The 111,363-nt window shown below is 32.6% G+C and overlaps 4 protein-coding genes across 4 annotated transcripts; 2 read left to right on the top strand and 2 right to left on the bottom strand.

Moving 5' to 3' along the window:
* Positions 1-13,439: 13,439 nt before the first annotated feature.
* Positions 13,440-26,836, top strand: LOC139529787 (contactin-3-like). Its single transcript, XM_071325680.1, has 4 exons — positions 13,440-13,533; positions 20,164-20,430; positions 21,600-21,899; positions 26,039-26,836. The coding sequence occupies exons 1-4, from the start codon at positions 13,482-13,484 to the stop codon at positions 26,443-26,445; spliced, it is 1,026 nt and encodes a 341-aa protein (XP_071181781.1). The 5' UTR covers positions 13,440-13,481; the 3' UTR covers positions 26,446-26,836.
* A 1,725-nt stretch (positions 26,837-28,561) lies between these two features.
* On the top strand, positions 28,562-52,116 carry LOC139529786 (neuroglian-like). The gene is made up of 14 exons (XM_071325679.1): positions 28,562-28,873; positions 29,668-29,946; positions 31,089-31,379; positions 31,908-32,186; positions 33,742-33,844; positions 37,045-37,097; positions 38,202-38,293; positions 39,043-39,150; positions 39,707-39,761; positions 40,911-40,951; positions 42,813-43,058; positions 47,805-47,944; positions 49,611-49,752; positions 50,115-52,116. The coding sequence occupies exons 1-14, from the start codon at positions 28,585-28,587 to the stop codon at positions 50,199-50,201; spliced, it is 2,205 nt and encodes a 734-aa protein (XP_071181780.1). The 5' UTR covers positions 28,562-28,584; the 3' UTR covers positions 50,202-52,116.
* Positions 52,117-56,102: 3,986 nt separating this feature from the next.
* Positions 56,103-68,234, bottom strand: LOC139529781 (putative beta-hexosaminidase). Its single transcript, XM_071325666.1, has 9 exons — positions 68,171-68,234; positions 62,413-63,144; positions 61,165-61,583; positions 59,695-60,429; positions 59,007-59,280; positions 58,350-58,629; positions 57,628-57,813; positions 57,105-57,153; positions 56,103-56,527 (listed from the first exon to the last, which is right to left on the bottom strand). The coding sequence occupies exons 1-9, from the start codon at positions 68,214-68,216 to the stop codon at positions 56,444-56,446; spliced, it is 2,805 nt and encodes a 934-aa protein (XP_071181767.1). The 5' UTR covers positions 68,217-68,234; the 3' UTR covers positions 56,103-56,443.
* A 17,355-nt stretch (positions 68,235-85,589) lies between these two features.
* LOC139529785 (putative beta-hexosaminidase) lies at positions 85,590-96,918 on the bottom strand. Its single transcript, XM_071325678.1, has 9 exons — positions 96,784-96,918; positions 94,365-95,099; positions 92,245-92,678; positions 89,804-90,550; positions 89,051-89,276; positions 88,177-88,480; positions 87,285-87,440; positions 86,732-86,789; positions 85,590-86,082 (listed from the first exon to the last, which is right to left on the bottom strand). The coding sequence occupies exons 1-9, from the start codon at positions 96,836-96,838 to the stop codon at positions 85,759-85,761; spliced, it is 3,039 nt and encodes a 1,012-aa protein (XP_071181779.1). The 5' UTR covers positions 96,839-96,918; the 3' UTR covers positions 85,590-85,758.
* Between the last annotated feature and the right edge of the window lie 14,445 nt (positions 96,919-111,363).

Genomic DNA, 111,363 nt, shown 5'->3' with positions numbered 1-111,363 from the left:
AAACCAAACTTGGCCACAATCATCATTGGGGTATCTAACTTAAAAAATGTGTGGCGTGACCTGGTCAACCATTCAAGATGGCCGCCACGGCTAAAAATAGAACATAGGGGTAAAATTCAGTTTTTGGCTTATAACTCACAAACCAAAGCATTTAGAGCAAATCTAACATGTAGTAAAATTGATTATCAGGTCAAGATCTATCTGCCCTGAAATTTTCAGATGAACCGGACGACCTTTGTTGGGTTGCTGCCCCTGAATTGGTAATTTTAAGGAAATTTTGCTGTTTTTGGTTATTATCTTGAATATTATTATAGATAGAGATAAACTGTAAACAGCAATAATGTTCAGCAAAGTAAGATTTACAAATAAGTCAACATGACTGAAATGGTCAGTTGATCCCTTTAGGAGTTATTGCCCTTTATAATCAATTTTGAACCATTTTTCGTAAATCTTAGTTATCTTTTACAAAAATCTTCTCCTCTGAAACTACTGGGCCAAGTTCATTATAGATTGAGATAATTGTAAGCAGCAAGAATGTTCAGTAAAGTAAGATTTACAAACACATCACCATCACCAAAACACAATTTTGTCATGAATCCATCTGCGTCCTTTGTTTAATATTCACATAGACCAAGGTGAGCGACACAGGCTCTAGTTCTATCTCCACTTGTTAGGTATTTGACCAATAGATTTGTTTCTTTTACTAACATCAGTAAAGTACATGACCAAGGAGTTTACCACATGGCATTTATACATATATTTGTAATAATGGCTTAAGAAATAGTTCACCTTTTTTATTTTGCTGATGATACATTTATTTATTGTATAATTTATGTTTTTGCTGAGATTTTCTGTGTAGTGTTTTTTTTTATGTTTTAAGCTTGATACAGGTATAATAATCTAGACTTATTTTTTTAACCTGTATATATATATTATACCAGATGACAAATTTTGCCAAACTTTTTGTCTTTCATTTTATTAAATATGCTTATTTTTAAATAGCTAAATATAATTTTATTTTATAACCCTTGTTGATTATATTTTATTTGTATAAAGTAAAGTCTGGTGCAGTTGTAACCCCCACCTGTGTTCTATTTTATGCACTTTATCAACTTTTGTTTGGATTCATGTATTTCTGATCAGTGTTGATGTTCCCTATTTTATTCTTACTTATCATACAGTTATACATGTTCACTTCTAGTGTAATGTTACAGTTAAAATTGTGCACTTAGGTGTAATGTTGCAGTTACACATGTGTACTCAGGTGTTATGTTACAGTTTTACATGTACACTTAAGTGTAATGTAACGGTTACACATGTGTACTCAGGTGTTATGTTACAGTTTTACATGTACACTTAAGTGTAATGTAACAGTTACACATGTGTACTTATCTGTAAGGTTACATTTAGATATATGTATTTATCTGTAAGGCCGTAGTTACACATACACACCTAGGTTTAAGGATACAGTTACACATAAACACTTAAAAGTTATGTAACAGTTGCACTTGTACACTACACATATGTGTATGGTTACATTTGCACAAGTACACTGATACGTAATGTAACAGTTGCTCATCTACACTTAGGCATAAAATAACAGTTACACATGTACACTTAGGTGTAAGGTTACAGTTTCACATATACACTTAGAAAGCCAAAGTTACACATGTACACTTACATGTCTAGTTACAGTATCAGCCTTATGTATTTGTAAAGTAAATAATTATCTATCTAGTCATTATATTTAATATTGATAAATATAAGGTAATGCAATAGCAAGCATTACCTTTACTTGCTGTTTTTTGTAACCTTCCTTAAGGAGAGTTATTTCAGACATGAGAACAATGCCTAATTTTTGGGTTGATATATAAAGCAATCTTTTTTAAGGATTAACTACTAGAAATTAAAAAAAAAGAAATTTGTTTATTTCTGTGTTCAATCATTATTAAATGTGAATAAGTCAAATGATTCTTTGATTTTAGGAGCCAATTTGATTTAATTTCGTCAAAATAAGCTATGAAACATGGCTGATGAATTTTTCACTTGCAAGTGAATAATTCAATCTCATTGAATCGGTATTCATTTGACTTTCAATTTAACCCCTGAGCTAGAGTTGGGTTAGGCATGAACCGTTTTATTAACTTATTCAAACCATAAAAACTTATATTTATACAGGTTAAAACTCTAATTAACATATGTTTTTAGCCAGACCTAGAAAGATCCAATTGCAGAAGTTTGCTATCTATGGTTTATATGACCACTGTCAGTCTTTGGAGATCACTTTATGGTTAATTAGAACATGTCTGGACTAAAATTAACACCAAATGCTGATGCTTATTATTGAGCCCTTGTATTGTAAACTTTTTATTTCTGAGTTTTTATAATTAGGAAACCAGTATATGTTTTAGTATGTTTTCAATCAAATATGAGAATTTGAGTTAAAGGGTGAACATGAATTTGACAGCTTATGCCCCTGTTAATCACATGAATATTTCTGAAATAAATAAATAAAAAAAAACCAATAAGATTTAATTGATTAATAATAAATGCATTTTCTCAGACAAATCTGTGTTCATTTAAGTGAAACCTGTCTCTTTATTTCTTTATTTCTTTACCTCATTATTTTACTTTAAATTATTTAAAAAAAATAGCATATAGTAATTTTAACTCTTTTTTTCTGATTTGTTGAGCTGTTTTCATGACATGGAATCTCTCAGTTGTTTGGAAAATACATGTCCTTTAGTCACTCCTCTGGTGACTTAGAATCAGACTTTATTTAGACAGTCTTCAACAGTCTAGCTGAAATCAAAGATGCTCACTATGATTTGTTTTATTTTGTGTATAATTGAAATTAGTTGAAAAACTCAATTAAGGAAACAAAAATAAGTAATAAACATTTTCACTTGCTCAATATTCAAAACAAAATGGCTTCTTATATCTAATATTTCTCCATATGAAATATAAATTCATAGTACATTCATCATTTGTTGTTTTTTTTTCTCTTTAAAATTCATGATTTTGCTTTGTAAATTATGTAGCCAGACTGTAACTATGGTAACAACATCAGGTTCTGTGCAATCTTCTGATTTTTAATGAAATCCAGATAGAGTACCTCAGAAATCATACTGAAATGGACAATTGTTTGATAAATAAATATATTTATATATATATAATGATGTATTTTGTATTATTCAGCAACTATTTTACAGGAAATAAGAGTGGTTAGGCTAACTCTGAATTAGGTTTGTGAAGTGCAGTTTCATCACTGCTTGTAAAGATTTCATGTGAAACAGAATTTTAAAACTATTCTGTGTAACTTAGAGACTTAGAAAATATGTTTGAAAATGGTTCATTTAAACACAGCAGTGAATTTAAGAGTTAGGTTCCTTAACTACTTCCTTATCATTTAAATGTAAGCTTAAGCATATTGCCTGCATAGTAAAACCAGTTCAGTCGTATAAATGATATGTTAGTATAGTAAAAGAATGTCAGGTTTAATACATTTATTTTGTATTTGATAGGAAGTTTTGTAAAGCATGACTGATACCCAAGTTCATACGTTTGTTTTGTATTTGATAGTATGCCTTGTTAAGGATGACTGGTACCTTAATCATTTTATTTTCTTCATGCTTACTTATATGTTGAGTATATTACTTCATAAGTTAATACAAGTATTGTGTATCTCTATTAGAATCTCAGGACTAGTTCCTTTATTTGGTTATTATTTTAACATGTCAGTCAAAATAAAAGTCCATAATAGACACCGAGTATAAATCTACACACCAATAGCTCAAGAACTCATTCTCATTTTGAAATGTTAGGACATTCATGTTTTGTAATCTAAGTTTGAAAAGTAATTATTTCAAGAATACTTTATATCTCTTACACACTATTTGATTTCCTACTTTATTGTCTCATGATAAATATCTTAGTTGTCTCCTTTTTCTGATAGGTACTATCATATCTTATTTGTCTCCCTTTGCTGATAGGTAATTTTAAATCCTAGTTGTCTCCCTTATCTAATGAGTTCTATCATATCTTATTTGTCTCCCTTTGCTGATAGGTAATTTCAAATCCTAGTTGTCTCCCTTTGCTAGTAGGTAACTTTAAATTTTAATTGTCTCCCTTATCTGATAAGTTTTCACAAATTTTTGTTGTCTCCCTCCCTTTTCTGATTTCTGATAGACTTTTTTTGTATCTGAGTTGTTTTTCATGTCATATTGGTAATTTCATACCTTTGTAGTCAAAATGTATGTAAATTATTTTACATTTGATTTGTTAAAATATTCATGAAAGCTGCCTTTATATTTAATGATACTCAAAACTTATCCATTTCATAATTCCCTGTTTCAGAATTTCTATTGAATCAGAGAGCAGTATACAGTAAAAAAGATACAAAATTGGTATCTTGAAAAATATTATCTATCTAAAGTAATTTACTAACTTTATATTTAATGATACTCAAAACTCATTCGAAATCAAAGAGCAACGTAAAGTAAAAAAGAAACAAAATCTGTTTCTTGAAAAATGTCATCTGTACAAAAGTTTAACTGAAAGTAAACATGCAAAAACAACTTTACCACCTGCAAAGGGCGTTTATTTAAATGTATCGAGAAGTAATTTACTAATTTTAAGTTTTTTAGAGAACTTAGATTGTTTGTTACGTATGTTGTTACTAATAGATATATTTGTTATCATTAACATGTGTTGCTATAGTTACAACATTGACCTTGACGTGCTCATTCATAGCCTATCATTCTTAGTTTAATTATTGCTGTTTAGAATATTGTGTATATAAGAATGACATCTTATGTAGTTAATTGTGATACATCATGTTAATATTTTGCAGGCAATAAAATAACACTTAAATATTTGTTACTCTTTTTCCTCTAAGCTCAACTTTGTTAGTTTTAGTCATCATTAAAGTCGGTTGTTTAGCATTTTGAAAATTTGTACCACAGATCACAATTTCGCGAAGGTTCTTCCAAAAGCAAGACAAATGATTATATTTGTTTTCAACTTTTACATGTAGAATGTAACGTTTGGCCATTATTGAAGAGGGGCAAAAGATACTAGAGGAACAGTCAAACTCATAGATTGAAAATATACTGTGTTCTCCATTCAATCTAGTGATAGCTGGAGTTCCGGCACTCACATCCGGGATTGAGGTATTTCCAAGTACAACACTTATTTGATAATCAATGTGCAGATTTTCATCGCTCTTTTTATTGCTCCTATTACTATATTTGTATATATTATGTCCAACCATTTGTCTAAATGAACTACAAAGGCTTAATTCAAATCTGTGTGATCTATTACGAATCGTCCAAATTTATCTCTTTGTCCTTTGACCTTCTATAAAACATGGATAAACACCTTGTGTATTTGTTTGTTTAAGATTTTCCATCTGGTCTTGAAGTGAATTTTATTGTTATTTTTTTCAAGATTTTCGCCAGTTTTTTTACTTGTTTGTAGAGATGTGTAGGGTATTTCATTATCACCGTCATCATCATTGCCTGCTCTGTATGTATTTTAGGTATCGGGTTGTTTCGGCCCAAGTCGACCCGACCGAAAGTCAATCCCTCCGAAGTCGATCTGTCCAACGTAGATCTGCTCCACATTGTATACTTGGCCAAGTTCGGATGGATATCTAGAGTAGATGGAATTGACATGGTCATATATAACACCTGTTATGATTGGATATAGCTTTCCGGTAATTAACACTCGAGGAACCCTGGGTTGTGGCAGGGTTCCTAGAGATCGACTCGATATCCCGGATGTTATGACGTCAATCCAATCAAATTTGAATGTAAACATATTCAGAGTATGGGCCTTGTACTTCCGGTAATCTAGAGACCTTACCCTGTGTTGATTATTAACGTTTAAGACGGGTAATTGAGTGTTAGTTTATGATGCTTGTATCCTTCAATCGGCCGATTAAGATTAACTTACTGTGTTATCTATTAATCATGTGTTTCTTTGTCCAATACGTTCTCCTATTTATTTGTATTGTAGTCCTCAATTATTATGTTGTCATTTCAATATTATATTTAACATTGCCATTTAAGTGCGAGGTTTGGCATGCCACAAAACCAGGTTCAACCCATCATTTTTAAAGGCAGTGCTTTAAGGCCTGACTTTCAAGTCATGAGGTACATCTTTTCATACGCGACATCCAACAAAATCTATGTAGGGGGTCTTTTGGCCAGAAATAGATCCGTAAATGTTCAATTTTCTCCTCTCCTTTTTATGGTATAATATGGTTTTTGTTTCTTTCATTTACATTGGGAAATAAAGAAACGATCGATGTGTATTATTCGTTTTAAAAAACTTGTTATAAATGTGTATTTTGCATTATAAGCAGTCAACCTGATTACAAACTATCATTATTTGTATTCCGTGTGGAAAGAGGTCGGGTCAATTTCGAGTGTTATCTGACATCTAAAGATTTTTTAATCAGTTCAGACGTTGATATAACAATGAAAGTTCGACTGAACATGATAAATATTGCATTTTCTATAATTCAAAGCAGAATTCGGTTTATGAACGAGATACATTTTGTACCGTAAGCGTTTTCAATTTCGTTAGTTATGTATGTTGTCTACGTATTATCCTGGTTCCCGCTACTACGTTCCGGGAGTTAGCTGTTTGATATATGTGTAACATTACGATCGGTTACCAGTCGATCTACGCGTGTATGTGTATATGACACAGTACGTTCTACTTGGGAGAATTTTGATTAAATTCTAAATGCTCATAGAATAAGAAATATAATCTAAACTGAATTATGTACCTCCTTCTGAATAATGTATTGCAATATAAATATAAATCCCTTTTGACAAGAGAAATCTCACTTTTGTCAGAAATATGTTTTTCACATGTGCAAAGGTAATCACGTGTGGCGGCCATATTGGTTTGTTGACAAATTTTTTAAGAAGCCTCTAGAACTATGACCTAAACATTGATAGTCTTCCGAAAACGTAAACTTTATGCAATATTATTTTATCAATCATGATTATTTTCATAAATTTAAATTTTATTATTTAAAGAAATAAAATTATAACAATTACGATTTTAGATTAGAGATTTTACACAGACATGCTTTGATCTATTTATAGCCAAATTAGTTTACCTGTGTGAAAATGTAAATAATGGATATTAATTTGTTTACTAAACAAGTAAAGATAAACTATGGATGGAAGATACTAATTCACATAAATATTTCAGGACATTTGATTTATTTTAAAGAATATAGGATTTAAAAACTGCAAGTGCAAACAAATTTAATTATTACATTATTAGCTGATAATTTTTTAAGCAAACATCGCAAACATCGTGGTGATGTAACTGATACAAATCACTCCATCAATCCTCCAGCTCTTTTACATATTAAGCAATAGATCTACTTATTATTGTAGAATATTCAATGAATATAGATTCATCGGGTAATCAGATATTTTTAGCTGAGTATTTTTGGGTACAAGTCAAATCGACACCTGGTCAAATCGGCACCCATAGAAAGTCAAATCGGCACCTGGTTAAATCGGCATCTTTTCAAATCGGCACCTATTTAAAGTCAATTCGGCATTCAATAATATTTGATATAATATATGGGACTGGGACTATTATGCTAATTTATTGACATAATACTTGTTGTAACATATTATATTTTTGTATGCAATTTAAAAATCATTTAAAGGACAATGCACTATTCTTTTTTTTTCACAAAGACCAACAAACAGATTGTGCCCTCCCCCCAAACCGTTATGAGTGGTGTCCCTTAAATGAGGGACTGTGCCTAAAACAAGGGGTGATTTTAAAATTTACTGTTGAAAACAATAAAAAAGGAATTAAGATTTTTAACTGGAAAGTGGGAAAATTCATTATATTTGGAACAACTTTTCTAAATGACTGGTCATATATATATTAATAAAGAAGATATATATAAGTTTAGAAACATCACAAAATTCTTTTGACATGTTTAAATTTTTAAACATTTAATACTTAATAAATGCATAGTTCTTGGGCTGGGAAAAGTTTCATCAAATAATAAGAATATAAAGATGCTCATTTTTAACAGCGGGTTGTAATGTTCTTCAAATGAGGGTTACCCCTCATTTGGAGTGTTGTTCCCAACCTGTTAAAGGTCAATCTTTGTGCATAATTCAAAATTGGAAATTTCAACAAGCATCTAATATTCTTTAATACACAAATAAATAAACCCTGGTCTGCTAGCTACATGTTCATCTTTTCTACCGATTTAATAACTAGAAACATGCAAACAGACTTAAGAAAAAGGCATGTAAGTTCATTATACAAATATAACACTTTTTCTAGACAATCCAGATCGTGCAAAATACTTTGCTAAAAATTGTAATGTTTGAAATTGTTGTTGCGCACTAAAAAAAACATGAAAACTTTCAAAAGGTATTGGGTATCTATGTTACAAGTCTTACTATCCATTTATGGGCATTATGTTTTCTGGTCTCTCCGTTCTTCCTGCTTGAGGTTAAGGTTTATGGTCGAGGTATGTTTTTATGAAGTTGAAATCCAATCAACCCAAAACTTAGTACACATGTGTTCCTAATGATATGATCTTTATAATTTTACTGCCAAATTAAAGATTTTACCTAATTTTCACAGTCCACTGAACATAGAAAATGATTGTACGGATGGGAAATCCATATACTTATGACACATTCTTGTTTGAAGAAAAAAAAATACATCGTAACGATAATGGAACAAAGCAGCCTGCTTTTATGGTAATTCAAGTTACCTTTTATTCACCTTCTTCCACCTCAGAGCAATCAGCTCTTTGATTTGTATCTGTTAAGAGTCGTATACTAAATTTTATTTTTATATAAATAAATTTATATTGTGTAATTTAAGAACTTGTATTTTGCCAAAGGATGCATAAATGAAAGTGGTGCAATTCATTTTGCTTTGATATCACAGGCACTTGTCTCAAAATTTGTTTTCCCTATATATACCTTAATGTTAAGGTATATAGGAATTTTACTTTTTGAGACAAGTGCCTGTGTTTGATATATAGATTTGAATTACAATTGTAAATGATATTGTAATGCATATGAAAATAAGGAGATGTGGTATATACATGATATTTAGTGGTTTTATCAAACTAAAGTGCATAAAAAATGGGTATAAGCAGTTTCAGGTACTACTGTACAATCGCCAACAATGAGAAAAACTCATACCGTAAAGAGAATTTCATAATTTACAAGTAAGTTTTGTTTTTGCATTGCATCATTTTCTTCTATTGTCATGTTTGTCTTAATTGCAAATATGGGAAGTGGTTAAAATGCTAATGAGACGACTATTATATATGACCACCAGATGTCATTGTTTTCTAAATGAAAAACTCCTTTTTCAATCATACCGGTAAATTACTTTATCATGTTTATACTGAAATATAATTTTGCTTTGAGTTAAAAAATATGGTCACCAAAAAAGTTGACATGTAACTATGCACATTTACCATTATGTTACTTGATGTTCTTGCAATACATACAGTACGGTGACTAGTCAGTCTTTGTCAACTACTTTTCATAGGATGGGAGTCATTGAATATGTGTATATAATCGATAATTAAAAGACGTCTATTTATGTAAATAAGAAAAAAAATTCTATGTCTTAAAAAATTCATTTCATGGCGAGGTACAGAAAATATACTGAAACAGTAGACTATGAATATAGGTGAACTAGGTACAAGAGAACTCTTAATCTTCATTACTACAAACCACCTCTGTACTATGGAAGATAATGATATACTATAGTATCTAGACTAGAAATACACACAACCTGTAATTAACTGCCTTTACAGCGCTTTCGCGCTTTGATTATCTTTAAAAATGTCCTGTACCAAGTCAGGAAAATGGCCATTGTTATATTATAGTACGTTTTTGTGTGTGTAACATTTTAACGTTGCGTTTCCGTTGTGTCGTTTGCTTTCTCTAATATTTGAGTGTGAATTCACATTACTATAAGACGTGTCACGGTACTTTTCTTTCCCAAATTCATGTATTTGGTTTTGATGTTATATTTGTTATTCTCATCGGATTTTGTATAATGCTTAGTCCGTTTCTGTGTATGTTACATTTTAATGTTGTGTCGTTGTTTTCCTCTTATATTTAACGAGTTTCCCTCAGTTTTAGTTTGTTACCCCAATTTTGTTTTTTTGTCCATAGATTTACGAGTTTTGAACAGCGGTATACTACTGTTGCCTTTATTTGACACTGAAACGAAGTTGAACAAGTTTCGTTCGTAAACAAACTGTTTATCATTTGATGAAATCTTCATGTTTCTTCAACTGAATGTTTCCAGTATTAACTGACACAATGAACATGTCAGTAGATGATGAGAGAGAGATTTTTTTTGTGTTGCCGGTTTCTTTGTGTATTTTCAACTCGGCCGAGGGTTCTAGTTAGTAGAATATTCAGTCTATCTAAAACGTGTCTTTGGTGTAAAAACGTATTATCTATGGCCAATGAAATGAATATTTATGCATCTGGAATTATCTTTACCGTTGACAATTTCGCAAATACTTGTACCTTGCATTTATCTCTGTTTTATTAATGCATAATGATTGGTCTAAAAGTTCGTGTTGTTTTGCCCATGTTATAACCTTTTCCTTATTCCATTTATCTATAGACTAGGAGGATACCTTTTATCCATGTCGTCGTATACACTAAAATAATAATCGGGTTTTGTTTATATTATGATGGACACTCATTTATTTGTTTGTAATAATTGTATCTATGTTTGTTCAGACACCAATCCTATAAAACGACATCATTCATTCATACACAATACAAAAACCTTAAGGCCTTTGAAAGTAATAACAGCAAAATAGACGTTTACCGGCAGTTAAGTAAAGATACACATTTTCACACACCAACGTCCTTACCATGTTTTTACATTTTTTCCTATTATGTCTGTTTGTTTGTTCACACGTCGTTGTCAATATAATGAAATTTTATGCGACTGTCATACAAGTAAGAGGCTTAGCTAGCTATAAAACAAGGTTTAACCCACTGTTTTCTACATAAGTAAATGCCTGTACCAAGTCAGGAATATGACAGTTGTCCGTTTTTTCAAGAACTTTTGATTTTGTAATTTGATTAGGGACTTCCCTTTTTTAGTTTTCCTCGCTGTTCAGTATTTACTTTTTTCAAGTCTTTCATTATATCTACATTCAGATGAATCTTTTATGATGGAAACTCAGACACCAAACATAACATAACGGATAAAAACAATAAAAACAAAAAAAACAAAAATTTAAAAACGGAAATGTCACATATCATTTATTAATTGAAGCAGGGACAGGATATACTAGTACAGAAAGTCCTTGATTGAAGTATGACAACGAAAGAGAAGCAGTCCTTAGATACCTCTATTCGATATGTCCTCCGGACCTCCTTCTTTGCTGTATCAGGAACCTCAAACTCCTGTCTTTTTTTAATGAGGATCTTCTGTATTGATGTAGGCGTTGAGGTAGGAAATCATTATCTCTGCTTTCTCCATTTTTTACCTTGAGTAAACCCTTCATGTCTCCTAAAACTCCTTTTTCCGTTGCTACATTTGGGTCTATTCTACAATACAAAAAATACTCAACATTACTGATAAGAAAATCCTTAAACTACTTGTGTGAAGTTTTAATAGTTATCAAAGGTACCAGGCTTATGATTTTATACGCCAGACGCGCGTTTCGTCTACATAAGACTCATTATTTACGCCTAATTCAAAATGGTTAAAAAGCCAAACAAGTATAAAGTTGAAGAGCATCGAGGACCCAAAATTCTAAAGATTTGTGCCAAATACGTCTATGGTTATCTATGCCTGGGATAAGAAAATCCATAGTTTTCGAATAATTCATACTTTTGTTTTGTAAATTTAACAAAATGACCATATAATTGATAATATGCGTATGAAACGTTGTTTTTTTCTACATAAAATCATCCTTTGCACAAATGACAGGATACACTTACAAAATATATGTCATGGCTTTTTATATAGATATATTATCTTGGTTATTTTAAGTATTTTAACGTAAATCACGTAAATTTATAGAAATGCCTTGTGAAACAACATTTATTGAAAGGGGTGTCGTATTCTATTTGAAAAATATAACTTGTCATGAATAAAGGCAACAGTAGTATACTGCTGTTCGAAAGTAATAAATCGATTGAGGGAAAACAAATCCGGATTACAAACTACAACTAAGGTAAGCACACCAATTATAAGAGGAAACCAACGAAACAACAGAAAAACTGAATTGCAATAAAAAAAAACACAATGCAACACGCACAGAAACGAACTATAAGATAACAACTGCCATTTTCCTGAGTTGGTACAGGACATTGTAAGAAAAAATGGTGAGTTGAACCTGGTTTTGCGGCTAGCAAATTTTGATGTTGTTTCGTACAATTCTTTATAGGAGTCTTTAACATTTATTGATTGTAATCACTATCGTGTCTTATATCTGATTTTCTGCACTCCCGTTTTGAATTTATCTTTCGAGTTCAGTGTTTCTTATATACATTTTACATTTGAATTTACTATATTTATTATTTAAGACATCGGATGCTAACTGTGCCGTGGAAATTATAATTGTTATCCTTTGCATTGACCGAAACAAACCCTCATATATGAACACTCATTTTCTAAACCGAAACAAACCGCGACCGACCATCAGAAAGTCATTCTGTTATTTGATGGGTATGAAATGGAACATATATGTTTATGCGGAGGGCCCTCGTGTGACCCTATTTGGAGTCAGTAAATCATCAGCTATATATACAACTAATTATACAAATTCAAATCTTACACAATGGAAGTTAAGGCATTGAATCAGTTTAAATGCACCATTGATATTGTCTCCGGGAAATGTCTATACAAGTCAGTTGATTTCCACTCGTTGCGTTGGTTGGTAACTTTTGCTTTTGTCGGTTTTGTTGCACTCCCATTTTTAATTTATCTTGGATTTCTGTATCTTTTCTTATTGAGATGGCGAAGTATTTCCTTAGACTTATTTTTGTGATTTTACTTTTTTTATACTATTTTAGCTTGTGCGTATACGACAGAACTCAAACCGTAACTCAAATTTAATGTGAACAGTTCAGTCAATGGCCACAAGGGTACGGATGAACAAAATGCCAAACACATGATATTGTCCACGCTCTTCCTTTTCTTACAAATAACATTATCTTGACTTTTTATTTTAAGGATTAATGTTAATTTTTTGTACAACAAATAAGTGATTTCACTGTTTATCTCCGGATGATACTCTAGGGGTTTTATATAATGAACATATTTACAATGAAATTTAGCATACCTGATAAATTTGATATACATATTTCACAATGACAAAACACAAATAGATATATCAAATGTCCTTATTTTTAATACACTAAACCTCATGGACTTCCTTGTTGGATTTAGCGGATTAGGAAATTGACAGAATGTTGAAAACATTCATCATCTTCAGTGTAACAAGATTGTTTTCTTCAGCTGGTGGGTAAATATAAACTATAAATAGTGTCAGAACCAAGAGGGGGGGGGGAGGGGGTATACTTTGTTTTTCACTATCAATATTTCTGTTACTAAATACTGAATACAAAAAAGATAAGTGCTGTATAAACTTTAATCCGCCACATGTTTTTGAATGGTTGATACCGAATAGAATTAATAAACTTAAGTAAATGCCATAGCATGATAAAGCTATACTTTACATCTCTTCTATAAATTGATTGAATAACAAAGTTTTTCCAAGATAAAATGGTAAATCTTGAAAGTAGTCAGATAGAGAATAGCTGAATAATCATTCTCAAGTAACAAATGTTTTGATTTTTGATGAACTGAAAAATACCAAATAATGAAATCGACTACACCGGCTACACACTTATTTATAATTTGGTTGCTGCATTTTTGTAGTTTGAATACAAACAAACAAATGAATGAACATATACTTTATAAGGGTCTCACCTATTTGAAACATTTGATATAAAACACAATAAGATAGTGACAGATCAGTTTATAAAAGAGCCACTCTTAAAAAAAATCATTAGAGAGTGTACAAAATATAAAAAAAAAACGTTTATATTTCATATATATCATTACGTTGTAGCATAAAGCATACATTTATATTGTATATATATTAATATATCGTAGCATAAAACATAAAATTGAGAATGGAAATGGGGAATGTGTCAAAGAGACAACAACCCGACCAAATAAAAAACAACAGCAGAGGGTCACCAACAGGTCTTCAATGTAGCGAGAAATTCCCGCACCCGGAGGCGTCCTTCAGCTGGCCCCTAAACAAATATATAATAGTCCAGTGATAATGAACGCCATACTAATTTCCAAATTGTACACAAGAAACTAAAATTAAAATAATACAAGACTAACAAAGGCCAGAGGCTCCTGACTTGGGACAGGCGCAAAAATGCGGCGGGGTTAAACATGTTTGTGAGATCTCAACCCTCCCCCTATACCTCTAACCAATGTAGAAAAGTAAACGCATAACAATACGCACATTAAAATTCAGTTTAAGAGAAGTCCGAGTCTGATGTCAGAAGATGTAAACAAAGAAAATAAACAAAATGACAACAATACATAAATAACAACAGACTACTAGCAGTTAACTGACATGCCAGCTCCAGACTTCAATTAAACTGACTGAAAGATTATGATTTCATCATATGAACATCAGGCACAATCCTTCCCGTTAGGGGTTTACTATCATACCATCATAACATATATGAGAAGAACATAACCCGTGTCATGCCAACAACTGTTTTTAGAGCAAATGTGTTTAGTTCCGATGCAAAGACCTTATCAGTGACTCAATATTAACGCCAAAATATGCAATCTTTAATGACTTGACAACAGTATCGTAATTATATCCCTTCTTAATAAGTCTATTCAAAGGATTTGTAAGTTTCTGAGGTGAATACTGACACCTTTGTGCTTTATAAAGAATATTTCCATAAAAAATTTGATGTGAAATACCTGAACGTATTAGAAGTCTGCATGTTGAGCTATATTTACGAATGATGTCTTTATACCGATGATAAAATTTAGTAAATGTTTTGACTAGTTTGTGATATCGAAAACCCTGGTGTAATAATTTTTCAGTAATACATAAATTTCTCTCGTTAAAATCTAAAACATTGTTACATACACGAGCGAATTGTACAAGTTGAGATATATACACACCGTAAGATGGTGACAAGGGAATGTCACCATCTAAAAACGGATAATTAACGATAGGAAATGAAAAATCATCCCTTTTATCATAAATTTTAGTATTCAGCTTTCCATTAGTGATATAGATATCAAGATCGAGAAAAGGACAGTGGACATTGTTAGTATTAGCTTTATTTAAAGTAAGTTCAACAGGATAAATTTCATTAATATACATACTGAAGTCGTCATTATTGAGAGCCAAAATATCATCCAAATATCTAAAAGTATTATTAAATTTGTTTATCAGATGTTGTTTCGATGGGTCTTTGCTTATTTTTGTCATAAATTGTAACTCATAACAATACAAAAACAGGTCCGCAATAAGTGGTGCACAGTTAGTCCCCATTGGAATTCCGATAATCTGACGATATACGGAATCCCCAAAGCGATCAAAAATGTTATCTAGTAAAAATTCAAGGACATATATAGTATCAAAACATGTCCAATTAACATAGTTTTTTTGTTTATTGCTACTAAAAAATGACCTAAAAGAGTTTGAACATATATATTCACATTCTGATTTTTTGAATGCCCATTAAATTAGGTGTGTGAATTTTTTCTTAATGAGAATGTGAGGCAATGTGGAATACAGGGTAGAAAAATCAAAACTTTGAACAGATTCAAAATCACCAATATAAGCATGCAATTTATCAAGTACTTCCAACGAGTTCTTGACACTCCAAAAGTAATTTATTCCACCATTTTCGAAGGCCTTATTTGAACAATTTATTATCAGGTTTTTAATTGTACCAAGTGTGCTGGTAAGAAGAATAGACAATTTAGTAGTTGAACAATGGCTTGAAGACGAAATAAATCTATATTTGTAAGGGGTTTTGTGTAGCTTCGGAAGCCAATACATAGTTGGGACTTTCATTGTATTTGGCTCTGCTTGTAAAGCGGTGGCTAAAAGTTTATGTTTCAGTTGGAATGTTGGTGATTTCCTTTTTCAGAACCTCAATGTAAAATTTACGTCAAACAATAAATATGCTAAATATATTATTAGCAGCTTTATCGGCCGGAACAAAAACAAATTCCTTGGCTAGTTCTTTTAGTTTATGTTTGATACGAGAAATAGGTTTATTGTGGTTATTGTTAATAATAAAATGTTCTTTAAAATGTTGAATACGTATATCAACTATCTTCATTACTGAATTAAAAAAAAGAGTCCAAAGATATTTTGTCAGCTTTTTCCCGTTTTATCCATTTCATACAGTAAGTATGGAGTGAGTCGTGGATGATATTACGACACTCATTCCAATTAATAATTGACGGGGGACGATATTTAGGTCCTTTACTGAGGAATGATTTTAACTCTCGGTCTTGAACGATGTTAAGATCTCCTGTTATAACATGGGAAATGGGTCCATAAATATATTCGGAATTACTGCAATTACATGAAGTAGATGTATTTCCACTGATATTAACATCTTTACACAATTGACTATAATTAAACACAAATTTCCGGGTAGATTTCTTGTAAATATAACAAATAAGAGGTAGCTCAGTATTGTCAAAATATCCAGGAATTTGTTCTTTAACAGAATGGTCGTTAAATATACCGGCAATATTTACAAAATCAAAGCCTTTATTGACAAACTTAATTTTAATAAAATGTAGTTTATGATCTTCAGGTCGATCAATTTTGGGAAATAATTTAGAATAATATGCCATAATAATTTGAACAATTTCATACTTAGGACTGTTATATGAAATTGTGTTGCAATCCTCCAAAATTTTATTCAACTTATTAACCGGTAACGAACAGAGTTTTGTTAACAGATAATGTCTGCCGTTGTTTTTTGAAATAGAAATTAGGTCCGAAATATTGGTATGATTGGCCCGAAATTTTCTTTGATTGCGATTTGTTCTACGACCGTGAGAACGTTTTTTACGAACAGTTTTAGAAACTATATCCAAAATGTTAACGGAATTGGTTCTAGATATATTACCAATTCCCATGATATTATCATTTAGACCGAGAGGGTAAATTGTCTGTAATTTTTTAATCCAATTTAATTCAATTATTTTCCGTGATCGTACAAACTTTGAATGAGATTCACCAGGCTGCTTATTTACTACTTCTAAAGGTTGAACTGCTAAATATTTAAAAGGATGGTTGTGCTTCTTAAGGTGTTGGTAAATGATACTTTTGAATTTATTGGGTCTTTTAAAACGATACAGATGTTCTTGAGTGCGTTTAGATAAATATCGTCCAGTTTCTCCTACGTACTGAATACCACACCCCGGTTTGTTTCATGTGAGTAAATAAATAATACTGTTTGTTTTTCAAGTTATATCAGTTTCAAAATTTAAAGAAAATGTGCGACCATTAAACGTGAACCTTACCGTATTGTTGGTGGAAAGACGGGGACATGTAAGTCAATTTGTGGCATGACACTTATCGATAGAAGGGTAACCACGATTTTTATTGTTAAAAATGTTAGCGATGGTAGTATTTTTAGATAACCGATTTTGAAGATTGAGACGTGTAGATACCCTTTGAACAAGTTTAGTATTTAGTAATTTTCCATTTCTAGGCTATTGCATATATATTAATATATCGTAGCATAAAACATACATTTATATTACTATATATATCGTAGCACAGTTATTTCGAGTTTAATTTATTTGTACTGCATTCCTGTCATGCAATGTTTTCCTTTTAACGGTATTTTTTACATTGCCATAACACGCGATGTTTGGCTAGCCACAAAATCAGGTTCAACCCACCATTTTTAACGAGGTTTCGTGGAGATCTTAGAACACTAATGTAATTTTGATATCCTATACATTAAATAACGTCCAATTATCAATCTTATGTTGAAATTCCAGAGGCATGTCAAACATCAAAATGACAATTTGTTCTCATTTTGCGTTTTGAGCAAACTTCAAAGAAATTTGGATTACCATAACAATAAACATTAAATAATTACATACTACACCGAATTTTCATGAACAAAAGACTTTTTGGAAATTTTCAAAATACAACACGCTTCAACTGGCGTTTGTAGCAAACACCAAGTACAACCTCTAGTAGTATAGTATCAGAAGACAGGATCACGAACACTGCCATACAGAACTTAATTCGTGTACTTAAGATGCGGACTAAGATTAATAAAAAACAAAAGAGTGAGGGGACTTTAGACAGTTACCGAGACAGAAGAAAACATAATACGTCGAAAAGAAAGATATGGCGAAATATTTTCTTAAAGATTTTAATGGATTGAATTTTGTGATCTTATTACGTTTTAAAACAGAAATCACAAACAATGACGCAGGTATGCAACTAAATACCACAGTATCTTTATCAAGTTGAGTGTCGAATAGATGAAACATATGATCAATTTATTTGGTATAGAGTTTTATTGGGTATATGCTTGAAAAAATTAAATCTACCCTTATAAAATATTTTACGATTTTGAATGACTGTGATAAAAGATAAATGAAACTTTACGTAATTGCAGTAATGCTTGTGAAATACAGTGATGGTTATCTCGACAGCAAGGCATGTTTTATTCTCTTTTCTGCCGAAACCCCAACTTGTCCGTGATGGTACGGATGGTTCTTATTATTAGGTTTTTCCACTTTTCTATGGAAAGGCCAATTAAAGGAGTAGGTCCAGTAAGACCCCTTTTTGGCCCCAAAATATAGCATTTGTTTTTACAATTGTTAAAATGTAAACTTTAAGTTATTTAATAGAAGGTAGAATGCTTCTGCTACATAAATATGGCCTGTTTATCGGGAACTAGCATTAAACTTGTGTTTGATTATAAAACATAACATATATAAAGATTGAGGATGAACACGGATGCGGCCACTTTCATTTTTGACAAAAACCATCTGAAAAGTGACATTTTTTTTTTACATATTTGATAGATTTTTCATCTTCAAGTTTGAAACGGAGCGTTTTTAATGACTCAATCAGTTAAAATCTTTCACATACACTAATTGAAATAGACAATTTAGTGTTCACAAAGTGTACAAAATTTTTCGTCAGATGAACCTGAAATTTGGGACCAAAATCAGCCCTTATCGGAACCGAACTACTCCTTTGTTCTGATTACTATTTTTTTACTTGTTTATTGTCTTTGGTGGCTGCGTAAAATGTCCCTTAGATTTTTTGTATATGATAGCGAACAAATATTGTGACTTTGAAACTGACCCTGTTTAAAAGTAAAATCACAAAAATACTGAACTCTGATGAAAAATCAAATCAGAAAGTCCCTAATCAAATGGAAAAATCAAGTGATAAAGCAAGTCAAACGAATGTACAACAACTGTCATTTTCCTAAATTCACAAACACTGTCCCAGATATGCAATTAAATACCACGATATTCGATAGAACACTTTTATTGTAAGAGTTATCTCCCTATGCACTGTTTTCTTGCGTGTGCATCTCCTTCATAACTAAAGTGGCAGGTTAAACATGTAGGGAGATTCTTATCTTCTCCTCACCTTGGACATTGGTGTAATAGTACAACATAAGAACGAACTATACAAATCAGTTGAAAAAGGCTTAACTCATCATACAAATAGAAATACTACACAGAGTGGACATGGCCGGGTACTTGTATATCCCAACCGAACAAAAAGACACTATAAGTACAGATCTGAGAGTACTCGCAGTTAACTGATAGCTAGTATAAAAGCCATTAACAACTAATAAAAGAAATGATGCCTCTAGTAAAGTTAAATTTGATTTTTCTACTCTATTTTATAAAAAGAGTTAAAAGACCTTCGACAGGTTTCTTTACCATATATTTTTAATGGTTTTTTTTCTTTTTCTTTTTAGAGGCTATTATTTATACAATAATAATGATGTTACTATGTATCTAATATCTGGGTTTTTTTTTCTGTAAACATTCAATTTTAGTACATGTTTCTTCTTATAGTTAACGTAAATTCAAATAGTAGTGTGAATTTGAACTGCGAACTGGCTCTTCCAACTGGATATACATATCATTGGGAAAAGAAGTTTGATGATTTGTACTTTCGCAATATACAAGAATTAAAAGTTGACCAAGATGACAAATATGAAAATGTAAACAGCAAAACGTTAAGAATAAATTTTCTTAGTTTTGATGACAGTACTTTCTATAGATGCTTAATCCGAACAAATCCTGTTATTTATGGACAAGAGCTGGATGTAGTTGTTTCTGGTAAATATGTTTTATGTAGTTTCTAGTAAATAAAGATAAAAAGATGGGAAGTGTTTGTAGCTTTTGCGTTAAAAATGATATTCAATATAAATTTATTCTACCTTGTGATTAAAAATAAACCAAAACAGTAGTATACCACTGTTCAAAAGTCATAAATCGATTTAGAGAAATCAAATTAAGATCGAAAACAAAAACCAAGGGAAACACATCAACTTTAAGGAAAACAACGAAAACAACGACACAGAAACACTGAAGTACAACAATAATATTAATAACGATAATGCATAACACACATAAACCAATTATAAGATAACAACCGCCTTTTCCTGACTTGGTTCAGTAAATGTAAAGACAAAATTGCGGTTTGAATCTCGATTTGTGGCTAGCAAAATATTGCGCTTTTATATCACTAAAATGACAACATTACATGACAGGAATAAAGGTCAAATAAATGCAGGAACATTCAGAACAGAGAAATAAACGAATAAACAATACACTACTGGAAGTTCATTTCGACATGCTCACCACAGAATAAAAACGTACACGTAAAACAACATAGGACAGCACACAAAAACAGCACAGCAAAAGCACGAACTGTCCGTCACACAACTGTCAGTAGGATTTGGCTTCGGAGACCAGAAACAAATAAGGATGTCGCGTCGTCATACCAGGTCCCATTTGTAGATCATATGTTCCCACACATGTTTACCCTCTTTCTTGATATGTATCTTTAAAAAGCTTGGATTTAGGAGATTTAAACATCGGTAAAGTACTGTTACCTGTAACTGAAACATGTACAGTATGTTGTGGATTATAATGATATAATGAAATCAAGACAACAACAATCAAAACCAAGGAGTAAAGTTTGGCAAAAATGACCTTATAAAAATAAGAAGCTGTTGTAAGGTTGCCAATGAAACATTTCTCCATCAGAACCCCAATGATGTTTTGGGATATATAGTGTTGTCCCTTTTCATTCATTTATTCTTAGTGTCGAATCCGGGGAATATAAAATATTGTTTCTGTTCAAATAGGATATAATTTTGAAAAACAAATAGCAGTATTGTAAAATTAAAAAAATAACACAGCATTACTCGATGTTTTAAAAGCTTGATTATGCTTATCTATTCATAGTTATGTGATGCCATATATCGACGTTTTTGTTACAGGTAAACCCATTCTTTCTACAAGCCAAACTAAATACACCGTTAAAGGTGTATTCTATACATTAGTATGTCATCCGCATTATCGCACAAACCCTTCAATTACAAATTCTTGGTGGTTAAGGAAACTGAATGGTTTCAAATCATTTAGCGTTGTATCATCAGGATCAAAATATTCAGAAGGAAGCAAATCATACCCAGTATTAAACATATTGAACGTTGAGACAGCTGACGCAGGAATTTACAGATGTTTCGCCCAAAATTCAAGAGGGACTACCTATGCGGATACCAAGTTAAACGTTGGAGGTTTGTGTCTAACAAATAAAATACACTGACACATAATCTATGAAAATCATGATGTTACATATTTTACTGCAGACATCGAAGGTAAAATTGAGAACGGAAATGGGGAATGTGTCAAAGAGACAACAACCCAACCATAGAGCAGACAATAGCCGACGGTCACCAATGGGTCTTCAATGTAGCGAGAAACTCACTCACCCGGAGGCGTCTTTCAGCTGGCCCATAAACAAATATGTATAATAGTTCAGTGATAATGAACGTCATACTATACTCAAAATTATACACAAGAAACTAAAATTAAAAATCATACAAGACTATCAAAGGCAAGAGGCTCCTGACTTGGGACAGGCGAAAAATTGCGGCAGGATAAACATGTTTTTTTAACTCACCTGGCCCATAGGGCCAGGTGAGCTTTTCCCACAAATTTGCTTCCGGCGTCCGTCGTCGTCCGTCGTCCGTCGTCTGTCGTCGTCCGTCGTTGTTAACTTTTACAAAAATCTTCTTCTCTAAAACTACTAGGCCAAATTTAACCAAACTTGGCCACAGTCATTTTTGGGGTATATAGTTTAAAAAATGTGTCCGGTGACCCGGCCAACCAACCAAGATGGCCGCGATGGCTAAAAATAGAACATAGGGGTAAAATGCAGTTTTTGGCTTATAACTCAAAAACCAAAGCATTTAGAGCAAATCTGACAGGGGTAAAATTGTTTAACAGGTCAAGATCTATCTGCCCTGAAATTGTTTTTTTGTTGGGTTGCTGCCCCTGAATTGGTAATTTTAAGGAAGTTTGGCTGTTTTTGGTTATTATCTTGAATATTATTATAGATAGAGATAAACTGTAAACAGCAATAATATTTAGCAAAGTAAGATTTACAAATAAGTCCAGATGACTGCAATGGTCAATTGACCCCTTAAGGAGTTATTGTCCTTTATAGTCAATTTTTAACAATTTTTCATAAAATTTGTAAAATTTTACTAACATTTTCCACTGAAACTACTGTTCATCATGGATAGAGATAATTGTAAGCAGCAAGAATGTTCAGTAAAGTAATGTGTACAAACACATCACCATCACCAAAAAACAATTTTGTCATGAATCCATCTGCTTCCTTTGTTTAATATTCACATAGACCAAGGTGAGCGACACAGGCTCTTTAGAGTCTCTAGTTTTAAGATCTAAACCCTCTTCATATACCTCAAGCCAATGAAGAAAATTAAACGCACAACAAAACACACAGTAAAATTCAGTTTAAAAGAAGTTCGAGTCCGATGTCAGAACATGAAACAAAAGAAAATAAACAAAATGACAATGATACATAAATAACAACAGACTACTAGCAGTTACTGATCTATTATATCGAAATCCCCGGTGTGATAATTTTTCAGTAATACATACATTTCTCTCGCTAAAATCTAATACGTATATACATTCTTTAGCTCACCTGTCCCAGATTTTCTCCTCTGAAACTACTGGACCACAGGAGTAAGACTCCCTTCTGGCCCCTAAATATAGCAGTTTTACAAAATTGTTAAAATGTATACTTTTAGTTATTTATTGGAAAGAAGAATGCTTCTGCTGCATAAATACGGGCTGTTTTTGACAATAAAATGCACATATATCGGGAACTAGCATCATTAAGGCATGCTAAATTACTGAATTCTTCACCATTTTAGCATTTAAGTTAAATTTTAGACGGTTTCCGTCTTAAATGAAGGTGCCGCTTTGTGTTCATTCTTAATATTGAAATGTAAGTTGTATTTGATGATAATACATTACATATATAAAGGTTGAGGATGAACACGGATGCGGACAGATTTGTCATATCTAAGCTAGAATCGGAGCGTTTGCAATGAGTAAATCTTTCACATAAACTTATTGAATCAACTAAAATAAGTGTTTAAAAAGTGTTTAAAATATTTCGTCAGATGAACTTGAAATTTGAGGCCAACATCGGCCCTTACCGGACCTACTCCTTTAACCAAACTGCATCTTGTTGAAAAAGAGATAAAGGATACTACAGATACAATTAAATCGGCCTCATATCTGGTCTTACTTCTAGAAATTGACAATGAGGGTCGGTTGAAAACAAAACTTTACGACAAAAAGAGATAATTTCAACTTTTCAATTGTAAACTTTCCATTTCTAGGTAGCAACATTCCAGCAGCACCTGCATACGGGTTATACAATGTATATCTCCCAATTGATACGATATTCCCGTGCTTCATTTCCTATCATAATTTTCTTGATAGAGGGTTGCTGTTCACAAGGAAGCTATTAAACCAAGAGTTCCAAATGGTGAATTTGAAATCATTCCTTCGTAAATTTTTCGGACGCCACCAGAGTTGGTTAACCGTTATAGTGTAACGTTAACCGTTTCACAAATGATATCGGATATGTTCCTTACGTCGAAAATACAATCCCCTTCCCCTTCATGAATGTTACCTACCGTATTAGACTAATTAACATTAGCAACACGACGGGTGCCACATGTGGAGCAGGATATGTACCTGAGATCACCCCTAGTCTGTAGTGGGGTTCGTGTTGTTTATTCGTTAGTTTTCTATGTTGTGTCATGTGTACTATTGTTTGTCTGTTTGTCTGTTTCATTTTTAGCCATGGCGTTGTCAGTGTATTTTCAATTTATGAGTTTGACTGTCCCTCTGGTATCTTTCGTCCCTCTTTTACAAAAATCTTCTTTTCTGAAACTACTGGGACAAACTTAACCAAACTTAGCCACAATCATTATTAGGGTATCTTGTTTACAAAGTGTGTGTGGTGATTCAGCCAACCAACCAAGCTGGCCGCTCCGGCTAAAAATAGATCATTTGGGTAAAATGTAGATATTGGCTTATAACTTTGAAACCACACCATTTAGAGCAAATCTGTCACAAGAGGTCAATTTTTTAATCAAGTCAATATCTATATGTCGTGAAATTTTCAGATGAATTGGACAACTGGTTGTTGGGTTGCTGCCCCCAATTGGTAATTTTTAAAGAAATTTTTCTGTTTTTGGTTATTATCTTGAATACTATTATCAATACAGTCTCTGTTAACAGCAAAAATGTTCAGCAAAGTAAGATCTACAAATAATTATTCATGAACAAAATGGCCAGTTGATCCCTTAAGGAGTTATTGCCCTTTATAGTCATTAATTTGGTAAATATTTGAAAACTTATACAAAATATTTTCCTCTGTAACTAAAGGGCCAGGTTTATTAAAGATAAAGCAAATTGTAAGTAGCACGAATATTCAGTAAAGTATGATTTAAGAAAACATCATTATCACTGAAACACAATTTTTTTCATGAATCCATCTGTGTCACATAGACCAAGGTGAGCGACACAGGCTCTTAAGAGCATCTAGTTACATATACTACTATCTCTTATTTACCACATTTAGACAGTAGAAGGAACAACATTGAATTTGATACTGTTGTTCTATTTTAACTATGCGTTGCAGGTATCATTTAACAAATAAAACAGTCGCCAGGTTAAAATTTATCATTACAGGTTTTAATTTTCTTTAAAAATTAAATTCGATCCCACAATTTAATATCTGTTTTCATTACAGAGTTTTATTACGCTCTATTCATTACAACAATTTAAATATTCAAGTGATCGTGAATCGTGAAATTAATCATCGTCATTTAAAATTTAAAAAAAAACACAAAAAAACACAACATTTCAGTATAAATTCAAAAGAAAATATAAAAACTCTGATAAAATTGATTTTAAAAAACAACAAGGACCGTATGAAAATTTCATAAACTTTTATCTAAACATGAATATTAACACAATGTTTTCAATTAATATTAATTCATATAAACGTAGAACATGTTATATAATATATAAAGATATCTCTGTTCAAATGATATCAGCATGACACAATTTGCAGTTTACAATAGATGAAATAACTTCAATTCAATCTTTAAGTATTTACAAATATCTATACCCTGTTCATACTTTTTATGTGTAAATATTTAGTTGATATACCTATGAAAAACGTAAAATGTAAGTCTTTCATAATTTTGTCTCATTTTAAAAATAAACTTTGGATTTATTTATGAGTGGACCTCATCATGATTTGCATTTGTTAGTTCTATTGTATGATGTATGGTTTTGTTCCAATGTCTATTCTCAGATGAACCTGTCGTCGTTATCGAAAAAGAAATTTATTATCCACTTGTCAGCAAAACATTGTTCATAGGTTGTTCAACGGGCGATTCACACTCTGCTACCTGGAAGATAAGTAATTCACCTTTAATGTTCTTTTTACCAAGCACACAGTACAGTGTTGGTACAATCCCGAATCCAGATCTAACAGTATATAATATTTCTAAAGCTAGAAATGGTCGCTACCAGTGCTGTGGTACAAATCTTTTTGGAACCAAGTGTGTTGGAGCTCAAGTGATATCTGGAAGCAAGTATTTTTTTTTTTTTTTTAAACATGAAATAGAAATGACAAATAGGAAGATAGCAAGGAGCAATCACGAATCAAACAAGATTTATTTATTGATTTTAGTCAAACACCACTTTTTACGATACTAGTATTTTGCTATTGTGTGAGGGTCAGTAATTTTTTGCTTGTGGAAGCCAGGGTGCATGGAGACAACAACCGATTCGACATAAAACACCATGATTCTAGATAAAAGAGAAACCATAAATTCACAAAGCACAACTCGGAAGGGTATCTTAGAGTAAAACGGTCTCAACAAAAATCGGGAGGAGACGTAGTGTGTATTCGACTGGATGAGAAATTGAATATCTCGTCTTGATATTATCCTGTTTAACCGTTGATGAAAAATACAAGTTCTATAAAATAAAGGTTGTCGTATCTTATTTACACCTACATACGTAGGACTCTAAAGTGCGATGGTTACGCTAAAGTGCGATGGTTGTTTGTTTGCTAAAGTACGATGGTATATCACGCTAAACTTCGATGGACCCAAAAGGTTAGATTTTAGGATTAAAAACGTGAAAGTACATGAATGTTGAAACAAATTTATTCAAATCTATAATTTACGCCTGAAAACATGTACCTTTATTTTACAGACGTTTTTTTCAATAAAATCCACAATATTTTAACCGCAGGGACCGCAAAGTAATTTCTAAAACTGCAATTAACGTAAAAATTATTAAAATGTATCAGCTCGCTTCCAATAAATGCAGGATACATGATACGTATGCATATCTTAAATTTGTATCTATAAAGTTAACTGCAGATTCAAGTCCTCATTCAAGCAAATAAAAACCCCACACACATTTGTTTCAGCAGACAAAGAACGGTTAGGTTTAAATTAATAAAGTGATGGACACTTGCTTTCCGACTGCATGGTTTCACGGGTAGTTAGGTCGTCATATCGAGGAGCATTTAGTACAGTGATTTTGTCATAATTTGGTTAAGTTGGTCATGGATAAGTTATGTAACTTCCCAAAACGATTATCTCATTTATATTCAAATGAGCAAATAAAAAGCAAATTAAATGTTTCAATCTATATTGTAAGTCAAACTATTTAAATTGAAATTGTTGTTTTTAAGAAATTAACCCAGGATAACTAAGATATCTAGTTGGTATGGGTTGGTTAAGCGATTGACATGGTTCAGTTAAGAGTCTAGAAATTCGGCATGGTTTTGGTTACATTTGTCAAGGTTTAGATCAAAATTAATACATCTTTGTGGCACCTTAAAATTGTTAGTTTGTTTGAATACGATTGTGAAAATTAGGTTACACAATTTACTAATTGACTAAAGAGGGAAAAAAGTCTTTTGATCAAATTCGGTGGGCGTAAGCGGCAAAAAGGCCGGGCAAATCGAACATTTATATATTTTTATAACCCGCGCAACGCATTGCAAGGTAAATGGAAATATTTTGCGTTTGCATTTTCGTCATTTCGTCTTTGCGTTCATCCGTCCAGTCTCACGTTTACAATTTTTACCGGATTATGTCACAGTTTTTTTGATAATAGTTTTGTTCAAAATTACATTGTTAGCACTCTTAAATGTACAATTCTTGCCATACATTTATGGAACTTGCATCATAGGTTTATATTAGCAATGCCTTGGACGAATTCATCCGTGTTATCCGTTAACTTGAACTCGTTTACTAGACGCCTTTTTCGATACTGGGCACCATACTACTGTGTCTATGGTGATACTATTTTAAGGTTAGATAGTATGTAATTTGTTTGAGGTCGTAACTACCAGGTTTCTTATCTTTAGTAAGTCCGTTCTATTATTTGTTAAATGGAATGAATCAAATTTTACAAACGCTTGATCTAGTTCAACTTTCCTATCAGAATCTAAACAACTATGTCAACCAACCATTTTTCTTATAATGTCCTGTATCGAGTCAGGAATATGGCAGTTGTTATCAAATAGTTCGTTTCTATGTGTAAATTAAAATCACAAAAAATGCTGAACTCCGAGGATATTTCAAATCGGAAAGTCCATTATCAAAAACAGAACCAAATGAAAAAACACATCAAACGAATGGACAACAACTGTCATATTCCTGACTTGGTACAGGCATTTTCAAATGTGTGATAGCGTATGTTTTTGTTAATTCTGTTTTCCTCATATAATTGAAGTGTTATAATCGGGTTAAGTTTGTATCCCGGATTTGTTTTTGAAAAGAGAGGTGTCTGTAAAGCATGCACATCATAAGGCGTACATATAATCATGTTCTAATGGGTTTTACAGGTTTGCCAAATGTATCAGTTCCTTCTAAAGTCTTTTATTCCAAAAGGATGAGTGAATTAATAGTTCCATGTTCAGTAAATGATTTAAATCCTGTTCTATGGCGGAAACTGACTGAGACAGGTTTCGTAGTATTGAGTAACCATACGTTCTCTACAATCGCCGTCGGGACAAGTCTGATGATCTTATCTGTTGCCGAGTCGGAAGATGGCGAGTACCAATGTTGTAGTAGCAACAACTACGGAACAGCATGCGACAATTTTACAATTGCATCAGGATGTATGTATTAGCTATCATATTTTCTATAACTAATGACGATGAATGAAATTTAAAGATATTTAGAACGTACATAACGCGTAAGTATAATCATTTATAAGCAGAAAAACCGGTTGAAACCTACAAAGACATGAAACAATGAAAAAAGTGTAGATTTTTCTATTTTCAGCTATGATACAAAATTATGTTTTGATGTGTTAAAATAAAAACTATTTTGATTTAGTTTCAAAAAGATTTTACTCATCAGATCGATGCGATGGCGGAGTATTTCCGAATCCCTCATTATTTTAAACAGAAAGGACACTTCCCTTCGTAAATTTTACGGACGCCATCACGAGTTGATTGACCGTTATGGCATAACCGTTACACAAATGATATCGGATATGTTCCTTACGTCGTAACTACAATTCCCTTCCCTTTCATGACTGTGACCTACCGAATAAGACTATTTACCGGATTTGTTATCACAAAAGCAACACGATGGGTGCCACATGTGGAACAGGATCTGATTACCCTTCCGAAGCACCTGAGATCACCCCTAGTTTTTGGTGGGGTTCATGTGGCTTATTATTCTTTAGTTTTCTATGTTGTGTCATGTGTACTATTGTTTGTCTGTTTGTCTGTTTCATTTTTTGGCCATGGCGTTGTCAGTGTATTTTTATGAGTTTGACTGTCCCTTTGGTATCTTTCGCCCCTCTTTTAGAACGGACATGATAGTACTTTTTACTTTGAGCTAGTTAAAAGCAAACAACATCTTTGTTTTTCTAATCGAAATTTAAAAATTCATTTTGTTATAGATGTTCCAACAATTCAAGGAAGGAAAGAGATAACTGCAAAGATAAATGAAAAGACAATTCTAGAAGTAGAATTTGCCTCTAAGCCTGTTCCATACATTCTGAGTGCGTATTGGCAAAAAGATTCTCAAAATATAAGTGGTGAAAGATTTACTATTGTGAGCGTCAGTGATCCAAAGTTAACAATCAACAATGTAGTTTCCGACGACGATGGTATCTATACATGTATAGTCTTTAATGGAGTTGGAACAGCCTCTGTTGATATAAGTCTTTTTACATGGAGTAAGTTAATCTATTCAACTACTAAGAATATCCTTTATAAAACAATGTAACTTTCATCGATGAAAATGTAATCGTAGAATGTGACTTCATTATGATCCTATCCTTAATTCCTTTCACACCGAACTCTAATTGTTACAATGTAAAATCTTTCCATTAACTGTGAATAGTTATAAAAGGTACCAGGATTATAATTTAGTACGCCAGACGCGCGTTTCGTCTACATAAGACTCATCAGTGATGCTCAAATCAAAATATGTATTTACTATTTATTTATTATAAAGCCATACAAGTACAAAGTTGAAGGGCATTGAGGATCCAAAATTCACAAAAGTTGTGCCAAATACGGCTAAGGTAATATATGCCTAGGATAAGAAAATCCTTAGTTTTTTGAAAATTCAAAGTTTTGTAAACAGGAAATTTATAAAAATGACCACATTAATGATATTCGTGTCGACACAGAAATGTTGACTACTGGGCTGGTGATACCCCTTTTTGAGATATTTTTCTCTATTTCAAAAAGAACTTGTCCTAGTAGTCATTACATAAAAGTATGTTCATTCGTTTAACATTTGTGTTTCAAATGTATATACCAATTAGGTCTATAGTGGTACAGGCAGATTGTAGCGCATCGCAAAATTTGTTAATAAACAACTTTCATTAGCAAGATAATTTTTCCTGAAATAGTTCACAGGATTGTGCTTCTTGATTATACTGATTTGCTTATTACGAATTAGATATAAACTATCTTGGGTCAATAACTTATTATATCAAATGCGACACAATTTTGATTACATTGTACTCGAATTGAGTATGATAGAACTTTAGAAACACTTGTTTGTTAATGTTTTTCTTTGCATACTTCAGACTTTGCTGTCATAAATATTTCAAGCAGGAATATTGCATTGAGTTTCAGAAATCAACCAATCAACATACTGAAAGTTTTATTATCTAAGTACTGATCAAAATCTTTTGGCCGACAGCCATGGTCTTTATTAGAGGCCACATTTTAAAAGCAAAGAAAATGCCTATCGATATGATATTTGGTTTTAAAGCAATGCAAAATAATTTTCACAGAGTATTCTTACGGAATGTAAAATCATATTCATTTGTATCGACACTAAGCTATGCTTTTTATATTTAAGGCGAACCATCTGTTTCTCTTGTTTGGATTGATGATATAACAAACATCACAGTTATAGGTACAGCGACATCTAAACCAGAAGTTACACATATTTCATGGAAAAGAAGGGTGCAAAGTACAACAAAACCTACAGACTTTTCTATCACTACTAAATACAGAATATCTGGAACTTTTTCTAGTCCAGTTTTGACCATTTTTGACATGCAAAATGATGTCAGAGGAACATACATAATATGTACTGCCAGTAATAATTTTTCTACAAGTTATGCTGAGATATACATACCGGTTAGAGGTATTTGGCATTATTTTTAAGTTAGCGTTACCAGTTCTTGAATGTTTTTGTGCTGAAAGATTATTGCCGACAATGCAATAGTAAAATGAAATAGCAACACAAGTAGACATATTAAAGGGCTCTCTCTTTGTCAATTGTTTTTTAATCTATTTAATTATTATGAGTTTACTATATTTGTGTTTCGTACAGTGGTTATACTGAGCTATGTCACTTAAAAAAACAATCCGTGAAATATACGTAATTTAAAAATCTGTATGATGGACGTTAGGGTTAAATACAGACATTATACGGCATTGGAAAATGTCCGTAGATAATTTACCTGAGTATGACGTCAATTTTCACTGAACTTGTACATTTCTATTTAAAGGCCAACTGAGGCCCACTTCAAGGTGCAGTATTTTATCGCTGCATGCAAGACCTATTGGTTGCCTTCGACTGTCATCTGCTCTTTTGTCAGGTTGTTTCCTTTTAGACAATTTCCTCGTTTCAGTTCCCAATTTTATTCTTAATTTTCCTATTTTGATACAGATATTCCTTTTGTTTCTGCTGCAAAAACCACGTATCATATGACAATCGGCAGTTCCAACTATCTGCGATGTAATTTTGATTCGTATCCTAAAGCTACACGTCTGTATTGGCTGAAATATCCAAGTGACAATAAAGAAACACTTGTTTATAATACTTCGATAACAGAACTTGCATTTCTAGTGCAACATGCTACGGGAGAGGATGCTGGAAATTATTCATGTTGTGCTGCAAATTCTCTCGGATATGCATGCAGCAGTTACATAGCACTGTTTATTAGAGGTTAGCATATATTTGCAATTCCAATATCATCACGTGAATGTTTCAGACTAGTATCATTCTTTTTGGTGTCATATTACATCTATAATGATTTGTTTGCGTCATATTTATCACATGTACCAGGCTTATTATTTAACTACAACCTCCTTCCCTTTCACGAAGGTGACCTTCCGAATTAGACTATTTACCGGATTTGTTATAACATGAGCAACACGACGGGTGCCACATTGTGGAGTAGGATCTGCTTACCTTTCCAGTTTTTGTAGGGGTTCGTGTTGGTCATATTTAAGTTTTCTATGTAATGTCATGTGTACTATTGTTTGTCTGTTTGTCTTTTTCATTTTTAGCCATAGTGTTGTCAATGTATTTTCTATGAGTTTTACTGTCCCTTTGGTATCTGTCGTCCCTCTTTTGATATAACAGACGCGCGTTTCGTCTACATTCCACTCATCGGTGACGTTCAGATCAAAATAGTAATAAAGCCAAACAAGTACAAAGTTGAATTGCATTGAGGGCCCAAATTCAGTTTCAAAAAGGTTGTGCCGAACACGGCTAAGGTAGTGTATGTCTTGGATAAGAAAATTCTTACTATTTCGAACAATTCAAAATTAATACAATGAACCTTTTGTGTCATATAACACCTATAATGAACCTTTTTATGCCATATTACACCTTTAATGAACCTTTTGTGTTACATTACTCCTATAATGGACATATTGTGGCAGACAAATCATGATAGCGTCAATACAACTGTCGAAGAGTGGTGAAAGATACCCGAAAGACAGTCAAATTCATAGATCGAAAATAAACTGTTACGCCATGGCAAAAAATGAAAAGACAAACAGACAATTAATAGTATACAAGACACAACATTGAAAATTAAAGACTAAGCATCCAACTAAAAACTGAAAGTAATCCCAAGTGCTTCGTAAGTATCAGCAGATCCTGCTCCACATGTGGCACCCGAAAGGGAGAATTAAATGACAACTCGGAACATATAGTTCAAAAGCTTCCTTATAAGTAGCAATATTCTATTAAAGAACCTAGATAGATATATTTGCCCTATATACAGATACTATCTCAATGTTGAATAGGAAGTTGAAAAAAGAAAGAAATTGAACATATCTTTGGAGTTGCAGTATTTAGTTATTCATGATCAATTTCTATATGTAGTCAATATGTGATGCAAATCTTAATTTTTTATTTCAAGTTCTACATATTAACCAGAATTTGAATGTTTTGAGAGATGATATTATCCTTACAGTAGAATATGAAATCAGAGGATAATGTAAAATGTATCTTTTAATTCTTCCTACAAAATACACATGTCTTTTATTTTACTAAAAAATGATTTTTTTTTGTGTGTGTTTATATTAAATTTTTTGGCAAGCGCACTTAATACAAATCCAAGTAATTTGGTTTTCCCATATTTATTTTGATGTATTCGGGTGAATCTGATGGATAATACTATAATGAGTAATATTGTCAACTTTAATACAGAGCAAATAAATAGCATATTATGATTTTTACAATTATTACGAATTATTATTTTCTTTAGAAGAACCAAAGACACCAAAGATTGATACAATACTTATAATTTTTGGAATAGTAATTGGGATTCTATTGGTTATAGCAATAATAGTTGTTGTTCTTACAAAAAGGTAAGCTTCGTAAAAATATCAACAGTTTCGATCAATAAATAGCAGGCAAATCGGAATAATTAGTGTTTCACTCGGGTTGAGTTTTTTTTACCAGGATTTGTAGTAGCCTATCAGCAAGAATACAAATAGAATAGATAACAATTTACTGGACGAATTGTAGCCTTGGATAAAAAGGTTACAATCGGATGTCGTGAAGGGCACAAAACACCGATTGTATTAGTCGTGATGTTTCCATTGGAACCAACTGTGCTACTCCTATTTTTTTTAAAAAGATATATCCTTTTGTCATTTGAATTAAATTTACTGATCCTCTTTATTGATGTAATTAAAACGACACATGTACAGTCATCTGATTCCTTGTTGTACTAAAAAAAAGTGAGACAAGTTTGTTAATATTAGGCTCTGTACTGTTCAACCTTCAGAATGACAATGACAACTTGCAATATTTGTTTATTTCCAAATGTAACCGTCAATACTGTAAACCATTGAGTAACAATTCGTGCAGTCATGACGATTTGAATTATACTGTTTCCAATATTATGATCAGTATTGAGTCTGCTCTTTGTGGATTGATCTACGTCGGCGAAACTCGACAAAGACTCAATTTAAGGATAATTAAACATTAGTCTTATGGTGATGATCATAATAACAACACATGTCTCTAAAACTTTTTATAACCCTGACCACTATATTTGTTTCAATGACGGTCCAGTTTATAGAGAAACAGATTTTTTCAACAAAAGACCTCATATTGAGCTACCCATATTGTTTTAAAAAAATAACACTTTTTGACTAGAGAGTTAAGAACAGCAATCTCCTAAGGATGCAATGAAAACAAGTGATCGTGTAGGTATTTTGTCTAGTCTTGGGTGAAGTATTGTCAATCAGTTTATAGACGTCACGGTCAATATTCATGAACATTGCTAACCATTTACTATACTAACCTTTATCCGTAATTTGTACATTTTTCCTTTGATGTGTACTCGCTGATAATGCCAGTATCAGTGAACTGGCCATGATATAAAAATTATTGGGTTAGTACGCAAATGACATGCGCGAATGCAACTCGTAAGGATCTACTTTCCCCTTTCATTCACAAAATTGCGCGTGAATTTTTCGCAGAAACGCACGAGATTTTTGGTGAATGAAACACTTGACATCGTTTGAAACTTTCACAAAGTTAGTTTAGCCTTTTTGAACGAAAAATGCATGAAAGAGCCGATGGACTTTTAAAAAATGCGTTATCTATTATAATTGATATATGAAGTACAACTAACATAACTTCCATGATGTTCCAATTCGAGTTTTTATTCATACAATACCAATACATAGCCTGGTGCTGTTCCAAGTTAAGTAGTTTTCTTTTTCTGTTTCTTGAGAAGTCTTTGTTTTACCTGTTCAGTCACTATTAAGTGTTAGAATTCATATTTAAACGCAACACATAAATAGTGACTAAAAAGGTACCGCTACATCGCATGAAAGAAGCTAGAAAAAAAAATTTACGCATTTTCGACATTTTTGTTGGACCATCATATACAATTTTAATAGATGTGGTTTCATTGTCAATTTAAAGACAGATATTCATAGAACAAGGAACAAAATTGTGAACTTATTCATATGCGGATCTAGGATAAATTTTAAAAGGGGGGGTAACCGGGGGCACCAAACTTCATGTATAAAGGTCTGCTTTGACCAGAATTGTAGCCTTTACATGCTTTATAAGGGGTGACTCTGTGACCCGCTTCGCCTACCCCATAAATGCGCTTCTGAAATTAAAGGTAACCACATGGCCTTTCAATTTTAACTCCAAGTTTCATAATTTTGGTCCGTGTTGAAAATAGATGAACAAGACTTTGACAAAAGCAAGAATTATCAGCTTAAAGTTTAGTGACGTCTATAAAAATGTTTGAAATAATTATGAAGTAGACAAGAAATGAGCTTGTTCAGATAATTTACAAATTACAGTCAGCTTACAATGCCTCCTGAAATGTCTCCTCATGATAGGCAAAATAATATTATGACGAAAAAAATATAATAGCCTTTCAAGACGTCATAATTAATTGGACTACTCCTCACAGTGCTTTCTTAAAATTATTTGAAATCAATGTGATCGTTTCCTAGCTGCGAACACGTAGCTTAAGGTCCTTTTGATTATTTTTTTATATTTGCGGACATGGCAAAAACAAAATCAAAGGACAATAGAGCTACGTTTTTGCAGCTAATCGTTTCCATGATGAACCCTGAGCAAATAATGACAATTTAATTCGGAACCTCGCGATTTCGTGTTTTTAAACCCGGTATTTCGGGACAATGAACCCTCCTATCCCCCTCTATGTTGATGCTTTGTGAAAAATAAAGAAATTTTACTTACCGGTATGCTACCATTATATTTGCTATTGTTCGAGTCATGTCCAAACAGAATATTAATGAAACACATGCAATAATTCCTTTTCAATACTTTGTGCAAGAGAACTCCATGTTTACTGCACTGTGACAAAATTTCAAATTACGTAATGTAGCCTGTGACGTCAAGTGTGATTCGCCGTGATTCGACGCGAAAAAGAAGTTCGTTTGTTATTTTCTCTATTATTGTAGTGATTTTTTTTTCAAATTATCGATAAACAGAATAAAGGACTTTTTGTTTTTGATACTGACTTTATCACAGACAATATCAGGTGAGCCCGAACACGAAATCCCGAGGTCCCGAAATTCGAAAAAAAGAATTCCCTCATCCCGAAAGGATCATTCCCGAAATCCCGAGCTTAAAAAAACCCGATCCCGGAGTCACGATAAAAGTCCTTTCCCCCTTTTTAAACTACAAGATAATGGCTTACATTTGAACGTATTTTATGGAAGGCTTCTTTCTCAATAAGGAAGAAAAGAAGAAGCTTATCTTAAAGAGGGAGGGTAGGAGGGATCCTGATCCGGAAATCCCGGGCTTAAAAACACGAAATCCGAAAAAAAGAATTCCCGGATCCCGAAAGGATCATTCCCGAAATCCCGAGCTTAAAAAGACCCGATCCCGGAGTCCCGATAAAAGTCCTATCCCCCCTCCTTAAACTACAAGATAAGAGGTAATTTGTGTCAAGCTTCATAATATATGAAATGACGAAAAGGTGAAGCTGCGATACCTATTAAGATTACTTTTATGAGTGTTGCATTTTCGTAATATTACGTATGTCCTGTCTTTATATTTGCAGGAGACAGGAACATACTAGTCAATCTCATTATGAGGAACGGGACATGAGCACAGGTTATCTCTGTATACTATGTCATAACACATGCCGTAATACTATGTAACCATATTCAAATTTTCATAAGATAATGATAAATGATAATCAGTAAATTCCTAATGATTGAAAACATAACTTAAAAACAATAGAATAAGATACAACTGCATTGGAAATTGGAATAAGTGACCCAGATTCCCTTCAAATAATTTTAAAATGTAGTACACGCCTGAAGAACTGACAAATTGCAGGTAATATGCTTTCTAAGAGTAAATGTATCGAAATATGTCTTATCTCGAATTTGGATTATTTGAGCATGATTGAATACGATAAGTATCCACAAGAGACCAATGGAAGAGGATGTATACATCATTAAAAAATATTGTTTAATACATAGCTCTTCAGTTGTTTCGGTGTTATATATCCTTTGCTTTTAAAATTTGGCTTTTGGCGTTCCTGATGAAGATAAATAGGATGCATTAAATTTACTACTACTATTAGATTCATTCCATTAAATAGAACTTCTTTCATAACAATTTAAAACTTTGTCATAAGTTGAAATCACTAACTTAATTGTGAAAAGGGACTCCAGAGTATCTTAATTAATAGATCAAACAGTTTATATCGATTCGTGTGTCTTTTTATAAGCATTATTAACCTAAAAAAGAATGATAATAAATGACGGGATAAATATGAACTAATATATGAAATCAAAAATGGTATTACTTGTGTGATTATATAAAAGACTACAAAATAAATGAGAAGATGTGGTATGATTGCAATGAGATTACTCTCAATCTAAGTTATAAGGTATAAAAAAACAATAAGGGGGCCAAAAATGACTAGTGTTGAAATAATTCAAACAGGAAAACAAGTGGCATAACATACTAAGGCAGCAGATTAAATTGTTTAAACAGGCGCCCACCTTCACTGTTTGCTAGGTATTCAGAGGAAGAAATTCGATTGTCTTTATTCTGAACAGTATTCATTGTTAGGATTAAATGCATATTTCATCTACACTTATATGTGACGGTCACAAACTACTTATGGCATATATAAATTCCTGATAATTTATATTATCGTTATCATTTTTCTTGCTAAATCGTGTTGTTTTCTTTGTTCTTAAGACGAAAATCATAGATACGGAAATACACGTGATCGTAGTGTATACTACAATTCTCAAGAAGAAGTCAAAGTAGATGCCATTAATACTGGATATGTAAGTGAACTTTACTCATTCGAGTTTAAACAATTGCACTCCAACTTCACATAAATATCGTAAGGCTTACTCAGCATGCTCAGTTTATTGCAGGTTTTTGTTAAGAGGAGTAAATGCAGTTCGATTGTTTAAGAAAAAGTTGACAGAACAATTGATATTGCACTGTAAAAATGATTCTCTTCCGTTGTATATATATTAAAGACAACAATCTGAATCTATTTCAATACATATGTCTGAATTTTGTGTCACACAGTTATTTGACATTGACAGAAATAACAGTAAATATTGGTCTAAATGATGAGCTTGACTCCTAAACTCTACTGACATAAAGGATTGGGTGACCTTTCTAAAACTGGCTTTCAAATTTACGTAACCTTTTCTCTAAAATAGACTTCAAACAACGTAGAACACTCTGCATTGACTATTTAGAGTTTACCTTGTTTAACAATACATTGTCAGACGAATCCATCAAACTTAAATCTTCATTATCCATTTCATCCTAAAAGAGCCCTTTGAAATGCAGGAGAGGAGGGTTACCTTTTTTTAAATTCATATTGCTCAAATTAAATGATAAAATGGCGTACCGAAACCTTTGTACAAACCCATTAAACATCGAAAAAGAAATCTGGAAGAAACTTGAATATCTCTAGAGCCACTGGCAATTTCGATGATAACCAACACTAAATTTAAAAATTTGTCAATTAAATATTAACATATAGCAGATGTTTAATGATTATCAAATTTTAAAGGACTATTGTTGGACAGAAGGAATGCTGGAAAGATATGATGTCTCTGAACTGAAAAACAATTTACAGAATAAGAACTTTTTCCAACCAAGATTGACTGCTGAATTTCGGGTGAATATATTTGAATTTTTGTTTTATAAAAGTATATGTTAATTGATTATGGTTTCAATTTACAAAACTAGATTAAAGCAAACTGTGTGCATACATACATTTCACAAGATTTATATCATAACTTTCGAATTAATGTCGAGTAGGGGACAAAACATTTATTGATAATATTGTTGTGGATTTGTTTATTCTACATGCAATTGTCTAGAGATGTAGGAGAAGGTTGATATCACACAAAAGATGTTAAACAGTACGAATATTTTCGCCTGTCGCAAGTCGGGAAATTCCTGCCTATGTTAATCTTTGTTCTTTTCAATGTTATTTCATTTGTATGTTTCGGAGTTTACTCGGACGTCCATTTTCACTGAACTGCAACACATTTTCGTTAAGAGGACACAAGAAGCACATCCCTGGGTGTAGAATTTTATAGCTGTGTTGAAGACTCATTGGCTTTTTTGTCGGGGTATTGTTTCTTTGACACATTCCCAATTTCCGTTCTAAAATGTATTGTAAAATACACAGTGCTCCTGCAGTTAAAAGATTTTAATTTTTATTATAGATACTGGCTTCACCTATTCAGGAATACGACTATATAGAAAGCGATATCCAAAGAGGTAAATAAGATCTTACATAATACTGAAATACATACAAGGCAATTTCAAAAAGGGGAGCTCTATGAATATATCAAACGTTATCAATCAATGGGTAAAAACGACAGCCATATTATTGACTTGGTACAAACATTTACCGAAGAAAAATGGCGTGTTGAACCTGGTTTTGTAGCTTTCTTAATCTCCCACTTGTATGATAGTTGTTAATAGTTCCATTGTATTGAAGAAATATTTAAACATTATTTGTGTGTCATTTGGTGTCTTGTGTAGAGTTATATATAATAGGTTAATGTGACTATGATAGATATCCAGCCACCAAAACTGGGCTAAAAAAACATAATAAACATACAACACAACTTATTTAAAACATACTATTAATCTAACAAAGAGGTATGTTTTGTATCAAACCTACCAACATAACGTAAATCTTCCTTTTAAAGTGGTAAAAATAATTCACTTAACTATTGTTATGAAACATCAAGGTAAAATTGATTGCAAAAGAAACTTCAGGCCTTGAAGTTATCAAACTTTTAAGTCAGTTTTTTGTACTCATACTCCAAAATCCACCAATCGAAATGTTTGATTTCATGTTTCGAGCATGATTTTGTGATCCGATCACTTATCAAATGTTTATGACTTCAAGGCCACGAGTCTATGTATTTACAAACAAAGAAAATGCGATAGTAAAATGGTTTTCCAGTCCACCCTTTATTAAAGTTTTAACTGCAGATTGAAAGAATAAATCCAATTTCATCTTTCATAAAGAAAAAAAGAACCATACTGAATTTTTCGTCTGACATGGCACGGAGACATGCAAAGTATTGCCGAGTTGAACATTTTTTTTGAGTGCTCAATCCTTAATTTGATATCAACAGTGGTGTAACAGTAGAACATTAGAAAATATTTATATAAATCGTTTGGAAATAAGTGCGAACTGAACCTTGGTCGCAATTCCAAACACTTTAAAATATTTAAAAAATCCGTAACTCTATGGTTCGCAAATATTCAAAAAATATCATAAAAACCTACGAGCTATGGTTTTGCAGCTACACGATTCCCACCATAAAACGATGGTGACATCACAAATTATTTTGTTAAGTAATCTCATTTCATGACTGTATATTTTATAAACATCGATTTGATATTTTACAGGTTTTGGAAGACCAGATGATAATAGAATCATAACCATTCAGGTATCACGTTCAGATTATTTCATTGTTCCATTTATGTTTTATATACCATTGCTATGGAACACATCAGTACTAGTATTAAAATGTAATGAACTCATCCATTATATGAACCATCAAACAATTAACAAACTCAACATTGTATGTCATTTAATTTTCTACTTTACATAGAAAATCAAACATCAACTGTAGGAAGTTCCGGCAGAACAATTTTCATTATCGAATGAAGTCATGTTATCTCCCTCGTGCAAAGCTCTGATTCCTTTCACGGTTTTGGCTATACTTTTTGGACCAATTGAATTATAGCTCTTCATCTTTTATATAAGCTTTGGATTTCAAATATTTTGGCCACGAGCATCACTGAGGAGACATGAATTGTCGAAATACGTATCTTGTGCATCTAGAACTTTACGACAAAAGAGATGATTTCAGCTTTCCAATTGTGAACTTTTCATTTCTAAGTAGCTTCATTCCAGCAGCACCTGCATACGGGGTATATATCTCCCAATTGATACGATATTCCCGTGCTTGCATTTCCTATCATGATTTTTTTAAATAGAGGATTGCTGCTCACAAGGAAGCTATTAAACCAAGAGTTCCAAATGGTGAAGTTGAAATCATCCCTTCGTAAATTTTACGGACGCCATCACGAGTTAGTTGACCGTTATGGAATAACCGTTTCACAAATGATATCGGATATGTTCCTTACGTCATTACTACAATCCTCTTCTCTTTCATGAATGTGACCTACCGAATAAGACTATTTACTGGATTTGTTACCACATAAGCAACACGACGGGTGCCACATGTGGAGCAGGATCTGCTTACCCTTCCGGAGCACCTGATATCACCCCTAGTTTTTGGTGGGGTTCATGTTGTTTATTCTTTAGTTTTCTATGTTGTGTCATGTGTATTATTGTTTGTCTGTTTGTCTTTTTCATTTTTAGCCATGGCGTTGTCAGTTTATTTTAGATTTATGAGTTTGACTGTCCCTTTGGTATCTTTCGCCCCTCTTTTGAAGAGACATGAATTGTCGAAATGCGCATCTGGTGCAGGAAAATTGGTACCGTTAATCTTATTACTACTACTGGGTCGATGCCTCTGCTGGTAGACTGTTAGTCCCCGAGGGTATCATTAGCCCAGTAGCCAGTACTTCGGCATGCAAATACGGATTTTTTTGTGTTATCAAAATTTGCTGTTACAAAGTGATAGAAATTATTTTAAATTAAGGAATGTATCTCCCTCGTGCAAAGCTCTGATTCCTCTCACGGATTGGGCTATACTTTTTGGACCTTTTGAATTATAGCTCTTCATCTTTTATATAAGCTTTCGAATTCAAATATTTTGGCCACGAGCATCACTGAAGAGACATGATTTGTCCAAATACGCATCTGGTGCAGGAAAATTGGTACCTTTAATGTTATTATAATTGAAGAAAAATGAAAATCGGTAAACGTTTAATTGCTTTACAGCATGTTAGCAGCTTTCGGCAAAACACCACTTGCGATCTGTTCGTCAAAATTTGATACAAAACTTTTCAATTACAAAAGCAACATCATTGTTATACTTCCATTTAAGTACAATTTAAATTGTAAACTATCATTCTTTTCTTCGAATGTTTGCTGATATATGTAAAATATGGAAACACTGGAATACGTATCCAATTCATCTCCTTACAATTATAGGAGAAGATAGAAGATGAAAAAAAAAACCATTACAAAACAAAAAACTTAACGTTGAAGCAACTTTGTTGGATATTGAAAAGTTTCACTTACTTAGAAATACAATCAGCGATATGTTTATTACATCATTTGTCACAGATTTGATATCAAATTGTTTCATCAATTATGAAAATATTTATTTTAAGAATGGGGACAATTGTTTGATGATTTCTGACATATCTAACCTCCATAACATTGAAAACTTCTGGAATATAATATATGAAAGACAGATTGAGAATACAATTCTTCTTGCAAAAAAAGGAGAAATGATACCCGAATTGTATCCTACATTAGATGACAGTATAGAAATAGCTGATTTGGTGATAGAAATGGAATCAGCTGAAAAAATAAATCATAATATACAGCTGCTTACATTCAAGTTATACAACAAGGTACATATTAATATAACGTTTATCACAAAATGAAATGAAAGAATGCGTTAATATCTTCCAAGTGTTATGCTATCAACGATGGCTGTTCTGACCTAAGGATTACTTAGATAGAACGGTTTACTATTGGAACTTACAATGATGTCTGTTTTCTTTTATGGTTGACGACGTTGAGAGAGTGCGCATGTGTCGGTATTCCTGGACATCTAGATTAGGGCCAGGTTAAACTGGAAACCAGCACTACAAAAATAGCGCTTTATAAATTGTTTGAGTCCGCACTTCTTTTCTTGATCTATTCTCTTTAAGAACACTCATAACTAACGTGTTTTGAAATTTTATCAAATTATTATTATTCTAAAAACATATATATTTCTTGATATTGATTTATATAAGTTTTAAGTGACACTTTTTTGTACGAATTGGGTAATTTAAAAACATTTCAAAACATGGCAGAAAAACACTTTAGACCTTACCATCATATTTTTAAGTTATCATTGAGTTAGAAAAGGTAGATCCTTTGGTTCTGTTTGTCAAGTAATACGAAAACAAATACCAAAACATTGTTGTTAGAATGATAGAAAGATACAGAGTTAACCCTCCTTAAATTATAATTACTAGTGCATTTTAACCAAATCATTCCTTGAAATACATGGAAAGGAAACAAATATAATACACTATTCAACATTTTGAACTTATATAAGGTAAACCTGAGTGGGTTCTTGTTTGTCATGTTTTCCCCACTACCTAATTCATACCATATTGGCGTTTGATTATTATTATCCTATCAAAGAATGTTGGCTAGATAACAGTTAGGGTCAGATCTATCTTCTAGTCCGAACTGTCAAAATAATCTGTTAAAGAATTGTTCTAAAACGGTGAAATCTTAGAATATTTGTGGGGTGAAACCGTTCAAAACTATTCGACGGTAAAACAGTTCAAAACTATTAAAGGGTGGAACAGTTCAAATATGTTCCTGGGTAGAAAAAACTCTAGTGTAGGACTGTCAAAACATGTTACACGGTAGAATAGGTATTAGAAGAAACCGTTCTCGATTTGTCGGTAGATCTCTCAAAGAAACTGTTCAATAACAGTTAACCTATAACTTCCGGACACGTTTAGGATGTGTTAGGGACAATAAATTGAAATTACATGCGGTACATTTTGAATTAATGCAATATGATTAAAATCATGTGCCAAATAGATATACAATAATACAAGATGAAATTATTTGAAAACACTTACAACTATGTATAAGTATTTGTAAAAAAAACACCAACCATAACTCATATAAAGACATGATATGAAAGTACCAAGAATGTTGCAGAGATATAACAAAAAACAAATTTTCCGATTTTTGAATTTGATTCTTATACTGCAAAATAAGATAGTCTTTACTGACAGCATTTTTTTACATTGTCTGTTTAGGTGCTAAAGTGATCAACTTACCCTAAACAACGTTTTTTTCTTCTATATCATTGAACATCAGTACATTATGCCAAATCGTATTTACGTTTCAAGTACATAGTATGTTTGAATTGATTTTCAAACGTTTCAGAATAAAACAATAAATAACTGATATTATACATTTGATATTTATTGGAGCTTTAACACCTCCTATTCATCTGGTCTTATCGAGGCCTATATTTAAAAATAAACCTGTCAAAATCAAAAAGGAATGATACAAGTTTTTCACTGGTGTTAAACTGATCACCGTAACTGTAGTTACTGTGATCCTAACATGGCGGAGCCCAAAATAGGTAAAATCGTCTTTTATTAATTTGTCTTTGTACACACATTGTTTGAAAGAATTACTCAGCCGCTAGGTTGATATGTACGGTATTGTTTAGGGTGTTCTTAATATCATATGTGACCTTGGTAGCGAAGTAATAGCCATTGAAAATTTACGGAATATCCTCGTAACTCCAAGTATTTTTTTGTTATTATAGTGGTAAATTGATTATTAGATAGTCGTAACATGTACATGATCATAGTAACTTGTCAGTGATGATCGTAGCTTTCTTTATATGCTGATGGGCGACTCTATATAAATCGTGTTTGAATGTTTGATAACTAGGGAATATTTTACTAATTTACTTTTTACTGTGTAGATATTGGCTATATGTTCATCATGAACAAGGGAGGCACAAATTTTCCATGTTCACACAGTAGTAATGGAAACTATAATGTTTAAATTACGGTCGTTTTCAAGATATGCTTTAGGTCACTATATCTTATTTTCCTGAAAATCTCGTTCCATTTTCAAACACTTTTTTTATGTTGTATTGGTTCCTTTGGTGAGGATGGTATGGGAGTCTTTAATGAAAATGATAGAATTTGTTCATACTTTGCCAAAACGTAGTATCTATAGATACATGTTAAAAAATATGATAAAAATGATAGGTTACCGCGCATTTTGTTAAGCTACAGGTTGTGACAAAATGACTCATTTTGTATGGATTATACAGGAAAAAGACACCATTTTCTGATTAGAACTATGATAGAATGATAAAATAAATTACGAAAAGATAGCTGTCAGGCAATGCTTTGAGAATATCAAAAGGGTCAACGTACGTTTTTTGTCCTGCTAAAATACAAAATATTAAAATTCCATGTAGATTCCTTCAGAAAATGCACTGTTTTAGAGTTACTTCCCCTTAAAATGCCAATTAAAAAACATTTAGAAACAACCAAAAATAATCTACACTTGTAAATTTATTAATACTTATAAGTTATATACTTGCCTTTTTAATGAAAATTCACAATTAATATCTGTATTCCTGCATCAAATTTTGCTAACTTGATAGAAAATCTTGATCTCAGGTTCTCTGTTTTTTACAATCAAAGATGGCGAAAAACACCCATACCACCTTAAGGTGTGCGCCAATACTGAGTCTGCGCTAGACATAAAACAACACATATAGCGCATATAACCTACGAAATATAAAGTTACTAAGAGTGTTACATAGAAAATTATGTGTATGATGGCTTGTTTCTATTTTAAATTTTTAAATTCTTTTTTATTTGCTTACATGTTTGTATCCAGGGTAAACTAAACAGTATAGTTGATTTTTATTGGTTAATCAGTAAGGACATTCGGTGTTTTACATAAGATAAATGATTAAAAGCTTTTCACTTCTCGGTAGTAATCAATAGATGTTTAGAATAAAATATTTTCTAGTGCACCTTTATGTACAAGTTTGTATCGAAGTACGCAGTTAATTGAAGTTGTTATTTCTTTACCTGTAATTAGTATATAAAGTAGGTATTTTATTATTGCGGCCGCTTGATCGTATAATGCAGAGGACTGTATAAGACATAATCAACATTTTGGTTTGAATAAAACCGTCGTGGTTTATTTATATTATTAAGGTCTTACGGGTTTATTATACCCCGATGAATAAAACACTGCTACTTGGTTTGAGTAAAACAGATATGTTTTATTTCTCAATGTGATTCTTCGTTACTTTATTTTGTCCTGTTTTATATAAAGTCCCCTTCTAATTCCAAAGAATTGTCTAGTAAGAATTGAATTTTTGTATTTCGGGGTTTTGAATTTAATTGAATTTGAATATAATATTTAATGAGATTACGATAAAGTTAAATAGTTTAGGGTATTTACGGTAGAACTCCGATTGATAATATTTATCTAAATTTTTTTATAAGAAGTTTTACATTATTTTACAATGCAATTTTTTGAAAGCTATGTTTTATGTTTACATGTACGTTGTTGACTTGTGGAATTTCATATTGTTATTGCAATTTACATGTGTTGATATTTTGAGAGACATTATTACATTTTAAAAATTTAATTATCTAGATGCAGAGTTAATATTACGGACTTTACCAAATAAAATACACAGATAATCAAAAAAGCATATTTGATACATAGAAAATACACTACGGTCGAACCGTCTCCTGTTACAATATAATGGAATTTCCAACTATAATTTAGTATAGTTTAAACATAAGGCTGTATAATATATTTTTGATATCGTTGACACATGGTTGTCCCGAATAGTATACAAATATTTGTATGAATGATCATGAAAAATTGAAAACGTATCGTTGTAAATGTATTGTGTTGATGCGACTGTCATACAAGTGAGAGGTTTAGCGCTATAAAACCAGGTTCAATCCACCATTTGCTACATTTGGAAATGCCTTTACCAAGTCAGGAATATTACAGTTGTTGTCCATTCGTTTGATGTGTTTTATCATTTGATTGTGCCATTTGATTAGTGACTTTCCGTTTTGAATTTTCCTCAGAGTTCAGTATTTTTGGGATTTTATTTTTCACCTTATAATGAAAAAATATTTCGATCACGAATGTTGTTTACGCGTTTGTTGTTATCACAAGATTTTTTTAATTAATATTCCGTTAGCCGAGGTTTCTGACACTATGATCAGTTACGATTATCCTTCAAGTTATGTGTCCACAACTTTTTGAGTTACGATGATCTTCTGTAAATTTTAATGGCTATTATTTCGGTATCAAGGTCACAAATTATATTAAGAACACACACATACAACAATACCGTACATATCAATCTAGTGGCTGGGAAAATATTTTCAAACAATGTGTGTAAACGGAGAATTTACCAAAAGACGATTTTACATGTTTTGGGCTCCGCCATGTTGAGATCACCGAAACTGTAGTTACGGTGATCAGTTTACCACCAGTGTATGTGTTCTACTATTAATTTCTAACGTTTCTTTCTAATCATCAATAAATCAATTAAACAATTACAGAACACGAAGTCAGCTATCAAGATTGAAATATTTAAAAGTTATAACTCAAAATATACAGATAAATACCCGGATTTTGATGTACTCAGTTGCCTGGTTGATAAAGTCAGTGACAGAAAGGGAAACGTTCTTCTTCTTGGCAGGTATGTTATTGACGTAGAATTATATTGCCCATTGAATGTTTTACCTACATTCTTTTTTTCATTCAACAACAATATTACGAATGCTGTTTCTTCACTTGTACAGCCGTTTCTGTAGAGATCCTTGTTTAGTAGTACCTCCAGACCAGGGTATCTTAAAGTATATATTTATTCTTTTGTTAGTATATTTATTATTTTTCATAAATACATTAGTTTTGATAAATACAGTATTTTTCTATTATTTTTACTATTATAACTCTGAATATGAACTTTATATTATATAAAAAAAAAAACAGTTTCCTTTCATATATCATCAATTGTTACTATCTGATAGATGATGAGAATAAAATAGAATAACGGGTTATAGTATCTTTTTTCTTTATTTTACTTTAATGATATTTTAATATAATACATCTTATACTTCCATACAAAAATAAGAAGATGTGGTATTATGCCAATAAGAAAACTCTTTAGAAGAGACCAAACGACACAGAAATTAAACGATGTATCACTGTGTCGTTTTCATATTTGTGTAATTAGTATAAATCGTGATTAATTCGCTTTTCATTTTCATATTTTTACAATTAACTTCAGTTAAATTCTGAATGATATGTACGATAAATATATGCAATGAAGTAACTTTGAAAATGTATATTCGATACAAAAAAAATAAAATCAAATAAAATTGAGAATGGAAATGGGGAATGTGTCAAAGAGACAACAACCCGACCAAATAAAAAACAACAGCAGAGGGTCACCAACAGGTCTTCAATGTAGCGAGAAATTCCCACACCCGGAGGAGTCCTTCAGCTGGCCCCTAAACAAATATATACTAGTCCAGTGATAATGAACGCCATACTAATTTCCAAATTGTACACAAGAAACTAAAATTAAAATAATACAAGACTAACAAAGGCCAGAGGCTCCTGACTTGGGACAGGCGCAAAAATGCGGCGGAGTTAAACATGTTTGTGAGTTCTCAACCTTCCCCCTATACCTCTAACCAATGTAGAAAAGTAAACGCATAACAATACGCACATTAAAATTCAGTTCAAGAGAAGTCCGAGTCTGATGTCAGAAGATGTAACCAAAGAAAATAAACAAAATGACAATAATACATAAATAACAACAGACTACTAGCAGTTAACTGACATGCCAGCTCTAGACTTCAATTAAACTGACTGAAAGATTATGATTTCATCATATGAACATCAGGCACAATCCTTCCCGTTAGGGGTTTAGTATCATACCATCATAACATATATGAGAAGAACATAACCCGTGTCATGCCAACAACTGTTTGTTGTAAAGGTACAATCGATCTATATCACAAATGTGACGCGTCTGTTCTAAATGTTTGGATTTGATTCATATAAAAAAATGTGTGTACAAGTTAGACTGAAATAGTAGGTTTCCTCTAGTTGTTGTTTAGAGCGACAATATTCAACAAAAGTTGTGACTTATTAATTTGATTTAATTAATCTAATTGCATTTTCAACTCAAACTAATTTATTGCTTGACGACTGGTTACTATTTACAAATTTAGAAGTACTGTTATATTGTTTTGAATATAACAAAAGATATACTGATTTCAATACCATTGATATCTTACTAATTTAACTTCCCCTGTTTAAATATGCAGTAAACATAATTATTTTCATTTCTTCAGCAAATCCTTTGGATTGAGGATCAGTGGTGTTCTCTACGTTTGTTTAGATGTAGCTAAGGCAATGAAGAAGGAAGGCATTTTCAATCTGTTAGAAAGTGCTATAACTGCCAAACGAAACATCAGCAGTGTCTTTCAGGATTTTGTAAGTTTCGTATGCATATACACATAATGTATGAATGGAATTATATATGTTCCATACTTTAGATTTTTTTATATATCTCGTACGTAGTGCCCCTTTAAGGTTTTCAGAAGTTATAATTTACCTGTCTATTTCAAGATTATACTGAATTGTCTGAAAAGCTACTGAACAATCCTAACCTAACTGTAAGTGAATAGTCTAAACAGTAATGAATGTATATCCGTGAGTACGTATGACAGTTAACCGAAACATTGCACAAGATTGAACACCAAAAATCTATTGTTATGACTTTAAAAATGATTATATGTTCAAAACCAACTGTTATTTCAATCACTGGCTGTATTTTTCTAGTGTTTATATTTTAGGATGAATATGAAATGTGTTACACAGTGACAGAATACTATCTAGAACACTATCTACACCATGTTGATACGTACGACTATATTGACTGAAGATAACTACAAAACATCCCAAAACAACTCTTAAGGTGGAATGGGTGTCTAAATTAAAAAAAAATCACACTTTGCCAAAACGTAGTATTTATTGATATACAGTGTAACCTGCCTAACGGCTTAACCCGACATTTTTTCTGTATGGATGATACAAGAAAAAACATCCTTATGTGAAAAAAGGCTAAAGCAAATGATTGAATTGTAAAAATTAAATACGAAAAGATAGAAAATGCTTTGAGAATATCGAAAGAAAAGGGTCAACAAACGTTTTTTTCTTGCCAACATGAAAAATAGCAAAATTTCATGTAGATTCCTTCAGAAAATACACTATTTCAGACGTACCTCCCCTTTGAATGCCAATTTAAAAACATTCAATATCAAGCAAAAATAACATACATTTGTAAAAATATTAATATTTATAAGTTATAATCCTATAAATTTGTTCTTTTAAACTCAAATTCATATTAGTTGTCTGCATTTCTACATAAATTTTTTCTAACTTGATTGGAAATCTGAATCTTAGGTTCTCTGTATTTTTACAATCTAAGATAGCGAAATACACCCATACCACCTTAAATAATGAAAACATGTAGTTTATTTAGGACAGTATTTATATTCAATATAATGTAATGCATTAGTTTAAGTTTAGTTAATTACCAGTTAGTCAGTTCTTTTTTATAAAATATATGCAAACGTTTATAAAATCATAAATAAATTGTTCTTTTTTAATAATTGATGTTCCTGCTTCTATTTATAATTTTTTCAAACGGATTGTTGTTTGCCTTATATCAGTTCTCCAATGGCAAATATTCAGTTTTCACGTAAAGCTGTCTTGCTTTCCTCTCATTTTGGTTAATGTAGCCCAAAAGTCGATTGCACTACCTAGAACAATAGTATGTTTCCAGTTAATTAAAAATTATGTGTTTTTTTAAATTTTATTAAAAATGCCAACAAATATAGTGCCAAAATAGGCTCATTTTGAGATCTTTAAATGATATTAAGATATAAATCAAGGCTTTATAATTCATTTAATAGATGTTTTGATATAATGTAGCTTGTCCAAACATAGTACAATTGATTACACTTTTTTCTAGGTATGGACTTTGCAATTAATTCAATTGTCCAAAATATACTAGTATGTGCAAAATGGCCGTTTTAATTTCTTTTTGGTCTCTTAGGAAGAGTTGTCTCATTGGCAAGCATACCACATCATCTTGTGATCTTTTATTTTTATGTGAATCCTGTCATTTTGAAAAAATTATGATATTATAATGACATCACAACTGTCGAGCTGTATCATCCTATTTTGCTTTAATGTAATAAGCATAACTTTCAAAGGTGTAAATATGTTTACTATTCTTAAGATTTAGGGACCAAATACTATTAACTAATTGTTAAATTATTTATATAGTTTAAACTTGTTACTATATTTATGATTAGTATTTCTTATTTATTTATCAATTTATCATTAAAAGCATATTTTTATTTAAATGGAAATGTGTATTTATTTTTTTATTTTATGCAATTAGTAGTGAGAGTATTTATGTGTGTTTTCTTTATTTATAGCGAAACAAATGCAGTTACAAGTAAATTCCATTTAACAAACAATAAAACTGTTAAATTCAAGTTATGTGTGCTTATACATCCCGTTATTGTGCAATTCAAACTTGTTGGTTGTTTGTCTTTCGTTTTTGCTTTGTGCTTATCTGTATGCCTTTTGTGTTTTTTGTTACATATATAAAAGTGACTCTGTAATTGTGCATCCCGTCATTGTGTTATTGTACTATGGCAAACTTGTGTATTCTTGTCTATAATTTTTGCTAATATGCTTGATCGATATGCCATTATGTGCTTCTTTGTTACATACTTGCTTGTTTGTTCAGTGATTAAGATTAAAACACAATGTTGACTGCTGTATATTTGACATTTTTACCTATTACGTCTGTTTGTATTGTTTACGCATCATTGTCAATATAATGGAATTTGATGCGACAGTCATACAAGTGATAGGTTTCGCTAGCTATAAAACCAGGTTCAATCAACCATTTTTCTACATTTATTACAGAAAAGGCCTGTACCCAGTCAGGAATATGACAGTTGTTATTAATTCGTTTGATGTGTTTGAGCTTTTGATTTTGCCATTTGATTAGGGACTTCTCGTTTTGAATTTTCCTCGGAGTTAGTATTTTTGTGATTTTACTTGTCACAACAAATGGAAATTTTTAACGACACTGGCTATACAGCACTTGCACGGTCACTAACACATAGCCAAGGGGTGATAGAGTAGATTGTCACCGCGAAAAAACATTTGAACATTTGAAATACTAAATATTAAAAAGAAGATGTGGTATGATTGCAAATGAGACAACTGTCTACAAGAGACCAAAATGACACAGATATTAACAACTATGGGTCACCGCACTTCCTTTAACAATGAGCAAGCCCATAACGCATAGTCAGCTATAAAAGGCCCCGATATGACAATGTAAAACGATTCAAACGAGAAAACTAACGACCTTATTTATATAAAAAAATAAACGAAAAACAAATATGTAACACATAAACAAACGACAGCCACTGAATTACAGGCTCCTGGCTTGGGACAGGCACATACATAAATAATGTGGCGGGGTTAATCATGTTAGCAGGATCCAAACCCTCCCCATAACATGCACCTAAGGCTTTTCTTCCTCAGGAATATATTACCTTAGCTGTGTTTGGCAAACTTTTTAGGAATGTTGGTCCTCAATGCCCTCAACTTCATACTTTATTTGGCCGTGTTTTTGAGTTTTTTGGATTCGAGCGTCACTAATGAGTCTTTTGTAGACGAAACGCGCGTTTGGCGTAAATACAAAATTTAATCCTGATATTTATGATGAGTTTATTTTCAACCAAAGCAAAGCGAATGTTTACAAAGATTATTCTCGTTGTAACATTCTTTTCTATCGTGTTCTGTGCTGTTTGTTATATATATTTTTATACTGAATGTTCCGCCAAAATATGAAGTCATGTATATAAAAATTTCAAATTTCTATATAACGAATATTAAACTAACTAATATTATTATTCTGTTGAAATTACTTTTATGGAAGTCTTCCAGTCTGTTGACTGACGCAATTTTAATGGAATTATAATCTCTTTTTGATTGGATAGTTAGCCATCCAATTAAAAGTTGATGATGCAAATAATCATATAAGTTTCTGATAGGGATGACAGGTTTAGGTATGCTACTCGTTTCTTATTGCAACGGGAACCACATGTTTTGTTAAACATCGTTACGTAGCTCTAGCGTACGTTAGAAGTGTGTAACACGTTACTCTATGAAATGCGAACTAACGTCTACGCTTTTTTACTATAATGTACGCATACTACAACAAAAGGTGAAATAAAACAAAAATACCCAACTCCAAAGAAAAATCAAGACGGAAATTCCTGTGCAAAATGGCAAAATCAAACGCTCAAACACATCAAACGAATGTAAAACAACTGTCATATTTCGGACTTGGTACATGCATTTCTGTAGAAAATGGTGAGTTAGACCTGGTTTAATTGTATAGCTAGCTAAGCTTCTCACTTGTATGACAGTATCATAGAATTCTCTGATAGTGACAACAATGTTTGAGCATAACCAACAGACATGATATGCAATAAACGAGGAATAGCAGTCAACACAACGTTAGAATCTTTATCAAACAAACAAATATGGCAACCAAGAAAAAGAAAATGGTAAATAGACACTCAAAGCACATAAGCAAAAATGAAAGACAAGACTACATAAATATAAACATTTCACAATTACACAATGACGGGGTGTATAAATATAGGATCCTATCAAAAGGATATCACAAAAATAAACTAATTTAAGGCAACAGTAGGATATCGCTGATCAAGTCATAAATTGGTTCAAACAAATCCAGGTCACAAACTAAAACCGAGGTAAACAACTCAACTATAACAGGAAAACAACTGCTAAAAAACAAACACCAACATGACTAGAAACATAGTTGCTTGTTGTTATAGTGATTACACAATATAGGGTAAAATTATACATAGACAAATAGAAATAACACTATATAACACTTAAACAAAATGATGAACAACTTCAGTACCTATAATTTATATTTTAAGTCTTTTATGTATTATCTGTGCAGTTGATACGGAATATTTATCAACAACGTCTTGGTGTCTTTTAAGATAAAAAAATCAATCCCATAAACAGGTAAAGTTGGTTAATTGTTGATAAGGTTGGGAAAGGGGATTTATAGTTTCAAAATTAATAGTTTATAATATATTCTGGTGCTGAGATGACTGCTTATGTCATATTCGAGCTATAAGTTTAAAATGAAGTTTAGAAAGTCGTCTGTGTTGTTTCTTTCATTTCTACTTTTTGAGGATATATTAATGGAACCCAACATTGTGTTATCATCTTAATCACTATAAAAAAAATGTAACAAAGCACAAAAAGCATACATCAAAGTTAACAAACTCATTTTGCTTTTTTATTATACGATTTAATTTATATATGTAAAATCCACCCATAAAGGATTGACAGATTTTAAGTACTGGTACCGAATCCTTTACCATGACAGACACATGGTAACATTAACATTGAATAAGACGTAGAATCGCGCGTTTGATGTCACACAGGTAAATAAAAAAATATTTTGTCGTTCAATGTATGTTTCAGAAATAGTGGTTCTGCATGTTGATTGCTTATGTAAAATAATGTTTCGGAATATTCCTCTGGCATCTTTCGCTTTTCTTTTATGTAAAATAGTGTTTCGGGGGGTTGATTGCATGTTGTTTGCTTCATGCTTACTGGAAATAATTCATGCATGTTCAGCATTAGAACAAATTATTGATGAAAAGGTCGTCAGCAGTAGAGGTCGAACATTATACCTATACGGACCACTTTGATATTTATCTTATGTAAAAAATACTTCTTCGAAACCAGCATTTTTCTTGTCTGCATATCTTATGTAAAATAGCGTAAATACGTCCATTCGTTTGATGTGTTTGAGCTTTTGATTTTGTCATTAGATTAGGGACTTTCCGTTTTAGGAGTTCAGTATTTTTATGATTTTACTTTTGATTGCTTTTTGTTAGCTAAACGCCTACTGAAAATAATTCATGCAAGTTCAGGTCTAGAACAAACTAATAGTGAATACAAAAGAGCTTTGTTTGTTGTTTTAATGATTCTTTAACGTGCAAATACCAATACAGTCTGTCTGCACGAGGTAATTGATTTTATATCCCCACTGAGAAATGAGCAGGAACGGGAAAAATCTAAGAGATTACCATTTTTCTGAATCGAGTCATCTCTTGGGCTCTGACTATTTTTAAGTGTATAAAGATATCCGTTTCAGTGACAATTATCCTTTGTTAAAGAGATAGTTCTCATTTGTGTCATGTATATGTGTTTAGTCTTTTTTGAAATATTTTGAACATAAAAAATACATCATTAAATAGTTTCGTGTTAAGTTCGGTTGTTGTTTGATTTTTGTGTGTTTGTTTGTTTTTTTGTTTTTTTTTCGTTGTTTCTTTTTGTAGAAAAGGGTTGGATCACCACTGTCGCATTGTACCGTTTTTTCCTAAATGTATAAATACATCTTGGTCTTGAATTATCTTATCACAACTGGATACAGATGTGAATGAAAAGGTGAATGTTCCCACGTAAATGATTACTTTAGAGATCTTCTTTCATTATGATAAGTGTTGATTGCTTCACGTTCTTATCATTCGGAATATTATTTTCGGAATAGTATTACCTGTTTTGATACATTCATTTACCATATGGACAGCTTGAAAATGAAAGTTGAAAATTCGATTAATTTGTTATTCAAAGGTAAAGATTAATCGTAACAAAATGTTTAACCTAAAAACAATAAAACAAAAACTTCATTATTTTTTATAATTTTTATTCACATGATTTATGAACATAACAATCACCACAATTACACATGTTTGAAGGCATACACTCACGTGACCATAGATGAAACACATTGATGACCATGATTAATGAGCAATGAAAGCTGAGTGTCGATTGGTCAGATTTGTCATGTCTTCTTTGACACATTTAATGTCAAATTATTTGACAAATTGTTGAAATCGCAAACCCATAACACATAATGAACCTTGTTTTGACACTTAAAAGCCAAATAAAACCCACTTAAACGATAAAACTGATAAATTTTGTGTCAGAGAAGAGCTCAAGCATCACAGGGCTAATATGTTTGGATATTTTATCCTGTACGTGGACCTCGGACTTGTTGTGGAGGCGTCCAGTATCCAGCATCAAATAGTCTTTGTTGTAGAGATTTTGGTTCCTGTAATATAAGAGAAACGTATTAATTTAATTTAATTATAAGAAAGGAATAGATCAGAAACATTGCTTATTTGCCTGATAAAAGAAATGAAAAAAAGTTTAATTTACCAAAATACAAGAAGATGTACTGTGTAATTTGAATTGTGAAATGAATGTAAGCCTCTGCAGTAGATAAAATGGGTTTCTAAGCCTATGCATTTCTTTTAAGACTTAAATTGAAAAAAAGTATTTAGCACCTTATTTGAATGTTTGTCTACAAAACTTATTGAAAATAGGTCAAACTGAGAATGATAAAACGACATGACCAATGAAATAAGATCCAATATGATGACTGTTCGCTTGTCTCTTTCATTCATTTTCGTTCCTACTTCTTGATGGACAAATTTTTAATCAGTATTCCGGCCGGGTAATTGTGTGCATGCAAATTGTGATAGACTATAAATACATGTATATCACATGTTAAGAGATATATATACAATGGATAAGCGATGATTCTTGAAAAAGAAACCATGAGCCCGGAGGTAAATGAATAGGCTGACGTCACCGCAATGATTAAAGCTGTATTAACTGGTACCTACCTCAACTTGTAGAGTTGTTACTTTACTAAATTTAGTCGTATCATTATTTCTGTAAACAAAACAACAAAATTGATTAAAACTATCATTACAAAAGCAAATGGCATGCAGTTTAACTGTTCATGATAAAACTTCTAACATAGTGCATTGGGAAGAATATCAATTAAAGAATGAAAAAAAAAAATGTTGGTTTAAGAGACAGAAACCCAACATAAATAATAAAGAAAATGCGTCAATCTCTAAATGATCTGAATTGCCAATAATACAGTAAACCGACGTAAAAAAAAATAACCAAAATACACCATGCGTCATTGAATCAAAAAATGATCTAAATCGTCCAGAGTCTCACAAAATTTGAATTAAGTAATAACAAATATTTTCAAAAACATCTCCAATTGAAATGAAATAGCTATTAGGATATTAGATACGACAACAACTGTCCAGTGTACGATTTATACACAACAGCTTTCATTCAGATCAAACTATGAATCTAGTATTGAATCAAAAGTATCAAAATAAAGATTACCTTGCTCTAAATTTCAGTTCTGTCATCTTTAAGCTTGAAATATCTGTTGCTGGTTTGATGTCCTGCCATTTATTTTGTGTTGAGATCACTTGCTGTGTAAATGCTGGATATGATCTGTCAGTCTGTAAAATTTTCCTTACTTTGGCTGGTTGCCCATTTTTGGCTGGTTCGTTGATGGTAAGGATTCTAAAAAAGTAATGAACAATACTACAGTTTCGATTCTTCTGTAAAAGAAAAACTGTAAAAAAACATATATATTCCTTCTTGTTTCACGTGTACAAGTATAATAATTGTTACATCTAGACGATTGAGACAACAACATATACATTCCTTCTTGTTTCGCGTGTACAAGTATAATAATTGTTACATCTAGACGATTTGTACAAGTATAATAATTGTTACATCGACGATTGAGACAACAACATAACAGCACAATAAAACAAACTTTAATTTCATGTAAAAAATAGCTGCAGTGCACAACAGTTAAAAAAAAGTGTATTAAAATATAACAGCGAACAAATAAAGATCAACTAAGATAATGAGCCATAAATATATATATAAAACAGGACAATGATCCAATCAACATTGACACGAGACAACTAAAAACCATAAACAATCTTATAAATAAATAAGTCCCTAGCATGGGACGAATGTCCGTAATAAGTCTCAATTAAGAGGTACGTAAAACAAACAATAAATATGTTGATGCTAAAGATAATTACCTTGCGCCTGGAGGAGGAATAAATGGTTGAATACCATGGTCTGCCAACCTATCAAATTCCTTATGACCAATAGCACTCAATAGTTCAACAAGATCTTTTTCCTGGGCTTTTAGGTCTGGTATTGGGAAGCCCCGTCGGAGGTTAATTCTGGGTTTGTAAGTAGACTCCCATGGAGCTTTATGCCATGCCCTTTCAGCAAAAGCGATCAACCTTGGCATAAGTAGCTGAAACAAATGTTCTTCGCTTCTGATTTTTGTAGTCCATACCTGGGTTTGCATTCCTAGAAATTAAGAAGATATACAATTAGATATAAAATTAAACTTGACGTAGGAAAAAAACCAAAGATGTGGTATAAGTAGCAAATATCGATTATTATATCGCCAATTTTTCATCGGAGAAAGACTATAGATTTGTGTCTTGACGACTTGAACATAAATTCTACAAAGAACATCTGAATTTTGGTAACATTAATGACAGAAAAAAGCCATCACCTTAGATAATTAGAATAAAAGCAAACACCGTCTGTCTGTGTCAAGAGACCTATTTCATGAACTATTAACATTTTCATTAATATTTCAAATTATAAATACTTTCATTTATTTTCTTAATATCTTTTTTTTTTTTTATAAAACTTTAAATAAAATACATAAATCATACCTTTCAAATTTGAATAAATTCTATCTACGAGTGTTTTGCCAATTGGGAAATCACAATATATGTCATCTAAGCAGCCATAGTTCTCCATCTCGTCAGTTCGGGTAGAAACATAATTAAATTTGTCTGGTCGGAAGTTACAGCAGAAGTTATCTGGAGCATAACCATGGATCTTTGATATATTGATGTATCTTGTAGCCCAATAATCGCCTGGAAGACTGGAATCAGGTTCACTCACGTGATCTAAAGCCATGAAATTTGAGGGCGACAGAATTACCTATAAAAAACATCATATACAAATTAATTGTGTTGCATGAAGCTGCTGTCTTTACCATAACACTTGCATCACCGGTTAACTGAATTAACTATCTATAAGGCACCAAATAATGCATGCGCATTTTGAAATATAATAATGATATTTGCATTCTTAAGCAATCCAAAAAAACAACATAGTAGAATCATACATTTCAAAATCAGTTGCACGACATCTGTCCATGCCCGCTTAAAACCAGAGCATCAAACGTAGAATAAAGGACCTGAAGTTGTGGAACGTTACAGACGAAATTGCATTAGGATTCATATATAATAAGCTAATTTTGAAACTTTATTTGACTTTTTAGTTATACTTTTATTAAATCCTTGTAAATTTAAAAGTAGTAAAAATAGTATTTAAAAATATCAATACACTTACGTTATAACTGTTATTGGCGAAAACAAATGCTCTCTTCAGCAAGGTATCTGTCTGAGTATTTCTTGTTGTAACGAAGATTTCGACTTCCTTTGGAAAACGTGACCTTGAAAAGGGAGTGAGTGGACCACCAAGGGGGTCAAGTGTTGGGAAAGCGACAAAGAATTCTTCATAAGCTCCTAGATTGACTCCATTAGCTCTGGCTAAGTTAGCCAAGTTTGTGGTATAGTTGACTTTAATCCTCATCCATGGATCGGGATCGACTATTCCTAAATCAACGCAGTATGTAGAATTCAACCATGCAGCACGTGGAGAATCATCACCGCCTACATTGAACAATTTAAGGGGATGACCTGCATCCTTGTGGTAAGCCTTTAATGTTTTGATGATACGGTCAAGGAACCTATATGTGGATGGCATACATGGATTTATAGCATTGTCACTATACAAACTGTCACTTAAGTATAATGGAGCGTTGGTTACGTCCATTAAAGCCATGTCGTAATTTTTCGTACGTTTAGAATATGCATTCATGGCCACAATAGCAGCACGTGCCCGATTAGCCATATTGATTGATGGAATTATTTCAATGTTTCTAAATTTAGCTGCACGTAAGATGTCAATGTAATCCTTTTGAGTGTAGTATCCTGATCCTGTTCCGTTCCCGCTAGGATCTGAACCAAGTTGGGAAAATAAACATTTTGTTTCATTAATGTCGTGACATCGTCTACCACCAATCTGAAAAAAAATAAAAGCATTTCATTTTAATTAATTTATCATTTCAGTTTGATTTTGCAAATACGGTATACTTTGATCGTATACTTGCTTTCTGAATTTACATAAAACCTATTATACTATCGATAAAAAGGTTTTGGTTTTTCATTCTTCATCGCTTCTGCTTACTCAATTTGTTTTAGTTTTGGATTTACAAGTTAATTATGCCTCTTTCTGATTGAAGAGTGTTCATCAAATGAAAAGCGGCATAGCGCTTATATTATATTCAAGGGATTCAACTTAAGAACGCAACGCAAACTTGTTACTAGTGTTGACCTTCAATTTGAAATATTCTGACAATCAAATTAAGTATAATTAATGATAGGCTGAGTAAAATCCAACCCCTTGGCCTGCAAAGAAAAAAAAGGACTGAAGATTTGAGAAAAAAAATCAGATACCGTGATTTCAGTATATCGGTCTTTATATGCGTGTACTTTTTACGAATCGAGTAAATCTTAAACTGAAGGTATACTTGGCTACCTTTTTCTGGTTTCCGGGACAAATAGTTAGTTAACCCCTACATAGTAAGTACATCAAGAAGATCGGAAGTACTTGGCCCTACATGATACCTCAATTAGTTAGATATTGAACTCCCAGCCCTATATGCTTGGTAATTACACCAATTAGTTTCGGAACACCAGGCCCTGTATATATTTGCACCAGTTATTTCGTATGTACCCGCTTATTTTTTATACTTACATCAGTTAGTTCGGGAATACCAGGAACTTCTATACGCCATCCTTCTTCATCGGCCATATTTAATTGTAATTTATTAAGCTTGTACATTGCCATTATTTCCAAAAGTTTCAACACAGTGGACTTGTTAAAGAAATTCCTGGCAACGTCCAATTGTATTCCCCTGTATTCAAATCGTGGTCTATCAACAACTCTCATGACGGGTAATGTACTTCCGGTAGCCATTAAACTAAGGAATGTTTGGATTCCGTTGTGAAGTCCACCTAATGTTCCACCAACGATGAGTACTCTGGCAGGTTTTACTGTGATTTGTAGAGCATAACCTTCTGGGCCTTGCTTTTGTCCAGGATTGAGTGATAGCTGGATGACATTTGGAGAGTTGTCCTTCTTATTGACGACTTTCATATTTGTCAGTGGGGATTCTACAAACCACAGAAGGAAATAAATTATTACTTGATATCTATACTTAAAATATTGTTTTTAATATATATCGCTTGATCATCGCTTTTTTATATAATTATCCATGGTACTTTTCTAATCTTAATAAGTAGAAATTTTTAAACTAATCAAAAGTAAGATCTGAATTAACTTGAAATTGATGCGATATTTTTTGGAAAGCAATCATCCTAGCAATGCTATGCCAATGGCGAATACTTGGAAATATGCTGATGATAACCTCAATTCAAAAACGTCCTCCGCCAATATTTATTTTCAAGCAGTGAAAAATCAAGTAGTTTAATTGACTATTGGGTGTAATATGATTGTAAAACAGTAAGTGTACCATAACACCACCAAGGTATTATTCGGAATTGATATAGTTTACAATTGGAAAACGCAGTTTTTGTTATCTGCTACTAGTCAAGACCTGCTGAGCTAATGTTTAAGTATTCGGAACAGCAAATTAAATGAGCCCTCATACTTTTGACAGGAAAATACAAGATATAATAGTATGTAGCCCGAGTATAATTAGACCAGTATTCACCTCCTTTTCGTAATTTGGGAAATTATTAAAAAGATACTAGTGGGTCACATTAACATCATAATCATTCATTAAATTCAATTAAAAACTAATATGAGTTTCGTGAGAGGCAAAAAGTGTCACACAATTCATTTTGATCAAATGATTATTTTGGGTATCTACGTAATAGGAATGAGGCAAGTATTAACTCAAGAGAATGGTATGTAAACTTACTCTATCTACGTAAAAGGAATGAGTAAGTATTAACTCAAGAGAATGGTATGTAAACTTACTCTTGCTTCTTATATAATCAGCCATCCCTTGTAGAATAGGTCGTCCGTTCGTGTCAATTGTCCATGTATTATCAATGGTGATGCTTCCTGACTTCGTTTCTGTCATCAATGGTGTTGGTAGAACTTTATGTTTGACTTCTTCTTTGCTCGAGAAATTGTAACCGTTATATCTCTCCCATGGTGTCAGAGGAACGCCTTCAGCATCATTTGGAATGTTTCTCATGAACTTTGGAAAGTCATCAAGTGGAGACACGTATGACAAATCGTTGTCTTTGGTGTTTTGTAATATAGCTGTGTGGGTTTCGTTTGCAAGGTAGAAGTTTGGAAACATGTCGAACTTGCTTACGGCCCAATTGGAGGCTAAAAATGAAATATTTCTTCGCTCTCCAGGTTGAAGGGGTAAAAAGTGGTACAAGTAGTTTTCGCCGTTATATGGTTCAAACTTGAACATGCAACCTTTGATATGGCTTAAAGTAACGTTTCCAGACAAAATGAGTCCGCCACCTGTGTACTGGTTTGTTGAAGCATTGAAGTAAACCGGCTGGATCAGAGTATCGTGGCAGAAGAAAAGAGCCCAGCCATCACGTGGTATAGATTCCGTACCGGCGTTTTCTAATGTAATATTTGCATAGTACGAAACTGTTCCATACATAAGTATTCCATTCCTGACAACATCATATCGGACTTTCAGTGTTTTAGACAATTTGTCCAAGTCTAAAGCAGACACGGACGCTGAAAATAGAAATTATTTACTTTTATTACTTTTACAAGTGATATCTATCCATGGTATCATTCGGAACGATAAATTACTCCAGCTAGAATAAATGAATGAATAAATAAATAGTTTATTAAATTTCAACCTGAATTGACATAAAAATATATACAAAAGTTACGTTCAACTACATTTTCAGGCAGCCATATAGGCTTACAATAAACTCAGATACGGTTTTACCAGGATTAAATTTTGTATTTACGCCATTTGTATTTGTATTTGTATAGTCATGTTTTGTCTGTTATATTGTATATATATACCGACTCTAAATAAAATATACTTACTTACGTCAGACGCACATTTCGTCTACAAAGCAAGTGTGTTATTTTAAATCATAACTATAAATGTAACTGCATTTGATTTGTTATGACAAATAAAGTTTTATAGTTTTTACGTCGTGTGGTTTTGATAAAGAAAAAGTGTTTATGTATATAACATCTTGTCTCATTTTTAAACAGTCTATGACAACGTTTGCCACTGCTTTCGAGTTGTTCGTTGACAGTTCTTTTAGTGCTTCATCAAAGGAGTCATGTTAAAAGAATTAAATCATGAATCAGTTCGTTTCTTCTATCGGAGTAACGATCACACAAAAGCAAAAAGTGGTTTTCATCTTCGATCAATTCAAATTGCACAATTGTATAGCATCTGCAGTATATATACTGATGCACCGCATATAATTTAAAAAGAAATATTTTCCCTATAAATGATATTCGAAACCAAAACACGTGCACGTATAAATAAGCACGTGTTGAATAGCAGTAAATACAAAATAAATGAAATGCTTAAAAAATCTTTACTATTTGCGTTCATATGTCGATTGTATGTATTCACATTTGATCGTATTTTCTGTGTAAAATATATTGGAAGTTATTTTTTCTTCTGAATATAAAACAACTGTATATAAATAGGATGACGTGGTATAATTGCAAATGAGGAAACTATCCACATCAATTGTAAGTAACTAAATAAAGATTCAGAATGAAAATGGGGAATATGTCAAAGACACAACAACCCGACCGAAGAGCAGATAACAGCCGAAGTCTATTATTTTAAACCCTGATCAACACTGGAGTTTGTTGATATCTTAAACCTTGATCAACACTGGAGTTTGTTTAGATTTTAAACCCTGATGAACACTGCAGTTTTTTTATATTTTAAACCCTGATCAACACTGGAGTTTGTTTAGATTTTAAACCCTGATCAACACTGGAGTTTGTTTAGATTTTAAACCCTGATCAACACTGGAGTTTATTTATATTTTAAACCCTGATCAACACTGGAGTTTGTTTAGATTTTAAACCCTGATCAACACTGGAGTTTGTTTATATTTTAAACCCTGATCAACACTGGAGTTTGTTTAGATTTTAAACCCTGATCAACACTGGAGTTTATTTATATTTTAAACCCTGATCAACACTGGAGTTTGTTTATATTTTAAACCCTGATCACCACTGGATTTTGTTTATATTTTAAAACCTGATCAACACTGGAGTTTGTTTATAAAGTCTATTATTTTAAACCCTGATCACGTGACACTGGAGTTTGTTTATATTTTGATTAACTGGTTGTAAATGCAAATATGATAAAAAAAAAAAAAAAAATATTTTAGAATCATAATTTTAAAAAAAAAACAAGGAGCTGTCACAGAAATTGACTGATTGCGACCATTTGATGGGTAATAATTGAATATGAATGTCATGTGATGGTAAAAAACCATTTTGTCATGTGATACTTGTATTCTTGTTATGTTGGTAATAAACGGACATCAAACATAAGTCTTAATCACGATGACAATTATTTGTCTTTATAATTTGATGACTTAACAATATTTTTGTGTAATTGAGATGTATGGTTACATGTACCACCAGGGGGCAGAGTATGTTTCTCTTGTCATTCGTATAAAACATAAGCTATAAAACTAATAATCTAATTTTTTTCTTAATGAAATGGATCATCATAAAGATGTTAGTTAGACCTTAACATAAAAAAAATGATGAATGTTGTTCAAAATCAGATCTCCTTGGCCTTGCTTACATATGTTCATTTATGTAGCTACCTTTTTATGATTACTTTGACCAGAGACATGATTTTAGTGTACGTCTCTGAATTGACAAAAATAGCTAAACGTTGCATAACTTTAATCTTGTTTCAACTATCAACTTATCAAAAGTTATAATTCACAAGCAGAGTAAATGGAGGGCAGTAATACATCTACTGAGTTCAAGTGAATATCCATTTCCTTCTTTACTGCCATGCAATCTTACGTTAGTAAAAAAATGTTATAATAAAAATTAACTGAAATGATATCATTTGCTATTATAAAGCATCTGGGAAAGTATTTGAGTATTGACCATTGCAAAGGATTTATTTCTCTTTTATTATTGTATTGTTCCAATGTGGATTTAAAAGTTTTCCCCTTTATCAACATTGATTTTAAAGTTGTTTGCCTTTAACATATCCAACAGTTGAATTTCAGACATGGTTTCCTGTGATCTCTATTGGATAATGTGACTCCAAATAAAGTGGATTTTTCATATCGAAACCACTCTTTATAAAATTTACTTATTTATAGATAAAAGTGTATTGGTGTTTATGAAACAAAATAGGCAGCAAGTAAATAAACATTTCTCTCTTATTTTCAATCCTGCTAATGCATTACTGAAATACAAAACCATTTTGTCTCACACGACATGGTTGAATGTGTTCCCAAGTCTCTAGTGTATTAATAAAAAATATACCTGAGAATAAGTTAAGCAATGAGAAATACTCTGTCATGGTTTTATAGCAACTTGTATATATATTGTTTATTTGGTAATAAATATAGGCGTGCGACAAAGCTGTCCATTATACGCCTATATTAGTAAAATCATTAAAATAAGATTATTCTGCTTAGTTACGATAATTTCAAATATCCAATAGCTCTAATTTACGGAGAGAAAAACAAACAATAACTTTACAAATATAAGAAATTTGAAATACATATCTCTGCTAAAGTTAAGTATTTGCAGAGACAATATTATTTGAAAATTGATTTTACATAAAAAAAAAAAAAAAAAAAATATTTTTTTCAAATGATTCATTCCGATATGTTTTCACAAATTTATTGGTGTTTTTTTTGTTTATCTTATAATTCATATTTTAAAATTAAAGTCCGTAAGCTTCGGATTAGTTCTTGCTCGTTATTTCAGCAAAATGGTTGCCATCTTTGTTTTTCATAAATCGTTTTGTTATAAATGTTACCGTTAGTTTTATAAATTGAATTGCTTTATATTTTTTCATACCGGGATCCTTTATAGCCGACCATACGGTTTGGTTTTTTTCTCATTGTTGAAGGCCGTTCTTTTACTTATAATTGCTTCCATCCACTTCATTGTTGGTGGATAATTGTGTCATTGGCAATCATACCACATCTCCTTATTTTGTATCTATATTAGCGAGGATATCCTAAAGTGCATAAAACCTTTATTTAACCCAATTTATGCAAAATGCGCTTGTGGTAAACATGTGCACAAATAGATATGTTCTTTGTACGTATAAAGATACAAACAAATTGTAAAATAGTAAACAACTATCAGTACAATAAATCATATTGTAATTCAAAGAAAACTTATGTGCATAAATCGAAGAAATTAAGAAAAAGTCAGGTAAAAAATACAATCTGATAAAAGAGATCTTTCCACAACTATAAAATTCGAAACTTCATAGTAGGACATCAATTATAAATATCGTGAAAAGAATCAATTCAAATTATCCTTGCCAAGACCACAGATTGTACTTCTCAACATAATTTGTTTTATCCCAAACCAAATGCATAATTACAGTAATAACTAAACATAAATTTAAAAATGAATGCCCATGATTCTTACGTAAGCTTTGCACTTACGAGACAACAACAAATGATATATATGAAGTTTCATTACGTTATTTTACAAAAGCATCCTTGTTGCTATTTTTAAGATACATTAATTTGACAGCAAATTAAAATAAAGATCAAGTTTCCTGAAAGTACGAACTTCTTCATTTTTGGCAATATATCTTATTTCCATGTACTTTGCTCACTCGCCAATTAAACCAACTCACGCACGTGTGCAAGATGATCAGATTTACAGCAACATGGGTAATGACTGGAACATATATTTTGACTAATTTATAAACTTTTACTAAGTGCCCTATTATCATTGGTGTAAATCGAATATTAACATCAGTAATGAAGATACATATTTTTTTTAATTACAGCCAAATTGTATGCTTTCCGACTTACTTCAAATGAATTAAAACGTAAAGATCGGTTATTTTTACATATTATTCTGAATATGTGTTAAAACACTATTCGTCAAAAAGCGTTTTGCAATAAAACAATATAATTTATTAATGATAACATGTTGCAATCCCCATTTTGTTCTTAATGACAAAGGCAGTATCATTAGTTCTCTGTGCATAAATTTAATTGGTCTGTACCTACTTAGCAAAACAGTCTCATGACATTTTATTAATTTTCATAAGAAAGTTTTTGTACATGGTATTTCTTTCTTCCAAAAATATCTTCTTTTTTACTAGTGTGTTGTTATTACACGTTGCACTTAATTTATTTTAATCTCTTTAAAGGTGCACTCGAATAAAATATTTCAGTAAACTTTCAATTAATTCTAGGACAATTGTCAAAAACGGTGTTAAAGCTAAATTTTTACATATGTTCTATTAAAAAAAGTTATGCGACATGCGCTTGTGGTAAACACGTGTACCAAAAGAATGGAATTAAAAATAAGTGCGGTATGCAAAGGAAATTTATGAGAATAAAACAGATGAAACAATATGAATGTATAGCAATGTCTTTTTTGCGAAATTTAACGAGACATTGGAGTAATAGCACTGATATAAAATACATGTTTACTAGATCTTTTCCAAAATTAAAATCCGAAACTATATGCCAATATAAAAATGAATGTATCCAAATTATCCTTGGCCAAAAACACAGATTTCACTTACCAGCAAATAAAATGCATAAGAGTACAAGTCCTCTTAGTGTTAACATGTTCCTGAACCAAGTGAACGATCACCGGGTCCTTGAATCTTAAATAACCGACAGACCCGCCCCCAGGAGATGACCAGTCCATATTAATAAAAATGACCATTTTATTGTTGTAAATGTCAGCATTGACAAATGAATATACAATCTGTGTAATAGCTTTCTATCTTAAATGATTGTTGATGGCTCTAATAAGGGTTAAGATGGGTTACCTTCAATAGATATCTGAATTGAGAAGTAAAATGGTTTACAGGGCACTGTCATTTAAAATTCGTTCAAAAAAAAATATGTTAACAAAGTCATCATATTTATTAAGATCATAATACATTAATGTTTGCATATCTTTTTAAGAGTAAAAAAATAAATGTATGAATAAAATATTCCTGACAAAATACTTTCTTGTTCTCTAAATGAAAAATATGAGCTTTATACACCTTATCGCTATTTATTCCAATCCACATAAGTCTTAAAACTATTCAACTTTTTCAAACCAGTTGAAGCTATCTGGGACAATGTTCAGTAAGTCAAGGTATTGTGCCTACAACTTTTCACAGAGACATGTTAAACCATCGTAAACACATAACACAAAGCATTTCATTGGCTATAATTTTGTTTTAAAGATTGCTTCACAAACTAACAAACTTTTGAAAAGAGGGACGAAAGATACCAGAGGGACAGTCAAAGTCATTAATCGACAATAAAATGACAAAGCCATGGTAAAAAATGAAAAGGACAGATAGAAAAACAATAGTATACATGACACAACATAGAAAACTAAAGAATAAACAAAACGAACCCCACCAAAAACTAGGGGTGATCACTCTCCAAACATTTTCATCCTTCAGCTCATTGTTGATGACCTTTGTTTTTACTTCACTTGACCTAAACAGGAAGGTGTTTAAGTAACTGTTGGATTGGACTTAATAGCGACAAGGTGTTTTGGTGCTAGTTTACTGATTTATTAGATAGGGTTTATTTTTTACACTGCATCAGCTCAAAAAGGTTATTTCCCGGAGAGAGCTATATTTCAAATTCTTAATATTTTTTTTGAAATCATACAAAAGGTTGTCAATATACATACTAAAATACTTCAGATAAAGCGAAATAAGTTATTTAGTTACAAATTATAGTTGTTTGTGCTTAGACATTTGAAATTTTCGTGCTACATATTTTGTTTAATCATATTTTCCTTTTTTATGTTGCCTTTTTATACGTTAGTTCTGCCTATTTAGATAACACAATGCAATTGTTGTATTGAATTTTCTTGATCTTTTCTCCAGAGTGATAATAAAACAAGCAAAATCTATATATAACACACCGCATAGAACTGCATCAAATAAGTTAGCAATAGATAAAAAGGAGTATTAAGGCAAAATAAGGACACGTGCTTCCTTCAATAAGACATATGTAAGAATATCGGTATCATGTTAAACAGACAGATAGTCATTTTGTAATTTTTTACTTTTCTATTTGTTTTAATGATTTTTTTTCTATATCTGAATGTTGACTGGTCAGAACATTATAAATCAATGATGTACCCCTCGTTCTCCTCGCTACTGTGTTCTTACGTGTGTTCGCTATAAGTGTATGCGTATGATTATACATCTTTACTGCGAGGGATGACAGATATATTAGTATTACCTATAACATGACGTGGTCAAAACAACAACCTTGCTGGAATTTTATATCTCATACAATGGTGACGTCCGGCGCTTCTTATTTTAGTTTTGATAAAACTATGACGCCGAGCACTTCTTATTTTAGTTTTGATAAAATTATGATGTCCTGCGCTTCTTATTTTAGTTTTGATAAAATTGTGACGTCTTGCGCTTCTTATTTTTATCCTCCAATCGACTTTTCTACTATACTAAAACAGGTGTACAGATAACACGAATTGGTATACTTTATAGTTTCCTGCTATAATTACAATCCTGCCACATTACACCTTGTACAATTTCAGCTGATATTTTAAGACACTAAAATTGAGCATGGAAATAGGGAAGTTTCAAAGAGACTATAACACGACCAAAGAGAAGTAAAAAAAACAGCCGAATGCCACCAATCAGTCTTCAACACGGCGATAAAATCTCGCATCCGGAAGCGGACTTCAGCTGGTCCCTAGACAAAAATGTATACTAGTTCAGTAAAAATGGTCGTCATACCAAACTCCAGTGTTATATTTTTATGTTTCTTCAATAGAAATGAAAGGATATGGGATATCCATTCATTCTATATAATGAGTACATTCACCACAACAAATAAGCAAAGGAACAGCGCTTTTATTTCTGTTCTTCGGCAATGTCACAGAGAGGCCTTCATAGTTCGCCTTAAATAATCATCAATTTTCTATATCTTATTGAAGTAATTTATTGTGCATCTGATATATATATATATATATTTACTGTAAGCTAATGTAAATTATAAAAGACGTCATTTTAATTTTTACACTACGAACCATAAGTATAAGAATGGTGCTCGAGACAAATCAATAAATCATAATCAGCTATATACATTTGGTGTTTGGTATGATTGCATATGGTATACATTGTGTCTTGCATGGTTCATCTGACTTTCACCTATTTTTTTTGGCTATTGGTTGACCAATGTTAAATTTTGGTAATTAGGTCTGATTCCCAAATACTCTAAGCAAACGGCTACCAATATTTGGTATATTGTTAAGTTTGGTTGTAAGGTGTATGTGTCTGTCTAGTAGGGTACATCTGACCTTGACCTAATTTACATGGATCATTGATTATGAACGTTTATGAGAATGTTTTAGTAAAATCTACTTATGACAGACTTTCAATCATGAAAAGTAAATGAGGCGAAACATTTCAGCGTTCGCTATTTTGTTTTGAATCCCTAACGTGAATGAGAAACTATACGGTATGTGAAAAAGGTAAAATAACAAAAATAACGAACTCGAAGGAAAATTCAAAACGGAAAGTCTGTTATCAAATGGCATAGTCAAAAGCTCAAACACATTAAACGAATAGAAAACAACTGTCATATTTTTGACTTTGTACAACGATTTCCTTAATATGTAGAATCTGCTATTTGATTATATTTTGTTTAGTGACTTGGATGACAGTCACATATAGAACCATTACTAAGTATGTTGAAAAATATGAAAGCAAAACATTCAGACATAATAAATATTTTTATTTACACCGATTGATTTGTATAATAAAAATATAGAAATGATTATACGTTGACACTTTTAAGATAATACATTTTTGTTTTTTGTGAACGAATCAAAAGTATGATATGAACAATTTTGGCCCTTCAATTCGAAAATCAAAATTTTATGTATATTTAGTAAAGAAACCTTTCAAAGGCTGCATAACATTTGATTGATTGATTGATTGATTTGTGTTCGTCTATGTTCTATTTCGTGGTGGTCAGTTTTTATTGGTGGAGGAAGGTAGAATGCCAGGAGAGAACCATCGACCTTCAGTAGGATAACTAACAACCATATTCATTTAAGATTGGAGTCGAACGAACCTGCCATTTCGGAGTTAGAACTCACAACCTCAGTGTGTACATGCTTGTGATACAGAAGTTCGACTATTTAGAACAAATAACCACCGAGGTCCCAATATAAACTGTGTAAATAAGCAAACTGCAGTTTTAAAATAAAAGATACATTTCGATTCAACTGAGGAGTTTTAACTCATATTAGTGTGAAGCATTTTTTAAAAGCTGAACGTAAATTGGCCATATGTCAAATATGTAAATTTCAACATGTTTTGACGGCAGAATGATAAATACGACATTTCTGTTCTTTTAAATGAATAAACTACACCATCTTATTCATTTATTACTCGAATTAGCATAATTTTGAAAGATTTGCAATTCGACAGCCCACACTGTGGCTGATATCAAACTTCATTTCCTTGGTTACTTTGATCTTTGCATGATAAATCTTTCCTAGTGATGACGTATTAGCTATCAGCAATCTACCAGGAAACAATCATTACTAAAATCTAATAAAGCTAGATTCTTTCGGTACACGCTAAGGGCTGAGGCCCTCGGTTCGATATGGGACTCTCAGGACGATATTAAAAATGCCATTAAATAATTAATAATCAAAGCCAGTTTGACTTGATAATTGTTTTTTAAATATCTTTTTTAAGACGACTTGTGCGATTTCTCTGTAAATCCAGTATAAAGTTTTATACACGCACTTATATAATATTATGAAATTTTCTGAAATTTCCTTCTAGGGGATTGTTCCTTACGGACCGATAAAGCTTATAATGAAACAGGCCTTGGAGTTATCAGTTGCATCTTTCATTTTAAATGCTCAAAATAAAGATCAAGTTAAAGTAAAAGATGAAAAGATTAATTTGTGTTTAACGCCTAGTGGCAAATTATATTAGGACGATAACATGATAACGTGATAAAAATGATACCCTGCCTTGTACTTGACCGACACACTGAGACAGATTTTGAACGAATTTGTTCACAAGGTACCAGTCCTCAGGAAGACATGACACCTTACCCGGACACATTATTCTGACTCCGAGTCGACTAATCTTTGACCATACTCATTAATACCGTGTGCTTAGCGGAGCAAATACCAGTTCTACTTTCACTGATTCAAAGCTAGAAGTGTTTGGTTATGCTTTTGACAAAAAATGGATGGTTAAATTGACATCAATGGTTTTATTGTGCAAAGTATGCTGATTTTTTGTGTCGTATTTTAAATTAATTTTTAATGAATATGAAATTTTGATATGAGAATTTGTACAAATCAAGTAAAACAAAACTGTTCAAGCATGGAATGCAAATTTTTTCAAGTTCTTTGGTTTGACCCTGTCTGGTAAAAGTTAGAAAATTGTATAGCTTTTACGAACGAACAAAAAAAGGGTAAACTTGTCCAATTTGTAAAAATTATTCTTAATTCCTAGATGTTGTTATATTGTGTTAGAAAAATTATTAGTATTAATAGTGCTACATTAATACTTTATACAATGTAATGACGAGGTCCATAAACGATTTCTTACATTTCCTTGTACTATACTTCTTCCTTGTCCGGAGACAATAAATTATTATTGTTCTTCTCAAAACAAAGTACAATTTACAATAACAAGCAATATGTAATAACTTACAATGTTTGTTGTCAATCATTTATTTCCCGAAACTGAGGTTTGCCACAAGCCTTGGTAAAACCACTAAGCTATAATAATTTTATTACTTGTGATTATTCATAGTTATATGATCGAATGGTGTGTTTGTTGTTTACCTATCATTTTGCTTATTTTGTATTTTTGTAATGGGTTCTGTCCTGTTAAGTCAACACTGCATAGTACAGACAAATTGTGTATCAAATACGTACCATTTTAGTAACAACACTAAAACACTGCATGTTAACAAGCGGGTGGTACGTTCGGTGGCTGTCGGTCCATCAGCAGTTAATATTTTTCAAAGCCAAAGTGATTATTCACTTGTAAACGGAATATCAATTTCAGCGCGCCTGACATATGAGGGCATCAAAGTGATTTATTTTAGAAAATCAAATCAATATACAATCTCCAATAGCAACATAATATAAATGACCAAACAATAAAAAAAAAATATGAAGGTCAGATTATAGCCTGCGAGAGTGGCAACATCGTATTTCGTACAATGGCTAATATCTCGACAAAAGCACACATTATTTATTTCAGTTTTTTTTTACCTTTATTTATATACTAGAAATTCATAATAGTCTTTTTATTTTGAAACAGATTAGCGAACATCCTTAAAATGTTGTTCAGTTAATAGTAAACTAGTAAACAAGTAAATAGTTATTTATTGTTCCAAGTACTATTATTGTCTTCTTTTTATATGTAAAGATGAAATAGCTTTTTCAGGAATAAAACACTTATTCATAGCCCCATTGCTTTCTATGGTAAATTCGTTAATTTCAAGCACCAATGGCTATCTTGTCTCAAGTTCATATAGGTCACCTGGTTCACGGAAGTTTGGTAGTATAAAAACACATACTTATAATCTGACCAATCGCGCAAATTTCATGATTTTTATTTAAGCATTTAAAAGAATCTTTCAAGAATGGTTCTTCAATGATCTCAAGTCCTCAAGCTTTCATTTGATATAAAAATTATCCAACTATTTAACTTATTGACAAAGGTACAGATATGCGCATGAACTATTTTGTTTAAGATATGTACTATTTTCTGTAGGTGTTATTAGTGGTTCTAAACCTTAAAGCACTTGTCCGTATGGACTTGAATTGTCTTCCTGAACAAATAAAACTGCTATTTTTTCCGCTTTTTTTCTGATTTAGATTTATATCAGTAAAAAAAGGCAACATCAAAGGAAAGAAATTGAAATTATCAACATCTATTTATCGAATATAGTTTACTTAGCTTGCTTTGTTTGTAAAAATACGACCCCACACGTTTGATTCTAGTTGTTGAGATCTTTAGTCTACTAAATTGATGATAAAAAAAGGAATAATAAAGGGTTAGGCAATGTTTTTCTTTTCTTTAAATCTATTTAAGATGTTGTTTGCCTCAGTTGTGGTTTAACTAACTATACATCATGTTAAAACAAACTTTATTGACAATGATAGATATATACATGCTCTCTTAAGTTCTTTTGAAATTTATTGACTGCATATTTGTCATTAGTGTGATGAAGTGTATTCACATGACTTTAGATAATAACGAAAAAGAGAGGGACAGCAGAAAAAAAACGATTTATTATCATTCACGTTAAAGTATATAACAGTCAGTTTGTACTTACTTTTGTTTAAGTCTAAGATACACGCACAATCCTAATACGCAAAACAGTCTACTTGATGGATGTGTTAAACAGTCCAATTCTTGACGAAATGCTAATGTTATATAATTCTTTTAAATGTATAAGTCCAAATCAGGGCGAAATGTTAGTCACTAAGTGCTAATATGCTTTTAAATTGATAACGGTCCGAATTAAAACATGCCGAACACCTCAAAATACTGTAACATGTCTTATTCCAGTCAAACGAGCTTTGCTGTGTCTCCTAAATATTAGGTCCTTAGTAGACCAGCAGTACTTTAAAATACAAAGACAAAAGGTCTATCGAGAATCGTATACACTGACAAAAGGTCTATCGAGAATCGTATACACTGACAACAGGTCTATCGAGGATCGTATACACTGACAAAAGGTCTATCGAGGATCGTATACACTGACAAAAGGTCTATCGAGGATCGTATACACTGACAAAAGGTCTATCGAGGATCGTATACACTGACAAAAGGTCTATCGAGGATCGTATACACTGACAAAAGGTCTATCGAGGATCGTATACAAAGACAAAAGGTCTATCGAGGATCGTATACACTGACAAAAGGTCTATCGAGGATCGTATACACTGACAAAAGGTCTATCAATATCGTATACAAAGACAAAAGGTCTATCGAGGATCGTATACAAAGACAAAAGGTCTATCGAGGATCGTATACACTGACAAAAGGTCTATCGAGGATCGTATACGAAGACAAAAGGTGTATCGAGGATCGTATACACTGACAAAAGGTCTATCGAGGATCGTATACACTGACAAAAGGTCTATCGATGATCGTATACACTGACAAAAGGTCTATCGAGGATCGTATACAAAGACAAAAGGTCTATCGAGGATCGTATACAAAGACAAAAGGTCTATCGAGGATCGTATACACTGACAAAAGGTCTATCGAGGATCGTATACACTGACAAAAGGTCTATCGAGGATCGTATACAAAGACAAAAGGTATTTCGAGGATCGTATACACTGACAAAAGGTCTATCGAGGATCGTATACACTGACAAAAGGTCTATCGAGGATCGTATACACTGACAAAAGGTCTATCGAGGATCGTATACAAAGACAAAAGGTCTATCGAGGATCGTATACAAAGACAAAAGGTCTATCGAGGATCGTATACACTGACAAAAGGTCCATCGAGGATCGTTAACACTGACAAAAGGTCTATCGAGGATCGTATACAAAGCCAAAAGGTCTATCGAGGATCGTATACACTGACAAAAGGTCTATCGAGGATCGAATACAAAGACAAAAGGTCTATCGAGGATCGTATACAAAGACAAAAGGTCTATCGAGGATCGTATACACTGACAAAAGGTCTATCGAGGATCGTATACACAGACAAAAGGTCTATCGAGGATCGTATACACTGACAATAGGTCTATCGAGGATCGTATACACTGACAACAGGTGTATCGAGGATCGTATACACTGACAAAAGGTGTATCGAGGATCGTATACACTGACAAAAGGTCTATCGATGATCGTATGCAAAGACAAAAGGTCTATCGAGGATCGTATGCAAAGACAAAGGGTCTATCGAGGATCGTATACATTGACTAAAGGTCTATCGAGGATCGTATACACTGACAAAAGGTCTATCGAGGATCGTATACACTGACAAAAGGTCTATCGAGGATCGTATACACTGACTAAAGGTCTATCGAGGATCGTATACACTGACAAAAGGTCTATCGAGGATCGTATACACTGACAAAAGGTCTATCGAGGATCGTATACACTGACAAAAGGTCTATCGAGGATCGTATACACTGACAAAAGGTCCATCGAGGATCGTATACACTGACAAAAGGTCCATCGAGGATCGTATACACTGACAAAAGGTCCATCGAGGATCGTATACACTGACAAAAGGTCCATCGAGGATCGTATACACTGACAAAAGGGTTATCGAGGATCGTATACACAGACAAAAGGTCTATCGAGAATCGTATACACTGACAAAAGGTCTATCGAGGATCGTATACACTGACAAAAGGTCTATCGAGGATCGTATACACTGACAAAAGGTCTATCGAGGATCGTATACAAAGACAAAAGGTCTATCAATATCGTATACAAAGACAAAAGGTCTATCGAGGATCGTATACAAAGACAAAAGGTCTATCAATATCGTATACAAAGACAAAAGGTCTATCGAGGATCGTATACAAAGACAAAAGGTCTATCGAGGATCGTATACACTGACAAAAGGTCTATCGAGGATCGTATACACTGACAAAAGGTCTATCGAGGATCGTATACAAAGACAAAAGGTGTATAGAGGATCGTATACACTGACAAAAGGTCTATCGAGGATCGTATACACTGACAAAAGGTCTATCGAGGATCGTATACACTGACAAAAGGTCTATCGAGGATCGTATACACTGACAAAAGGTCTATCGAGGATCGTATTCACAGACAAAAGGTCTTTCGAGGATCGTATACACTGACAAAAGGTCTATCGAGGATCGTATACACTGACAAAAGGTCTATCGAGGATCGTATACACTGACAAAAGGTTTATCGAGGATCGTATACAAAGACAAAAGGTCTATCGAGGATCGTATACAAAGACAAAAGGTCTATCGAGGATCGTATACACTGACAAAAGGTCTATCGAGGATCGTATACAAAGACAAAAGGTCTATCGAGGATCGTATACAAAGACAAAAGGTCTATCGAGGATCGTATACACTGACAAAAGGTCTATCGAGGATCGTATACAAAGACAAAAGGTCTATCGAGGATCGTATACAAAGACAAAAGGTCTATCGAGGATCGTATACAAAGACAAAAGGTCTATCGAGGATCGTATACACTGACAAAAGGTCTATCGAGGATCGTATACAAAGACAAAAGGTCTATCGAAGATCGTATACACTGACAAAAGGTCTATCGAGGATCGTATACACAGACAAAAGGTCTATCGAGGATCGTATACACTGACAATAGGTCTATCGAGGATCGTATACACTGACAACAGGTGTATCGAGGATCGTATACACTGACAAAAGGTCTATCGAGGATCGTATACACTGACAAAAGGTCTATCGATGATCGTATGCAAAGACAAAAGGTCTATCGAGGATCGTATGCAAAGACAAAGGGTCTATCGAGGATCGTATACATTGACTAAAGGTCTATCGAGGATCGTATACACTGACAAAAGGTCTATCGAGGATCGTATACACTGACAAAAGGTCTATCGAGGATCGTTTACACTGACAAAAGGTCTATCGAGGATCGTATACACTGACAAAAGGTCCATCGAGGATCGTATACACTGACAAAAGGTCCATCGAGGATCGTATACACTGACAAAAGGTCCATCGAGGATCGTATACACTGACAAAAGGGTTATCGAGGATCGTATACACTGACAAAAGGGTTATCGAGGATCGTATACACAGACAAAAGGTCTATCGAGGATCGTATACACTGACAAAAGGTCTATCGAGGATCGTATACACTGACAAAAGGTCTATCGAGGATCGTATACACTGACAAAAGGTCCATCGAGGATCGTATACACTGACAAAAGGTCCATCGAGGATCGTATACACTGACAAAAGGGTTATCGAGGATCGTATACAAAGACAAAAGGTCTATCGAGGATCGTATACACTGACAAAAGGTCTATCGAGGATCGTATACAAAGACAAAAGGTCTATCGAGGATCGTATACAAAGACAAAAGGTCTATCGAGGATCGTATACACTGACAAAAGGTCTACCGAGGATCGTATACACTGACAAAAGGGTTATCGAGGATCGTATACACAGACAAAAGGTCTATCGAGGATCGTATACACTGACAAAAGGTCTATCGAGGATCGTATACACTGACAAAAGGTCTATCGAGGATCGTATACACTGACAAAAGGTCTATCGAGGATCGTATACACTGACAAAAGGTCTACCGAGGATCGTATACAAAGACAAAAGGTCTATCAATATCGTATACAAAGACAAAAGGTCTATCGAGGATCGTATACAAAGACAAAAGGTCTATCGAGGATCGTATACACTGACAAAAGGTCTATCGAGGATCGTATACACTGACAAAAGGTCTATCGAGGATCGTATACAAAGACAAAAGGTGTATCGAGGATCGTATACACTGACAAAAGGTCTATCGAGGATCGTATACACTGACAAAAGGTCTATCGATGATCGTATACACTGACAAAAGGTCTATCGAGGATCGTATACAAAGACAAAAGGTCTATCGAGGATCGTATACAAAGACAAAAGGTCTATCGAGGATCGTATACACTGACAAAAGGTCTATCGATGATCGTATACACTGACAAAAGGTCTATCGAGGATCGTATACAAAGACAAAAGGTCTATCGAGGATCGTATACAAAGACAAAAGGTCTATCGAGGATCGTATACACTGACAAAAGGTCTATCGAGGATCGTATACACAGACAAAAGGTCTTTCGAGGATCGTATACAAAGACAAAAGGTCTATCGAGGATCGTATACAAAGACAAAAGGTCTATCGAAGATCGTATACACTGACAAAAGGTCTATCGAGGATCGTATACACAGACAAAAGGTCTATCGAGGATCGTATACACTGACAATAGGTCTATCGAGGATCGTATACACTGACAAAAGGTCTATCGATGATCGTATACAAAGACAAAAGGTCTATCGAGGATCGTATACACTGACAAAAGGTCTATCGAGGATCGTATACACTGACAAAAGGTTTATCGAGGATCTTATACAAAGACAAAAGGTCTATCGAGGATCGTATACAAAGACAAAAGGTCTATCGAGGATCGTATACAAAGACAAAAGGTCTATCGAGGATCGTATACACTGACAAAAGGTCTATCGAGGATCGTATACAAAGACAAAAGGTCTATCGAGGATCGTATACAAAGACAAAAGGTCTATCGAAGATCGTATACACTGACAAAAGGTCTATCGAGGATCGTATACACAGACAAAAGGTCTATCGAGGATCGTATACACTGACAATAGGTCTATCGAGGATCGTATACACTGACAAAAGGTCTATCGAGGATCGTATACAAAGACAAAAGGTCTATCGAGGATCGTATACACTGACAAAAGGTTTATCGAGGATCGTATACAAAGACAAAAGGTCTATCGAGGATCGTATACAAAGACAAAAGGTCTATCGAGGATCGTATACACTGACAAAAGGTCTATCGAGGATCGTTAACACTGACAAAAGGTCTATCGAGGATCGTATACAAAGCCAAAAGGTCTATCGAGGATCGTATACACTGACAAAAGGTCTATCGAGGATCGTATACAAAGACAAAAGGTCTATCGAGGATCGTATACAAAGACAAAAGGTCTATCGAAGATCGTATACACTGACAAAAGGTCTATCGAGGATCGTATACACAGACAAAAGGTCTATCGAGGATCGTATACACTGACAATAGGTCTATCGAGGATCGTATACACTGACAAAAGGTCTATCGAGGATCGTATACACTGACAAAAGGTCTATCGAGGATCGTATACACTGACAAAAGGGTTATCGAGGATCGTATACACAGACGATCGTATACACTGACAAAAGGTCTATCGAGGATCGTATACACTGACAAAAGGTCTATCGAGGATCGTATACACTGACAAAAGGTCTATCGAGGATCGTATACACTGACAAAAGGTCTATCGAGGATCGTATACAAAGACAAAAGGTCTATCGAGGATCGTTTACAAAGACAAAAGGTCTATCGAGGATCGTATACACTGACAACAGGTCTATCGAGGATCGTATACACTGACAAAAGGTCTATCGAGGATCGTATACAAAGACAAAAGGTCTATCGAGGATCGTATACACTGACAAAAGGTCTATCGAGGATCGTAATCAACGACAAAAGGTCTATCGAGGATCGTATACACTGACAAAAGGTCTATCGAGGATCGTATACAAAGACAAAAGGTCTATCGAGGATCGTATACACTGCTTCGCGGTAGATGCATAGGATCCACCAGCGTGTAAGGTGGTTACTCATTTCACTAAAGATAGCGCTATTTATATACATCAAGGGTATTGCTGTTTCCCAAAAAACAATCGTTAAGTCCAGCGGTAAATAGTATATGCATAAGAATAATAATAAGAATATTTTATTTTCCAATTAAAGGATCTATGTAGAGCTTTTATCGTATTGCGTACAAATACATAAGATTAAACATAAATTGAGAAACATAAAAAAAACAACACAAAACTGTTTTACACTATTAGAAAGGTTATAAAAGGCATTTATATACATCTAAATTTTCTTCATAAAAGGTATCTACTTTTTTATTTCAATTTGAAACTATTTATTGTTGCATTCCAAATATTGAAGCTTTTAAATAAAAATATTTGCATTTGAAAATATATCGTTTTATTTGCATATAAATCAATTTAAAGACGTCTCCCCGAAAAGATTTTGTAATATCACCAAACAAAAAAAACATTTCTAAGCAAATGTGCAATTTGGTTTTCGATTTCTCTGTTTCCCTGACAATAATTCAAGCCATTTTGTCTTTATGTCAAATCCTTGTCGAGTGTATTAATAATGGGGATTAGACGTCGTTTAACATTTATTTCGTTTTTCATATGCATTTGAATAATAGGTCAATTTACCCTTCAGCAATTTTACCAAAAAGATACGTTCAACCACAGGTTATACATCAATATTTGACATCAAGGAAATATCATGTGTTGACCTGTGCCCATGAAATACCACTGTTAATATAAATAATAAGTGTGGTTTGTGTATTCACGTCATCAGAGTATAAAAATAATTCATTTATTGTACAAATAGAATGTTATTTGTTTATTATTCTTATTATTTTTTTAATGACGACAGTGATTGAATATCGGTCAACCTTCAAAATAACTCTTAACTTTATTTCCTCGAATTAAAGTAAAAATTTAAACATTTGAAAAAAATGTATGAACGTAAATTGATAAATGCCTTTCGATTTTTAAAAACTATTTCAAGATAAATTTTATTACAATGGAATCTTAAAAATCAAACCTTCCGATCTTGTTTAGGTTATTTCATTTATCTCTACAATAAGTTCGTACGGGTTGAGATTTAATAAACCCGACATAAAAGTATGAATAAATTAGATTCAACGGGTTTAACTATAAACGAAGTCGTGTTTAGATTTTGTTCCCAGCACGGTATAGAACTATATATATAAATATAAACCAATCTTCTGTGCTTCTGTTGTCAGAAAAAAACCCAGTTTTTTCTTAACCAACATACCATATTTATCAAGTGGTAGTCACATTCACAATATTTGACTCAAATAAACAACACTCCAACCGTCAACAGTTGACTTGCTTGTAGAAATGTGCGCATCCCTGGACCACCGAGATGGAAAAACAAGGTAATAATTATAATATAAGTGGATGCCCGGTTGACAGTAAGGAATGCATGTCTTACCGTTAAAAGACGCTAGCAATAACTATTCGATGACCTTAAGTTTCCTGTTGTAAAGCATTTTTTTATAAACCGCTATGAAATATACCAGAATTATCCATGTGGAGCCATATTTGGAAAATTGTTCATTCCGGTGACCCGATTTGCAAAACAAACCTTGGTTTAATTTTTATTTCAACCCCTTCATTTAGCATTTAGGGCGCATTGCATTTGCGCCAATTTTTAAAAAATCCAATCTTTCATTTGCACCACAAGGTTATATTTCATTTGCGCCATAAAATAAAAACTTCATTTGCGCCATTTCACAGGTAATACAGGTAACATGTAGCAGAAAAGTTAAATATTTATTGCTGTATCATGAATAAGATTCGTTTCTACATTTTTTCTCCTGAATAATTGTTCATGATATATATATATAAAGATGTGTTATGAGTGCCAATGAGACAACTCTCGATCCAAGTCATAATTTATAACAGTAAACCATTTTAGGTCTTCAACACGGAGTAATGACTCACACCGAACAGCAAGCTATGAAGGCCCCCAAAAATAACTATTGTAAAACCATTCAAACGGGAAAACCGCGGGATCATACTGATTTCTCTGTTCAGAGACACACAGAAGAAATAAGTCAATTTTTTTATGATCACACATACAGTATATAGCTTATCAAATGCATCATATTAAAAATCGTACTTAGGTGCAGCATAAAACTTGCAAAGCCTGAAAAACAACTGATATGGACAGAAAAATAACTTTACTATAGTGTATAGCTTAGAACTATCTCGCAATTTTACTCCTTTATAAATATGTTCAAAATAACAGAACTATGTTCTAACGAAGTATTAACATACCTTGTATGGTTTTATGATGACTGATTTCTGAGGAAAATATGTTTTATTACGCAAACAAAATTGGCTTTTTTATCATTACAATTCTTTTTTGAAAAAGAAATCTTTTTTTTATATCTACCTGTATTGTTGGCGCAAATGAATGGTTCTATTTTTGGCGAAAATGAAATGGTTCGTGACGCAAATGAAAGATTTTTTTGGCGCAAATGAAATGCCAATTGGCGCAAAAGCAATGCATCGATCATTGATATGCACGAGATAGTTACCACTGAACTTAAATCAAAGAACTTAACCAATCTATTAACAAACCCCTTCAATAAACCAATTTTGCAGTGTTTGTATATAATCAATTTAAAATATGCCTAAATGCGATATTTCCAAGCCTTTATCAATGTTTGATATCTAAACTAGGTATATGTTTCAATGTCGAATACTCTTTGTGAAGTTGAATTGTTGTTTTTATAATACAGTGTCAAAAGTGATTGACACACCATGTCGTGAGGTTAAACGAGACTGTACTTTTGCCGATCTTTTCTTTATTAGTATGTCGAAAAACACTGATATAAAACGGCACATAACTTTGAAAGCAGGATATGAACAAAGATAGATATAAGAAAGAGGGACGAAAGATACCAGAGAAAATAAACTGACCACGCCATGGCTAAAAATGAAAAGGACAAACAGACAAACAATAGTACACATGACACAACATAGAAAACTAAAGAATAAACAAGAAGGTATGAGTGCCAATGAGACAACTTTCCATCCAAGTCACGATTTGTAAAAGTTAACCATTATAGGCGAAATTACGGCTCACACTGAACAACAAGCCTATCTTTGGAACCGTCGGGGTATCGCCTGTAATTATGTATATAAGGGGATGCGAGAGAGATCTGAGAGAGAATAGATAGATAGTTAGTTAGAAGAGTTGAGATAATAGTGTGTTAGTGAGATCAGGATAATTGTTCAGCTGTTATATTTTGTTAAACTGATATTATACATTAAACAGATTACATTGTGATTTTAATTGAGACTTTTTGTTGTGGTTTGTTTTCTATGTGCCATTTGAACATGGATTTTACGTAACTAACGCTACCTCAAAATAACACATCGACAAACAAGAATCCATACAAAAACGACAACGCTACACTAGGTTAAAAAAATCATTCAGGAAAACCAACGGTCTAATCTATATATGAAAAAAAAAACGAGAAACGACAAAGACTTATGAACCACATCAATAAACGACAACCACTGAAATTCAAGATCGCTACTCTAGGCAATTAGAGGAGGTTATCAAATATCTTGGTTGAATATATACAGCCACGTAAGAAAAAAAAAAAAGAAAAGAAAAAAAGAAAAAAACGCCACTCCCTACAGGTTTCATGAATTCTCATAAAATTTGATTGAAATCGAAGTATGTGTGAAATGTCAATAGTAATATCAATTTGTCAGATCGTAGGAAGAAAGAACCACTTGTTATATTGAATTAATCAGTCTTTCTGGGCTGTAGCTCTAGTAGTTGAAAGTTCTAGTTCATAATTTTTTCAATGATGCAGTTACCTAAAAAAACGATTACAACGAAAGCTACACGATGGAAACTGCTGCTGTACTCCTATTTTGACAATTTTACCTAGTATGTCTGTTTTGTTCATGCATCGTTGTAAAAATAAGGGAATTTGATGCGACAATCAGACACATGACAGGTTTATCGCTATAAAAACAGGTTCAATTCACCATTTTGTACATTTGAAAATGCCTATACCAAGTCAGGAATATGACAGTTGTTGTCCATTCGTTTAATGTGTTTTATCATTTGATTTTGCCAATTGATTAGAGACTTTCCGTTTTGAATTTCCTCGGAGTTCAGTATTTTTGTGATTTTACTTTTACACTGTTGCAGATGTCGTACTTTGATCTATAATGGTTTACTTTTACAAATTGTGACTTGGATGGAGAGTTGTCTCATTAGCACTCATACTTTATCTTCTTATGTCTATTTATGCCATGTGATCTAAGATTCTCTACACTAATTATAAGCCACCGTGATCCAGGACTCCACACTCCTTTAAATATCCCGCGATCAATGATTCTATATACACTTATTAATGTACCATGATCTAGTGCTCTCTAAATAATTATTAATACGGTTAACCCTGCTTGAATTGACTGAGTAATTGTTGCTATATATTATACTATATTATGTTTACAAAGGAGAAAAAACTTAAAACTCGATATATTGTTGGTCTTGTTACACAAATGTATGATATAATAGACAGAAATAAACAAAATAAGTTAGTTTTATTTATCAAACAGTGAGACACATTCACAAAGCCGTATGCTAAAATCTGGATGGACGGCAGAAAGACCTTGGCTAGTTCAACACATTTGTAGAAATGCCGTTTATTGTTCACTATAGTCATTTTAGAATCAAGAAGGCGTGAACACTTTCTACCCGGTAGGAATAAACTGACGAGGTTGTTGGACCGGTGTTCCTGCAGCTTGTGGTGACGTTCCAGCTGTCTGTTGATTGGTTACACCTGTGGCACCTGCTTGCAGAGCTGGTTGTTGTGGCATTCCAAACTGATTGAATTGATTCGTACCACCCATCTGTGCTCTGGCAAATTGACTGGCTTGTTGTTGTTGTTGTATCATAGCTTGTCTCCTTCTGAACTCCATTGCTTGAGCTGCCTGCATTTGTCTCTGTCGTTCTAGTTCCATCTCTCTACGAATTTTGGTGACATTACCCAGGATTTCTTGTTTTAAACTCAGATACTGAAAACATATGATAAAAGATTTTTAAAACAAAAAATGTTTGCCGACAGACTATTTTTGAGGAATTAGCAGTTTGTTATAACGAAATATTATGGTACAATCACAAAATGGACATTACTCTTTTAATGACTTACAATTTTGAAATTGAAATAAGAAACTTTGAAAACTGTCAAATTTTCCTTTAAATAGATATAAGAAGATGTGGTATGAGTACCAATGAGACAACTCTCCATCCAAGTCACAAGTTGTAAAAGTAAACCGTTAAAGGTCAAAGTATGGTCTTCCACACGGAGCCTTGGCAGACAGACGGATGAACGATCAAGGGTAACACTTAATGTCCCATTCGCCTAGTGGTGAGGATATATCAGATTGTGCTATTTGTTTTATCATTTTTAGGACAATGCATATATTTTAAAAGGGGTGAACATGTTCCATGTGAAGCATTATCAGCCTTAAGATATCAATTGAGATGTTCGTGTGGATTGTTTGCTGTCTCGTTGACATATACTTCATGTCTTCTTTTGTGCATATTATGTAACTTTTACTGCAATATTTATTGAACATTTTTAATGCAACGTCATAAATGATAACAGTGAGACATTATTTTTGACATTACCCAGAATGTCCCAGTCTTATAGTAAATACTTACGACTAATGGCATCGTCTGCTCAATGCTCTCAAGTCTTCTGTTCTGCTTGCCATTTAATCTATTAAAAAAATGAAACATAAATTAGATAAAACTATGGCCATCCGAGGTATGAAATAATTTCAAAATAAACAAAGCAGTTGCTAGAAAACGCAAAGAAAGAAAAATCATTGTGTTATATTAAAATATTGAGCGAAATTTATAATACGAATAAAAAAAAGTCCTATTGACAATCAACAAACTTCGAACACTGCAAAATCATTAACTAAGACGGGACCAAATGTACCATTAACTTGTATGCTTCAAAAGGTTAATAATGCGCACAACATTGTATTCCAAGATAATGTCCCTTCCTGACGACTTGGTTTAAACATAGAAACAATACTGTTTTTATTTAATTCGACCAGTTCATTATACATTAAAATGAGTATACGTCTATCTTGTTCTTGTGTATTCCAATAACTTAATAAATGGACGCGAACAACTTGTGAAAAATATTCTATATAAAAAGTATGGATTACACGAAATAATGAATAAACCCCCATGAGTGACTTACAATGATCGCATTTGAAAGTCTTTGAGTTTGAGAGTAGTAACATCGGTTGTGTTTTTGATGTTACTCCAGTCTGCCAAGGAACTCTTTATTTGTGGGGTAAGTCCGGGGTAAGATGTGTCAACTCGTAACAATTCTTTTGTTCCCATTTTTTCCTTTCTGAAATATAGAATGATAATAATAAGAAAAGGATTTCGTTAATACCTTCAAGCTATGTAACTTCTGTGAAATCAGGCAAATAAAAGTACAAAAAAACATAGTAAGTACATGTAATGGTTTACTTTTACAAATTGTGACTTGGATAGAGAGTTGAATCATACCTCATCTTTTCATATCTTTAGTTTGTTTTCTCGTTGTGATTGTTTTGCTTTTTTTACCTGTGGAATGGTTTATGGCTGACTAGACAGAACTTGTTTTTATAAGCATTTATAAAGGCCTTTTAGTGGCATATTATTACTTACATCTACTTCACCTGAACTCTAATGGATAATGGTCTCATTGGAAATCATACCACATCTTTTTATATGTTATATTGATTTCGGTAGATGCATTCCAAACATTGTAAATTTTACATATATGTTAATATATATACTTAAGCAATGTTTAATTTTGGTAAGATTTTGTGAGAATTATGCTAAGTTGTAATATTCAAAAACATAAAAGCTGTTCAATTGAGTCAGTACAAAACGTGTTAGTTCCATAAACATTTCATTTTTAAAATTGTCAATTTAACCATAAACAGAAATGCTGGATAATAACTCCGGTACGTATTTCGTGATTGTTTAGGCATTAAGTATTTGATTAAAGCAAACTTAATAGTGAATACTTTATAAACATGGGTTATATATTTGAGTTCATGAAAACAAGGCTGTAAGTGTAAACGTATTATACTTACTTGGCACCAGGTGGCAGTACGTTTGGTTTTACATTCAAAACATTAACCAATCGGGGATATTCTTTATTTCCTATTATGCTGGCAACACGTGTCCAGTCTTTGTCACGTGCAACGAGATCTGGTTTTGAAAATACTACTTCCGGTCCAGTCTGAGGGTTAAATATCTGTTTAGGAGGTAGGTAAGTGTTTTCCCATGCCGCTTTGTGGTATGCTCTCTCAGCAAATGGTATCAGTCGTGGTAACAACAATTTAAACAAAGTATCCTCGTCTTTTACAAACCTTGTGCTAAGTGATGCTTGCATACCTATATTAAAAAAGAAGAATTTTAAAACAATGTCAAATATAAAAGACTGATTGTTGTTTGTAGTTTTTCAGTAATTAATTGATAAGTGCTCTTACTTTCAATCTTACTATTCAAAACGGAACGTCCCTAATCAAAAGACAAAATCAAAAGCTCAAACACATCAAATGAATTATAAACAACTGTCATATTTCTGACTTTGGTACGAATTCTGTTATATCTTACCTTAACCATGTCCCAATAACTGTATTACAGTAGAACGCACCCCATGAACACTTAGATAAACATTGATTTAAATCGTGGAAACTCTTTTATTTCAAGTTGGTCTCTATACAGGATAGATTATTAAGATGACAATAAAGAACAATAAAGAATACCATTAACGATGTGAGAACAAAGACAGAAAGACAACAGTTCACCAATACCGCCAAAAAAACCGCAGATCCATATGTATAATAAAGGAGGTGTGATATTTTTAAGGTTTTTCGGTTGTTTGATTTAAAAAAAAAAAAAGTTACATGAATGTCACATGCAGTTTTGAAAAAAATGTAAGTAGAACGAATTTGTATATACCTAAAACATTGTCCTTTTCTGTTAGTGGTTCACATTGATCCGGGACTGTGCAGCCAAACGATCCAGCGTCTGTTAGCTCAAAGTTACAGCACAGATTTTCGGGCAGGAAGTTGAATACTTTTGTGGCATTGATGAATCGTGTTCTAGAATCATATTCACCAGGCATTTCAGAGTCCGGCTCTGCTGCAAACTGTAAGGCTGTATAGTCAGATGGCTGTAGGATAACCTAAACAAATAGCAAAAACATTTAAAAAACAATAATAGCAATACAGTGGCACATCAATAAAAGAGGTTGATTCTTTATATCTCAATTTGATGCAAACATTGTTAAATTATGTATTAATTGTGCGGAAATCTAAAGGAGACCAAGCGATCTGCAGTGGTTTTAGATGAACTCTCGTCTCTGTGTCAATAATCCTCAAATAAATATTAAATGTAGCCTAGAAATTATGCGTTCTCAATCTGAATCGTATATAACCCAAGCAATCAACTTCGACCGTTACCGGGTTTGGCTGTTCTGTTTTAAACTATTTTGTCGGCTCTGTTTGTTTTAAATGCTTTAAAACATTTTATATTTTCTGAATTTTATTCTTTTGATCTTTTCCATCGATAACTAAACTACTATAGAAACAAGTGTTGTACACACGGACAACAGATTGCTAGTATATTTCAGTTTGGTATTTTTTTCTTCTCCTTCTTTTTTTCATTTTTGATCTAGTTCACAGCTAAAGTAATGCATATATAACTTCTTACCTTATACCCACTATTAGCCATCAGTTGAGGTCTTCGTCTTTGTGGGAATTGATTAATAGTTGTAGAGATACTGATAATATCGCTGGAGTTTCCAAATCTGGTTCTGCTGAATGGAGTGAGGAAGGGAACAATCCTTGGTGGCCCTAAACGTGAAGGCCATGCCATGAAGAACTCCTCTAAACTTATCAAACCTACACCATGTTTTGTTGCTATATCTCCTAAAGCCATACTGTAATTGACTTTAAGTTCTAGGTACAAATCTTCTTTTTCTAAGTGAAGTAAACGTTGACAATGTGTGGAGTTGAGCCATGCAGGAGGAGGACTATCATCTCCACCAACGTGGATGTATTTGAGCGGAACGCCTGCGCTCTCATGATACTTTTTCAGCTTTGTTAAAATAAATTCAAAGAATTTCTCAGTGGATTCATTTGGGAGACATGGATTGACTGCTGAGTCTGAGTACAATGTTGATGTCATATATCTAGGGATATCAGTCGGATCTTGTAACACCATCGACTTATCTTTAGTTGTCATTAGGTGTACCCTCATAGACTTAATAGCAGCTCTTGCTTTTACTCCCATATGTATTTGTGGTATTATTTCAATATTTCTGACAGCTGCATATTTAATAAGATCTTGGTAATTCTGAACAGTTAAATATCCTCCGTCGGTTCCATCTGGTTTAGATCCTAATTGTGAAAAGAGACAGCTGTCCTCTGAGGGATCGTGACATCGTTTACTACCAATCTAAATATGAAAATTACCAGAAAGTGTAAATCAATAGGTCGTCTAACAACATAACATATATTTAATACAGAAGCATATAAATTCACAATTGTTAAAGAGTAACTTAATTTTAGAAATATTTATTTCATACCGTACTCTATGGTCATTTTAACATGGGTAGGCATAATATTATTTGTCAATATTTTAAAACCGAGCGATAGAATTATCTCGATTCTAAAATTCTAAAAGGATAATTAAGATCTTTTGTACTTCGAAGCGGACTTATAATATCGGCTCGAAAGTCAAATCTTTTGCATGAAAATTTGAAATCAACTATATATGTTTTGTATCACAGCATATCAAAATATTTACAAATAACACAAGGATAAAAGAACTCATCCATCATGCATTACGTGTAGATGTCGTTATTATTTGTTTCTTTTTTTCTGGTGATTTATCTAGATTTTTCACCAGATGATTTATGTCTATTTCTTTCAAAGCTAGCTGGTGCAGTCTGACAAAACAAATGATACCAATTTTACGAATTAACAAGGGTGCTTGAAGAACAACTTACAACACTAAACTTATCAGTTAATTGAAAGTAAATACTAGTCAGAATATTCAATAGATGATTACTAGGTTTATATGAATTTTGCGCCTTTAAACATTTTTAAAGTCTTAGAGTCATATGAAACTTCAAATTTTGAATATGACTTTAAGTAGAGTTCAACTGACTGATTATTAAAATATATGTATAGAGGTTAAACAACTAAAAACAAATACAATCGTCTAGAAGGTACATGTACGTAGGCAACTACAGAAATGAATAACATAAAACCAAATAACACAATATTTTACAAACTGAATAAGTTATGAAACAACTATAATTTGCCTGTCGTGATGTCGACCATTCACATGGACGCGACGTTTCGCAACAATCAACCACTCATTCAATCTATTTAAAAGATATAAGAAGATGTGGTGTGAGTGCCAAAGACTTTGGATAGCGGTATACTATTGTTTCTATTTTTTCCCCAGTAAATGAGGTCTGTTATTATGTGTGTCTTTCTATCTCCACATTTACTTTAAAAAGCGTAGGTATCTCCGGCTTTTCTATTTGGACATTAACTAAAGTATCTAGAGGAATATTTGACTTTTCTATTGGTACATTAATTTAAGACTCTAGAGGAATATTTGACTTTTCTATTGGTACATTAACTTAAGACTCTAGAGGAATATTTGACTTTTCTGTTGGTACATTAACTTAAGACTCTAGAGGAATATTTGACTTTTCTATTGGTACATTAACTTAAGACTCTAGAGGAATAATTGACTTTTCTATTGGTACATTAACTTAAGACTCTAGAGGAATATTTGACTTTTCTATTGGTACATTAACTAAAGACTCCAGAGGAATATTTGACTTTTCTGTTGGTACATTAACTTAAGACTCTAGAGGAATAATTGACTTTTCTATTGGTACATTAACTTAAGACTCTAGAGGAATATTTGACTTTTCTATTGGTACATTAACTTAAGACTCTAGAGGACTATTTGACTTTTCTGTTGGTACATTAACTGAAGACTCTAGAGGAATATTTGACTTTTCTATTGGTACATTAACTTAAGTATCTAGAGGAATATTTGACTTTTCTATTGGTACATTAACTTAAGACTCTAGAGGACTATTTGACTTTTCTGCTATTTATATTTACCTTAGTGAGAGAAGGAATCTCTGGTATTTCTATCCTCCAACCATTTTCCTCACCAAGAATTAACACCAGTTTATTAAGTTTGTAAAGTGCCATGACGTCAATGACCTTTTTGACGGTACTTGGGGGGAAGTAATTACTGGCCAGATCCAATTCGAGACCTCGATATGGGAATCTTGGATAATCATTAATTGTCATACTTTTAATCGTTCTCCCACCGGCAAGCAAACTTCTTAATGTGTTTATCCCATTAATAACAGCTGCATTAGAAAATCCATTGATGACGATTCTTTCATTATTTGGATTGACTTGTAGTGTATAGGCCTCTGGGTTTGTAGAAGCTGCGGGCTTGCTAAGAAGGATCTGTATTACTTTACGTGTTCCATCTGCAACATTGCTCAATCTAAGTGACAAGCCCGACTCGCCTTTAATACTACCTAGAAGATAAAAACATGATAATATGAACTGACATTGCTCAATCTAAGTGACAAACCTGACTCGCCCTTAATGCTGCATAGAAGATTAAAACATGATAATATGAAATGATAATATTAGTGTTTTGAAATGTTTAAAATCATTATATATTAACAATGTTTTTACTAAAACGGGATAGATATCCTTTGTTTTTAGTTATCAGATACGTATTTGTTGTATATGGATATTTTAAATATCATTCATAGTTCTGCAATATATTCTTTTAAGTTTCATCAGATAACTAGGCATGCTATGCATGCGTCACACTTTAAGTTGTCCAATGATCAAAGCTGATGACAAACATTTGGTTGAGATTCAAATCTGATGAGAACTTAAAATGTTTTAAGGAAATTTCTCTGAAGACCGTTAATTTAGAACAACAAATCAGATGGTTGTCATTTCTGCTGAGCTTCCTAAGACACCCTAGGTCAGTCCTAGTAAGTATATAACATCTGAAGAAAGATTAAAGGCAACCCAAGGGACGGAAGACTGAAAGGTTCTGAGTGAAGGCAACCCAAGGGACGGAAGACTGAAAGGTTCTGAGTGAAGGCAACCCAAGGGACGGAAGACTGAAAGGTTCTGAGTGAAGGCAACCCAAGGGACGGAAGACTGAAAGGTTCTGAGTGATAACAAAAGTCACAAAAGGAGAATATAGCAAATATATGTATCAAAAATATGCAATCAAAAACCAAACCACACAACGTCATTGTCAAACAACGAAAAGACAAACTAAGTCAACGTAAACTATAAAGAAAACTAAAGACTAAGAGACACGAACCCCCAAGGGATTAACTATTGTGCTTTGGATGGTCAGTAGTTCATGTTCCCCTGTTATACCCGTCATGTTGCACTTGATGAGTCTTATATTAAGCAAAGTAGTATACCGCTGTTCAAAAGTCATCAATCGATAGAGAGAGAAAAATCTGGGTTACAAACTAAACCCAACGGAAAAACATCAACTATAAAAAGAAAACAACGAAACAACAGAACACAGCAGTGCAACAAAACAAAAAACAAACAACAATGCAACATACATTTTATAAAGGAACTATAAGATAACAACTGTCATATTCATGACTTGGTACAGGACATTTTAAGAAAAAAAAATAGTGGATATGATGATACTATACAATAGTAGATATGTGCTTATTCTCTTTTATAATCCTATGTCATCACCAAATTCCTAAACTATCAGAATACACAAATCCTAACACTTGTAGTATGTAACGCTATTAATATTTGAAATGAAAACACAGTCGTAAGCAGAACAAATGATAAAGTTGCCGAGTTAACGTTAACACTACGACAAGAATATCCTCGTTGTTGCGTTATTTAAAACATGATGTTTTAGTTTGCGATAACATTAATTTGCAAATCTGATTTAGTTATGTGGAGTATTATCACAGATATGTTTCATTTTGGGATTTGAACAGGAATATCACGACGGATGCCGCTGGTAGACAAGAATTTGGTGGTTTTTCAAGGGAATGTTCATTACTGATATCGGTGAGATTCATTTTCCCCAATTTTTAGTTTCCTGTGATCGTAGTGTATGTTGAAATGTTATGCGTCTGCTAAGATTTGATCTTAATTGGCCTGTAGAAATTAAAAGTTCAGAAACAAAATTAATTCGTTTACGTTATACTTACTTTGCAGGTATGTTGCTATATTTGCCAAATTTCGAACTCCATTATAATCAATCAACCAGTTTCCATTTACGCTAACTGATCCTGTGCTTTCAGTTTTCTTAAATGGCGTTGGTAAAATTTCAGATTTAGTTTCCGGTTTGCTTAAAAATCTATATCCTCGATATCGATCAATTGGAGATAGCTTAATACTATCTAAATCGTTAATGTATCGAGTGTACTGGATGTTATGTTCGAACGGACCGACAAACTTCCGGTCGTTATCCATTGTATTAGGAATAAGATTTGTATGACTTCTATTAGCAATATACCAGTTTGGATACACAGAGTATCTACTCACTAAGAATTCACTTGCAACTATTGGAATAATAAGAGTTTGTCCAGGTTGAATAGGCTGGGCTTTAAATCTGGGATCTTCTCCTAAGTACGGAGTGAAACTAAACATGCAACCTTTAATGTGTATAACAGTAACATTGCCTGGCAATATGAGACCACCACCAGCAAACTGTAATCCAGATATATTATAAAACATTGGATGTATTAGTTTTTCATGACACATATATAGACTCCATCCGTCTGGATTTATAGGAGTCTTTCCGATATTCTCCAATGTAATGTTTGCTAAGTATGTTGTTATTCTTTGGCCTGGACCGAGGTCTAACGGTAGTCCATTACGTCCAACGTCGTAACCAACTTTTAAGGAGTTAGCAATGTTTCCAAGGTTTGCTTCGGACAATGCTGAAAAGAATAATTGGGATTTTGTTTTAAAATGATAAGATATTGAAGATATTTCGAAATAAGCTGTTGCACGTTAATGTTTATATATAAATATATAGTTCCGTTCAACGGTGGATGTCTTGTGATTTTACAACATGCATTACTCATCAAAAAATTCAGCTTAACTGCAAAACCCACAGTTATGATTGCTAAAACAAATGTATATTTCTAATTTGGTACGCAATTATTAGATATTTACAACTAGCACAAAATCTGTGCCACTAATGGCTTTGTTGGTGTTTGCCCGGACCCAGGGCGATTCAGAGTTTGGTATATTATGATGAAATTATGCAAAACATTTCCGTGTGTTTGTGCTCTAAATGTTTGAATAAACTGGCGTCAGCCCTTATTTTAGTTAACAATATGTGTAAAGACTGTTTACATATACGTATTCAGTTACACAGCAGTTGAAACTACTACCCATTAACTATAATTGAATCTAACTTTATTGAAGAATAGGGGAGATGTTACATAAACGATTCGCTTAAAAGGCAGTTCGTTTATTTATTGTTGAAAAGGAATATACATGTACTATCAGATAGAACATTTTATTATGTTAGTGTTTATACTTGGATTTATAAAAAGTAAAAAAAAAAAAAATACCGATCTCCGACGAAAATTCAAAACGGAAAGTCCAAACACCTCAAACGAATTGAATACAACTGTCAAGTTCCTGACTTACTTTCCTCATATATGAATTCGTGTATTGAACCTGGTTTCATAGCTAGATAAACCTCTTACTTGTATGACAAAAATTGACGAAGGAGTAAAAGTTAAAGATAGACAAAGACAAAAGTATACATTTTTTCACACCATGTATAAAGAATTTAATTAACATGTATAACTTTGATAAATATACAACGTGAACATATATGCAGAAAATAAAGCCCCAAATTTACGGTTGTTTTATGTCAATGTCGAGATAATTCATTGTGTTCTCGCCAAAAAGTGTCTTTTTTGTCAATTAATCTCTTAGTGGACAACGTTTTAGTTAATGTACTAGTCATGAGTACTAGACATTTTTACAATGTAATAGGATAAATATGCGTTAAAAAAGAGCATACAATAGTTTGTTCACTCTGTTTTATCGATCAATATTTAGACAAGTAAGTTAGAGGTTCGGGTAAACGAATTCAAGATATATATATATAACGAATATCAAAATTCAATCAAATATCCAGAATCTAAATGCTTGTACAACTTAATATTCAAAATATTAAAAGACAATTGATTGCATATGGAAATTATTGATGCTAACAATGTTTACTTAAGTTTTCTTCACAAGAACACACAGGGTATGAAAAATGAGATAAAATGATCACGAAAATTGAGAAAGATCCCACATAGCAAAGCTATAATGTTCTGTACAATTCTATACATTTGCAGACCTTTAATACACGGAACCAGTGGATATCCTTGTAGCATACCTTAAATTATCAGATGATTATATATAGATATGTATGAACATAAACATTTTATTTTAAAATCATTTGATAAAAGAAATATATTTTTATAATAGTACTATTTTATTCTTTTTTTAGAATCAATTGCCAAAACGTAAGCTTATGCAATTATCTTTTCTGCTTTTTATTATCTAATATCATCCCATTTTTTATATATAGATTTATTGAAGATATAGTCTTACCTGTGCTTAAAACAAGCAGAAGACCAAAGCCGGCGACAACATCGTGTAGTCTCATCGTTGTCTTGTAGTGTGTATTAATGTGAATTACACTTGTACAATAACTATTTAAATAAGTGAATGGATCTTGTACCGCCCTTTTTTATTTTTTCTGTACATCAATCTGCGTTGTTACACGTCAAACATCAATTTTCTTGATATTTTACGGCAAATGACATTGTCGTCTGAACGAACCACTGACGTTTGGTGTTTTGTCATCCATAGGTATATGTACTTGTTCACCTCTTGCATGAAAGAGCTTGTAGGAAGAAATTGTTGTTAAAATTTAATTTGTTTTATAACAAAGTACTTTTGAAGAAATTTATCTGAGTTTTATCGTTTGTTTATCTCATGTGACGAATATTATAATGATTCAATGTCGTATGACAGGCGTGTATACTTATATTACGTATAGTGCTGTAATTGATTCTGATTCAATGCCGTATGACAGGTTTTCTATACCTATAGTATATTGCTGTAGTTATTTCTGATTCAATGTCTCGTGGTGGGTTCTATACTAAGTACGAATATTATCACTAAACAATTAAATAAGAAATTACCATACAGACTTGGAATCATGGTACATTTTATATTTTCTGGCTATATTAGTTAACCGATGTTTTATTTTTAGCCACATAAGTAAACCGTTGATATATTTTTCTAGCCACATTAGTTAGTCGATGTGGTATTTTCTAGCCACATTAGTTAGTCGATGTGGTATTTTCTAGCCACATTAGTTAGTCGATGTGGTATTTTCTAGCCACACTAGTTAGTCGATGTGGTATTTTCTAGCCAAATAAGATAGCCAATGTTCAAATCTCATTAATTGAGTAAGATGATCCAAATTGGGGTTAAAATAAAAAAAAAAAAACTCAGGAATCTTAAAAAAGGACCGTAAGCTGACATGGACAAGTTGAGCATTTCTTGCTATGCATACATCACCCGCCATGTGAAACCACAATGAGTTAGTCATTTTCGATAATGTGCTATATCAATATGTGTTTGGTGTTTCCTTGATACATATGACGTGGCTCTGTACTTATACATCCCATAATTATGCTATTGTAAAATATTTTTGTATGTATTTTTGTCTTTCATTATTGCTAATGTGCTTTGTCTATATGCCTTTTTATTATGTTTCTTTGATACAAATATGAAGTAGCTTTGTACTTATACATCCCGTCATTGTGTTATTGTTCTATGGTAAATTTGTGTATTCTTGTCTTTAATGTGTGCTAATGTGCTTGGTCTATATGCCATTTTGTGCTTCTTTGTTACATGTTTGACTGTTTTATAGTGTGATTAAGATAATAAAACAATATTGAATGCTGTACCCCTGGTTTCTTTTACATTTCTACCTATTCTGTCTGTTTGTTTTGTTCACACATCGTTGTCAATACCATGGAATATGGTGCGAATGTCACCCAAGTGAGAGGTTTAGCTAGCTTTAGTTTGTAACCCGGATTTGTTTTATCTCAATCGATTTATCATTTTCGAACAATGGTATACTATTATTGCCTTTATTAAAAAGTAAAATCACAAAAATACTGAACTTAGAGGAAAATCAATTCGGAAAGTCCATAATCACATGGCAAAATCAAATAACAAAACGCATCAAAAACGAATGGACAAGAACAATCCACTAATTTCTACATACGAAAATGCCTCTACCAAGTCAAGCATATGACAGTTGTTATCAATTAGTTTGATGTATTTTAGCTTTTGATTTTAACATTTTGATAAGGGACTCCTTTTTAAATTTTCCTCGAAGATCAGCATTTTTGTGTTTTACTTTTCGGAAATACTAGTTAAGATTCATTTCAGATAACACTTCTGATATAAACACTGACAATAGGCCGCTAGTGAGTCACAGACACCTCGTTTTGGCTATTCCAATCGTGATGGTGAGAGTGAAATATATTTAGTGTTGATTAAATCAGACTCCACGTAATGCTGTTACAGCAGTTTTGTGCAGGGGTCACTCTCCTGTAAATGAAGTCCGTTTTGTGTGAATATATACGTAATGTTTGTAAACACTATAAGATGGACCAGACGTAATATGACTGCTTGTAACGGAGAGTTGACAATTTGAAATTCAAACTTAATACGTTTGTTAATTATTCTAGTCGGAAGTTGGACATCTGGGTGATTATCGAGAAAAATATCAAAATAGTTTCTGTTGTATCTGCTATTTCTATTATTTAAGGAACGACTAATATTTTTTCTGTCTATGAAGAAATAAAATAAAAAATTTGGTGCACACTGAATAACGCGCGTAGCGGGTTATTTAACGCGTTACATCCAAAATTAGATTATACTGTGATATATTAAATGCAAGTACTCATTGGTGATGATTTTACTCCATAATTGTGTGGCATCCACTATTATACGAACACAATATGATGTTTTCAATATGGGTAGCATATACAACAAAAGCTGATTTTTACATATTTATCTTTGAACAATGTTTTCATTTTAAAATTCTATGATAAACATTTATTTTTGTATTGTGTTCCTTGTTCTTGTAACATCTAAGACAAATAAAGCAAGATGCATGGAAAAGATGAATTGTACTTAGGTTTCAATTCCCTCAGGCAAACTTCGGTTTAAGTGGATTTGGTCTTTTCTAGGTCTTTTTTGTTTTGTTTTAGTTATATAGTTTTCTTTGAGCGTTCCTGATGTAGGTAAATATAGACAAGCGCTTCGATCGCATGAAATTCATAACGTTTAGTAAACAAATTTTATTACATGCGCCTGTAGCGACTGTCTGGTTTTATCTATATCAGGAAATAAGGAACACTTAAATATACATGTGTAGAAATATAATAAAAAAATGAATGCAATATTATGCTCCAAGATATTAATGATTTTGGTAATACACATTTCAGATATTTAAACGACAATGCGGTAAATCACAGATAATACCTGATGACCATTAGAAATGTATGTCTCATTTGTTTTTTAAAGTGGTCACAATGATAACATTAAACTGTCAGAAAGACAAATGTCAACTTACACTACACAAGTTCAAGTTTCATTGGTTATGTGGTACAACATCTGACCTCAAACTATATAAACCAAGAGTAAGATATCATCAAGTGACACCCGTCTGACCTCAATTATACAAACAAAGCGTTAAAAGCGTTAATAAGTGACATCTCATTTATCCAGCTCGTATTGATAGTCAATGAAACTTTTTGATTTGTAAAGAATAAATAAACTAGAAAATAGATAACACGACTGATATTTTGCACTTGCTCTAGACGCGTGTTTCGTGCACAAAATTGGTAATCATTTTTATCTTTCAATAATTTGTTGTACATAATCACACTTCAACATAAGTCAAAAATACTAGGTATTATTAAATTACCGAGTGTTTAATTCTTGTAAATACATTTACGAAGAGTTACCAAGTCAGCAAGAGTATGTCAGATGTTTTCCATTTGTTTGATATGTTTCATATGTTAGAGCTTTTGATTTTGCCATTCAATAAATGATTTTCCATTTTGAAATATTATGGGAGGTCGGTAGTTTTGTTATTTTACTTTTGAATAAACAAGTCAAATATTCCCCATTTCGCTTCCCAATTGTACGATATACTGAGATAATCGCCTGAGCATGCATTATGCCAATGAGAATCAAGAATAAAAATCATTATCTTTAAAACGGGTAATTTGACTTATAATTAAAAGTTTGATGACTACTAGTATGTTGAACATACTTATTCCATACAATTGGAAATAAAGGATACAAAAGAAATGAACAATAAGGGTCGTGTGAGAAGATGATTTACTACTATTGAATTCAGGTTCCAAAATGTAAACTTTCCATTTATATGTAGCAAAATTCAAGCTGTGCCAACATATGAAGTATATACCTCTCAGTTTATACCACATTCTAGAGCTTGCGTTTCCTATAACATATAAAGTGATCACTTAAGGACCAGGTAAACTTGAAACTTACATTTCGCAGATGATATGTCTAAAAGAACTATAGACTATATTCTTTTCATACTTTGAAGAGGGGGGCAAGGGGTTTAACTGTTATGCTGTTATGAGGTAATTTAATTCTTTGTTATCTGTTATTCTGAAAATATGTTTGCTGTTAGCTGTTATTGTCTTATTCATTGTTAGCTGTTATTGGACTAATAGGTTTTCTGTTATCTGTTATTGTGATAATGTATTTGCTGTTAACTGTTATTGAAAATGGGAATGTTAGTATTTTATTTTGACAGCCCATATTCAGTAGAAATTGAAGATTATTGGACTTTGGTGTCTACCACTAGTAATATGGGGGTCCCGTATTCGGTGAAGGATTTCATTAATATATACCCATCACAGATCAACACATAAACATATTAATATCAGTGAGCCAGGACAATTCCAGTATATCTGATTATCCTTTGTAATAAAATCCATTTTTTTATGAGAATGTAGCTTGCTGTTCGGTGTGAGCCAAGGCTCCGTGTTGAAGGCTGTATTTATAATTAATTTTTTTGTATGGGGATAATGTTCCTTGTTTCTCGTACGTACATATTAAATTCGAGCATTTCTTAATATGACAAAAAGGAAAATATATTGTCAGGGATATCTGATGAGGATCTCAGTTAAGAACTACATGTAGGTCTTTACTACCAGTTAACAATTTATATAATAAAGTACACAGACTCATATCTGCGATTCTTTTCCAAGCAGAACCAAATACATTGTACAATGAAAGTTCAAACCATGTACTGGGTTCCGAAGCTGCACATAACTCATTACAAACAAAGATTTATTTCTTCTTTAAGCCATTGTTCCACTACTAAACTATGTATTCTACTTACTAGTACACTTGGTACACTCAAAAACCTGATAATAAGTTGTTCAAATAAGGCCTTTGAAAATAGTGGAATAATTGGAGTGTCAAAATTATTTTGAAGTACTTGATAAATTGCATGCTTATAATTTGTGCTTTTAATTTTTCTACCCTATATATACCACTGTGCTTCATAGTCTTATTAAGAAAAAAATCACACACTTCATGCATTGAACGTGCATTTAAAAAAAATTCAGAATGCAAATATATATTCAAACTCTTTCAGGTCATTTTTTAGTAATAACAAACAAAAAAACTATGTCAATTGGACCTGCTTTGATACCATAACTGCACTTAATTTTTTACTAGATATCATTTTTGTCTGCTATTGAGTTTACGTATATTGTCAAGCTATCAGAATTCCAATGGGGACTAACTGTGCACCACTTATTGGGGACCTATTTCTGTATTGTAATGAGTTACAATTAATGAAAAAATTCAGCAACGGAAGGGATTGTGCTTGAATTTCATATGATGGAGACATAATCTTTCAATCAGTCCAGGATCTGTCTTATTTTAATATTTCATTTACTGTTATCTGTTTTTGTCCATTTTAATTCCTTGTTATCTGTTATAAGCCAAATCAATTTGCTGTTATGCTGTTATTGGGACCCCCCTTGCCCCCTCCCCCCTTTTGAACAAAATCAGTTTATATCTCTACCAATGTGACGTTTACATTCTCACATCATACGCGCGATTCTACGTCAGAGGTAATGTTGATGTAACCATTCGGTCCCAGTACTTATGGCTGAATTAAACATACATAAAATACAAAAATAAATACAAAAATAAGAAAGAAATGCTTTTGTTTGTGCTGCTTTGAGCTGCTTTGTTAGTTTTTATTGTGATTAAAAATATTACACAATGTTGACTGCTGTACACCTTTTTTGACTTTTTCACCTTTTGTGTCTGTTTGTTGTGTTCACGTATCGTTGTCAATATACTTTAATTTGATGCGGCCGTCATACAAGTAAGAAGTTTAGCTAGCTATAAAACGAGGTTTAATCCACCATTTTCTACATGTACTTAATAAGAAAATGCCTGTTCTAAATCAGGAATATGACAATTGTTATCCGTTCGTGTGATGTGTTTGAGCTATTGATCTTGCCATTTGATAAGGGATCTTCCGTTTTACTACACTACTGTTGCCTATATGTAGAGATATAAAGTATACAACAGATACAGTTACGTCTGCCTTATATCTTGATCTACATCTAATAATTGACAGTGAGAGTCGGTTGAAAACAAACTTTACGACAAAAAGATGATTTCAGCTTTCATTTGTGACCTTTCCATTTTTGTAAAACCAGGAGTTCCAAATGGTGAATTTAAAATCATTACTTCGTGTTCCTTATGTCGTAACTACAATTCCGTTTCAATTTCACATGTTTCACGAATGTGACCTACCGAATTTGACTATTTACCGGCTTTAAGATCACATAAGCAACACGATGGCGCCACATGTGGACAAGAATCTGCTTACCCTTCCGAAGCCCGTGGTGCGATCACCCTTATTTATTGTGGTGTTTTTTTGCTGTCGTACCTCTATTTGTGACAGTTTACCTATTGTGTCTGGTTGCTTTGTTCACACATCGTTGTTAATATAACAGAATTTGATTTAACTGTTATACAGTGAGAGGTTAGCTAGCTTTAAACCAGGTTTAATCCACCTTTTTTTAAGTAAGTGTGTCAGAAATAATATCTGATATTCTTCCTCAGTCATAATAACCCTGATTTCAATCCCGATTTTTTGTAGAGTTCCTGTTGTTTCTTAATTATCATTTATAACTGTTGATGTAAATTTCCTTTGCTTTTGTGAGTTTTTGTTTACTCCTTGGTTTTGATTGTTATTGTCTTTTACATTAGAAAATGTCTGTACAAAGTCAGGAATATGACAGCTGTTATCCATTCGTTTGAAGTGTTTGAGATTTGATTTTGTCATTTGATTAGGGACTTTCGGGGTTGGATTTTCCTCGGAGTCCATTATTTTTATTATTTTACTTTGATATCAGAGTTCCTGCTTAGAAAGAATTAATTCAAGGATATCAAGTAGTAAAATTTAAATCATCTACTGGAAAATTGTACAAGCGTCGTCACAAGTTGGTTGACCTTTATCGTATATATATTTTACAACAGATCTTCTAAAATGGTTTATTTTACCCTTACTGACAAACGCTCCGGAAAGATTAGCAAATGCTTATCAACATGTGATACCCGTGGTGTTACTCCATTATAAATTACACTGATTAGTCATTTGAAGTTAAAAGGCATCAAACGAATTCGGATTTCCAATGAACTGATAGTTATGTTCGTATAAGTATACATATGGTTACTATTCTTCGAATACTTATTATTTTAATTTACTGTTAAAAGGGTCAATACCTACGGAAGCCCTGGAGTGCCATGCAAAAAAAAAAAAATTCAACTTGTGCGCACAAGTTACCAACTTGCGCGCACAAGTTACTAACTTGCGCGCACAAGTTACTATCTTGTGCGCACAAGTTATTAACTTGTGCGCACGAGTTGTACAACTTGTGCGCACAAGTTGCACGTATTCTTATAGACATGCGCTGTTTGGCTAAAGAGACTACTTTATGGAACGCCGTAGCTGCCGAATACAAACATATGTTTATATACATGAATGCACATACTTTTCAATGTCTGCACATGTTTTTTTCTATTTATACACATACTTTGCATGCATATATATGAACATAGTTGACTTTATATGCACTTATTTTTTATATATATATGCACATACTTTTCCTACATATGCACATCGTTTACCTTATATGCACATACTTTTCTATATATGCACATTTTTTATATATCTGTTTGCACATATTTAACCTCATATGCATATACTTTTTTCTTATTCTACATATGAATGTACAAATGTAGTTCTGCATGTGAATACTTTTCTCAGTATATATGAACATAGTTTTTCAACGTAAGAATTACAATTCATATTAATGTTATCTGGTTTTTTTTTCAAACTGAACTAAGCCTAAGGGTTCTGGGACAATATCATAAAAGGAATGTTTATTAAGAATTTCATAATGTTGTATGTTGTTCAATTAAGCAACTGTTGGAATCATTTTTATATGAATTCAATATTATTTTGGTATGTATGATGGTATGGCGCTGTTGTCTTCATCTATAGTCACTTCAACTTCTTGGTTTTTATGTCAAAACGTTGAAGGAGTCGATTTGTTTTTATCGGACCACAGATGAATTGTCACGTTGTAATTGGTTAAACGCCGTCACGTGGTGACCCCCTATGAGACCGTATGGGTTAGTAAGTTTCATATGGGGTTCATGACGCGTTAATGGCGACGTCATCTATTAATGTTGTTGTGTTTCATTGTTTATTTTTCAACAAAACGCCGTAGAAAAAGTCCAGCGTCCGATAAATTCGTTATACGGTTAACTACTGACCCCCTACAAATCCATAGAGGGTGAATACAATTCATGGATTTTACTAACCCTCTATGGATCCGTAGGGGGTCAGTAGCGAAGCGTATAACCTATAGTATTAAATTTTAACACATGGATTGTTACCACTAACGGGTCAAAAGTTGAAAAATGCATTCTTATAAAACTTAATTTAAATTGCCATTTTCCTTACCAAGTTTAATGTGTTTTCAAAGTATTCAGTATAGTCTAAGATCTCAAAATGTGAATTGTTTTCTATTATTATGGTGTTATAGAAAGGACCAAAGACGGGGAATTTTTTTTATGCCCTGCCGATAGGCGTATGGGGCATTATACATGTATTACCCTTAATCGTCCGTTTTACCGTCTGTCTTTCCATCTTTCCATTTTATTTTTGCAGCACTCTAATTCAACTTTGCCTCTACTTAATTTGATAAAGCTTATACACAAAGGTAAAAAAAACTATAAAACGCAAAAGTCACCTGCTGTACCACAGTTCTGCTCCTTTATAACTAGGAAAATTTCATTTCTTTTTTGTTTGTTTTTGCACTCTCACCTTAATCCCCAAATGCTGAAAATGTAGACGCAAAACAAGAAATGCATAGTAAATCAGACAAATCATAATTTAGAACTGCAGCACGTCATATCATATTTGATATTCACACCTTTTTAAAAGCTTTTCAATACGTTTACTATACATTTTATTTTTACGGCGTCGGCGTTGGCTTCGCAATGTATTAGTTTGTGATTAGGTCTAGTTTATGTTGAACCACAAGTGGTGGTTCAATGATATGTTTTATGCAGTTGTATAAGTATTAGAACATCTCATTTCCATAGATAATATTTGGCCCTGTCCCCTTAGTAATTGTCTATTGACTTTGAAAATTTATTGGCATTTGCAAGTCATATTTTTATTTTGGTTTCAACATTTGCATTGTCAAAATTACAAAAAGTCGTTACATAACCATTTCAGTTTAATTTTTTTAATATTTTAAGGAAGTTATATATATACAGGTCCCTCGTGGGAAAATCGTTGACTACTATTCAGACGTTTTATATATATATAATATAATTATTTTCTGTGACTGTATCTTACATTAATTTGTAGGATCCTTTACTATAGATAATTTAGCTGATCTGTAACAATAACATCTTCATGCCTTATATATCATGTACTGTAGTACGCCGCTAGATTAAAACTGACGTGGAAAGGTAACACATGGCCAGCGAAAGCTCTATTATTGTAGAGCCCAGGTGGTCGTGTGGTCTATCGGGACGGCTGCAGTGCAGGCGATTTGGTGTCACGATATCACAGTAGCATGGGTTCGAATCCCGGCGAGGGAAAACCCAAAAATTTGCAAAAGCAAATTTACAGATCTACCATTGTTGGGTTGATGTTTAGACGAGTTGTATATATATATATATATTTGACCTACTGCATTATTACATACAACATATGACAGACGGAAATTTCGAAACATAAGGCTATTACAAACAAAGTATGAAGCATCCAGGTATTCTATCTTAATACCGAATACAAAGCTCTATAGAAATAGTTTTCGCCATCGCTGGACAGTAATACCTTTGTCTCACTCTATGAAATTTTACATTCACTGTTTATAGATTATTCCGACACCGACAAAGTGCATTCGGCTCTTACTAATGTTTTTACTAATAAAACATAAAACCTGTTTAAAAAAAAAGTTTGAAATCACGAATGCCCCCGCTTAAAATTTTCAATTTTCCAAGTTATAAAGGGGCATAATTGTCCAAAAAAAATACTGCCCAAAATTCTAACTCGGCCTAACTTTGTGTGATTATTAACATTGTGTGTGAATTTCAATAATTTTTGATAAGGCAAATAAACGACAGAGTGCGGAAACCAAACTAAATTAAATTGAGAATGGAAATGGGGAATGTGTCAAAGAGACAACAACCCGATCGTAGAAAAAAAACTACAGCAGAAGGTCACCAACAGGTCTTCAATGTAGCGAGAAATTCCGTTCTTCAGCTGGCCACTGAACAAATATATTCTAGTTCAGTGATAAAGAACGCCATACTAATTTCCAAATTGTACACAAGAAACTAAAATTAAAATAATACAAGACTAACAAAGGCCAGAACAAAAATGTTATCTAGTAAAAATTCAAGGGCATATATAGTATCAAAGCATGTCCAATTGACATAGTTTTTTTGTTTATTGCTACTAAAAACTGACCTAAAAGAGTTTGAACATATATATTCACATTCTGAATTTTTAAATGCCCATTTAATTAGGTGTGTGAATTTTTTCTTAATGAGAATGTGAGGCAATGTGGTATACAGGGTAGAAAAATCAAAACTTTGAACAGATTCAAAATCACCAATATAAGCATGCAATTTATCAACTACTTCCAACGAGTTCTTGACACTCCAAAAGTAATTAATTCCACTATTTTCGAAAGCCTTATTTGAATAATTTATTATCAGGTTTTTAATTGTACCAAGTGTGCTGGTAAGAAGAATAGACAATTTAGTTGTGTAACAATGGCTTGAAGACGAAACAAATCTATATTTGTAAGGTGTTTTGTGTAGCTTCGGAAGCCAATACAGAGTTGGAACGTTCATTGTATTTGGCTCTGCTTGTAAAGCGGTAGCTAAAATGCATTAATATAACTTGTGACCCGTTATCACTGAATTGTTGGGACAAAAACCACTGAATTCAACACGCCATTAGTGATAATAATCCTTGTGTTAAAATGTAATACAAACGACTCATACAAAATACAAAGTTATGGCATTAAAACAAGTGACTATAGATGAAGACAACAGCGCCATACCATCATACATGCCAAAATAGTATTGCATTCATATGAAAATGATTTCAAAAGTTGCTTACTTGAACAACATACATCATTAAGAAATTCTTAATTCACATTCTTTTTATGATACTGGAACCCTTAGGCTTAGTTCAGTTTGAAAAAACAACAGAAAAGCATAATATGAATTGTAATTCTCACGTTGAAAAACTATGTCCATATATACTGAGTAAAGTATTCACATGCAGAACTACATTTGTACATTCCTAAGTAGAATAAGTCTGTGCATATATAGAAAAAAAGTATATGCATATGAGGTTAACTATGTTCAAATAGATATATAGAAAAGTATGTGCATATAAGGTAAAAAATGTGCATATGTAGGAAAAGTATGTGCATATATATATAAAAAATAAGTGCATATAAAGTAAACTATGTTCATATATATGCAAAGTATGTGTATACATAGAAAAAACATGTGCAGACATTGAAAAGTATGTGCATTCGTGTATATAAACGTTTGTATTCGGCAGCTACGGCGTTCCATAAAGTAGTCTCTCTAGCAAAACAGCGCATGTCTATAAGAATACGTGCAACTTGTGCGCACAAGTTTATAACTCGTGCGCACAAGTTTATAACTCGTGCGCACAAGTTGTGTAACTTGTACGCACAAGTTGTGTAACTTGTGCGCACAAGATAGTAACTTGTGCGCGCAAGTTAGTAACTTGTGCGCGCAAGTTGGTAACTTGTGCGCACAAGTTGAATTTTTTTTTTTGCATGGCACTCCAGGGCTTCCGTAAATACCTGCGACTATTAAATCCGTATCATTTTTTTTTCATTCTTTATTTTCTAACAATAATTGTAATTCTTGTCAACATCTTCTTAACAAATAACAGTTGGTATGCAATACCGGCGTATGTTGCTGTAAGGTACTTAATATTTAAGTCCTCTTTTCTTAAAACCCTCTTTAACATCCAATCTAGCTGTTATATAACGTTACAAATAAACAAGTTCAACTCTGTATGTAAATGTGTCATTGTGTACTTATTCTGTAAAACCTTAATTTTTTTTTATGATTTACAATGTATTCATTATTCATTATGTATGTATTATTAAAAATCTGCATATCCTTTTACGTCCTTGTGTGTTTTTAAGGTCACATTTGGTCCTGGTATATATGATGAATTTATTAAGATTGACATAAAAGTTTTAAAAACCCTACCGTACTCCAAGGAAAATCAGACACACAAAACGAATGGAAAACAACTGTAATATTCCTAACTTGGTACAGGCCATTTCAGTATGTAGAAAACAGTTGATTAAACCTGGATTTATAGCTAGCTAAACCACTCATTTGAATGACAGTCACGTAGAATTTCATTTAATGGACAATTATGTGTGAGCAAAGTTAATACATTTTGAGTAAAAATTTCACACATGGGGGGTACAGCAGTCAACGTTGTGGTATAATCTGAATCGTTATAAAACTATAACAAAAAAAGAAAAACAAACAGGCGTATAGACACTCTATATGTAAAGCACATAAGCGAAAAATGAAAGACAAGAATACAAACAAATTACCGTAGCACAATAACACAATAGCGGGATGTATAAATATCGAGCCACGCCAAAAGTATATTGTAAAAATTTGAATAAACAGTATAGGTTAAAAAATATTCCAAGTCAATATAATTGACACTTAATACACAATTAAGATGATAAACACCGTCAGCACCTAGAACATATACTTCAGGACCATCATGTATTATTGGTGTAATGGAATATTTATCATCAGATATGTATCCTATATAATCCTGTCTTTCCTGTAGTTACAACATTTACAATTAGTTCAGGATAAAATCCAAATCAATATGAAAGTCGATATGGAATATTAAGATCAGAATAGTGTTGAAGTTTATTGATATTCACATATTGAAGAGTCGAAGTAATATACTCGAAAAAATGTTCAACAAATTTAATTGTTAGAATAAATAAAGGCAACAGTAGTATACTGCTGTTCAAAAGTCATCAATCGATTGAGAAAAAAACAAATCTGGTTACAAACAAAAAACGAGGGAAACACAATGGAACAACAGAAACACTGAATACAAACGCCAGTGCAACATACATAGAAACGAACTATTTGATAACAACTGAATAAATATTTTTTTTTCTATTTTGTACATCTCGCTCTGGAAAACAATTTGAATTCAATATTTACAATTTCATGTTTCGTCAAAAGGCATCCGTTTTTATTGAGTTACTTAAATCTTAAATCAATGCTGGACGAAGGTGACACTGCAATGATTACTTAAATTGTATGTTATTAAGAAAGGAAAACATTTTGTATCCCTTTGCTATCGTGCGCTACCCCGAATATTCCTCCGGCCATATTTATATTAACCATATAGTTAGGCCATTAAAAGAGGGGCGAAAGATACCAGAGGGACAGTCAAACACATAGATCGATAATAAACTGGCAACGCCATGGCTAAAAAATAAAAAGACAAATAGACAAATAATAGTACTCAAGACACCACATAGAAAACTAAATACTTAGCAACACGAACCCTACTAAAAACTGGGTTTTCTCAGGTGCTCTGGAAGGGTAAGCAGATCCTTCTCCACATGTGGCACCCATTAACATGTTGATCCAATTTCGGACAGTAACCATATTTGGTTATTACTAATTTTACCATGTGTGGGCTGACCAAGAAAATGATGCTTGCATATCATCAATGTAATGATTGCGTTATTAGTAAAAAAAAATTACTGTGAAAGTCAAAGTTCGAATTTCGAATTTTATAGGTGTCAGTCAATCCCGACCCGCCCTTATAACAGCAGCAATATTATATTATATTATATTATATTAATTATTATTATTATTATTATTATTATTATTATTATTATTATTATTATTATTATTATTATTATTATTATTATTATTATTATTATTATTATTATTATTATTATTATTATTATTATTATTATTATTATAAATAATGAAATAGTAATAGTAGAAATAATGGTATGACTCAAGCATAGTTTTAAAAAATTGCATGAAGAATATATAATATATAGCGGATTAAATGTTTTAGTGCCAACTTAAATGAGGTTAATCTCGGGGTTTAATCAGATTATCTGCTTAAATTCTTTAAAGTTGATCACAAGGTAAACTTACATACTCTCTAGTATTCTAAATAAATAACTGTGTGCGATATAAATGTTCTAAACAATAGACAAAAGTAAGAGCAATGTCGATAAGATATTTTGTGTTTGTGTTTTACTTTATCTCCTGTAAAAATAACTTATCAGTTGAGACATGTAAAGTAGAGGATTGGATTAAGTTGGATATGAAACAAATGTTGTCTTACTCACAAGTTGTGGTAATTGGTCGTGAAGTAAGTAATGTTACAATATTCGAAAGCATTAACATTAATTTGGAAGTTCATTG

Source organism: Mytilus edulis, chromosome 7 (genome assembly GCF_963676685.1).
Source record: "Mytilus edulis chromosome 7, xbMytEdul2.2, whole genome shotgun sequence".
Taxonomy (NCBI): Eukaryota; Metazoa; Mollusca; class Bivalvia; order Mytilida; family Mytilidae; genus Mytilus; species Mytilus edulis.
This window is presented reverse-complemented; position numbering and strand designations above follow the sequence as displayed.

Coding starts and splice junctions, on each gene's coding strand:
- LOC139529787 (XM_071325680.1), top strand. CDS start 13,482: ATGTTGAAAACATTCATCATCTTCAGTGTAACAAGATTGTTTTCTTCA. Junction 13,534..20,163: donor AAGATTGTTTTCTTCAGCTG/GTGGGTAAATAT, acceptor TTCTTCTTATAG/TTAACGTAAATTCAAATAGT. Junction 20,431..21,599: donor GCTGGATGTAGTTGTTTCTG/GTAAATATGTTT, acceptor TTTTTGTTACAG/GTAAACCCATTCTTTCTACA.
- LOC139529786 (XM_071325679.1), top strand. CDS start 28,585: ATGGGTTTTACAGGTTTGCCAAATGTATCAGTTCCTTCTAAAGTCTTT. Junction 33,845..37,044: donor GTTGTTGTTCTTACAAAAAG/GTAAGCTTCGTA, acceptor TTATATTTGCAG/GAGACAGGAACATACTAGTC. Junction 43,059..47,804: donor CATTCAAGTTATACAACAAG/GTACATATTAAT, acceptor AAACAATTACAG/AACACGAAGTCAGCTATCAA.
- LOC139529781 (XM_071325666.1), bottom strand. CDS start 68,216: ATGTTAACACTAAGAGGACTTGTACTCTTATGCATTTTATTTGCTG. Junction 63,145..68,170: donor CTTATGCATTTTATTTGCTG/GTAAGTGAAATC, acceptor TTCTATTTTCAG/CGTCCGTGTCTGCTTTAGAC. Junction 60,430..61,164: donor GTATTCCCGAACTAACTGAT/GTAAGTATAAAA, acceptor ATTTTTTTTCAG/ATTGGTGGTAGACGATGTCA.
- LOC139529785 (XM_071325678.1), bottom strand. CDS start 96,838: ATGAGACTACACGATGTTGTCGCCGGCTTTGGTCTTCTGCTTGTTTTA. Junction 88,481..89,050: donor AGAAAAGGACAATGTTTTAG/GTATATACAAAT, acceptor TTTTTAATATAG/GTATGCAAGCATCACTTAGC. Junction 86,083..86,731: donor AGCAGACGATGCCATTAGTC/GTAAGTATTTAC, acceptor ATATGTTTTCAG/TATCTGAGTTTAAAACAAGA.